The sequence below is a fragment of the Ictidomys tridecemlineatus genome, chromosome 2 (genome assembly GCF_052094955.1).
Source record: "Ictidomys tridecemlineatus isolate mIctTri1 chromosome 2, mIctTri1.hap1, whole genome shotgun sequence".
NCBI lineage: Eukaryota > Metazoa > Chordata > Mammalia > Rodentia > Sciuridae > Ictidomys > Ictidomys tridecemlineatus.
In genome coordinates, this window is record NC_135478.1 from 192,066,254 (window position 1) to 192,210,432 (window position 144,179).

At 33.6% G+C, this 144,179-nt stretch overlaps 2 protein-coding genes and 1 long non-coding RNA gene across 6 annotated transcripts in view; all 3 read left to right on the forward strand.

Annotated features, from left to right (window-relative positions):
• Positions 1–431: 431 nt before the first annotated feature.
• Samtor (S-adenosylmethionine sensor upstream of mTORC1) lies at positions 432–78,999 on the forward strand. Of its 2 annotated transcripts, XM_005332306.4 has the most exons (5): positions 438–929; positions 16,529–16,670; positions 30,416–30,586; positions 60,267–60,381; positions 75,752–78,999. In XM_005332306.4, exons 1-5 carry the CDS (start codon positions 770–772, stop codon positions 76,379–76,381), a joined length of 1,218 nt encoding a protein of 405 aa, XP_005332363.1. In that variant the 5' UTR covers positions 438–769; the 3' UTR covers positions 76,382–78,999. The 2 variants fall into 2 exon arrangements, with proteins under 2 accessions (XP_040147500.1, XP_005332363.1); XM_040291566.2 differs by lacking the exon at positions 30,416–30,586 and having other exon boundaries at positions 432–929.
• A 14,151-nt stretch (positions 79,000–93,150) lies between these two features.
• Tmem168 (transmembrane protein 168) lies at positions 93,151–123,078 on the forward strand. Of its 2 annotated transcripts, none has more exons than XM_078040337.1 (5): positions 93,151–93,293; positions 97,712–98,968; positions 110,287–110,429; positions 111,375–111,649; positions 118,091–123,078. In XM_078040337.1, exons 2-5 carry the CDS (start codon positions 97,841–97,843, stop codon positions 118,636–118,638), a joined length of 2,094 nt encoding a protein of 697 aa, XP_077896463.1. In that variant the 5' UTR covers positions 93,151–93,293; positions 97,712–97,840; the 3' UTR covers positions 118,639–123,078. The 2 variants fall into 2 exon arrangements, with proteins under 2 accessions (XP_077896463.1, XP_077896464.1); XM_078040338.1 differs by lacking the exon at positions 93,151–93,293 and adding an exon at positions 93,327–93,443.
• Positions 123,079–134,468: 11,390 nt separating this feature from the next.
• LOC144370307 (uncharacterized) overlaps positions 134,469–144,179 on the forward strand; it is a 20,020-nt gene continuing 10,309 nt past the window's right edge. For both annotated transcript variants that reach the window (XR_013430273.1, XR_013430272.1), the window contains exon 1: positions 134,469–134,804. This is a non-coding gene — a long non-coding RNA (uncharacterized LOC144370307). The remainder of the gene's footprint in view (positions 134,805–144,179) is intronic.

The window sequence follows — 144,179 nt, forward strand, 5'->3', positions numbered from 1 at the left end:
CTTTTCTTGGCCTTGCCTTTCCCCACTTTCTGTGTCCTTTAACCATCAAGAGTAGCATTAATCACTTTTGGTGGGTGAGTTATACCAGCCTTTGGTACCCAGGCCTCTTCTTATGCCAAAGAAAGCATGTAAGCCTTAGTCAGCTGAAATGTAAAATTCCTGTGATGTCAAGTCATGGTAAAGAGTATCTAGAAAGCTAAAGGAAACCTGCATGGATGTGACAGGGTGCAAGGAAGGCTCAGGTAGAGGACTCTGGCCGCATGACACTAAATTATAAAACAGCGGGTGGAAAAGCCACAAAACTGCAAAACCTGGATGGTAGAACGAAGCCCAAACTAAGCAAATTAAGATGCGCAAGCGCATTGCTCACTGCGCGAATCCCCAGGCCGCACCATTGCGCCTGCGCACAAAATCCGGGGAGGGGCGGCGTAGATGGGCGCCCGGGGCCCAGCTCTCCCACCGCCTCAGCACCCCTCCGCCTGTGAGCCCCGCCTCCTCCAGCTGCTCGCCTTCCCAAACAACCGGGTGCGCCGCCGCCGCTCTCTGTCCATTGGTTCCAAGGCTATTCCGTTTCCGCCCAGCCCTCCATAGTCCACCAATCGGCTTGGGCGTTTGGTTAAGGGGCCACCTTCGAGGCTGTCGCTCCGGCTCCTCTGCCTCCTCCGGCTGCTGCCTCCGCTGCTGCCTCCTCCTTCCCCACCTCCTCCGTCCGGGGAGCGTCTGCGGGGGCCTGAGGGGCGGCGGCGGCGGCGGCGGCGGCGGCTGCGATATGGAGCCAGGGGCCGACGGCCGACGTGTGGCTCGCGGGCAGGGGGCCGGGCCCCCGAGCACTCCGCAGCCCCGGGATCAGGAGCGGAAGCTAGAGCAGGAGAAGCTCTCGGGGGTGGTGAAGAGCGTCCACCGGCGGCTCCGCAAGAAGTATCGAGAAGGTAAACAGCCAGCAGAGCGAGGGGGAAGGGAGGCCACATCACCCCCAGCCCCTTGTCACCTCTCTCCTCCTCCCCGAAAGGCCACCATTGAAACCTAAAGGAGCTGCACGTCAGCCCCTGCGAGGGTTGGTCTCCCAGGACGGGTTTGAGCCCTCGGTCGGCGTCAGGCGGGCTCCTCCCGCCCCCTTTTCTTCAAGGGCCGTTCGGGGGAGTTCCAGGCCTGTGGAGGAACTGCGTCCCCACCCCCTCCAAACCCCTGTCCCCAGCCAGGGTGCTGAGGTTGTTGTCACCACACACACACACACACACACACACACACACACACACTCCAGGAGGAAGGGGTCGCTCATTGCGAGAGATGAGAAGAGAAGGTAGAACAGGGAGACAGGTAAGTCCATTTGTGAAAGACTGATGGAGAGAAGCTGAAATGCTGCTCTCTCCCTTGCGCCTGACCACCCTGTTGTTCGTTCTCTCTCGGCCCGACCCCCTTGCTGGTACCTCTTTCCTATTGCCATGCCCAAGCTTCCTCTCCTAGACTTCCAGGGCTGCGAAGTCAGCAGGCCTTTTAGCTGACTGCACTTCACCTTGTTGAAAGGGGAACGGGTCACAGTCATGCCCCCACCCCATTCTTTAATACTTAGTGTTATGTAGTTAGGCTAGGATGAGATCTGGGGCAGGTCCTCAAAATGTTCAGTTTTAAGTAGTCTAAAAACCAGCAAGCCACCTAAAAACAGATGCCGATGAAGCCTGAGCCCCCTTAATGGAAGATCATAAGCAAGGGGAGAAGCCTTAGTACTTTTCCTTATTCCTGAGGAATGCATGTAGTTGGAGTCTACAGTTATCCTTGCTAGTTTAAAATATAGGCTTTGTACCTGTTTTATAAGATTTTGAATGTGAAAATCATCAGTATTTTCACATGCCTAGGAGAAATTTCTCTTTGTCAAAACTGCTTTAACTTTGAACTAGCTATCACTTTAGTTTAATTGGAAACTGAAAAGTCAGCAGCCTTCTAGTCTTATACTTAGTTAATAATTTAGGTTAGAAGCAAAATTATGACAGTGAAGGAACAAAGACATGTGAGATCATGTTACTTTTCAATAGTACATTTCAATTACTCTAAAAAGTTAAAGCTTAGTGTCTTTGTTTCTTTGAATATACTTGAGTGTTTCATTTAAAAAACTATTGGAAGTTTTCTTTCCTTGGCAACTCAAGGCTGGCTTTTAATAGAGGTTACTTAATTAGTCATCACCAAAGATGGCTTATAGTATTATTTAATAGGTATCAAAAGAAAGAGATTTATCAAGCATAGTTAATATACTGAAATTTGATTTTTGAAATAATGCTTTAAACCCATCCACAATTTATTCAATAAAATGAGTAGTCACCATAGCAACAATTGCATCATTCTTGATATTCAAAGAATTCACTTACATAATGGCATTCACTATAGATTTTTATGTTGAAAAAAAGAGAAAATATATGGACACACTTTCCTGCAATTTATAGTGCAGTTTTGTACAAATTTAATTAAGTGTATCTTTTTAAAGAAAAAAAATGATTTAAATATAATTCAGTTACCATTTCTACTTTTTATAATTTTATTATTATTCATTTATTCATAAATAAATAGGTTCACTTAAATTAACATAGTGCCAATGTGTCATCATCTCTTTAAGTGCTGTTTATACTTGCTTAGTCCCCACATGTTGAAACATGTCTTTAATCCAGAATATTAACCATGGGAACACTTGTTTATAATGAGAATTAGTTGTTGGAAGTTACCAGAACTAGAATATATAAGTGTAGTTCAGAAGTGAATGATCTAGTGTGCTTCTGGGCAGGTAAAATCCCGGCAATCTAAACATTTGAATGAGACTGTTCTTTAGACATTTTAATGGCCTGAATTCTCTCAATGATCTAGACTTCTCTAGGCTTTGCTCCAGTGATATACAAAGCCCTACCAGTGAACTAGCAAAATAAATGATCCTAATGAGTATGCCTTTTCTACCTTTGTTTTTAACATGGGCCAAATCTTAGTTGTGAAAAATCCTGTGAAAAAGTGATTTGGCATATAATTCTAAAGAAATAATTTTTATTGTTTTACTTCAAGGACTCAGTATTTTAATATTTATGGTCGCTAATTGGTAAACATATTTTACAAGTTGCAAGTCAGCTGTTATCAGAAGAAAATATAAACTGTGCTGCAGATCAGCCTACAAAGGCCATTTAATTCATTTGTACTCCTTTTTAAACAATTTTTATCAGAAAATGGCAGCATAGAATTTTGGAATATAAGACTAAAAGGATCCTTATCATTTATTAATAATTCCTAAATTTTTTGATCAGAAGACTCATCTGGGTACCTTTAAAAAAATTCCTGCATTCTACCTCAGATCTCTAGTTTTAGAATCCTTATAGTTGAGTCTAGAAATTTGTTAGATACATTTTGGAGTGCTTAACTAAACTAATTTCTTCATTTTACAGATGAATTGAACCGAGTCCCAAAAGGTTAAAATAACTTGCTTGAAATTTGGATAGTTCATCATTAACATTATTCAAATTTTATAGAAATAATAAATATTTTCCTCCTATTTTCTAACCTAATATTGTTAACTAAAAGTGGAAAGTAGAAAACAGCCCTCAGGTTAGGGAAAAGGGTATAAATTGATGGAAAGGGATGATTCATTGGATAGGTATGATTAGCTGAGTTGGCTATATGAAGCATGGATGGGTTTTTCAAGGGGATATGATAGGAGAAAAAAGAAGTTGGGATGGAAAAGGAGGCAAAGTAGTCATTGAATAGTAAGAATATCAATGAAGGCTGGATAATGAGTGGGGTTGGAGAAAAGAGAATTTTTCCTTGTTTCTGGAAGTGGAAATGAAAATGAAGCAGAAAGAAGGATAAAAATGAGATTTTTCTGTTGTGATAGGAAAAGATTTCTCTCTGCTATCCTAGTCTGCTCATATGGTTCACGTTGATAGTGATGTGTAGGCTTGGGATGGGGGTCAGTGAATAGGATTATGAAGACTAACTAAACTAAGTTTAATGCACTCTTTTACCACTTTTTCTCTCTGAACTCCATTTTACTGTCTGTCCTTTATTATTACTTAGAGATCCTGTGCCAATGTGTGAAGAAGAAATTGGAGATGAAGGTCGGTGTTTGAGGTAGTACTGTATTTTGAAGTGGTTACTAAAAGAAAATGTTAGAGAAATGCCTAGCAGTGGTGGTGTAAAGGAGTGCTTCTGATATCAGCAGATAAGACACAGTAGTTTAAATTGAGTTTATATAAATGGAAATATTTTTGCACATTATAAGTGTTTTATGTCTTCACAGATTTTTTTTATAACTTTATTTATTTATTTAGTTAGTTATTTTTATGTAGTGCTGAGGATCAAACCCAGGGCCTTGCATGTGCAAGGTGAGCACTCTACCGCTGAGCCATCACCCCAGCCCACAGATTTTTTAAAACTTAGAAACACTGTCTCTATTATTTTTCATATTTTGATTGGTATGTTATAATTATATATAAAATGGGATTTATTGTTACATATTTGTACATGTGCATGATATAACAACATAGTTTGATCAATATCATTCTCTAGTATTTTCTCTTTCCCTCCCTGCTGTACAAAATCTAAAAAAACAATTTTAAGGGGGTACCAGGGATTGAAGTCAGGGACACTCCAACAGTGAGTCACAACCCCAGCCCTATTTTAGATTTTATTTAGAGACCAGGGTCTCACTGAGTTGCTTAAAGCCATGCCATTGCTGAGACTGGCTTTGAACTCCCAGTCCTCCTGCCTCAGCCTACTGAGCCACTGTGCCTGCCAGAATTTTTAAATTTGACCTCCACACAAACCACAAAAATGTTAAATGTATCATAAAAATTATATAGCTTATTAATAAAAAAGAGCTAGTTTTGTTTTCCAAACAAGGACATCATTGTTAATCAGTTGTGCCTTATGAGTATATCTCAAATTGAGAACTGAACTAAAGATGTGTATTTTCAGTTGTCTTTATGTGATTTTTTTCCCCCTATAATTCTATTCCTATGAACCCATTTCTGCAATGATTATTATGCCTGGCATTTCTTTTTTCCAAACTTAAAGTCTTCTTGTAAAAATCCTAAGAAAATGAAGAAAATGTAAAAAGCTGCAGCTGTCAGGAATAAAAGTACGATTCCATTCTATTTAAATTTTTAAAGCTATCTTCTGACTCTCCTTAGGAAATTTTATCAATTTATTCATTCTCTGAATTATTCTACATATCAAAAAATATTAAAACAGTTTATCACATAAACCTATGAAACATAAATAAAAAAATACACACACACACACACACACACACACACACACACACACACCTCAAACTGTTAAGAGTAGTATTTTAATCTGGATACGTTGGCACATGCCTGTACTCCCAGAGGCTCAGAAGGCTGAGACAGGAGAATCAGGAGTTCAAATCCAGCCTCAGCAATGGGCAAGGCACTAAGCCACTCAGGGAGACCCTGTCTCTAAATAAAATACAAAATTGGGCTGGGGATGTGGCTTAGTGGTTCAGTGCCCCTGAGTTCAATCCCCGGTACCAAAAATAAATAAGTAAGTAAATAAAAAAATAAGACAGGTTACTGATACAGAAGCAGAAAAGGAGAACACAGGAGAGGTTGGTTCTGTGGACTGAGTCCAGAAACAAAATAATGTTACAAAGGTTAACAGTTGTCAGCAGAATTTTGGTGTCAAGGACTAAGTAACCTCATTTAGATGATTAATGCTTATTATTTAAATTCTTCATAGTTTGAAACAAAAAGTGAGCTTAAGTTGGTAATTTAAGCTGAAAAATACATTTGGGATTGCTTATTCGATAGCAAACATGTAAAACAAGGGAACTGTGGTGGCAGAGAGGAGAGCTTTGAATTAGAAATAAATTTGAACTAAAACTAGATGTCTAAAAATGATAGAATGATAAGGTTGTAAGGTTGGTGTTTTTGCTGTAAAATAGTTTTGAAATTGTTTTAAAAATTAGGATTACAGACTGTTTTTAATTAAACTTTTTTCCCATCTTCAGTGGCCCTTCATCATAGCTGCTTACTGACAACTCTGTGGCCCCAAGGTTTTACTAGATACTCTTTTGTTTTATAGGTGTTTCAAGTGAAATTTTGCATTTTCTTTTTATGCTTTTTCTATAGCATAAAATATCTCCAATTATAGAATGAGAAATTTTTTTGTGTGATAAAATCTTTGCTTGATCATCAAATAAGTAAAGTTAAAAAAAACTCTACAGAAAATCTAGTTAACTTTGCCCTAGGGAATTTGAACTGCCATAGGATAGGGGGGCACATGGACTTAATAATCAGTAACACTAAGAGATAAAGAACAGCGATTCAGTCATTTCAGTGAAGAACATTTGGAGGCAGGCACTGTATGTTAGCTCTTTGATTTTGTTATCACTAGACATCTGTATGGTATCTTTATAGGGACTTTTGCATTTCAAAATATGCACTAGAATTATTGTTGCAGATCTTTTGACTGATTTATGGAAAAAATAAAATAATAAATGTAGTGCTTCTTACCCTTGGTTCAATATAAGTGTTATTTTTAGAACCTTGTAGAACACAGGCATCTGTATTTTTTAAAAGCTCCTTAGGGTATACAGTGTACAAATAGATTGAGAACATGAATCAAAGTACTGTAGATTGCAGTAGGAAGGAATCTAAAAGAAAGGAGACTGATTAAGAGCCTTTTATATTTAACTGATTTAGAACTGATAACAACCTGAATAGTAGTAGTGATCGTGAAAATAAAAACACAAATATTGTGAAGGTCAGAGAAAGGAGTTTTAGTGAGAGCAAAGGGAAAGAGACAAAGATAATGCCAGGATTTTTTGACTGAGAAAATGTTAATAGTAGCCATTAACATCCAGGAAATGTGGAATGTGTACGTTTGAATAGGGTTGGGGATAAAGAGAATAAGGTAGACAGGCAGGTTGGCTTACTATACGGATGAGACAATGATTTAGTTTGGAATAGATTTTTTGGGGAATTTAGGATTGGAAGCCCTCTACTTGGAGCTTAAGATTTGAGGGCAGATGATAATGTGTAACTGAGGACAGATCCTTGGAAGATATCAGTAGTTAGGATTTAAAAGAAGAAAGCAGAACTTTTGCTGAACAAGAGATTATTCCCAAAGATTTAGTTTCTACACTGCCAAGTGCTAACACAATAATAGAACTATACCCTTGGCTATTTATGCTTTATTTATAGCAAAGGTGCTAAAAGTGACAACCAGTAGTTCTCAACAGTGAAATATAACATTGTTTAAGAAAATGGAGATTTGCTTTGATTTTGAAAGATTTTCAGTCATTGCTTACTTAAGGGTAGTGATTTTGCATATGCCATATTTATATCATGCTTGCAGCTTTAAGTATCCAAGATACTGGTTCTTAGGTTTTAGTGAGCTCTAGAATCCTCTGGTGAAATTTTAAATGCTAATTTCTTTTTTTCTTTTTAATTAATTTTTTAATATATGACAGTAGAATGTATTAAAATTCTTATTACACATATAGAGCACAATTTTTCATATCTCTGGTTGTATACATAGTATATTCACACCAATTCATGTCTTCGTATGTGTTTTTTGGATAATAATGTCCATCACATTCCACCATCATTTCTAACCCCATGCTCCCTTCTTTCCCCTCCCACCCCTCTGCCTTATCTTGAGTTCCTGTATTCCTCCTATGCTCCCTCTCCCTACCCCACTATGAATCAGCCTTCTTATATCAGAAAATGCTTGGCATTTGGTTTTTGGGGATTGGTTAACTTCACTTAGCATTAAATGCTGATTTCTAGGCCACCAGAAAGCATTCCATGGATTTGAGCTTGGAGCCTAGGAATTTGTGTATTTAATCATCTCTTGTATGATTCTAATGAAAATGCCCGCTTTTTGGAAAAAACACTAATCCCAAGATTTTTCTTAGAAAAACAAGGCACTTTGATGCAAAAGAATATGTTTTATCTTGTAAGCTGTAATTGAATTTTATATTCACTCCTTATTTGTGTTATCTAGAACCCAGGGGTGCTTTACCATTGAGTTACTTCCCCAACTTTCTTTATCTTTTGAGACAGGGTCTCTCTAAGTTGACCAAGCTGGCCTCAAACTTGAGAATGTCATGCCTCAGCCTCTAAAGTAGCTGGGATTATAGGCATGCCCCACCATGCTGGGCCTACTTGTTTTTAAGGCACAATGTCCTTAGAAGTAGTTTTCTTTAAAATTCTCCATTGACACTTTTTACAAATTTATTGATTTCTTATTATTAGTTTTCAATTTTGTTGTTATTTCAATAGTGGAAATAGTACACATGCATTGTTATTTAAATAATTCAGGCAAATTTATCACATAGTCCCTGTTATTCCACCTGTCTTTGCAATAATTTGTTAACTCAGAAAAATCCATCTAGGAATGGTGTCATATGCCTGTAACCCAGCTTCTTAGGAAAATTGAGGCAGGAGGATCACACCTGGAACCCACTCTGGGCAACTTCATAATACCCTTTCTCAAAAAAAAAAAAATTGAAAGGGCTGTGGATATAAGTCAGTACATACCTAGTATGCATGAGACCCTGGGTTTAGTCGCTAGGACAAAGAAGGAAGGAAGAAAGGAAGGATGAAATCCAGTCACCTTTTCTCTCTTAAATCTAAAGATTGTTTATCATATATAACCAAGATAAAAAATTAACCTAGGATATAAAGCTCTATGTACATAGTATTTGTGAGAGCAATCTTATACATTATTCCAATTTTAATAATTGACGATTGTGTTGACCTTCCTATGTCATCAACTATTAATCCCTTGTGAAGATTAACTGTATAGATGTATGACTACACAGATATTTTGGATAGTTCTTTTGGAGTTAACATTTTTTTTTGTTGTTTTTTAAATATTGTTTAGTTGTCAATGGATCTTTATTTATTTATATGTGGTGCTGAGAATTGAACCCAGTGCCTCACACATGCTAGGCAAGTGCTCTACACTGAGCCACAACCACAGCCCCTGGAATTACCATTTTTATAAGTTATTGGCAATTACCAAAAGCAGCGGAATCCCAGCCTTCTTCAAGTTTCCATTTATATAGATATTCTTCTACTCACAAATGTTGTTTCAGGGAGGTGTTCACAAGTCCTTTTGCTGAAGGTTAAGTGTTACACTAATTAAGTGATCTGTGGAGTCAAACAATATCTATACAGTTAATCTTCACAAGGGACCTGATATTTCTGGATTATCTCCATCTTTCTTACAGAGTATTAGTCAAAGACTTTTGCATGTTAAATTAGGTATTTTATCTAAATATGTTTATAATAAAAGGCTCTAATCCAAACAGAAAAGATATACTGGGAGCCAAATTGTGTTTGTAGATATTAAGTTTAATCCCTGAATTATTTTGTTTTTTAATCAAAGTTGACTCTAGTTCATCCCAGCCCTCATGGCTCTTTGTATTATTTCACCAGGCATTTGAGTTTATAACCTTGTCACAGACAATTGGTTTTGAGTCATAATATACAATGGGTTCATCTGAAGAGCCTTAGAATAAATAATCATTTCCTGCTCTAGATCCCTCCATGAAATTTCTGGGTGATTCCAGTGTTCATCTAGCATTGATCTTGAGACCCACTGCCAGAAATCTAACAAATAATGCACTTACAGAGATTAAATAATTGCATTTAACTGACAAATGTTCATTTGTTTGTGGTTAGTAGAATCATTATACTTTGCTCTATTGCATACCTTCATTCATAGCCTTAAAAATTCATAAATTCAAAACTCGGAAAGAGAGGCAAGGTGCTATAGTGTTTAGGAGCATAACGTTGAAAACTCTTTGAACTTGTTCCCACTCAGTCATGAGTTTCTCTACTTTCCTCATGTTAGAGAAAATGACCCTTGAAGGTTCTTTAAACTTGACTTTGGTAATCTGGTTATCTACAGGTACAGCATCTTAAGGTCTATATTTGGAAATATGCCTAAGTCAATCAAATAAATTGTTTTGAATTTCCAAAGGTTCAAGATTTGTTTATGATACTCATCTTTGGGGGTTTCGTTGTTGTTATCAATCGTTGGCTTGTTTAGAGAACTTGATGGATCTCAAATTTAATGTGCTCATCACACATAATTTTAAAAAATCTTTTAAAATTTGTTTTAATTAGTTATACATGACAGTAGAATGCATTTATGCACTTTGATATATCATACATAGATGGGATATAATTTCTCATTTTTCTGGGTGTACATGTTGTAGAATCATATTGCTTATGCAGTCACATGTATACATAAAGTAATAATGTCTCTTCTGTTCTACTATCTTTCCTATCCCCACATTCCCTCCCCTTCCTTTACTTCTCTCTCTACCTAATCTAAGGTAACGCTATTATTCTCTAGTTCCCCCCCACACACACACCTTATTGTGAATTGGCATTTGCATATTAGAGAAAACGTTTGGTCTTTGTTTTTTTGGGGATTCGCACATCATTTTCAAAACCTAAATTTATTGAGTTATATTTTATATACTTAAGATTGCATCCATTTAAAGTATATAATTTCATGAGTGAAGAGAAATTATGCACCTATGAAACCATTGTCACAATCAATATAGAAGAGTATCATCACCTCAGTATTCCCTCATGTTCTTTTGTAGTCTCTCTCTATATTCCCTGTCCTACTTATCTCTTGTTGCTATAGTTTCATCTCCACCCTTAGAGTTTATGTACATAAAACTGCAGAACATTTTCTTTTACATTGAACCATTAGTGCATTGTTAATCTTTGGTGTTGAGGCTAAACTGCCAAGAATAATTACGTGTTTTTTTTTTTTTAGGCAAATAAAAGATTGTATTTGTAAGAACACTTAAGATATCTGCTCCCTTAGCAAATTTCAATTATATGTATCATAACCAGGGTATACATTAGATCTTCTGAGCTTATTCATTTTATAAAGTTTGTACCCTTTGATAAACATCTGCCCCCTTGTTTCTTTTGCCCTTCCAACCCCTAACATTCACCACCTTACTCTCTGTTTCTCCAAGTTCTACTGTTTTATAAATTACATGTAACATTTTTCTGTCTGATGTTATTTCATTTAACATAATGACCTTCAAGTTCATTAATATTGTCAAAGTGGCAGGATTTTGTTCTTTTTAAAGACTAATGATCATTGTATATTTATGCACCATTATCTAAGTTATAGTATATCTTCTAAGAATAAGAATTAAGATAGAGATATTGAGAATAATAATAATATTTCTAGTGAATTTCTAAACATCAGATGATCCTCATGTATAAAAATGCACTAATCTTTGTACAACCTATTCTTCCTCCCACCCCCCTCCATCTACAGGTAACTTCCTGTCTGTTTTGTGTGGATACTAATCATTTCTCCTTAGGTTTATAGGTTTTTCAAAAAGATCTGTGTACTATTATCAAAAAACTTAATAGATGTGACTGTACTTCTGGCTCCACGTTTTTTTATTGACAATAAGGCAAGAAAAAAATTGAAAAATTTTGATCAGCTTTAAACAATGGAATTTACAGAAAAATCATCTCTAACTTATTGTTTTTTTCTAAAACTTTCTGGTCTTTAAGAATAGTCATTATTTTGAAATGTTCAAATTTTACTGCTTTGGAGCTACTACTGTTGGTTGACAGCTATCTGCTGCCTTTTAAATTAACAACTAAATTTGATTTGTCTTTAATTTTGGTGTTTAATACATATTTCAAGTTTGGTAAAAATTTAAATATTTTCTGCATCAGCTTGATACCATGATTAAGTTCTGTAGTTTATAAAATATATAAGTCAAAAGTAGTCTTTGCTTTTTAATTTATGTATTCTAATGGGAAAATCACTCCTGATTTTAATAGAATATATATTGTAATAATGGTAGTTGCATATATGGGGGAATTGTAAGATGATCAACTGGCAGATAAAACCTCTCCAAAAAAAAAAAAAAAAAGGATGAATTCAGTTACGTTTCAAAGGAAAAAAGAATTTGCTATACCAGATGGCAGGAGAGGAGTTAATTCATATGGGAAGATTAGTTTATCAAGGAGTTTCTAAGGTTAATGTAATTTAAGAACTTTTATAGAAATGTTCTTGAATGTATTAAGGACAATTTTTGTTTCATGTTTCATTATATTTGATATTTTACAAAGACAGTTACAAAGTCATAATAAATAATCATAAAATTATTAAAAATTTAACTTAAGATTAGTGAGTGTACTATTTCTTTTTTCCTAGTTGTCACTGTCTTTTTATAGGCAGTAACTCTTTATTCTGTTGTGAACATATAATGTGATAAAAGTGAGTTTAGTCAGTAATTATGGTATTATTTTGATGTAGGACCAGGATTCAGAATAATTCGGTTCATTGGTTTCCAGATTGAACTTAAAGTTGACAAGTTGGCATCACTCCTTTTTAAAAGTATGAGTTAGATTTTTTTTTTAAATAAGTGTTGCAAAATGTAAATATAGCGAAAATACAATAAATATAAGTCATGTTAATGTGGCTTTTGTTCAAGAATTTTGAAGGCAATTAGACAACTTTATCTTTTAGACTGGGCAGAGTTTTAAGTTAGTTTTAAAACTGTGTGTTTGAACAAGTGATTGCTGATTCCTTCTCTAAATTTATTCTTCTAGTTTGGCTGTAGAGTGTTTATTAACTTAACTTTTAAGTTGCAGAACATATTTTTTTAATTGTGCTTTCTAAGTAATTTTTTAATTCTCTGTAGTTAGGTAAAGTAAAATGTATATACTTGTTGGAGATCATTCTTATTCTCTCTCTTGTGAAATTGGATTATATTAAAATTAAGTATTTCTGTTGATTAAAACCTGATATTAAAAATAAATATTGAAGCCATATATTGAGAGAATACATATCTTTATATGTGAAAAAGGTAGAAATATGTAATATAAAGATATAAATACCCTTCTACAAATCATTTCATTTCAAAAATAAGAAATAACTTATCAGCCTGAAGGTACCTGATCTCAGCTGTTCTAAGACACATTTTTTTCAATGATGCCTGTAAAAGAAAAATGGGTAAAAAATAGGGGGGTCATGATTTTGAGTTATTCACAAGTGTCATCATGTTAAAGAATGACTACTTATTAATTTGTTGAGAACTAGGATTATAACTTGAATACTTTAAACATTACTTGTAGTGCATTCACTAGACCTTTGAGCAGACCTCAGGAAGCTCTAGTTCCTCATTTTCTTTCTGATAATGAAAAGTATTTTCATTTTATGTGAGACAATCTTACATATGCACACACACACACTTACACACATACACATATTTGGCTAAGTTAGCAGAGGGATTTCCTATATATACTGGGCTCTCTTTAACCATTAACTTTTTTTGGTGTTTAGAACCCAAATCATAGACTATTTTGAAATTACTTTGCTTAAAGGTTGAATACATTATTTTGAATATTGTAAAACTCTAATAGCCTTTTTGAAAAACTTAATTTTTCCCATGTTGTTTTGTTTTAAAATTTTCATTTATTCACAATTATACCTCACTAAGCTTCCTAGGTATTCCAGAAATAGATTTTTCTTATAACTAAGGGGCATACTTATAACTATTTTTGGTCAATTCTATAACTGCCAGACATGTAACATAATGCATATCTAGTAGCTGAGATTTGATACATTTTTGTTGAATAAATACTTGAATACAAAGTTCTGTGTCCTGGATGTCATATGGGACACAAGAAACATTAAGTTTGTGTCTCTTTTATTATATTATTTACTATATTTTATTTACTTGTTTTTCCCGTTCCTTTGATTGCTAGTGCCTGCTCATTAGATTTATTATTCTCTATAGTGCTTAATAGAGTATTTTTTGAGCAAGCCTATTGAAAAGAACAAAAATGTATTAAATTGCTTTGTTCTCAATTGTATATTTAAGTGTACATTTACAATTAACAATTTTCAGGGTCAGCACACATTGTGCAGAGTCTCTACTGTTAATGAAAACATTAAAAATTGAAGTTGTATATAATTAGTTTCAACTGAATAAGCCTACAAATTTTGAATTCTTCCTTAAAACATTAAAGGAGCCAACAGTAAGTCTTAAAACTCCAGTTTTGTGGAATGGAAAAGTTTTGTGGAGTGGGAAAAAAACAGAGGTTGTTTAAAAAGCTATAAAGCAGTAGTTTCTGTATATTTACAGTTGTTTTTGTATCTTTTAGCCAGTTGGTAATTATAGAATAAATTGAGTTTCAATATACCATATGCAGTAGAATGTCAAGAACTCTAGAAATTTGTAGTGCCTTTTGATACCCCATGGATCCCTGATCCTCAGCTGTGGTAGACAGACACTGAACTGGGTCACTAGCCCTAATAGTGTTCCAGATTTGTTTTTTCTGTTCTTCCTTTCTCTAACACTGCTGAAGCCAATGAGTCCCCTTATTCAGTATCTATGTGCAGACTTGAATGTTGTTAACAATCCTTGGTTCACGTGTATAGGAACTGGTAATTAAATACTTCAGCTTCCCATCTTTTAGGTGCACAGTCCCAGAAGCATTATGTATGCTTCTTAGTCATTCACAGCAGCAACTTCAGTAATGTACCCTTGTGCTGTTAATTTTATCTCTCTTCTGGTCTTTCTATGTACTTTCTCACTCCTGTTGCTTAGAGTTATCTCCCAGATATAACTACTTTTAATCAAGTCTTTGTCTTCAGTTGTATTTTTTATATAATCTAAAGTAAATCTATCAGAAAGAAAATCCATTTGTGTTAAACATATCTTTTCTGAAATGTATTTTATCATATAACTTTTGTTTAACTTATATAATATGTACTTTATATAGGGCTGTAAAAAAAAGTTCAAACAAAGGGCCTTTTAGAGTTGATATTGATCTTAACAAAACATAACATGCCTTTCAAATTATACTGTACCTCACTAAACCATATCAAATCTGATGGATAAAGTTAAGAATAGTGTTATGAATTATCATAGGTTTATGAAAGAACCATTAATCAAAACATTGTTTGAGGACATCCTGTACCTCTCCAGAGATTTGACAGCTACATCTCAAAGATGTTGCTAAAATTGAGGTATTTTTGAGAATTTAGAAAAAAAAATTTTGCTTGTTTTTAGTTGACAGATAATGCTAGTATATGGTATAAAAAAATTGAGAGCCCTATCATTATACAAATATTAATTATTAATGGAAATGTTATTATATAAATGCATAATATACACTATTTGAGGTTTAAACTTATAATTTAGACTGAGACTAGTACCACAATCATTTTAATTGAGTAATGTGTATATGAGGGAGTGTTTGTACCCATACTTCTCTTTCTTGACTTGGTTAAACTAGAAGGCTAATAGTTGATTTTCAACTCAGGACTTATTAGGCTGAGAGCCTAAAATAGCCAGGTAATGGGATTAATTGGAAGTTTTTCAAATTAGTTTAGATGTGTCAATTGTTACTGTAATTCATTTTCTATTAAAAAAAAACTCTTTAAGCTGAAATTCGATAATTTTGCTTGGAGAAAGAGCTGTGGCATAATGACCATCTCTCCATTTAGTTCTGTTCTTTTTTGTTTTGGTACTGAACCTGGAGGTTCTTTTCCACTGAACCACATCCCCAGCTCTTTTTATCTATCTATCCATCTATCTGTCTATCTATCTATTTATGTTGAGAGGGTCTTAGTAAGCTGCTTAGGGTCTCACTGATTTGCTGAGGCTGGTCTCAAACCTGTAGTCCTCCTCTCTCAGCCTCCTGAGTCACTGAGATTACAGGTGTGCTCCACCTCTCACCCAGCATCTCTTTACATTTTTCAGTTGGTTCTGGCAAGACATGTCTGTATCTGAAGACATTGAGTGAATCTACACTGTTAATTTTTGTTTATTCTTTACCTTTAAAGCTGTGTTAATATTCTTTGGACAAACCATTCCCCAGCCATTCTTTATCAGTCTTCATTGTGATGTTTCAAATCTTATATTAAATGTAATGACTGATTTAATTTTCTAAAACAGTGGTAGCTCAATAGGTAATGTAATCAGCTTATAGTTTTTATTTAGAACACTTGTAATAGCTAAAAACTTTGGAGAAACTTCTAAAATACTTTGTTCTAAGCAGCATTTTTGCCTTAGGATTATAATTCTTTACAGTAAGTCTAAGAGCAAGTCCAGCTTTGTGAATAAAAATATTTACTTGTTTGTTAATTTCTATTGTTATCTAACCTTTATACAAGGAACTGATAAGCATATAGAGAAACAGTTTCAAGTGTTTCTGCCCTGTTCCTGCAAGGTTATAGAAAAAATAATGTTTGACTGCCCATTCACCTATTGTCAACTATCAGTGTATCTTTAGTTTATGAACCAATAACTCATATATTGATATAAATTTTATTATGTTTGATTTACAAATCCATCCATTCAAAATGGTAAAATTATCAAATCATCATAATACAAATGATGATTCTATTTACACAAAGGAACTTTTAAAATATGTTTAAAACTATTTTAAATTTTAGTGAAATTAGATTATACGTGTTTAAGCAAGATTAATTCATTTAGTATTTTTTCCTTTGTTTTTAGTGGGAGATTTTGATAAGATCTGGCGAGAACACTGTGAAGATGAAGAAACACTTTGTGAATATGCTGTTGCAATGAAAAATTTGGCAGATAATCATTGGGCAAAAACCTGTGAAGGTGAAGGTCGCATTGAATGGTGTTGTAGGTGAGTGTTCTTATGAACTAATATTTTTGATTTCTGATGTATTCTTTTAATTTTTTACTCTAAGTGATGCTATGTATAATTTATTGTACCAAAATGGAAAACTAGAAATACTATAAAACAGGCATACAACTATAATGCACCAATAAAAAATGTGGAATGAATAACAAAAAAAGATGTTGTCATTTAAACGACCTTTTTTCTTACTTGCTTTACTTTTCCTTGGTTTATTTCTTTTTTTCAGTGAAAATGTTTTTTGTTGACATAAAATTTATTTTTCTGTTGAAATTTTTGAAATGTGATTTTTAAATATGGTAACATTTGAACATTAAGATGGAAAATTTAATAAGACATTTAATAATTTTAATAAGATTTAAACATTTTAAAATAGAAAAGAAAGGACTTAATACTTCACTCATGCATAATAAGTTATAGAATAGAAATTGCTTTAGATAACTATATTTGGATTCAGTAAAAGTGAATATTTTGATATTTAAAAACATACCAAAAATTTTAGAATTCTGAATTTTTGTTGTATAATTCCGTGTATTTTAGCATTTATATAGACTTTGGATGTTTGTTTTCTTAAAATGTAAATTCTACTGTTAAAAAAAATCAGAAAATGAACTGCTCACATTCTTTTAATGTAGCACAATTATAAGAAAAGATTATATACTGACTGAATTTAAAAATGAATTCCCAGGAAATAAAACATCATCCTTTTTCATGAATAATAAATTTATGATGGCTTCCAGTTTAAATTTCCTTTCAATTATTTTTTATTTAAAAAGTTTTAATCTTATTTTAAAACTATGAAATAATATTTCATTTATTCAAAATATAGAAATTCTTTCATTTGTTTATTTAATAAATATTTAGCAACTGTCTACCAGTCACATTATAGGTACTGAGAGTACAAAATCAACTGAATACACAAAATCCTTGCCCTCATGGCACTTACATGCTAATAGGGGTGAGAGTCAAGAAAAAAACCCATTAATTAAATATACAATAGGTCAGAAAATAGTAAGTTCTGTGAGAAAAATAAAACAAGGGGGGAAAAAAAACACAGTTTTAAGTAGGATCTAGAGAAAAGATCTCATTGACATGATACATGCAAAAGCCCTGGAAGAGATCAGAGAGAAAATCAGCCCTAACACTTCCAAAGGCCTTGAGGCAGAAGGATGCTGGCATATTTCACAAACAGCACAGACACTAATGTGGCTAGAGGAGAATGCGGGGGGCACTGGGTGGTGGTAGTGGTAGTAGAAAATAAGATAATAAACAGCTTGATTTTGTAGACTATTGTGAAAATACTGGCTTTTATTCTGAGTGAAACGAAGTCATTGGATGTTTTGACAAGAGAAAAGACATTTTATTAACTTTTTACAGTGTGTCAAAAATTTGTAAGAATTAATTTCTGTGTTAAGATTATTGGATAGGAATGGTAAAGGTGTAAGGCAACCAGTTAGAAGATTGCTGCACTAATCAAGGCAATAATCAAATTAGAATTGAATAGTTTTCTTGGAAAATGAGATAGTGAATTGATAGCACAGTGTACTAGAGTTAATGTTCAAATAAGTATACTGACTCAAGAGGGGCAAGGGAGATGATGATGTGTACACTGAGGTGATTCTGATGATCAGGTAAGAAAGGAGTTAAAAATATCAAGAGAGTGAGAGCAGTGACGAGGTGATAATGTGGGTTGTGGAGTCAGAAAACTGTGAATTGAACTAAGGAAGGAGCCAAAAAACAGGAGATGGGATGCTTGAAATTATATGATTTAATTTGCTTGGTTATAGAGAGAAAACAGTTATAAATCTGTTCTACACATTATACATTTTCTTCATCAAGCTAAGAAACAAGATAAAGTGTACTATAAAGCCAAGAATTTCCTTTGAAACAGAAAAAAAAATAATGTAATCCTGTCAAGAAATCAACACTGTTACTGTCTAAGTCCATCATTTTTGGCTTTTAACAATATTTCTTTTAAATTAGTATTCTGATATAGCAGGCAAGCCCTCAGACTTTATTTCTTAAATGGACTTTGATACATGGTAGTCTCATAGGAGCATTCATTGTTATCTTATACTTGTATAATGAATTATACTTCCCTCTTTTCCCCCTCCCTTGGATTTGTTTTATGAAGAATTATTGTATCTGCATGTGTTCTGAAACAAGTCACTTTTAGGGCAAACTGGTAAAAAAAAATAATTCAGATAAAACTGCTGAAAAAGGAATAAGATATGTTAATAAATATGCATATTACATATTTAGAATATGGTATCTTCTGCAGAACTTACATTTGTCCAAAGAGTGTTATGAACCAGGTTCAGTGGAACATGCATGTAATCCCAGTGACTTGGGAGGCTGAGACAGGAGAATTGCAAGCCTCAGCAATTTAGCAAGACCCTAAGTAACTTGGCGAGATCCTTTCTCAAAATAAAAAAAAAATTTAAAAGGATTTGGGTTGTAGATCAGTAGTAAAGTGCTCCCTTGGTTAAATCCCTATTGCCAAACAAAACAAAACAAAACAAAAATAAAAACAAGAGTTTTGGACAACAGAAACAAAAACTTAAAGAGATGTAACTCTCAAGTGCAATGTATTAGGCCCAACTGGATTTAGAAAAAAATTACAAATTATAGAATACATATGTGTATGCATACACACATAAGCACACACACACAGTGGGAAAATATCTTAAGACAAATTATAATAAGTTCAATTTAAATCCAAAGCTACTTTGAGCAAAAAGACTTTGAAGCAATATTGAATTTTGAAATTTGAATTGTATAATTTTAACTTGAATTATATGCAATTCCTTTCTTCGATAATTTTAAGAGAACAGTTTCACTTCAGAAGCTAAAGTAGGTTTTTAAAAAAGCATTGGACAAAAGTCTGCTTAAAACTTAGTATACACAGCATATTTGTGTATTTGTAGTTATACTTAAAATTTTATTGATATTTGGTATGTGAGCTAAGCCTCATTGACATTTCCCTGCTAAGATTTTGTTGACTATTTAGCTGGAAGAATTCAATATAGGATTTCCTTTGTAAGAATAATAAAATTTAAGATGTACTGTGAAGTAATTAAAAACCAGAAAAAATATCAGGCACAGGGATATATACCTATATATATAGGAAGACTGAGGCAGGATGCCAGCCTGGGCAATTTAGCAAGACCCTGTCTTAAAGTTTAAAAAGGGCTGGGGATGTAGGTCAGTGGAGAATGCTTTCCTGTCATGCATAAGACCCTAGATTCAACCCCAGTATAGAGAAAGAAAAAAAAAAAAGTACAGATACACCTATATCTTCTATAAATCAGTTTGTTATCTCTACACACAGAAAAACATAAACACACTCTTTCCTGAACAGTTTGAGTTGATAACATTTCATTTCTCATCACATCTTCTAAGAAAGAAATTTTTCTAAATAATCACAGTAGCATCATTACATTATATAATAATTTACTAATTTCCTAAAACAGCTAGTTTATAAAATCCAATTAGGGCTCATTCATCATACTCGATAGTTACATCTCTTTAAATTCTTTTTTTTGGTTTACATGACACTTTTTGGGCAAATGTTGTTAGTTCTGTAGAAGATCCTACCTTGTGTATTTTGAGATTGTTGATTTAAACTAGTTAAGAGCACTGTTCAAATAATCTGTGTTTTCACTTCTTTTGGGCTTATTGTATCACCAACAGAGATGTTTATAATATAGCTTTCTTTTCTCAATTTTTTTATGATAATTATTTGACTCTTTTGATTTTTTTAAATTAAGTTTTCTGTATTTTTATTGATGTAGTTTATTTCCTGTTTTGTTTAAACAGATTTATAGTAGTTACTTTTAAGGCCATCTCTGCTTATTTTAACAGTCTTCTGTGTTACTTCCCTTCACATACTTGTAAATAGACTTCTGGAGGGAATTAGGAAGAGAATGGAGAGAATTCTGGCTATATTTGGGTTTCTTAAATATTCCAGTCTGTCACTTCAGCTAAACATCCTTTCAAAAGCTCTGTTGGTTTCCTTTTAATCCAACAGACTCCAATAACCCTGGAAGGCTCTATCCTTTACTTTATTGCTCCTGTATTATTTCAACAAATGCCCCTAGTGGCTGTTGTCTCTTTAGGAAAGGCTAACAATTGGATTCCTTTAGATCTTTTGTATCCTTATCTCTCTTGATTTCTTTTTAAGAGATTATTTTTTTTCCAGTTACAGAAGACCTAGGGGATTGTTGTGATTATCAATATCTCATCTAAAATTATTATTATGTCTTACATTCAGGATTTATTTAATGGTTTGTTCATGGTACCACTTAAATACTTCCTCAATATAACTTGATTCTTGCAAAGTAAATATTGAGCCTAGAAGGTTGATGCAGATCAAAATTTTTGCAAAAAATATATTAGTTGACATTTTGTCCTTACATATTATGACAGGTTCTTATTGTTAGATTGTCTGCCATTAGAAATGGTAAATGTTATCATTTGGTTAAGGCAGTATCTACTAGGTCCTTTCATTAAACTTAAGTTTTCTCTTTGTAGTTACCTAGTAGTGTGTGGAGTGGCATTTTGGCTTGTGGATTGACTCTGTCTCCCAACAGTCTTTTAACTATGCTTGCTTCTATTTATTAACTATTTCATTTGCTATAGCAAAATGATGATTTTTTTAAGTTCTTTCATTTCTTGGCATTTATTAGTTGGCACTATTTGTAACTAAGGGATTTCCTCTATGAACAGAGGATGAGTACATGTTCTTCAAAAAGACTGGGTAAGGAAATGCATACATATATGTATGTGTGTATATACATACGTGTGTGTGTGTGTGTATGTGTGTGTATGTATGCAGTTCTTTCTGTTTAACAGTTGTGGCAATAAGTAATTAGTGTGTAATAATTATAATTAGGCAAGTGAGTATTTTAATTTTTGGAGTATCACTATAGTTTTTTGGGGTTTTATTCCATTTGTCTTTCAGTCATTGTTTTTTCTTTATTGTTGTTTTATATATATATATATATAATTTCATATTTAGCCAGTGATAATCAGTCAGAACTGTCTTTTGTGTTCTGATATCACCTTTGAACACTTTCTCTCCAGTACAAAATGAATCTTTGTATCTTAGTATCTTGAATCTTAACATCTCAGGGCCCATTCCCAAGATATCTCGTTATTTATATGTAAATATTTCAGCAGGGCTTTGACTTGACTTTTGTTCTGTATTTGTGTCTTTTCTGGTGCACTGAAAGACTTAGTTCTAAATAACATTAACACATTCATTTTATCCTGCAATTTACATGAAATTGTTTCAAAATTGCATTACCAGTTTTCTAAAAATAAAATGAATAAATGAAGTTTAAGATATCATTGGAACACATCCCACCAAGGTTTAAAATAAATACTATGTTTAAAAGTTACTTGAGACAGTTCTTTACTGTACCTAAGTTATTAATTTACTATACAATTTGTTTCACTTCAGTTTCAGTTTTATAGGTTTTTCTTTGTTTTTAATTTTAGAGGATATGAAATCTATATGTGATTCAAAAGTCTTAACTTTGTAAAAAGGTATACTCAGAAAAGGCTCCTTTCCATTTTCTTTATTTATCCCTGCTTTCTGTTTCTTATTTATTCTACCAGTGTTTCGTTTTTGCAAAAAATTAAGCAAACTCACATTAACACAAGTTCTCTCTCTCTCTCTCTCTCTCTCTCTCTCTCTCTCTCTCTCTCTCTCTCTCTCTCTCTCTCTGTCACACACACACACACACACACATCCTCTATTTCTCATCTCTATAAGTAGTAGCATGTTATGTGCTATTCTCTAGTTTTTTACTCAATAACATATCGTGGAGATCACTCCATTTTGTATTGTGTTAGTAAGGGGTTTCCAGAGAAAAGAAGCCATACAGAGAGAGGGAGGGAGGGTCAGAGAGAGAGAGAGAGAGAGAGGGAGGGAGGGTCAGAGAGAGAGAGAGAGAGAGAGAGAGAGAGAGAGAGAGAGAGTATGTGTGCACGGGTGTGCATGCACATTAAGAAATTCATTATAAAGAATTGGCTCATATAATTGTGGAATTTCTCAAGTCCCAAGATATGCAGGGTTTGGATGTGAGGTGTTCCCCCAAAAGCTCCTTTGTTAATGCAGGAACATTCATAGATAATATGATTGAATTGTGACAGCTATGACCTAATCAGTCTATCCTAGTTTGAATGGATGAACCAGGTGGTAACGGTTGTAAGGTGAGGTGCAGCTGGAGGAGATGGGTCACTAAGGGCTTTCCCTATGCTCTTCCTTCCTGACCTCACCATGAGCTGAGCAGCTTTCCTCCACTGGTCCTTCCCCCCTGTGATGTGCTATCTCTTCTTCAGCCTAGAGCAAATGGGCTGAGACCTCTGAAATCATGATTCCCAAATAAAATTTTACTCCCTATGTTGTTCTTATTTGGTGTTTTGGTCACAATGACACAAATACTGATTAAAACACAGGGTAAGACAGCAAGGTATTGGTCCATAAGAACTAATAGTGGAATACCTGTCTGTCCAAAGACCCTCAGGACCCAGGAAGAGCCAATGTTTCTGCATAAGCTTGAAGTCAGGAAAAAACTGATGTATGTTTGAAGGCAGTCAGGCAAGAGAAATTCTCTGTTTATTCAAGGAAGGGTTACCCTTTTTATTTTCTTCAGACCATTGACGTATTTTATGAGGCCCACTCACATTTAGGAAGGGTAATCTACTTTGTTCTTTCTGCTAGTTTAAACTACTGTCCAAAAAAGTCCTTAAAGAAACCCACAGAATAATGTTTGATCGATTATCTGGACATGCAGAGTCTAGATCCAGTTGACACCCAGAATTAACCATCACAGGAATATGGATTTCTTCCTGTTTTCATGAGTTTTTAACAAGCTTTTTCTGTTACAATTAATGCTGCAATGAATAACTTTATATTTGTCCATTTCAGATTTTTGGCATTGTATTGTTTTAGATTCCTGGGGTTGAAAAATATGGGCATATGTGATTTTGTTGTATATTGACAGATTTTCCTCCATAGACGTTATTATTTTGCAATCCCACTAACAGAAGAATGTGAATGTCTATATGTTATTCAATGTTTGAATTTTTGTCAGTGTGATAGTAGATGGGAGTTGGTATCTCTATGAGGGTCTATTTTACTTTTCTCTCATAAATGAGATTGAGTACCTTTTCATATATTTAGAAATCATTTATTCACATTTTTCCCTGTGATTTAGGTGATCATATATTTTACAACAGAAAAACTGTTGTTGGGGATTCTTTTTATTTTGATTTTTATAGCTTTTTATATAACTTATAGAATGTGCCCTGTATCTTTGATTTTGTTTGTCTTTTCCATGCAGGTTTTTCTTTTACCATGCAGAAGGTTTCTGCTTTTAGATAGTCAGTGTTTTTAGATTTTTATCATCTTGGAAAGGATTTATACATTACACATATAACCATATGATCGTTACACATCATGTACATATATTAAAATGTCATATTGTATCCCATAAATATGTATAGTTAGTGTCAAATAAAAATATACTTATAAAAAGAAAACCTTTCTTGGTTTCCAGAATATAGTAATTCCTTTTTGTTACTCATTTTCTTCTAGTACTTTCGATCTTCCCTCCCGTTATATATTCTGGTGAGCTATTGTTTGTGTATATGTGTGTATGGATGGTTTTGGTTATTTTTGTATTTTTTACATTGTACTATTTAAGTGAATTCTGTTGCTGTTTGTGTTACTTTATGATTGGTTTTCTTGAGTTACCTCTAATTATTCATTTTATCTGTAAATACATAGATTTTTATTTCTTGCTTTCCAATTAATTTGACTAAATCTTCTTATCTTGTCTGTCTTATAAATTACTTTATGCATTTCACAAAAGTATGTAAGTTACTAACTTTTGGCTAATATTTAAGGGACCTTTCTTGTCCAGAACATGGCACCCCAGGATTTTTGTTTTGTTTTGTTTTGTTTTCTCTTTTAAATAGACTTTATTTTTGAGAGCAGTGGGTTCACAATAAAACTGAACACCAAGTACAGAGTTCCCATATATAACTAACCCCAAGTACACCCTCTCCTACTTTCATCACTCTCACCAGAGTGGTGTGTTTGTTATAATTCCTCAACCAACATTGACACATTATTTTCATCGAATACGCATGATTTACATTAGGTTCACTCTAGGTATTGTATGTTCTGTGAATTTTGAATAATGTTTAATAACATGTATCTACAATTATAGTTTCATACAGAGTATTTTTTTTGCCTTAAAAAATTCTCTATGCATTCTCCTTTCCCCAGAAACCCCTGACTTTTCACTATCTTTATAGATTTCCTTTTCCAAAATTTTACATAGCTGAAATCCTACAATAAGTAGCCTTTTGAGATTGATTTCTTTCATCTAATAATATGCATTTGAAGTTCCTTCATGTCTTTTCATGGTGCATTTGGTTTTAGCCCTGTATTCCATTGCCTGTATGTACCACTATTTATTTATGCTACCACTCATAGAAGGATGTCTATTATGTCTATTATTATGAATGAAGATATGAAAGACATCTGTATGTGATTTTGTATAGATGTAAGTTTGCAACTCCTTTAGATAGACACCAAGAACCATAATTGCTGGATAGTATGGTAAGATTGTTTAGCTTTTTTTTTTCTTTTTTTTTTCTTTTTTTTATTGGTTGTTCACAACATTACAAAGCTCTTGACATATCATATTTCATACATTAGTGAAGTGGAGTATGAACTCCCAATTTTACCCCAAATGCAGATTGCAGAATCACGTCAGTTACACATCCACAACATATGTTTAGCTTTTAAAGAAACTGTTAAGCCAGGCTCAGCGGCACAGGCCTATAATCTTAGTGATTTGAGAGGCTGAGGCTGGAGGATCACAAGTTCAGTCAGCTTCAGCAACTTAGGCCCTAAGCAACTCAGTGAGACCCTGTTTCCAAATAAAATATAAGGGCTGGAAATGTTGATCATTGGTTGAACACCCCTACGTTCAACCCCCAGTACCAAAAAAAAAAAGGAAAAAGAAAAAACTGAAGCTGCACAACTGTCTTTCAAAGTGACTGCACAGTTTTACATTCCCACTAGTAATGAATGAGCATTTCTGTTGTTATGATTTCTAACACATTTGATGCTTTCAGTGTTCTGTACTTTAACCCTTCTAATAGATATATAATGACATCTCACTGTCATTTTGATTTGCCTTTTCTAGTGGCATATGGTGTTGAATACTTTTTATATGCTCATTTTAATCTGCATATCTTCTTTGGTGAGGTGTCTTTTTATGTCTTTTGTCTACTTAGGGGAATGTTTATTTTCTTGTTTAGTTTTATGAGTCCTTGGTATATTTTTGGGAAAGAGTCCTAATCATATCATTTGTAGAGTGAAAATATTTAATTCTAATGAATTCTATCTTATCAGTTTTTTTCTTCATCAAATTATATCTTTGGTCTTAAATCTAAAAAGTTATCATTATGCCCAAGGCCATCTAGATTTTTTCCTGTGCTATTTTCCAGAAGTTTATAGTTTTGCATTTTTATTTTTAGGTCTATAATCCATTTTGAGTTAATTTTGTGAAAGATACAAGGTCTGTGTCTAGATTTCTTTTTTTTTTTAATGTGGATGTCCAGTTGTTCCAGCCAAACTTGTTCAAAAGATTGTCTTTTTCCCTCCATTGTATTGCATTTGTTGAAATTCAGTTGACTGTAGTTTTAGTGAATCTTTTTTCAAGCTCTCTATTTCTGTTCCATTACTCTGTTTACCTCTTCTTTCATTGCTACTATATTGTCTGATTGCTGTAGCTTTATTGTAAGTCTTGAAGTTGATGTTGTTAATCTTCCAATTTGGTCATCTTCTTCAATATTGTGTTGGCTATTCTAGGTCTTTTTCCTCTTCATATTTGGTGGCTAATTCTATGTTTTATGGAATATTATTCACAACTTGACCAGCTCATGAGGTCCCCAGATATCTGGCTAGATGCTATTGCAGAGTGTGTCTACAAACATGTTTATGGCAAGATTAACATTTGAATTGATAAACCAAGTAAGATAGACTATGCTTCCCCATATGAATAGCTAATATCCCTTCTATTGAACCAACACATGGAAGGGAAATTTTCGTGCACCTTCCTTTCTCCTCCTGTCTGCCTGATTACTGGAGCTGAGACATGAGTGTTCTGCCCTCACACTGGAACCTGGCACCATTGGCATACCTTTAAACTTGGAGTGGACTTGTACATTTAGATTTCCACAGGGATTACAGTACCTGCTGGGTTCTCCACCTTACAGACACAGGTCATGGGACATAATAAATCAAGCAATTAATTATAATACTTTTTCTAGATATCTGTATATATCTGGGTCTCTGAATAGATAGATATTGAGAGACAGTGTGTATGAGAGATCTGTCAGTATCTTCTGTGAGTTTTTTTTTCTCTAGAGAACTCTGATGAATATGAATACATTATATAAACTATAGAAACAGTTTGTATTCACAAAATAAATTGCTGGAATTCTGGTTGGGATTGTTTTAAATCTATAGAATACCAAATTAATAACTTTAGATACTTTCACTATTGTATTGTTTACAGTACTGGAGTTTCTGTAGATATACAGGTATATCTACAGGTTTGGGTATCTTACTTTGTTTTGATTTAATATTTTTATAGTTGTAGGTGGACCTTGATTTTATTTATTTATTATATGTGGTGCCGAGAATTGAACCTAGTGTCTCACAAATGCTAGCCACTAAGTTACAACCCCAGCCCCCCTTACTTTATTTTTAATTCTCAAAATTTATTTGCTATGGAAATTCAGAGCCATAGTGTCTTCTTTTGATCTTACATATTCTGTACACCCACATATATTTCAGGAGCATCCTGTAGTTGCTTCATTCTTTCCCTTTATCATCATGCCTCCAGAGATAAGTGCCCTTTTTCCAAGGTGACCCCCTACCTAACACTGTTCTGTCAAGACTCTCACCTTTGCTAACAGTCCTTCCTGTCTACTTTCCAGGTTCTTTTCTTTCAACTTCCAGTAGCAGATGTTCTGATTCAGGAGGGCCCAAATCTTGCCTTATGTTTTTCCTATTTAGATTTGGATTTTCTCTTGGTGGTGAGGCTTAGTTTGTGTTATGTGATTTTGCCACTTTTATCATACTTTACTGTCTTATACAGTCTTTACCTGACTCACTATAATTTTTGTGGCTCAATAACTTGAATATCTGCAATTTTATGTAGTTCTACCTGATGGAAAGGTAAGCACACTTTTTAATCTCGTGTTTCATGTCTTAATGAAATGCATCATTTTAATATCAATTCCAAGTTGATGAAAAGTTTTTGCTTTTCTCCATCAGTTTTATTTTCTTCATTGTTATGTGATTATTTGTCTTCTTCACAAGTTGAGCTTTTTTTTTTTTTTTTTTTTTTTTTTTGGTGCTAGGATTTAATCCAGTGCCTTGCACATCCTAGGCAAGTGCTTTATTAATGAGCTACATCTCCAGACCTTTATTTATTTATTTGTTTGTTTATTTATTTGAGACAGTGTCCCCCCTAAGTTGCCTAGGATGACCACTAACTTGAGATCCTCCTGTCTCAGCCTTCTGAGTAGCTGGGATTATAAGTGTACACCATCCTGCCTACTTGAATCTAAGCTTCTTGAGGGTAGTCATCTTCAATTTTTGTCATCACAATTTGTTTTATTATCAGCTATATCCTCCACATTATAGGAAGTTAATAAATACTAGGATAATGATGGATTTCAACTCCTGTATATAATATAGTGAACACTAAATCTACATAGGATAAATTAAAGAAGTCTTACACCTTACATAATAAGAACTAAGTAAAACTGAAGTTGAACTAATGGCATCCTGTATGAGAGAAATGAATATTTTCCTCTTAAATCATAGTTCTGCTTGTTATATACAATTGTAAATGACTTTTTTCTTTAATTCTTTTCTTACAGTGTGTTTCTGTAGTTTTACCAAGCAGTGTTTGTGGAGAAAATTAGTCTAGCTTTTTTTTAAGTATGAAATAATAATAATAGTATTAATAATGATAATAAATGATAATGCGGTTAATTTTAAGAATCTAAAAAGAAAGAGAATTAGTTCAGATTCCATCCTCCTTTAAGTAGTTTTAGTTAGTGTATCAGTTAATTTTTTCCAGTGTGTATCTCTTGTCGGTAAAGCTAGTTCTCATTAGTCATTTTCCCTTTGTTTCTTGGCTTTAATGGCTAATAAATGTTTGAGTTGATTCTGTGGTATTTTTCTTGTCCCATTACATGTCTATGTATGGTGTCTTACTGTACTTACCCTATAATGAGATTTAAGTACATAATAAATATTAAGAAAGTTATTTATAAGTCTGTGCTAATCCTAAGTTTCTGATTCAGGATAGCAATCTGACATAGACTTATCTGGGCTGAAATGATACATCCTGAAAAATCTATTTTAACTGTGTAAGAATTGGAACAAACAGGAATGGTTTTCTGAAGGAGAGGAATAATTTCAAAGTGTTACTTAAAAACACTGTTATGTTCATACTTCTATTCTGTTTGAACTTATACCTTTGTTGCATGTGTACTGTTATGACATGTATTGGGTTTTTATCAAGAGTTCCTTATTCATAACTCCCCCCCCCAGAGTAGGTCATAAAAAATAGAATTTCTTTTCCCTGAGGAAAGTCATGGAAACTGATCTTCCCCTGCTTTTCTTTATTGAAGTTGGGCATAAAGAAATTTTCTACCCTACTTGTCTGATAGGAGGTTATAAGACCATCCTCATTTCAGAAGGGTCCTGCCCTGTGCTCTGGAGGGAAAAATGATGCAGAGAGAAGCCAAGAATAATTCAGGCCTTGCTGGATTTCCATACCTAGACCAGTAGCATTAGATCATACCCTTTTTGTCCAGTCACATTTCAGTGTTGTTGTGCATGCTTCAGTCATACCTATGCAAGGAACTCTCCATAAAAACCCGAAAAGACAGGGTTTGAGGGCTTTCAGATAGCTGAACACATGGAGGTTCATGGAAGATGGCATGTCTGGAGAAGTTATGGAATCTCCTTGCCCTTTCTTATATACATTACCCTATGCAGAATTGCTTGCTTGCCAGTTGTCTGGTAAAGAGAAATCCCCACACTTGTTGAGGTTACAGAAATCTTTTGTGGTGTTATGGTATGAGAATGCAGTAATACCGGTTTGTTTTTTCTAACATAGTATGATACCATTTCTACCTGATCTAGTTGTTATGCCCTTTCTTAAAGCAAATAGAAAGAAAAATGATCTCTTAATATGTTAACCTGACTTTGTTATGCTAAACCAAAAGAAAGTTTTTAAAAAAATATCTATTACCAATAAAGCAAGCTCCAAATTAACTCTCTGCCTATTATTTCTGGGTGTTGTCACTGAATAGTTATCTAAACTTTGCTGGAGGGACTTGTGTTTTAGTTAAAATTAATTAAACCATACACAGGTATATCTATACCCCTGAAGAACATTTTTTGTTTTTGTTTATTAAAGATAATCTATGATCATTCCATGTTACATAACTATTTTAACAATTTAAAAGTGCTACAAATTGCTCAAACTTGCTTTTGTCAAACATTTAAAAATAGAACTCTTTAATTTGGGAGTTTTCTCTAGGGATTGATGGACTTTTGTCCATTTTATTTTAATCATATCCATAATTTTAAAATACAACTTTATTTTGACTTATAGTGTATGCAGAGAATATTTCCAAAATGGTGGGAAAAAAAAAGCACTGGAGAAAGATGAAAAAAGAGCTGTACTCGCCACTAAGACCACTCCAGCCTTAAACACACATGAATCTTCTAAACTTGAAGGTCATTTAACCAACCTCAGCTTTACAAACCCTGAATTTATAACTGAGTAAGTATACTTTTTCTACTTCAATTAACATTATCCTAGGTAGCTGTTAGTGAAAAATAGTATAGTTTATACCAAATAGAGGGCACTTCACTTGCTCCTGTGGTAATATGTTAGTCTGAGAAATAAAAATTTATAATATTATTAGGTATTAGGTAACTAGCGTATACTTTAAGAAATATCTGGAAAATTAGTGGTTCAGTAATGTATGTTGTCCTTGATAAAAATGAGAAAAAATAGTCTATTAAATGTTATAATAAATGATTCTTAAAATACAAAGAATCAAAATAGGAAAATTTGGTGAAAACCATTGAATTTAATATAACTGTCCACTAAGAAATTATAAATAAGTGAAAAGAATGAAATATTTTTAATAGTACCATTCTTTGATTATGATTTGAAAATCTGCCAACCAATAATATATCACAATATATATAAGTACAAACTTTATAAGTACACGAGTATTATAATTCAATTGATAATTAATAGTATAAAAATTATTTATGTATCTTAGTGAAAGAATGGATTTATGATATCAAGTAATATTTTATTAATTGTCTGCGAATGCTAAAACTTAAATAATTCTGTAAATATTCTTGATAGATGCTGAAAACTAACAATGAAAGTAAAATTACAGTCCTAAATAATTCCCAAACTGCAAATACCACATAGCATTACCTTTGGTTACTTTGATTTTATACCATGTTCAAAATCTCTACTTAAAAGTAATTCTATTTAAAAATGAATTAACATTTTTGAGTAGTTCAGTAGGAATAATTTTCCCTATTTTATTTTAATCATATTCATAATTTTAAAATATAACTTTATTTGACTTATGTGTACGTAGAGACTATTTCCAAATGGTGGAAAGAAAAAATCATTTGAATGATTCAGTAGAAAAAGACAAAGCAACTTTACCTTTATACAAAATTACTGTAAAGCTTATAAAATGTAACAATTTAACATCTCATATCTTAAGTGTTATGGACATTCTTAACATATGTTTAAAATGTTGACTAATATAAGAAAGTAGATAGTTATACTTCGTCAAAACAGATTAATATGGAAAGTATGAGTTCTAGAATATCTGTGGTTCTTTTCTATAGTCTATTTCATTATTGAGAATCTCTTATTTATACAGTCACTGTCATCATATTTTCCTTTCAATCTTAAACATGGTTTTATCCCTTTTATTTATTTGGGTTTATTTGTTTTGTTTTGTTATTGTTTTGAGGTAGGGTGTTTCTGTGTTCCCATGCTGGCATCAGACTCCTGGGCACAAGCAATCCTCCTGCCTCAGCCTCTAGAGTAGCTGGAACTAGACATGGGCCCAGCTGAACATTGTTATTATCACTGCCTTAAAATTCTTGTCTGCTAAATCCAACATTTGGGCTAACTCAGAGTAAACTTATATTTACCTCTCTTTCCTGAGTTTAGACCGCACTTTTATGATTTTTGTTATATATCTCATAATTTTTTGTTGAAAACTGGACATTGTTGATAATATAGCATAAAAACTCTCATTTTGGATTTTCCCCCAAGGTGGGATAGAGGTTTTTTAGTAAATTGCCTGGACTTAATCTATGGAATTGGATCCTTTTATAGTTAGTATATGCTGATTTATATCAGTCCTTTTTAAAAAATAAAAATAAATTAGTTTCTTTAATCCAATTTCCTTTGGTTTGCATCTGGATCTGCATAGGTTATGGTCAAACAATGAGGAGTGGTTGTGCTCAAACACCTCTGGCAAGGTTTCTGTTCTCTGCCAGAACATGAACATTTATTAGGGAGTACATTTAAAATTCAAGCAGTTTTTAACTCTGCCTTACCTTTTACTTCTGCCAGACCTGTTTGGGTCTCTCCTACATATATACATAGCCCTTTTTTTGTCAGTCATGACATAAGGCTATGTGGAGACCTTATCTAGTCTGACTATGTCTATTTCATTTCTAGTATCCTTCTGTTTAGTTTCTGATTGTTTCTTCACTCTCCATCTCAACACCAATCAAGACTAACATGGCAACCTGAAACTAGCATAGTTGATTTTCTTTATTTATTTCCACCAAATTTGTTTTACTGATATTGCTTCATGTAGGTTTTTTCTTTTTTGTTTTTTCTTTTTAGTTATACATAACAGTAGAATCTATCTTGATTATATTTATACAAGTATGGAGAATATCTTATTCTAATTAGGATCCCAGTGTTGTGAACGTACATGTTGGTGTGATTCATTGTGGTGTATTCTTATATGTACATAGGAAAGTTATGTCACATTCACTCCACTGTCTTTCCTATTCCTGTCCCCCCTCCATTTCCTTCATTCCCCTTTGTCTAATCCATTGAACTTCTGTTCTCCCCCTCCCACCACCACTTTATTGTCAGTTAGCATCCATATATCAGAGAGAACATCTGACCTTTGATTTTTGGAATTGGCTTATTTCACTTAGCATGATAGTCTCCAGATGCATCCATTTACAGGTGAATGTTATAAAGTCATTTTTCTTTATGGCTGAGTAATATTCCATTGTGTATATAGATTATAATTTCTTTATCCATTCATCTGTTGATGGGCATCCAGGTTGGTTCCATAGTTAGCTATTGTGTATTGTGCTGCTATAAACATTAATGTGGGGCTGGGTATATAGCTCAGTTGGTAGAGTGCTTGCCTCGAATGTACAAGGCCCTGAGTTCAATCTCCAGCGCCCCTAAAAACAAAATAAAACAAAACAAAACATTAATGTGGCTGCATCACTATAATATGATGATTTTAAGTCCTTTAAATATATGCCGAAGAATGTGATAACTGGGTCAAATGGTGTTTCCATTCCTAGTTTTTTGAGGAGTCTCCATACTGGTTTTCAGAGTGGTTGCACTAATTTGAAGTCCCAAAAACAACAGCAACAACAACAACAACAAAAAAAACACAAAAAACAACAACAAAAAAAACCCCAAAAAACAGAAAAACAAAAAACAAACAAAGGAGTACAAAGTGTACTCTTTTCCCCACGTCCTCATCAGCATTTATTGTTACCTATATTCTTGATAACTGCCATTCTGGTCAGAGTGAGGTGAAATCTCAGTGTAGTTTTGATTTGCATTTCTCTAATTGCTAGAGATATTAAACATTTTTTTATATATTTGTTCACCGTTTGTATTTCTTCTTTTGAGAAGTGTTTCTTTACTTCCTTTACCTATTTGATGGGATTATTTGTATGTTTGTTTTGATGTTAAGCTTTTTAAGTTCTTTTTATATCCTGGAAATTATCACCTTATCTGAGGTGAAGGTAGCAAAATTTTTTCTCCCATTCTGTAGGTTCTCTCTTCTTGCTCTTGATGTTTCCTTTACTGTGAAGAAGGTTTTTAGTTTGATACTATCCCATGTATTGATTTTTTATTTTACTTCTGTACTTCAGGAGTCTTAAGAAATTTAGTTCCTAAGTTGACATGTTGGAGTGTTGGGCCTACATTCTGTTCTAGTAGGTGCAGGGTTGAGTTTTGTGTAGAGTGAGAGAGAGGTATTAAATTTCATTCTAGTACATATGGATTTCCAGTTATCCCAGTATCATTTGTTGAAGAGGCTATGTTTTCTCTGACATATTTTTTTGGTGCCTTTGTCTAGTATGAGATATCTGTATTTGTGTGGGTTTGTCTCTCCTCTGTTCCATTGGTCTTCATGCCTCTTTTGGTGCCAATACCATGCTGTTTTTTGCAATAGATGCAAAGAGTATATTTGACAAAATATAGCATGCATTCATGTTTAAAACACTAGAAAACTGCTGCAGTCTGGCTGGGCACAAATCACGAGCCACTCAAGCAGGAACAAACTTTATTTCTGAACTCCTGCAAATGCCACCCACCTTCTCCCAGGACACACCACACACCAACCAAAAGGAACTCTCCAGGATTCCCCAACTCCAAAGTTGCACAAGAACTCCAAAGTAGTCGGACAGCAGGGGTCTAATATACAATTGAATACACAGCTTAACATAACCATCATCATCTCAATGGCTCCCTGGTGTCTCATTCTGACTTGGCTGTGGCTCTCAGCAAAAAACCTAGGGATAGAAGGAACATATCTCAACATTGTAGAGCTATATATGACAAACCCAAGGCTAAGTGGAGAAAAACTGAAAGCATTACATCTAAAAACCAGAACAAAAAAGAAAGAGATGCCCTTTCACCACTTCTATTCAACATAGTCCTTGAAACTCTAGCCAGGGCAATTAGGCAAAAGAAAGAAATTAAAGTGATAGGAGTAGGAAAAGAAGAGCTCAAACTATCCCTATTTGCTGATGATTCTATATTTAGAAAACCTAAAAAACTTCAACAAGAAAACTTTTAGAATTCATAAGTGAATTCAGCAAAGTAGCAGGCTATAAAATTAATACCCATAAATCAATTTCGTTCCTATATATCAAAGATGAATCAGCTGAAAGAGAAATTAGGAAAACTCTCCCATTCACAATACCCTCACCAAAATAAAATAAAATGCTTGGGAATCAATGTAACAATAGAGATGGTAAACCTTAGAAGATGGAATGATCTCCCATGTTCTTCGATAAACAGAATTAATATTATCAAAATGACCATATTATCAGAAGCACTATACAGATTTAATGCAATTCCTATTAAAAGTCCAGTGTAATTTTTCATAGAAATAGAAATAAATTTCATAGTCATGGAATTTATTTGGAAAAATAAGAGGCCCAAAATAGCTAAAGCAATAATCCTTAGTGAGAAAAGCAAAGCAGTAGGCATCACAATATCAGACCTTAAATTATACTATAGAGCTATAGTAACAAAAACGGCATGGTATTGGCTCCATGTCGGTTTTTATACCCTTTGCTCCATCAATTTAGTCCCATCCAGCAGGAAAGCTGCTGTTTAACCCAGCCAGCTCTGACTAGGAAGAATTTTCATACCAACTGAGCTAGAGATGGGGATGATAAGAGCAGCTCCAGGCAAGGATACCACAGATCCCCTACTCTTCTTAACCTACATTCAGCTGGTTTTCATAAACATTCTTTTTTCAACTTACTTAGCCTTTGTTTGAGCTTCAGAATTGTTTTGATCAATTTTTCTAGTTTCCTGTTTTTTTTAAAATATATTTTAGTTGTAGTTGGACACAATATCTTTATTTATTTTTATGTGGTGCTGGGGATCGAACCCAGAGCCCCACATGTGCTAGGCAAGCACTCCACCGCTGAGCCACAACCCCAGCCCCTCATGGTTGCTTTTTAAAGAGTGAATTTGCCAACTTTTTCGTCAATCTTTTTCTCTGCTTCCATTTAAAAGGAGTAAACTTACATTGGTTTTAGGTATTTAAAGAAAAATACCCAAGTATCACTGTCATAGGTCAGAATTTACTTCATATTAAAACTAAGCATTAAAATAACTTAACCTACAATGACTAGATTTACATTTTTTCATTCTAAAAACTATACTTACTATATCATGTGGCACCAACATGTAGATGTAGACTCCTTCTTCCTGTTTTTTCTACCGTTCTTGAGGTCTGTATTCTACTTATATGGAACTATTTTCTCTTTTTCTTGAGTGGAACATGCTTGTCACTTTCTGGCAATTGCAAATGCCATATATCCTCTCCAGATAAACTACTGCTGTGTGTGTGTGTGTGTGTGTGTGTGCGTGTGTGTGTGTGTGTGTGTGTGTGTATGTTTTGTGTTACTGAGGATTGAACCCAGCAATGCTTACTATTGAGCTACATCCTCAGACCTTTTTATTTTTTTATTTTCAGACAGGGTCTTTCTAAGTTGTTTAGGGTCTCACTAAGTTGCTGAACCTAGCTTTGAACTTTCTGTCCCTCTGCAAGCCTCCAAAATTGCTGGGATTACAGGCTTGCATTACCATGCCTGGCTATTAGACTATAATTGAAACATCTTCTCCTTACCAGCTTTCCCTGAACTTTCCCTTTACAACCAACATTGAGCTTTTCTTATACCTCTATTGCTATACTCATTTGCTATTGTATGTATGTTTTTCTCACAAATAAAACAGATGTTTGAAAATTTTGTATATAGAAATTATAGATATAGAAAAAAGACCACATAATCATTTAGTCTAAGCCAGGTGTGATGGCCTCGTGCCTGTTATCCCACTGAGAAGCTGAGGCAGGAGGTGCAAATTCAAGACCAACCTGGATGACTTACTGAGACCATCTCCAAATAAAAAATAAAAACAGACTGAGGTTGAGTGCCCCTGTGTTCAATCCCCAGTAACACCAAAAACAAACTCATTCTGCACAATTTTCTTCTTAAAAATCTAACACTATATTTAAATAAAAAGTGATTTTGAATCAAACAGAATACTAAATTTTCAGAAAAAAACCCTACCCACTTATGTACTCTGTTTAGCATAGATATTATCATAAAAGATGTGTGTCTGTGTGTGTGTGTGTCCCCGAAATCTGTTTAACTGCTGACTTTAGTAAGCAAATTTTATCCATTTTTCTAGTCTTATCTCAAAATATCTATTCAAGTTATTTTGATTTCTTGCTTCAGGTAGTGACTATTCACATAATAAAGTTACCTTTTATTATTGCACTTACATTTCATGAATATTAAATTAAGAACCCAGTATTGACACAGAGTCATTTGTAAGTCATCTGTATCTCAAAATTGACATATGGCATTTTTAAAATGTGTGTGTGGTGACTGGAAATTTTAATCTCAAATCCAGTTAGCCATTCCTCTAAAATTAAGATAGCTAGGGTCCACCTCCACTTCAGCTAGTACATAGATTTTGTAATTGTTGTAAAATAAGTACTTACCTTGATGTTCCTAAAGTATTTGTATTTTTTCCAAAACATTTATCAAATAGACTACATTCTAGGCCATAAAACATACTTTAACAAGTTTAAAAAGATAGATAACCATACAAAGTAGGTTCTCAGATGACAATAAAACTGAACTAGAAATCAAAAAAAGAGAGCTAGAAAATATCAAAATATTTTTAGATTAAATAAAGCAACCTCTAAATAACACAGACACGAAGTCTCAGGAATTTAAAAATATTCTGAGCAAAATGAAAATATACCTTAACCAAATTTGTGTTATGTAGTGAAAGCAGTACTGACAGATATATGTGTATGTGTGTGTATGTGTATATATATAATACATATAGTGTGTATATATACACATATGTATATAAATACACACCACATATACATATGTTTTCACATATTCTCATGCAAACATATATATGAAAGAAAAGATGTAAAAATTAGGAAATTTCCTACCTTAGGAAACTGAAAAAGAAAGATTGACTAAATCTAAAAAAGCAGAAGAAAAGAAATAATAATAATAAAAAAAACCTAGAACAGAAATCAATGAAATTGAAAACAGAAGAACAATAGAAAAAAATCAGTGGGATCAAAATTTGGTTCCTTGAAGGCATAGATAAAACTAATAAACCTCTTGTCAAACTAAACAAGGGAGGGGTAGAGGTACATATGTACATATTACTAATATTTGAAATGAAATGAAATGAAAGGTCTGTTACTACTGATCCCGTGGTTGATAAAAGAATACTAAATGATTATTACGAACAATTATGAGGCCACAAATTTTATAACTTGGATGAAATGGCCAATTCCTTAAGAGACACAATCTACTAAAATTCACACAAGGAGTAATAAATAGATAAAGGTTTATATCTGCTAAATAAATTGAATCAATAATTAATAGCTTTCTAAAACAGAAAGCACCAGGCCATTATAATGTTAAAATCTACTAAACATTTAAGGAAGCAATGATACCAATTTTTCTAAAAGAAAAATCAGGAGAAAACTTACATATTTATTTTCTGTGTGGCCAGCAAAATCTAATTCTAAGGCATTAAACCAGTCTTATCTTTTTCTCATCTGAATTAACATTGATTTGTCCTTACTGATTATATAAACATGATTAGATAATGACTGAATTTATATTTGGGAATTAAGTTATGCTTTAATTGTTAATGATAAACAAGCCTAAAGCTAGTAGAAAACTGTGAGAATTCACCTACTTACCTGACAGTATTGCTTTTTAATATGATTATTTTAAGAAAACATTCAGTAATTACAATTGAAAAGCTATATCTCTGTGTCAGGCCCAGTGGTGCACATCTTTAATCCAGTAAAGATTGACTAGAAAGGCTGAGGCAGGAGAATCACAAGTTCCTGGCCAGCCTGGACAACTTACGGAAGTTCTTTCTCAAAATAAAAAGGGCTGAGGATGAAGCTCAGGGATAAAGTGCCCCTGTGTTCAACACCCTGTGCAACAAGGGAAAAAAGAAAACCTGTATTTCAAAGTGTAATCACTAAGTTTCTTTCTGAACTTCTCTGCCTTCTTTTTGGCCAAGTTCATCAGGAGAGTTCTCATTAAGTAAGCAACCAAGATATATTGTTTAAAGTCCTTTCAGACTAGTGTTAGTTTTACCCCAAATAGAACTCTGTTGTTCAAAGTAAAGAAATTGAGAGGACTCATAGCATAGAGACTTTGTAGGACTCTAACAGGTTATGCCCTCTTTCTGAAGGACAATATCATGGAAAAAATGTTGCTGTATATACATTATTCTTTCTTTAGATATTTAGGTTATTTCATTTCAATATTAAGCCTCTTTCTACCTGAACTTCATGTCCTTGAGAGGATTTCCCAGAAGTAGATTCCTGTGTTGAAGAGTATAAGTGGCCCTTGGCCTTGTACATATTTTTTCAGAAAGATAATACTAATTTCATTGCTTCTGGCAGGATAAATTTTGCCAAAACTCGCCAACATTGATACTTTGATTTTTTCACTCTTTATTGTCATTATATAATAAAATGGCATTCTGTTGTGCTAATATGCATTTCCAACAGATATATAATATATAATAAGAAAAAGTTAATTCATAAAGTAGAAAGAACTAATACGAAGTCAGGAAAGTAAAACATTGTTTCTGAATGTCTAGTACTTGCTGTGCAGAAGCATGGCATGCGTGCTGTCATACTTTCCAAAATCCATAATAAAAATGGTAACTGATTACAGGATTATTCTCACAGATCCTGGGCTTGGCCCCAGAATCCATTCCATATAGCACTATAAAAAGCCATTAACAATTAACCAAAGGGGCATGATAGCACATGCTTGTAATCCCAGTTTGGGAAGCTGAGGCAAGAGGATCTCAAATTTAAGGCCAGTCTTGGAAATTTAGTGAGAACCTGTTTCAAAATAAAAATAAATAAATAAATAAATCAAAGGGCTGGAATGTAAAGCATACCTGGGTTCAATCCCCAGTAAATAATTAACCAGTCATTATAAGAGAAGAAACTCATCTATCATTTGTGTCCATTTTACATGTTATTAATAGAAATACAATTTTGACTCTAAGCTTATTATCAACTAAGAGTGCATGAATAGGATCCTTTCTTTGTTTTGTTTTTTAAATATTTTCTTCAAGGATTCTCTGTTTATATCATTTACCTACCTAAATATTGGGATCTTGTTTACCAATTTGTACAAGCAGGTTGCATATAGCTATTGTATACTTGATTCATATAGTTATTGGAATAGCGACTTAACAAATGTTTCTCTGGTGGAAGGAAGGACACACAGAGGAGAAAAACAGAAAGCAAGGTAAGGAAAGTAAAGAAGGAAGACATTTAAGATAGCAGAATCATGTTTTTATAATTATCTTGAGGCTCAGTTGTTATGGTTTGGATGTAAGGTGTTCCCCAAAAGCTCACATGTGAGACAATGCAAGAAGGTTCCAAGGAGAAATGATTGGGCTGTGAGAGTCTTAACCCAATCAGTGAATTAATGCCCTGTAACTGAGTGGTAACTAAAGGTTGCTAGGGTGTGGCTATAGGAGGTGGGCATTAGGGGCATGGCTTTGGGGTGTATATTTTGTATCTGGAAAGTGGAGTCTCTCTCTTTCTGCTTCCTGTTCATCATGAGAGCTGCTTCCTTCTGCTATTCTCTTCCACCATGACGTCCCACCTTACCTTGAGCCCCAAGCAATGAAGCTGGCCTTTTATGGACTAAGACCTCTGAAACTGCCAGCCCTCAGATAAACTTTTCCTCTTCTGTAATTGTTCCGGTCGGGTCTTTTAGTCACAGCTGTGAAAAAGCTGACTAAAATATCAGTTAATTGGTGGAGAAAAAGAGAAAAGGAGTGGTGGCAACACACCAAAGGAAAACCATAAAGAATATCAGGTGATACTTGTCAATTCAAGAGTCTTACTATGACTTTTATTTCCATTCTGCTATAGAACATAAGATTTTGGATATATTTTTCAAGGGTTTGTGACAGAGGGAATATAATACATAGTAATAGATAATATCTAATAGAACCTAATTAGACATATTAATGCTTATTTTGCCAATTAAGTTTATGATAGTTGAAAAATGATTTTTGTGGAGGTTGCCTTTGAACTTACTATCCTCCTGCCTCAGTCTCCCAAGTCTTATTTATGAATATGTATGTACTGACATAGTTGAATCTGCAGGAAAGTTCTTAGTTTATTGAAATGTTAATAGGAATAAATTTGTAACTACAAATACCAAATCTGGAGGCTTAGTAATAATATTAAGTCCCATTTAAAGGAGTGTATGACATAAATTATTAGAGCTGTTTTTTTTTGAGAAGCAGAGTTTATTACCAATTTCAAAATTTTCCTTCCTAGGTTTTTCTTTATTTTATTTGTTTACTTTTATGTGGTGCTGAGGATTGAACCCAGTGCCTCACATGTGCAAGGCAAGTGCTCTGCCACTGAGCTACAGCCTCAGCCCTAGGTTTATCTTGATTTAAAAAATGCATAGTAGGGCTGGGGTTGTAGTTCAGTAGTAGAACTCTTGCCTGGCATATGTGAGGCACTGGGTTCAATCCTCAGTACCACATATAAATAAATAAAAATAAAGGTCCATTGGCAACTAAAAAATAAAAAATAAAAATTAAAAAAAGACATGCTAAAGCTGGGTGGGTTGGCTCACACCTATAATCCCAGGGGCTCCAGAAGCTGAGACAGGAGGATTGCAGGTTCAAAGACAGCCTCTGCAATAGCGAAGTGCTAAGCAACTCAGTGAGACCCTGTCTCTAAATAAAATACAAAATGGGGCTGGGGGTGTGGCTCAGTGATCAGTGCCCTTGAGGTCAATCCCAGTACCATAAATAAATAAATAAATGTGTGTGTGTGTATATATATATACACACACACACATACATATATAGTAAGTATTTTAAATAAGCAGAAGCACATAGTCTACACTCAGCAGTTACTCCTTTTTTTTTTTTTTTTTCTTTTTAAGGTTAGGAAGGTAGTTTCTTTCTCAGTTTTAGTACTTGCTCAGGAAATAGATGTGGGAGACTTCTTTTCTTCTGTAAACAATTTGTAGTCAAATGAGAGGAATCATACAAAAACCACAAAGCCCTGAGTTTTCTTATAAAGACCCAGAGTGCTAGATGTGGAGAATGAAAGTAATGATGATTGTATAGGTTAAAATATTTGAGTACTAGCTCTACTGGAAAATCTTCATGTTACTAATACCATATTCCAGAGTATATAAAAAGAAAAATGATGACCACAAGATATTTTCTACTGAAAGAAATTCTGTCTGAAGAATTCATAAAATAAATGTGTTTCCTTAGGAAGAGTTTAAAGCATTTAAAAAAATTTTTGTTAATCACAGTTCTTAGAATTCTTAATGTGTTTCTATGAACTATGTCCCCAACTATTAAAGATTTACTCTATGAAACAAGTTTGACTATTACTTTTGTAATTGTAATTAAATCTAATTTGATCTAACAAAGAAAATAAAGCTAATGAGACTTAAGCAAGATTATATAAAGATAATTTAGGAATTGGAGTCTTCTGTGTTTTCTTTTAAACTAACAAATTACTGTTTTCATCAATAGGATACATATTAAGAGGATTTTCTTGGATTTAATGATTAAGAAGTCATTGACCTTGAGGGATTAGTGCAATGTTGAGGGTGGCAAGTAAATTTCAGTGCTTTGAAGTTCAAGTGGGAGATTTACAGAGTATTGATACTCTTAAGAGAATTGTTATAGTAAGTGGAAAGGTTAAGAGGATATTGTTTGGAAAGAAATTCCGATAAGGTGTTCTCCCCAAATAACTACAGCACACATTTACTTTTTGTACATATTCCTATAGAGTAAATTAGTTCTGTTTTTAGCCACTTAAATAAAATGAATTCAGGCTGAGGATATTGCTCAGTTGGTAAAGTGCTTGCCTTGCATGCACAGGCCCTGGGTTCAATCCCCAGCACCCCACCTCCACACACACACACACAGATAATAATAATAATAATAATAATAATAATAATAATAATAATAATAATAATAATAAAATGAATTAGTTTTTATGCTAATACAATAGCATTAACAAAGTTAGGGGACACAGAAAGAGTAGCAGTTAGCTAAAGCCCAAATATGTGTATATAGAGAATTAGGTTGATTGATTGAAGAGAAGGTTGTATTAGTGCTGCAACTTTAATCATCACTTTATATCCCCATGAGGATTCCTTTCTTCAATCTACTCTTCAGGACTACTTCAAAAGAAGTATTTTTAAGGACTGCTCTTTTTAACTTCCTTTGTAGATAAGTATTTCTATCTATAATTTGGGGAAAAAAATTTAATCACTGATTATACCCAGAACTCTCTCATTTGAATTTTCTACTAGTGAATGCATCTTTCCCAATTAAGTAAAGTAAATTGGCATAAACTCAGAAAATATTTAGTAATTATGTCTGGGCTGTTGGAGGGTGATGGTATTTATTTTTTTGTTGTTGTTATTTTTTTCTTAAATTGCTTGAATTCTGATAAATACAAGTTATTCATCATAGCATTTTCAGATGAGAGTCAGAATTATTGCTGTGAAACTGTTATTTTTAAGGATAGCACTGTATAGATTATTGCTATGAATGCCATACACATGATATTAATTTTCAAAGAATTCAGATGAAGTATATTTCATGCTAGAGTATATTGACCACAGTTGGATGTTTCTAACTAAAGGGCAATGAAAAATCATACTCAGATATTAGGAGGGAATGTCAGTAAGATGTACTTTAACTGGTAGAATGCTTAACCATCAGTTTGTGCTATGATTTTTATTTTGTTACACTGCCTAAAAATAGGATGACCGAATGCCCTGTTTTATACAGTCCCGGTTTATGTTTACTAATGCTCTTTTATATTAAAAAAAACCCAGTTTTTACTATAAACTTTATGATGATCTTAACTGTAAAACACAAACCCATAATATAACTCACTTATAAATGACAAATGAGATAGATTTAGATAATAGACAAACACAGGTAAATGGACATCATGACCCAACAATTTACCTTTTTGCCAAGCAAGACTGGATACAGAAAAGGCATAGAATGTAATAACTAAAAACAGGTATTTTGTCTAAAAAAATATGTAATTTAAAATGAGAAAAACCCATGGCCAATGGATGAAATATGAAGTGACCTCAGCAAACAGAACATTTAAAGAAAGAATTTAGTTATTCAAAAAGTAACATTTACTAATATATTCTAGTTCTCTATGCTAGGTAATGATGAAAATAGATAAAGAAGAGTAAGATTTTTTTTCCCAAAAAAGCATGATATAAAGGGTAATAAGTGTATGTAAAGTTACAGATGGCTTAGTTTATATTTAAACCTTAAACTTCATCTTTCCGTATTACTACTGTTGGTTGCTTATTAGTATGCATAGTTGTATGAAAGTTTAAAGTATTCTTAGAGCAATGCTATAATTTTCCGTTTTATTTTTTAAATAGTAACTATTTGGTAAATAAACTAATTGGCTTGCATTTTATTTACAATCAATTCTTTTTGACTACCTGTAGAAAAAGCATATCTTAAATTTAAAAACATCCCATGTTTTACAAATTATCCATTCAGAAACATCGTTTTTAAAATTTTTGATACAAAAATCGTAGGTTGAATGTTCTTTATCTAAATGCTTGGGACCATAACTGTTTCAGAGTTTGGGATATTTGCAGCATCATGACATATTGTACGGATGGAACCCAAATCTAAACATGAAATTCATGTTTCATATGTACTTTACACACATGGTCCAGAAAAAATCTGTACATTTTTAATAATTTGTACATTTTTAATAATTTGTGCATTTGACTGCAACTCATCTCATGAGGTCAGGTGTGGAATTTTCTACTTGTGGCATCATCTTAGAGCTCAAAAGTTTTCAGATTTCAGATTTAAGAATTTTGTGGAACAGATTAGTTAAGCTCTCAGTGAACTAAGAAACTATAACTTCTCTGTATGCAGATAGCTCCTTTTCATACATAAAGAATTCCTGAGAAATGTTTTTATAAGAGTCATGGAATAACTATTAAGCATAAAAGAAAATTCTTAATTATACCTCATTCTTTAAATAGAATTAGTAACAGTATATTTCAATTATGTTATACATGTTTTATAATATTCATAAAAATTGAGTACACAGTTGAATTTTTTTCTTCTCTGTTACATGTCCAGTGAGTTATGATTTTGAAAGGTGGAATATTCACGGCTTTAAGCAGCCTTCATGAATTTTATCTTTGTCTCAATTTTATTAAGACTGACAAAACTTTAGTATAATTTTAATTTTCCAGTTATGTTTCAGTGATGGACATTGCAAAAACAAGTGTAATTTACAGTGACATACTGTAAAAAACATGAACCACACTTTTTAAACACCTTCATCTGGTATTCAATGACTTCTCACTTTGCTTATAATCTCATTCTTTTGACAATGTATGGTGATGCTATTGAAAGCATTTTGTGAGAGGAGGGAGAAAACAGGTAAGAAAGCATGGATAAATATAAAGACTATTGCTGATTGTAAAATAAATAAAAGATATATAAAACTCCTGTGAGATATAATACTCAGGTTTGGGCAGCATCTATAGACCTATAGTGGAGAATGAGATTTAAATCTTTTGACTCAAATTGGTTTTGAGTCTGAACTTTTCACAATGTCTGGGCATGGTAGCACACTTCTGTAATCCCAGCAACTCAGGGAGCTGAGGCAGGAGGATTGCAAGTTCAAGGACAGCCTCAGAAACTTAGCAAGACCCTTTCTGAAAATTAAAAAAAAAAATGAAAAGGACTGGATATGTAGCTAGGATAAAGTGCCCTTGGATTCAGTCCCCAGTACCAAAAAATAAAAATAAAAATAAACCTTTCAGCATGAAGTTTATGGGAGCAGCTGCTCTTGAAAGAGATGCAGTAGGAGCTGAAGCCCTCTTCCTTCTTGACCACTTTGTTTTTCACCAGGCCTCTGTAATTTATTCCCTTCCTTCCCTGGCTTTCTTCCTCTATTTTTCACTTGGTCAAAGGAGACTACCTAGTCATAGATTATCAAATTCAAAGCAGGCTTCTTTATAGATTAATTGTAGTGTTACATAGAATTCTGTGAACTCTAAGATGTTTTCCTGCTATGTTGTCCCATCCTTCTTCAGTTCAACTCTGTTTATGGAAAGGCACATAACAATAATTCATAAATTATATAACAATTACCTAAATAATATTCCTGCTGTGTAAATTTAAGAACAGTAACTTTATATTGCTTATTATTATAGTATTTATTTAAAGCTGTAGAATGCCTGGCATATAGTACCCAGTATGTTTTTGAATAAATGAAAGAAAAATACAGACTTAATCTAATACAGAAAGTTTGACAGTTGTTTTGCTTCTGGAGGATGCCATGTTTTAAAATTAGAAGTGTGGTTTTAGAACTTGATCAAAAAAGAAATGTGAACCTATGGTGGGAGTCACCTTTAAAACATACAAGTTATTAAAGAACCAAAGCTATCTGAGTTTTTTAGTACCTTCTTTCTCCGAAGTAGTTTTTGGATTTCAAAGAAATATTGTTACCTGTGTGAATATTTATCTAAGCCAGAAGTGATAGTGTCACAATACAGAACTTTAGACTGTAAATGTGACTATGAAGTAGTCAAGTATTTCAGAGATAGTAGTATCACTCCATCACAAAACCTTTAAGCAATTTTCATTGCTTTAAGAACCATTCAAGAGGAAAAACCTATTCCTCATCCAGAGTTCTTTGTACTATTATGGATTAACTCTAAATTGAATACATACTTATAATTAGATAAGAGCAGCTTTGAAAACTTGGGAAAGGCTTTTATTTAGTAGAATCTACAGTATTCTAAGTAAGTTAACCCATTCTCATAAAATCACAAGAGAACCTGTATCTAAATTCCATGTTTTCCTTAGGCCTTAATAGTGGATGAGAAATTATGACAGGATTAGAGAATTCTGAAACTCTTAGTAAATAGCTCAATGGGCATTATAATTTTCCTAACCATTGCAGCTTTCCACACCACTGTATTAGATTGTAAATCTCTATGGAACAGATGTTAGAACTGTGTTGTTTTCTGATATATCCCCCAAACTTAGCACAGATATAAAGGAAAGCAGTAATTTAGTGAATGAATTCTCTGTTAGGAGAGTCTTTGGGGTTAATTTTAACACAGATTCCTAATAGTGACAATCTCATCAATAATTCTGACTTTATAACATGAAGATGACTTAATTGAGGTTAGAAACAACAGGAAATTAATAGTATTTTGTGTTTTTTGTTTTCTTTTTATCCCAGATATCTTCAGTTTTATATACTATTGAGTAAGGTGATATGGTCCAAATTATTGAGAGTAGGATGGGTCATAAACCTATCAGATGAAAACATTATGCTTGATCCCAAAGAGATAAAGAATTAAAATGTTGAAGAATAAATTATTCAAGAAATTTTTTTTTCTTTCTAAAAGAGAACTTTTTATTTTTAGAAACCATAAATAGTCTAATATCTCTATCTACTGTAGGTGTTCTTGCTCTTATTTAAGACAGTAAATTCAGTTGCAGCCTCCTTATATTGAAACACTCTGAGCAAAAAGGAGATCAGTTCAAGTGACTCCCATGAAATTGGGGTTTTTAAATACAGAAATAAAGAGCATCAATAAAAGGAAAGAATTTTTTAAGTATATCAGATGCAGATTAAAAACCTTAAGAAGACAGAGGGGTGAGAATATATTAATAACATTGAGAGTGAGAGAAGAGACCAGCTATTTTAAAGATAAGCAATAAATCCAAAAAGACAGGTATATTTATAATAGGGGAAGAGTCTTATTTATCTATAATAATTACTAATGATCATGATGAATAACCCTGTCAAGAAATTGTGTTCATTAAGTCACTTTAAGACAGATAAGTCTGTATTAAGTCTTATAAGATTTTCATTAAATATAAAATATACTTTCAGTCACTAGACCCCTGCCCTTTGTTAAAGAATCATAGCCTACCACAGAATTTTGGGTTATTAAAAATACTGCAATGTAGGTTGCCAATAAGTTGCTTGTCATAAATGATAATAGATGAGAAAGTTGAACAAGCACTATTTAAAAATAGTAAGCAGGATAGCTTTCCTGTGTTACCAATTTCTTAGGACATAATCACTTAGGACAAGGTCATGGGAGAGTATAAATCCACATGTTAGCATTCTTTATAATTTTGATTTTTTTTCTTCCTTTTCAGATCTGCTTTAGTCATTTTTTACCTCAATTTAGCAAAAAATGTTCTCCCAAAGAAGAGAAACAGGAAGTGTCTGATCTCTTATAGATGTTTTTTAAAATTCCCTTTCATTTGTGTTAGTTTCTTTGTCAAATCTTATAAACATTTTCACAAGGCTTTTTTAATTAAAATCAGTAATTTCTTCTGTTAACTTGCCTGTGGGCAAGGAAACTCAGTTTATTGTAGTATGTTGCAAGAGAACAAATAGTAGGAATGCCACTGTGGTTGTTATTCAAGTTTTAGAACTCCTCCTTGTCTCTTGGGTGACCCTACTTAACAAATGAGGTTCTTAACTATTATAGGAACTATGTGGGGATATTATTCAGGGTTCTCCAGAGGGACAGAAGCAATAGAATATGTATACACATACACAGTGAGAGAGGTTTTAAGGAATTGGCTCCATGATTCAGGGGTTGCCGAGTTTGAAATCTGCAAGGCATACTGAAGAGACAGGGAAGAGTTGATGTTGCAGCTTGAGTCTGAAGGTAGTATGGAGGCAGAATTTCTTCTTCCTTGGGCAACTTCAGTTTTTTCTCTTAAGGCCAGCCAGTGATTGGATGAGACTCACCCACATTCTAGAGGGCAGTACGTTTTATTCAAAGACTGCTGATTTAAATGTTAATTTTATTCTTAAAAACAAAAATAGAATACTTCACTGGGACATCTGGATTGGTGTTTGATGAAACATCTGGGTACCATAGCCTAGTCAAATTGATATATATAATTAATCATTTTCTTTTTCATGTAGTACATACTGGTAAAGCTTATACTGGCAAGATATCTTTGTGAATGCCCTTTACAAATAGTCTTGTTAAGATTCAAGAAAAGATTTATGAATGTTTTTATAAAGTATATAAGCTTGCAGAAGCAAATTACTAGCATGTAGTAAAACCTTATTAATTTGAAATTCATGATTATTAACAACTCATCAAAACTGGTGAAGGACGGGCTGGGGATGTGGCTCAAGCGGTAGCGCGCTCGGCTGGCATGCATGCGGCTCGGGTTCGATCCTCAGCACCACATACAAAGAAAGATGTTGTGTCCGCCGAAAACTAAGTAAAATAAATATTTAAAAAAAAACTGGTAAAGAATTTTTAAACAAATAACTGAAGACATATTAATCTGGAATATTTAAACATTTAAGAATGGTGACTTTTCTTGAGATCATCATTTTCAAAATCACTTTGAATATTTTTAAAAACATTCTGTAATGGTTTTGCCATCTCAGTATTACTGTTACCTTTTACATTGTTGCTTTCAAAGCATATATATTATATTCTGTTTTCACTGGGAAACATTCTGTATCTACTATGGTCTTCATATTTATTTTTAACAGTTGTATAATCTTAAGTTCACTTTTTATACCTTTCTTTTTACTATTGTCCTTAATAAAATTTACAGTAACATTTCTTATCAAAGAGTACAAATATTTCAGTGCTTTTCCTAAATATTTCCATTCTGCTTTAAAAGAAGTTATATTATCATTAAATAATATTTAGATTATGTACCATACAAGCTAGCCACCTCTAAGCAAAAAGCTATTCACCTGGTAAACATGTTCTAATTGAAATAAGAGTAGATGGTGGTCTTGTCTCTTGACCTAGTTCTGGAAGAGCAAGAAAGAACACCATCATTCATATCCCAGTCCCCACATACATGCAGCATTGATTGCCTCCTCTTTCCCAGCCATACTGTACATCCCAGGGGTCATCTTACTTGTCCATTTACTGCTCTTTGAAGTCACATGTTTGCTCACTTCCCACTTTTATCCTAACAGGCTCATCTCATTGTCATTGTTATATAAAAGTGTTCACTTTTCACTCTTAAATTTCATTCTGATTTTAGTATTCTAATCTTATAAAACATTATGTCATTTTCTTCAGGCTATAATTGTCCTTAATTCTCATTGTGTTTGTTTACATTTTTACTTACATTATTGTTTGTGGTTTTATTCTAGTACTTAAAAACTTTTAAAAAAATTACTGCAGACTTTATATTTTATTTCAGTTATTTTTTTCTTTAGTATAAACTGTGGATCTCACATTTGGGGTTCAGACTGTATGACTCAATACCAATTTATTTGAGTTTTTTTAATCGATGACTCAGAATACATCTAACTTTATATATGTGGCTCACATTCTGTTCCTTTGTTCTTAGTTTAGTTTTGATTTACTATATGGTTCTGTATATTGTTTAATTTCTGATTTTATTTATTTTTCATTGTATTAGTTCAAACAGAAGCTTCTGCAACAAACAGAAGCTTCTGGCAGATGTTGATTACAATTGAATTTGGACAACAAACATGTTTTCATTGCTTTGTTTTTCTGAAAAAAAAATTGGGATCTTCAAAACACATTTTATTTTTCAGAACTTTTTTGTATGGTTTTGTGTCCTTAGATAATAAAGGGATATTTCCTTATAATATGTTCTATCTATTATAAGCAAAAACTGTTAACAGTGAAACCATCATTTAACAACAACAAAAATATGTTGTTAGGTATACAGAAAAATAATAAATCATATTTTCTTATTTAAAGTCTAATTCAAATATTGTTAATTTCTACTACCATTGTGATTTTTCTTCATTTTTAGAAGTCTAGTCAAAATTTATTTTAACTGAACTTTCAATTTAGTCATTGGTTTACTCATCTTTATTAATGACTTCAAATAAGCAAAACAGATTTCAGAATGATCTTAGTAGCAAGTATGTATACATGTACATCCACACACATACACACACAAATGCACAAATATCAGTCCTTCTTGTGTCTTTCTCTAACCATGGAAGTAAATATTTTGAATAATCTTCTAAAATTATTAATGACTGATATAATGTAAAAGTTGTATTTGAGTGTGGTGAAATAGGCAGAGATGCCCTATTTGCTTCCTAGACTTTATTCAGTCAAATAACCTAGGTACTGTTGCAAGGGGATATTACAAATAATTAAGGTTACTAAACAGTTGACACCTTCTTATATCCTAAACAGAGTACCAGCAAAGCCTGCCTAAACTTTTGACCTACGGAATTAGGTTTCAAAACTGTTTGTAATTTGTTACACAAAAGTAGAAAATGAATACATATTGTCAATTTGTTTTCTATGTGAAGAACTACATTCATAGTATATTCATTTTACTGTGGTCAATTACATTGTATCCAAATTGCCACTTCTATATTAGATACAGTAAGCATTATTATTAAACACTCAGGCTGCAGAGTCAAACTTTATTTCAGTATCATCTGGTATCACTTACTGACTTTGGTGTATTTTTTAACTTCCCTAAACTTTAGTCTCTCAGTCTACAAAATGAGAGTAACAGTATGTATCTACTCCTAAGAACTTTACATTCCTGCTTCAGAAGCCATTGCCATAGTAAGATAATGGTGATGATAATGATGAGAACACAAAGAATTTTGCCAGTAAGATCAGGAATCTGGATTTTCATCTGAAGCCATGGCTAAGTTCTTTCCACTTATTTTTTTTAGACCTCTTTCTGAACTCTGTATATGGAATTCCTGAGTTATCCTTTTGGTTTTCTTCAGATGTTTTTCTTAGAAATTGGATGTCCTTGTCTTTCTCATGAAAGCCCTATTCCCCTCTCTGATCTCAAAGTCATATGTGCTCTCTTAAAAAGAGAGTTTGCCAACAGAATAAATGTGTAAAAACATTGAGCTAAAAAATCTTAATTATACAGTTATTATATGGTCATATTCTGTGTGCTTCTTCAAAAAGGGAATACATTTCCCAAAAGTATTGGCTTAATTGACTAAAGAGTATCTTTTAAGAATATTTCATGAAATGTACTTTGAGAAAAACTGTTCTTTCAGAGACAAGTAATTATCTTCATAGCTAATACCTGTTTTTCCTTGAAAGCTTTTCAAGTCTGATGTGGTAGGCAGAATTTTATTTTTGTCATCTACTTGTGCATATTACTTATCACTTAGCCTGTAAGTAACCTTCAATCAGATCCACAATTGATCTCCCTCAATTTTGTTTTTTGTTCTTTGCTACCAAAATATAAAGAGGAAGCTGTCTGTTACATATTGTAATCAAAACTGGTCATCTTTAGCCAGTCAGAATTTCAGGGATTTTTTGATACATAGAGAAATTCAGTGGGTTATATTTAAAAGACTACAGGTAAATTACTAAATAAATGAGGAGAAAGTAAAGTCTTATCTAGAGTCTTATTTAGCTATTTTTCCTACAGTTCTTTTAAAACATGATTGAGACAAAAGGAATGGTTGAACTAATGATTTCTATGTTATTCTAAGTATTTGGTAGTAAATTTTTACCTACTTGTCATCTATCATCCCTAAAAGTGGGCATTAGAAAATTTTCTCACATGTTTGACTACAGTGAATCCAAGGAGTGACAGTGCTGTTTACATACTGATTCTCAAAAGTACATTTTCTTTTTCTTCTTTTTTAATCAGAAAGAGAGTAGAAATATTTTTTCCTTCCCCTTCTTCAAAGCATTAGGGGTAACAAATAAGGCCCAAATGATTTTTTCAAAGTATTTTACCCATAGTACATTTTGTTCAGGGACAACATTTTATGAAAACCAGACATATGAAGCAAATACATTGCTGTTTTGGTCAAAGGGTATAGATATTGTAGCCTCTAACTAGCTCCCATATTTGCTTTTGCTGACCCTTGCACAGACTCTTGAGAATTCTTCTGATTCTGTAGAGAACACTTTGTGTGGGAAGGGGACACTATTATAAATTACATACTTGGATAAACATTACCAGGTTCTCTTATGTAATAAGCAAAAAATTTTACTTAAGAGTTTATGACTCCCTCTTAACATGTCTTGAGTAGTTTGAAATGCTGCTGTTGATACTGTCAGCATTCCAGATAGAAAATTATGTGGGAAATAAAATCCTGTATTTCTTTCTTAAACTCCTTAACTAGCAGAGTGGGAATTGAGGCAGGGGGAGTAAAAAAAAAATGATCATATACAGTAACTGATTAGAAAAGAGAACAAAAGACAATACTGAGTTAAAAACAGCATACGGAATTTAAATAGAAAGCTTTACATATACTGGGATTTTTACCTTAAAATTTTTCCATAGTGTAGGGACTGGAGATATAGCTTAGTTGGTAAAGTGCTTGCCTTGCATGCACAAAGCCCTGGGTTCAATCCCTAGCACAGGGGAAAAAAACAAACAAACAAAAAACTTTTTCCACAGTGTAAATGGAAATTGTAAAATGAAGTTATAGACTATGAATTCTTAAGTTGTGAGTGTGTGTGTGTGAATTCTAAAGTAATGCAGTTAAGATTCTCTGCATAAATTTGTCTAAAGAAAAAAGTGAAAATTGATTGAGGAATATAATTTTGTTAAGTTGTATTTAAGGATGACTAGTTTTCTTTGTAATTCAGTTTATTCATTTAAAAGCATTTTGAAAAGGGATTCATATACTTAGAACTACTAAAAATATTCATAGTCCAAAAATATTTAAGAACTGTTGACTTAAAGTACACATGGTTATATGACAGAAAGTCTTCTTTCAGAAGTCATATTCATTGTTATTTGAATATTATTTGCTGGAAATCAGCCTAATTAATTTTGTTAAATAAATTTATAACTCTTGTAAAAAGTTTGTTTTAAAAACATTATTTAAGTAACAGTGAATATGCATTTCAAGGTAGTTCCTCTTTTGTTATTACAACTAGCACTTCTCTGTAGTTTTAAAGTTTAAGAGGAATTGATCTCAAGTTAGGTTCTGCATGTACACACAGATTAAATGGAAGTAGAGTTTATCCATTTAGATTGACTCTCTAGTTTTTTATAGATATCTTTGCCTTTAGCATACCTAATATTCACATAATAGTGTACCTTCATGTCAATGAACAATAACATTGCTTGTATTTATTTAAATATTCATTTGTAACTATTGTGTATATTGTTTCAAACTGATTTTATGCTATTTAGACTAAATTGAACTAAAGAAGCATATTTAAAAGTTAAACTACAGTGTGTGCTAGCTTAGTATTCTAAACAATCTCTTAGATTGAAAATAACTTTAAAAATGCTGGATAAATTTCTTAAAAACATTAAATAAAGGATAAAACCAAATTTCAAATGATGGCAGGAAACAAGAATGGTAAGCAAAACATAAAGCTGCTTTTACTCTGAGAGCATTTACACAAACTGGCAAACTTGATCTTTGTTTTATATAATCCCTTGATAAGAGTTAAATCTCCAAAGTAGTTCTTATTAAAAACCTCTTTCTCAGTTTGGTGATCCAGAAATAAATATATCCTGTTCACTCAGGGTAAACAACCTGAGAAATTGAAACCACAGAACATCCCAAGCACAAATTCATAGTTAAAATTCATATCCCCTGAGTGGTCCCCAAGACAAATAATAACTATGAAACCTACATGGAAACAAGGTACCATGACCTAAAATCTGCAGAAGCAACGAACAGCAAGAATAGACCTATAAGGGATATCAGGATTATGAGTTTCATTTTAAACAAACAACAACAAAACTTTTTAAAAGAATTTCTTGAAAGTTTCTACAAGGGATAGAAACTGTACAAACTAGCCATATGGAAAGCCAAAATTAAAACAATTCAGTGTACGGAATGTACTGAGAAAAAAGTTCCTGAACTTCAAAACACTTATTCAGAATTCTACACAAACAAGAAAATGTAGTGTACAAAAAAAATGTAAGTGGTTAAGAACAAAAGGTAGAATGATTTACACCTTTTTGGAGTTGCAGAAAGAAAGAAAATGAGAAAACAAAGCCTTAGAGAAAGAAATTCTAAGCAGATGCAATGATGCCCCAAGGTAATCTCAGCAAGTTGGAGTATAAAATAGGAGGACTACAGATTTGAGGAGAGCCTCAACTAGTTCAGTGTAAGAGTGCTCCTAGATTCGATTCCCCCATACCATCACCACCACCACAACAACAACAATTTCTAAAGATATAAATAATGCAGAAGTAAAGTCTGAGGTGAAAAAAGGAATGAAAAAGCCCAAATAAATAAATAAATGTGTTAATAAACATAAACAAGCATAATATACAACAGTAAGTGGTAACATCTTGAGAGACGTAATACAATAAAATATACAAAAAGACTAGAGTGTCTTAAAGGTTTTATATAGCTTGGGAAAAGACCACGATTATTCAGTACAGGTATACATTTTTGTGTGATTAGCAGTAAAAGAATAGAATCAATGTGAAATTTTCAAATGAAAAAAAACAAATTATTAAAAGTTAAAAACTAAAATGTATGTTAACTATGGCTATTCAGTGCATTCACCTCAGAATTTTTTTTTTTAATTTCAGTGCCCAAAATGAACTAAATGGACATTTCTCAAAAGAAGAAATAAAAATGGCCAACAAATATATGAAAAAATGTTGAACCTCTACCAGTTTAGGAAAATATACAGATCTTACACTGAGATCTAGGGATGGGGCTCAGTCTGAGTAGAGTCCTTCCCTAGCATGCATGAGGCTCTGGGCTCAATCCCCAGCCCTGCTTTAACAACAACAACAACAAAACGAAAACAAAAAAACACTACATTTCATTTCACATTTCACTCCAATTAGAATGGCACTTATGAAGAGTACAAATAAAAATAAATTCTGTCAAGCATGCTGGGAAAGGGGAGCACTTATACACTTTTTGTGGGATTGTAAATTAGTGCAACCAAAAAATGGAGATCAATATGGAGATTCCTCAAAACACTAGGAATGGAAGCAGTATATGACCTGGCTATAACACTGCTTAGTGATTATCCAAAAGAACTTGTTAGCATACTGTAGTGATACATGCATACCCAAGTATAAACCAGTATAATTCACAATAGCCACATTATGGAACCAACCTAGGTGCCCCTCAACATATAACCAGATAAAGAAAATGTGACATATATACACAATGGAATTTTATTCAGCCTTAAAGAAGACCAAAATTATATCATTTTCAGGAAAAAGGATAGAACTGGAGAATATTGAGATTAACCAGACTCAGAAAACCAAGGTTTTATGTTTTCTATCAAATGTGGAAGCTAGGAAGAAAAAAGGAAAGAAAAGGAACCTCATGAAAATATAAGAGACCAGTAGATTAGAGGAAGGGTAATCAGTGGAGAAAGTAAGGAAAAATAAGGGGTGCCTAGAAGAATGAAACACATCAAATTATACTTTGTATTTATATGAATAAATTATAATGAATCCCATTTTTATGTATCATTATAATGCACCAACAGAATGTATTTTAAAAAGAATCCTAATGCCTGATTCTAACCAAATTAAGTCAAAATCTGGGTGATTTGAAAGCTCCCAGCGTGGTGAGAATTTTTTAAAATGTTAAAGTATGGACTCATACCCCCTCACCCTCCAGCACTGGGGCATGAACCCAGAGTTTGGGTTATTTTGTTCATGTTAGGCAAGTGCTTTAGCCCTGAGGTATGTCCCCAGGTGTTTTTATCTTATTTGTAATTTTTAAAAATTTTTGAAACAGGAGCTTACTAAGTTGCATACACGTTTAGAAAACAAATAAAATTATAAAAAAGATACTATATCAAAACCAAAGCACACATTTCCCAAGAATGTAATTTTAATTTAATGTAAAATTAATGTACACTAGGACTGGAGTTGTGGCTCCATGGCAGAGTGCTTACCTAGCATGTGTGAGGCACTGACTTTGATTCTGGCACCACATAAAAAAATAAATTAAGACATTGAGTCCATATCCAACTAAAAAAATAATGTACACTATAACATAGGTTAAAATTATATCTCAGTAAAGGCATAGAATGGATTTGATAAGATGTGATATTTATTTGTGTTAAAGCAAGCCAAAAGGAAAAAAACCCTCACTAAGCATAAAAGGAATTGCTAAAACCTTATTGAGTATGTTCTCCCTCCAGTAGTCATTATGCTTAATCTTAAAACTCTGGAATATTCCCTCTGAGAGTGGCATAATAGTAACCACTTGCTTGCTTCTTCTTATTAGAAGTTCTGGGCAAAGAAGTGAGATAATTATATGGGTAGATGGATAGATAGGAAAGGAAGAAAAAAACAGATGTCTTAGTGTTGTAAAGACATAAATTCTCCCCAAGTTATCTTTAGACTTAGTGCCACACTAATCAGAGCCCCAATGGATTGTGTCAAAGAAAGGTATACAGCAACAAAGGTAAGTTACAGAAGCACAGACAGATCTCACAAATATAATATTAAATTTAAAAAGTCACCAAAGCAAATGTGTAGTGTGAAACTATATTATTTAGGCTTTCTGTCATAGGTAGTTAAGACTATAAAAGGAAGTCAAGGAAATGTTTATCACTAAAATCAAAATAGTGACACCATTATGGGTCAGGGTAGGAGATATCATCAGGGAGAATCCTGCTTCTAGGGTGTAGGCAGTGACGTGGGTGGTAATTACATGGATGTTCACTATGTAACTGTTCTTTAAACTGTGTATTTGTGTTTTGTGCATAGATAAAATCAAAGAACTGAACTAAAGAATTTGAAATGGAATAAGTAAATTACTGAGAATTGATAAATTAAGCTAATCCATGATGTTAGGTACTTGGTGACTGTACTGTAATGTTGAATTAACTAGTATAATTTAAACTATGCCGTTCAGATAGAAAGTTAAGAAGCTTTAAAAAAAAAAAACATCAAATTTGTTGCTACTCGGTTTACTAGAATCCATGGTGTAGAATTAGTGTGAAGCAAATTCTGCTTTTACTAATTCTCAGGACTATCGTTACTAAGGGGACTATAGAGATTGTATCTATAATGTGATAGTAATTATAACAATATCTATCACTTTTTGAGTACTTAAACGTATCAGGCATTGGGTCAAGCACTGAGTTTATTATCTCAATTAATCCTGCAAAAATTTCTCATGTGTGAGTCCCATTATTATCTGTGTTCCACATTGCATAATAAGAGACAGAATTGGGTTTTATTCTGTTTCTGATTGTAGAACTCCTGTTTTTAACCATACCTTCAAGCAAGAATAAGAATGAGATCTAGCAGTATATAGTATCACATACATTATAGATTTTTCATTGATTCTAACTGGCTATAATCTGGATATTCAAATTTATGAAAATGCTGCAGCAAGTATTTCTCTGGTATCTATTTATTGGACCTTTTGCTCGAGTGTAGCAATTTGTAATCTATGCCACAAAAGATCACTGGCCTCTTTCTTCCTTGGAACTAGTGTAGTGTGGTATTTCAAAAACCATTTTTTTTTGTGGGAGGGAGTACAAGGGACTGAATTCAGGTGCACTAGTAGGGGGTACCAGGGTTTGAACTAAGGGGAAGTCAACCACTGAACCATATCCTCAGCCCTATTTTGTATTTTATTTAGAGACAGGGTCTCACTGAATTGCTTAGTGCCTCACTTTTGCTGAAGCTGGCTTTGAACTCCTCCAGACTCAGCTTTCCCAGCCTCTGGGATTACAGGTGTGTGCCAACATGCACAGCTACAAAATTCAATTTGATATCACAAGTTATTTTTTTTTATAGCCTTCATCCAAATTACATATAATGACCTTCCTTCAGATTGGTGCAGTACAGAAAATTACCTCTTAAGTTTTATGGGCAACTCTTATCATTGGGAGAGTTTCTGGCTATTCCTTACAGAAACTCACCCTCCTCTGGGTCAAATTAATGACTTATGTTAAGAGCCTTAAAAGTAAGGCCCACTTTGGTGGAATTGCTGTTTTTCTTACACCCTCATAACCCCTTTTCAGATAAGTTCTTAAATAAAATTACATTCTATTGGCAAAAATATTTTTAATTGCCTCATATTTTTATGGTACTATGCAGTGTTACATACGATATTAGAGATTTTTTTTAAATAATTTATTTATAATCAATAGGTAACTAGGATCATTTTTCTAAAATGTTGAAACATCAAGCTGTTGGTTAAAAATGAAATCCCTACTTATTGCATTTCTTCTCTGAAAAAAATTATGGTTAGCCTATAGTGTTTTGACTTACAATGAGTTTTCCAGGAAGCTACCATTTGTATTTTAACATCTCTTAAGGTAATATGCTAGCCAGGGTACCAGGAGAGAAGCTGGGTAGGTTCTGTCTGCTCTTTAGCCTCCAAAGAGCTGAGATTCTGCTTTTACCTAATTATTTATATTTCTTTGTTTTCCAATGTGTATTCATGAATTTTTTTAAAAAAATGGTTAAGCATCAATTAAATTGGCATATGTTCAAAATTGGCATATTCATAATATTGTTGCTTTATTGTCTGAGCATTAGGACTGCAGGCTTGGGAACAACAAAATCCACTATTTTCCTTCATCCTTATTTGAAACTAGATAGAGCCATATGAAATTTCATTTTGACTAAATTTGCTACCTCTTTTTTTTTACACTATTTTTGGAAATGAGAAAAACAAAAACTCTTGCATATAATAAAACTTTTCCTAACGTACAAAGTAATACTTTATTTATGTTCCTTTCATTGGGCCTTTTAAATCATTGAGATAAATAAATGTGAAATCCAAAAACCTTGTTATGTTTATTACTGAGAATTGATTTGTAAATAGATACATTCCTCTACAAAGATAATTGTAAAAATTGATATGGCATATGATATTATATTTAAATGCAAAAGCAGACATTGGAATCCATTGTTAGGATCCAGTGCTAGGTATTGAAGCCAGACCCTCATACCTGGTAGGCAAGCACTATACTACTGAGCCATAACTGCTAAACTGTTCCCCAAGCCGTATAGTGGTGGTCTTCTGTTATCCCAGACATTAAAGAGACTTCAAAAATCAAGGCCCCATCTCACTTTTTGCAACCCTTTTTCAAATCTAATATTTTTCATTTGAAATGTTATTTATGGTAGCATATAATAGACATTGTTTTATAAATGAATTAAAAAATATTTAGGCCTATTTTAACTTAAAATATGGTAACTGTTGATAGCTAAAGCCCACACAAAGAAAAGCTATTTGGGACCCTCATCTTGAGACCAAAATATTAAAGAATCAATAATCTACATGTTCTTTTTTTTTTTAACTCAAGTGTTTGTATTTTTTTATATTTTATTTTCAAGTTTGCCTTTTATAATGTGAAGTATCTTTTTGTAGGTTGCTACAAGCCTCGGGAAAGATCAGATTACTTGATGTTGGCAGCTGCTTTAACCCATTTTTGAAGTTTGAAGAATTTCTAACTGTTGGTATTGACATCGTACCTGCTGTAGAGGTATGTGTAGTTTTGTTTTGAGACTTCAGTATTTTGCGTTTATATTTACAAACTAAAGCACTGTCTTTACATTCCTAAAAATAGAAAATATCTATTTCCTGTTTACCAGTTGATAAGAGATATTTTCCATTCAAAATTAAATATATATTATATGAAAATGTTTGAGCATTTAATTAACCAATACTATAACCAGTACTATATTTGTCTTTCCTTGCGTATCTAAATAGCCATAATCTGAAATGACACTGTTTTTAGTTAGCTTTGTGTCACTGTGACCCAAGGACCCCACAAAAATAATTTAGAGGAAGTAAAGTTTATTTTGGCTCATTTTTTCAGAGGTTTGTTTAGTTCATAGTCAACTGACTATAATCCTGGGCCCAAGATGATACAGAACCTCTTGGTGGAAGTGTATGATGGAGGAAAGCAACTCAGGACATGACAACTAGGAAGTGGAGAGTTTCGCTTACCAAGAACAAAACGTAAACCCCAGAGGCACCCCTGGTGACCTACTTCCTCCAGCCACATCCTACCTGCCTACAGATACTGACCAGTTAATCCTTGTCAGTGAATTGATTTACTGATTAGATTACACCTATCATAGTCTACTAATCATTTCACCTCTGAGCATTCTTGCATTGTCTTACACGTGAGCTTTTGGGGGACACCTCATCTGAACCATAACATATGCTTTTGTAATATCTGCCTTTAAGAAAGTTCAGTAGCTAATAAGGATTCAGATACACATAATGTTTTGGGCTTTGCATTTTATTTTATTTGATATTTTTAAGTACATATCTTTCTGAAATGTACTGTATTGAAGTGTCATTATGGAATGGTAGAAACAGGCAAGATCACTGGAGTCAGCCAAAAATTTAATTAAGTTTTTACGTAAGTATATGAAAACTACTGCATATAGACTGTTTTCTCTACTTTTAAAGAGCTGTGAGAATAAATATCTAACTAAAACTTGGCTTGATGCTATGTTTATCCTCAATAAGTGATAACTATTATTCTCCCCTTTGAGAACATTCCTTCACTTTGTGACACTGTTGCTTCAGTTTGGTGAAGCAGGATCACCTGCCTATTAGGTTAAACTTTTTTTTTATTTTATTCATATGATGCCAGAAACTTCTGTTAAGGGTAATTTTTAAAGGTAAGAGAATCCAGAGCAGGTACTTCCCTTATTAGAAAAGAATTTGTTATTTTTCCTCAGCTACAAATTCATAATATTTGCCATTTTACATTTAATACAGCTCTAGGCATAATAAAATAGTACAAATTGCCTTTTAGTTTTGATGGTGGTCTGGAGAGAGAACCCTGGGCCCTGCACATGCTAGGCAAGTACTCTAACATTGAACTGCATACCCAGCCCACAAATTACATTATTGATGTTATAAAGAGAATATAGATTATTATATTTATATTATGTTATATCATATTATATTTATGGATTTTTCCCCCAACTGCTGTATTTCTAGCACCTAGAAGAGAGCATGCTACATTAAGTACACTCTAAATAAAAGAATGGAATCTTACTTGCAACCTACATTTAAATCTCACTACCACCATTTTCTAGTCTCTATATTCTTATCTGTATAATGGGGTTAATAATGTACCACATTTCATAAGATATTGTTTTGTTTTGTTTTTGAGAAAAGTGTTTAAAGTGCCTAGCAAAGAATTTGTTATAAAGTGAGTGCTAAATAAGTGCTTACTTTATTGAAAAGTTTCTGCATGAAGATTCAACTTTCATCTGAATCTTTAACGGTATGTCATTTTGATAAACATTACTGTCTAAATATAATCTGAGTAACATTAAGGAATAAGGAAATGCTAAAATCATTAGTGTTTTCTTTACTTCTCAAAGACAAATATTTGTTCAACAGTGAAGTAGCTGTTCTTATCCTTGCAGAGTATTCTTGTGATATCAGAAGCTACTATAACATACTCATGACTTTGTGAATGGATTCTCTCTCTCCCTTCTTTTAAGACACACATTGGAGACGTTCTTCACAACTTCTAAGACATAATGACCATTTGATCTGAACCTCAGGCTTATATTTTTTTAAGTATTATTACATTTAATAAATAGTCCTATAAACTTTCAATTGTATGTTCATTAAGGAATGCAAAACAATGGCTACATTTAGTTCAGTAGTAGAATCAATCAGACTTTAATAATTCAAGAACCCCATAACTAATTTGAAAACAAAGAGAAAATATTCTAGCCAAAATGGAATAACAGGCTGCATTTGTTTACTTTCTCCTATATAAACCAACCAAAAATAGGGCAACACATATGAAACAATTTACATCACACTAGACGCAAAGGATGGTGATCCCTAAAAGATTGAAAACAAATGAAATAAGCTCTACCGTTGCACCTGCATGTTGCCTTACATTTCTGTATGTAGTACAAAGAGAGGGAACCCAAATAGAACCCAACTGAGTCACCTGAGTTGTAAAGTTAAAGTTGTAAAGTTAAAGAGAGTACTAGGGGACTATGGTAGCTAGAGTTTGTAGGACAGAGTATGACAAATGAGAAACCTACACAGAGAGAAAATCTAGAAGCCTGAAAAGGATCCCCTATGATCACACAGCTGAGTACTTATCAGCACATATACTTGAGAAAAATTCATGAGCCCAGAGACAGTACTATCTGAAAGAATTAAAGGTTACAGTGCCCAGCATTGTCACAGGCTGGAAATAGTACTTGTCACTACCAGTCACACTGAAAAGGTCAAGATTCACAAAGCATTGAATAGAGTATGTAATTCTTGCCCCAGTAGTTGAGAATATTAAGCCTTAGACTGGATATTGCTTCAGGCCCACCTACCAAATTTTAGAAACAAGATCCAAAAAGATCAAACTGTCTCCAGGTATCTTAATTACATTTCAGACTGAAGTTCAAGAATACTTATAGCAATCCCCAGCTATCTTATATCCATCAAGGTAAAATTCACAATGACTAGATTAAAAAAACAAACAATAACAACAACAACAACAACAAAAACTAGCCATGCAAAGAAGTAAGAAAATAGGACCCAGAATGAAGAGATAAATGATCTAAAAAGGACAAACATAACAGAGAGAAAGACAGATATGGAGAGAGATTAAAATTAGGAAATAAGGATATTTAAACTAATTTTATCTAGTTCAGGGAAATTCCTTAAGCTATACAGTTACGATTTGCATATTTTTTTGTTTTATACTTCTATAATTCATCATTTAAAATAAATAGAATAGGGATATTATTATTATGTTCCCTATGTGGTAAAAAGTTAGTAGTGAAATGGAATAGATGTTAAAATACCCAAATCTAACTTACAGAATGTGTAATATGAAACACAGATGGGATTAATGCATTTTAGATGTTGAAAAAGTTATCTTGAAGACATGGCAATAGAAACTGACCAAAACAAAAAAAAAAAAACCAGAAAACAATTTTTTTTAAAAATTGAAGACTATCAGTGAGACAGTTTTAACCATCCAAACATAAACATTATTGAAATCTTCCCTCAGTAATCCCAAACTCAAGAAAAAATGAAGAAAATACATGCAAAAAACATCATAATCAAACTTCTAAACCTAGTGATGTAGCCATAAAAGCAACCAGATATTTTTAAACAGACTTGTTAAAGCACCCAGGGCAAGGGGGATTGTCACCTAAAATTACATACCCTAGAACTTTGTCTTTAAATAATGAAGATGAGGGGCTGGGGATGTGGCTCAAGCAGTAACACGCTCGCCTAGTGCTGAGTTCGATCCTCAGCACCACATAAAATAAAATAAAGATGTTGTATCCGCCAAAAAAACTGAAAAATAAATATTTAAAAAAATCTCTTTTTCTCTCTCTATATATATATATATATATATATATATATATATCAATAATGAAGATGAAATGAAGATTTTTCTCAAGCATACAAAAGCTGAAAAAATTCAATATCAGCAAACTTGTATTAAAAGAAATATTAGGGAAAAACATCTTTACTAGGTGGAAATATAGATCTATGAAAAAGGAATGAAGAGTATTAAAAGTGATGACTACAAAGGCAAATATATATTTTATATACGTATATATTATTTTCTTATTACTTAAACTGACTGTTATAGTTTCAAGTGTGTGTGTGTGTGTGTGTGTGTGTGTGTGTGTGTGTGTGTGTGTGTGTGTGTTGGAGCCCTAACCCCAAGTATGTGACTTCATTTGAAGATGGAGTTTTACAGAGGTAATCTTGTTAAACTGAAGTCAGTAGGATGAACACTAATCCAGCATGACTGTGGAGAAATTTAGAACCAAAAACAAGTACCCATTGACAGCTTTCAACATGAGTTTTGAACATTGAAATCATAGCAAATTGGGATAAAAAAAGATATATCACCAGGTGCTGTAGTGCATGTCAGTAATCCCAGTGATTTGGAGGCTGAGGCAGAAGAATCACAAGTTCAAAAGGCAGGCTCAGCAATTTAGTGAAACCTTGTCTCAAAATAAAAGATTAAAAGGACTGAGAACACTCTTGGGTTTAGTCCCCAGTATAAGTGGTTAAAAAAGGGAGAGATTAAAATGCATAGGATTGCACTAACTTTGTTTAAATAGTAATAAAAGGAAAATTTATAATACAAAACATTTTATTTATATATATATATATATATAAATTTAGTTGTAGATAGATACAATACCTTTATTTCATTTATTTATTTTTATGTGGTGCTAAGGATGAATCCAGTGCTTCACACACGCCAGGCAAGTACTCTACCACTCAGCTGCAACCGCAGCTCCACCAAACACTTTTATTAGAAAATGAGGAAGGCTTTAGACCATATATCTGCTTTCTTTCTTGAGGTGTGTCATTGCCAAGAGAAAAACATGCACTGGCCAACTTTTCTTGGTCCCAGGAGAAGAATGAGATGCAGATGAATGTGTGATAATAACTAAATATTGTTTAAAAAAACGTAAAAGGTCTCAAAGCAATAATACCAACTTTTGTACTTGAGAAAAAATTTAAAATGCAAACAAGAAAATAGCAAAAATCAATAAAATGGAAAATGTTCAGAGAAACAATGAGGAAAACTGATGAAAGCAAAAACTAGCTCTTTGAAAAGTTCCATAATACTGAAAACCTCTAATCCTATTGACCCAGAAATAAAGAGAAAGAGGTGACATCATGACAGATTTTGCCAATGTTTAATGGATAATACTGTATACAACTTTCTACCCATAAATTTCACTACTTAAAATAAAATGGATAAATTTCAAGAGTTATCTTGAATGATACATACCACTCATACTACCTCTCAAGATGCTATCCTTATTCAGGAAGAAATAAGTACATAAATGATCATAAATTTATTAAAGAAATTTTAATTTGTAGTTTAAGAAAAAAAACTTACCCACAAAGACAATTTCAGGTACATATGACTTCACTGATATATTTACCAGTTAAGAAACAAATAATAACAGTTATATATACACTCTTCACTGAAACTGAAAAGGATGTAATATTTCCCTCCTGCTTCTATAAAGATACTACCCTAGTATTAAAACCAGATAGACATTAGAACAAGAAAACTACAGACCATTGTCTCTTATGATTAGATGCAAATGTTCTGTACAAAATTTAAGTTGAATCATTGTTTTTAAAGATTAATATGTCATGATCAAATCTGGCTTAACCTAGTAGTGCAAGATTGGTTTAATGTGACAAAACAATCTTTTCACTCTATTAATTCATCAAAAAAGAAAGGCTATGTTTTATCTCAATAGGTATAGAAAAAGCATTTGACATACTTTCCTGATATAATTTCTCAGGAGAAATTGAAAGGAGTTTCCTCAATATGATAAAGGGGATTTGAAAAGCCTACAGATAATAACATTTTTTTAATATTGTTTAGTTATACATGGAGACAATATCTTTATTTTGTTTATTTTTATGTGGTGCTCAGGATCAAACCCAGTGCCTCACATGTGCAAGGCAAGGGCTCTGCCAATAAGCTGCAACCCTAGCCTATAACATTCTTAATAGTGAAAGAAAAATATCTTTTTCACCAGAATAAGAACAAGATAAGGAGATTGACTCTCACCACTTCTATTCAACATATTACCAGCAGTTTTAAGCAATGCAATAAATAAAAAATTAAAAACATCCAAATTGGAAAGGAAGAAGTAAAATTTGTGTATTTACAGATGACACTATATTCCATAGAATATACAAATGAGCTACTTTTGAACTCGTAAGTTAAACAAGATTATAAGATCTATAGAAATCAATTATATATATTCTAGCAGGAATTATATGTATATGTACTTTAGCAATAGCAACAATCAAAAGTGGACGTTAAAAATAGTACCTTTTTTTTTTCTTAGAAAGAGAGAATATTTTAATATTTATTTTTCAGTTTTCAGTGGACACAACATCTTTATTTTACTTTTATGTGGTGCTGAGGATTGAACCTAGCGCCCCATGCATGGCAGGTGAGCGAATTACCACTTGAGCCATATCCCCAGCCCAGGTACCATTTATTAATATGAAACTGCCACTTATAATAAAATATAAAATATGAACTATTTCATGTGTGAACATTATTTGAATCTGACAAAAAATGTGGGGAAATCTTTATGATGAAAACTATGAATTTAAAGAAATATGATGGAAGGGACACACACTGTATTTATTTGATGGAGAAGCAATATTTTCACAAGTTAATTTTCCCCAAATTACCCTGTAGATTTAATACAATCCTGATAAATCCTAGCAAGTTTTTTTGGTTGAAATTTGAAAACTTATTCCAAAGTTTTTGTGTAAATTTAGAGAACCTGAAATATTTCAGATAATTTTGAAAAGGGACAGTATTGGAGACTAACACTAATGGATTTCAAAGTTTAATTGTACAGCTACAGTAACCAAGACAATGTGATATGGATGTCAGGATTATCAAATTTTAATGGAGGGTACACATATAGGCCCAAACTTATAGGTTACTTACTGGTCTTCTATCACATTGAAATAGATAGTCTTTTCCACAAATAGTGCTAAAACATTTAGATGACTATATATAAAAAGAACTTTAGACTATAGCTCATTCTATAAACAAAAATGAACTCAAAGTGGATCATAGACCTAAAATAATAAAACCTATAGAAGTCAGTGAAGAAAATCTTTGTGACACTGAGCTGGGAAGAGATTTCTTAAACATTACAACTTGAGGAATTGGCATTCATCAAAATTTATAACTTTGTCACTTTAGTAGATACCGTTAATGGAATGAAAGTCAAACCACATCATACTGAAAGAAATATTTACAAGTCATCCATCTAAGAAAAGATTTCTATCCAGAATATAAAAAGGATTTTCAGAATTCCATAGTAAGAAAACTAAAATTAGAAATTTAAATCAACCTAATTATTTTTAAATGGATGAAATACTTGAACAAACATCTTGCCAAAGAAGATATTTTGATGACAATTAAGTCCATGAATAGAAGATAAGCATTACTTCTTATTAGTAATATACAAATTAAAACTGCAGTAGATCAATACCCACCTATTATAATCAATAAAAGATTGGCCACTTCAAGAGTTGATAATGATTTGGAAGAACGGAAACTTTCATATTCTCCTGGTAGAAATGTAAGCACTGTATAACTGCTCATTGAAAGTTTAGGAGTTTCTATTAAAATTCAATATACTTTATTTTTTCAAAGAACCAACTTTTAGTTTTGTTAATTTTTTCAGTTGTTTCTTTTGTTTCAATTTCATTGATTTCCACTCTAATTTTAATTATTTTTTGCCTTCTACTGCTTTAGCTGCTGATTTGTTCTTTTTCTAGGGCTTTGAGATGTAGTCTGAGGTCATTTATTTGTGATTTTTTTTCTTCTTTTAAGGAATGAACTCCATGCATTGAATTTTCCTCTTAGTACTGCTTTCATAGTGTCCCAGAGATTTTGATACATTTTGTCTGTGTTCTCATTTGCCTCTAAGAATTTTTTTATCTCCTCCTTGACGTATTCTGTAACCCATTGTTTATTCAGTAGCATATTGTTCAGTCTCCATGTGATGCATACATGTTTATTTATTTTGTCGTTGATTTCCAATTTCATTCCATTATGATCTGATAAAATACAAGGTAGTATCTCTCCTTTTTTATATTTGCCAAAAGTTGCTTTGTAGCATAGTATATGGACTATTTTAGAGAAGGATCCATGTGCTTCTGAGAAGAAAGTGTATTCACTTGATGACAGTTGAAATATTCTGTATATGTCAGTTAAGTCTAAGTTATTAATTGTGTTATTGAACTCTATAGTTTCTTTATTCAACTTTTGTTTGGAAGATCTATCCAGTGGTGAGAGAGGTGTGTTAAAGTCACCCATGATTATTGTGTTGTGGTCAATTTGATTCTTGAACTTGAGAAGAGTTTGTTTGATGAACATAGCTGCACCATTGTTTGGGGCATATACATTTATGATTGTTATGTCTTGTTGGTATATGGTTCCCTTGAGCAATATGTAACGTCCATCTTTATCCCTTTTGATTAACTCTGGCTTGAAGTCTACTTTATTTGATATGAGTATGCTTGCTTCCATAGTCCTATGAGTGGTATGATTTTTCCCAACCTTTCACCTTCAGTCTGTGTATGTCTGAGTATGCTTGCTTTCGTAGTCCATTTGAGTGGTATAATTTTTCCCAACCTTTCACCTTCAGTCTGTTTATGTCTTTTCCTAACAGATGAGTCTCCTGTAGATAGCATATTATTGGATCTTTTTTTTAATTCAATCTGCTAGTCTATGTCTTTTGATTGGTGAGTTTAAGCCATTAACATTTAGGGTTACTATTGAGACATGGTTTGTACTTCCAGCCATATTTGTTTATTTTTGTTTTTTTAACTAGTCTTGATTTTCTTCTTTGATTAGTTTTTCTTTTAGTGTACTACCTCCCTCAGCTGGTTTTCATTGTTGTTTTTCATTTCCTCTTCATGAAATATTTTGCCAAGGATGTTTTGTAGTGCCAGTTTTCTAGCTATAAATTCTTTTAATTTTTGTTTATCATGGAAGGTTTTTATTTCATCTTCAAATATAAAGCTTAATTTTGTTGGATAGAAAATTCTTGGTTGGCTCCCTTTATCTTTCAGAGTTTGAAATATGTTGTTCCAGGATCTTCTAGCTTTCAGGGTCTATGTTGAAAAATCTGCCATTATCCTAATTGGTTTACCCCTATAGGTAATCTGATTCCTTTCTCTTGTGGCTTTTAAAATTCTTTCCTTATTCTGTATGTTGGGCATTTTCATTATAATGTATATTGGTGTGGATCTGTTGTGATTTTGCACATTCGGCATCCTGTAGGCTTCTTGGATTTGGATTTCCATTTCATTCTTCATGTCTGGAAAGTTTTCTGATATTATTTGATTGAACAGATTGCACATTCCTTTGGTTTATTTCTCTATACCTTCCTCTATCCCAATAACTCTTAAATTTGGTCTTGTTATGCTATCCCATATTTCTTGGATGTTCTGCTCATGGTTTCTTATTATTTTCGCTGTGCTATCTATGTTCTTTTCAAGATGATATACTTTATCTTAATTGTCTAATGTCCTATCTTCTAAGTGGTCTACTCTGTTGGTAATGCTCTCGTTTGAATTTTTAATTTGGTTTATTATTTCTTTCATTTCAAGGATTTCTGGGGTTTTTGTTGGTTTTTTGTTGTTGTTGTTGTTGGTTTTTTTTTTTTTTTGTATAACCTCTGTATCCCTATTGAGTTAATCTTTTGCTTCTTGGATTTGTTTATGTGTAGCTCATTGTTAAAGTGATCTTTCATTGCCTGTATTTGTTCTCTAATGTCTTGTTTGAAATCCCAAAACATTTTAATAATGTATATCCTGAAATCTTTCTGTGTCATTTTTTCTGCTGTAGCTGTCAATTCTTCTAATGATATGTTGTCTTAATTGTTTGTGGTACTTTCTTCCCTTGTCTTTTCATGTTGTTCACATTTCTTTCTTTCCAGCTCTGTGGGACTGGTGTCTTATTGTTTTTACCGTAAAGATTTTTAGTGCTCTTGTATGGTTCCAAGATCCCTACTTTGTGGGGAAGGACAATGTTAACAGATCCTAATATCAACAGTACATCACCTATGAACCAATCATTTTTATTAAGACATTTATAGTTAGTCTCAATGTTCAGAAATGTTGGATTCAATTATTATTTAAAATATAATCAGTAGTTTCATAAAAGTTGGTTCTTTGAAAAAATAAATAAAATTGACAGACTCTTAGCCACGATAATGAAGAGAAGGAGAGGGAGAACTCAAATTACCAGCATACATGATCAAAAAGGCAATATCACAACAGACACTACAGAAATACAGGATATAATTAGAAATTATTTTGAAACCTTATACTCCAATAAAATAGAAGATGTTGAAGGCATCAATAAATCTCTTAAGTCATGTGATCTGCCCAGATTGAGTCAGGAAGATATATACAACTTAAACAGACCAATATCAAGTGAGGAAATAGAAGAAGCCATCAAAAGATTACCAACCAAGAAAAGCCCAAGACCAGATGAATACACAGTGAGATCTACAAGACTTTAAAGAAGAACTAATACCAATACTCTTCACTTTATTTCAAGAAATAGAAAAAGAGGGAACAGTTCCAAACTCATTCTATGAGGCCAATATCACCCTGATTCCAAAACCAGACAAAGACACTTCAAAGAAAGAAAACTTAAGACCAATATCTCTAATGAGCATAGATGCAAAAATTCTCAATAAAATTCTAGCAAATTGAATACAAAAACATGTCAAAAAGATTGTGCACCATGCTCAATTGGGATTTATTCTGGGATGCAAGGTTGGTTTAACATATGGAAATCGATAAATATAATTCATCATATCAATAGACTTAAAGATAAGAATCATATAATCATATTGATAGATGCAGAAAACACATTTGACAAAATACAACATCCCTTTATGTTCAAAACACTAGAAAAACTAGGGATAATAGGCACATATCTCAAAATCGTAAAGGCTATCTATGCTAAGCCTCAGGCCAACATCATTCTAAACAGAGAAAAATTGAAGGCATTCTATCTAAAATTTAGAACAAGACAGGGATGCCCTCTTTCGCCACTTCTATTCAACATAGTTCTTGAAAGACTGGCCAGAGCAATTAGACAAAAGAAATTAAAGGGATATGTATAGGAAAAGAAGAACTTAAATTAGCTGTATTTGCTGATGATATGATTCTATACCTAGAAAACCCAAAAATCTCCACAAGAAAACTTCTAGAACTAGTAAATGAATTCATCAAAGTAGCAGGATATAAAATCAACACCCATAAATCAAAGACATTTCTGTATATCAGTGACAAATCCTCTGAGAAGGAAATGAAGAAAAACTACCCCATTCACAATATCCTCAAAAAAAAAAAAAATAAGATACTTGAGAATCAACTTAACAAAACAGGTGAAAGATCTATACAATGAATACTACAGAACCCTAAAGAAAGAAATCAAAGAAGACCTTAGAAGATGGAAGGATCTACCTTGCTCTTGGATAGGCAGAATTAATATTATCAAAATGACCATAATTCCAAAAGCACTATACAGATTTAATGCAATTCCAATCAAAATCCCAATGGCATTCCTAATAGAAATAGAAAAAGCAATCATGAAACTCATCTGGAAAAATAAGAGTACCAGAATAGCTAAAGCAATCCTAAGCAGAAAGAGTGAAGCAGGTAGTATCACTATAACAGACCTTAAACTATACTACAGAGCAATAGTAACAAAAACAGCATAGCATTGGCACCAAAATAGTCCAGTAGACCAATGGTCCAGAATAGAGGACACAGAGACTAACTCACAGAATTACAATCATCTTATATTAGACAAAGGTGCCAAAAACATGCACTGGAGTAAAGACAGCATCTTCAACAAATGGTGCTTGGAAAACTGGAAATCCATATGCAACAAAATGAAATTAATCCCCTATCTCTCACCATGCACAAAACTAAACTCAACATGGATCAAGGACCTAGGATTTAAACCAGAGACTCTGCATCTAATAGAAGAAAAATTAAGCCCTATTCTTCATCATGAGGGATTAGGCTCCAGCTTCCTTAATAAGACTCCTATAGCACAAGAATTAAAATCAAGAATCAATAAATGGGATGGAATCAAACTAAAAAGCTTCTTTTTTAGCAAAAGAAACAATCTGTAAGTTGAACAGAGAGCCTACATCCTGGGAGCAAATTTTTACCCATTGCACATCACATATGTCTATGGTATAAAAAAAAATTCAAAAAGCTAAAAACCGAGAAAACAACCAAATCAACAAATGGGCTAAGTACCTGAACAGACACTTTTCAGAAAAGGATATACAATCAATCAACAAATATATGAAAAAATACTCATCATTTCTAGCAATCAGAGAAATGCAAATGAAAACCACTCTAAGATATCATCTCACTCCAGTCAGAATGGCAGCTGTTATAAAGACAAACAACAATAAATGTTGGCAAGGATGTGGGGAAAAAGGTACACTCATACATTGCTGGTGGGACTACAAATTAGTGCAGCCAATTTGAAAAGCAATATGGAGATTCTGTGGAAAACTGGGTATGGAACCACCATTTGACCCAGCTATTCCTCTCCTCAGACTATACCCAAAGGCCTTAAAAACAGCCACATCAATATTTTTAGCAGCACAATTCACAATAGCTAAACTATGGAGCCAACCTAGATGTCCTTCAGTGGATGAATGGATAAAAAAATATATATATGGCATATAACACAATGGAATTTAACTCAGCATTAAAAAATAATAAAATCTTGGCATTTGTAAATTGATGAAGTTGGAGAATATAATGCTAAGTAAAGTTAGCCAATCCCAAAAAAACAAACGCCAAATATTTTCTCTGATATAAGGAGGTTGACTCATAGTGGGTAGGGAGGGAGAGCATGGGAGGAATAGATGAATTCTAGTTAGAGAAGAGGGGTGGGGTGGGAGGGAAAAGAAGGGGGCAGGGGATTAGCAAGGATGGTGGAATGTGATGGACGTCATTATACAAAGTACATGTATGAAGACTTGAATTGGGTGTCAACATACTTTATATACAGAAATACAAAAATTGTGGTATATATGTGTATTAAGAATTGTAATGCAAAACAAAGAAACAAACAAAGTACATGTATAAAAGGCAAAAAAAAAAAAGGATAGTGTTACCTTAGATTAGGTGAATGGAAGTGAAAGGAGGGGAAGGCAGGGGATGTGGGGATAAGAAAGATAGTAGAATGAAACAGACATTATTACTTTATGAATATATGTGACTGTGTGACAAATATGATTCTACAATATGTACTCAGAAAAATGAGAAATTATATTCCATCTATGTATCATATCTCAAACTATATAAGTGCATTTTATTGTCATGCATAACAAAAGATTTAAAAAAGAAACTATATGGATAAAATAAAATATAACAAATAAATAAATCTGGTAACAACAACAACAAATTAAATACACATTTGCTATATGGCCCAACCACCTCTTTCTTGGATATTTTCCTGAGACAAATGAAAGCATAAAAAGTAGCAAAGATTTGGAACAAGAATATTCATAACAGCTTCAGTTGTAATAGGTCAAAAACTAGAAATAGTCCATATATCCAGAAACAGATGTGTGGGAAACCAACTAGTGATGTATCCTTGATACAGTGGGACATGATTCAGCAATTTAAATGAAAAGCAATAAAATATTAATGCCTGCAAAAAGAAATGGATAAATCTCAAAATGACTATACTAAGTGAGAAAAGACAAGCAGAATAAAAAGTACATTTTGTATTATTTCATTTATATAAAATCCTTGGAAATCCAGACTAACCTATAGTGATAGAAATCACATCAGTCATTGCCTGGTAACAGTGGAAGAGGAAGAAACATATGAGGAAAAGATTATTAAGGAGCATAGAAAATTTGTGGGTATTTGATCTGTTAATCTGCAATTATTTCATGGATGTTAAATGTTAGGTCTTATCAAAGTATATACTTTAAATATGCTTTTGTGTTAGTTTTATTGCAGTAGAGCTGTCTGAAAGAAACCAAAGGGAAGAGGAAAATAATCTTTTTCCAGATAATAGAACATTGTGTATTACTTTCCCTAGTACACAGTCCATATGATTATGGGACCAGCTTGTCTGCACAGTAACAAAAGGGAAGGACCAAGGTTTTAGTGCATATGTTTGCTAATGACTATTGCTATATGGTAAGCTAATTTTAGTCTAAATTTTAAAATGCTTTCTGTACAACTTTCCTGTCACTGGAAAAAATAAATGAGATAACTAACTTATAATAAGAAAAGCTTGATTTTTAGTGGATCTAATCCCCAATTGACCCTGTTGCTTTTGGGCCTATGGCAATGCAGCATACCAATGGTGGAAGTGTGTGGCAGAGCAAAACCACTGGCTTCACAGCCAGGAAATGAAAGAATGGAATGGATCCCGTCCTATAATCCCTTTCTAGGCACTCCTAATAACCTCAAGACTAGGCTCCACCTCCCAATAACACCACCCTGGGAAGCAAGCCTTAACAACTTGGACCCTTGAAGGGCACTTAAACTTTAGCACTTTCTTATTCAATATTCTTTAAAAGAGTTTTAATAGTCAGCAAATTATTAAGTGTTTATTCCTTTAGTTCTAGTACTTCCTGTGGTCATTTGACTGTTAATTGAATTTAATATGTAGTTTGCTTCAAACCAGAGATTAATATTTTAATAGAATAAAAGTAGTTCTAACGTTAAAATGGTTAAAGAGAATAGCTTAAAAGACCATTTTCATGACCGTAGAAAGTTTTGGCATCATTCTGCTTATACAAATTATAATGCCTCATTCATTACATTTTTTTTACTTCTTTAATTCATACTTATATTATGGTATTTTTTTCTATAAAAGTTGTTTTTAAGCTAGCTTGTTTTTATTAACTGTGTATGTCAAAGAGAATGTAAGAGTGACTAAGTTTGGAAATAAAATCATTCCAGTAAACTCTTACCCAAATTAAATTTCAAATAAACTTAAGATTTTTTTGTACATATGCATAAAATTTTTAATTTCAAGTTGATAAGAAGGAAAAGTCATTTTACATATAACTTTAAATTTTATATATAAATTTATACACACATAATGATAACTAAAATTCTTTGGGCTTAATTTCTGAGATTTTTATAAGTTTTGGTAAATAAATCTGTCAAACTTAATAATTTTTCAGTGCTGAAATCTAACCCAGGGCCCTTGCACATGCTAGGCAAGTGCTCTACCACTGAGCTATATACATCCCCAGCCCTTGATATTAATATGCCTTTTCTCTCTCTCTCTTCTGCAGAGTGTATACAAGTGTGACTTCCTGAACTTACAACTTCAACAGCCTCTCCAGCTTGCACAGGATGCTATAGATGCTTTTTTGAAGCAGTTGAAAAATCCTATTGATTCTCTTCCTGGAGAGCTTTTCCATGTGGTTGTTTTCTCTCTCCTTCTTTCCTATTTTCCGTCACCCTACCAGCGATGGATTTGCTGCAAGAAAGCTCATGAACTGTTGGTGTTAAATGGTTTATTACTTATCATCACACCTGATTCCTCCCATCAGAACCGTCATGCTATGATGATGAAAAGCTGGAAGATTGCTATAGAGTCCTTGGGCTTTAAACGCTTCAAGTATTCAAAATTTTCACATATGCATCTGATGGCATTTAGAAAAATCTCCCTAAAAACCACAAGTGACTTGGTTAGTAGGAACTACCCAGGGATGTTATATATTCCTCAAGATTTCAACAGTATAGAAGATGAGGAATATTCTAATCCTTCCTGCTATGTACGATCAGATATAGAAGATGAACAATTAGCATACGGTTTCACAGAACTCCCTGATGCTCCATATGACTCAGATTCTGGAGAAAGTCAAGCCAGCTCTATTCCTTTCTATGAGCTAGAGGATCCCATATTACTTTTAAGTTAATATAAAAGCAAAAGGCCCTTTCAGTCCAGACTTGTAAACTGATTTGCTTACACTAATCAGAAATACTAACATGAACTCAATACACAAAACCTGGTTTGCATAGAAGAAATGCAGAGATTTACAGAGTTTGCTATTTTTTTCTACTTCTGGATTTTAAAATTTATTCTTATATAGAATGCTTAAAGTTTCATGCAGAGTGACTCCTGTCATAGCAGAAATCACTGTTACTTTAGCATTTCACACTAAGATATAGAAAGGTACCTTTTTCTTTAGTGCTATTGTGAAAATGAAGCATAATTTGCTCTATATTTTCATTTTTTTCAATTGTTCAATCTTGACTTTATACCATTGCAATGGGAAACTTAAAGATATGTAGAAAGCTGTAGATTGCACTTTGATGACTCACAAGTTAAATATGATACAGAGATAGATTGGTTTAGTTGTTTTCTGATGCACTTATCATTTTTTTCCTAGCTAAATTGTTATCTGTTACAGAAAGCCGTTTTCTATTCAGTTTCATATGATGATCCAATATTTCCTGAACTTTTTGGAATTGGTGATAGCTGTTTTTGCTTTTTTCTTCTCTTACGCTCATTTGGCAGCATCAGACATTGGGGGAGAGATTTCCTCCAAAGTATGTATTCTGATTTCATTAGCACAATACAAGAAGCACCATTGCCAAAGTAGTATTTTGATAACTTTTCTTGTTGATTTTGGGCCTTGGTGTTAAGTATATTAATCTGTGAGAATTCATTTTTACTATTTTGAAATTTAGATTTCATTTACAAAGTTTTCTTTTTAAGCAAGGAACAATATATAATACTAATTACTGACTGAGAACACCTTTGTGAAAGGGTTTGCACTTGTAAGAGAGTTTATGATCTGTTGAGACCAACTTTGATAGGGTCTCCACCTTTCCATTAAGGAGGTGCTGCTCTACATGTTTGGAATTACACAGAAAATTTTAAAATTAATCCTTTGCTGATAATCTCAAAATGGTTTTCAACTTTTGGTATCCTAGTTTCTTTCTAAAGCCTAGCAGAAATTTTTCTTTGAATATATAAAACATTAGTTGGCTGTGGGAATTTTCCCTTTCCACATTGATAAATGCCTTTCTGTGTTTCTGAATCAGAAGCAAATGATTAAGGAAAAATATGTCCAAACAAGACAAGTTTAAACAGCTGAGAACATTTAGTCCACATTGTCTTGTCAGCCAGCAATTGTCATGTAAACTATCATTTTTAAGAGTGCCACTGTGTGGATTTTTTTTCAAGTGGTTATTACATTAAAATTACCTCATACTGAGGTTTTTGCACTGAAATATCACAGTTTCAGATTTCATGGTTAATGTTTGTGTGTATGTGTGTGTGTGTGTGTGTGTGTGTGTATGTGTGTTTTGAAAGGAAACTTGCATTTTCAATAGTTGATCCTAAATTTCATAAACTGCACTTCTTTACTCTGGTAAAACTGATGTTTTTGTGCTTGTTGTAAGTTGCTGTAGTTACCTTTGAATGTCAAATTTTATTTACAAATACAAAATTTATCCTTTAAGATATACATGATTGTGTGTACCCAATATTTCAAATTAAATTTCACATATTACATTAATAAAGTAACCAGATTGTAATTAGCCAAAAAAAAAAAAAGTCAGTTAACTAAACAATGTATGGTGGTTCAAATATGCCATAATTAACCTGAAATTTTTCGTTTACTTTCAATAGCCTATGATTTCTTAATTATTAGGCTTTACCTTTCTTTCCAATTAAACACTACAGGATTATGTCTTGTAACTTCCTCAAAAGAAAAAAAAAAAGAAAAAAGCACTGTGTTCTGGATAGTAGAGAGTTGCATTTTAGTGTTACCCTTTTATTATACTGATTATTTTCTTTGGTTTGCCTGAATCCAATCCTAATAACAAAGACAACAATATACCAAATGAAAGTGCTTTGAAAGTAAATTAAAATAGTGCTTTGAAAAGCTGGTCTAAGTATGACCTTTGAGACAGCGTTTGTGTTACAGCTAAAATGTGGGTGCTATAAATTCTTCTGAGTGTTTACAGATGTTGATTCTGGTTTTGCTCCAAAATGTGCATGATATATTTTAAGTAGTACTTTGAAGAAAAAAAAAAACTCTATAAAACCTACTACCACTTAGTATAAATTTGTTTGAATTTACATCATTTGTTACTGTAAGTTCAGTTTATTCAAATTAGGTTGACACAGGATTTAAACCAACACATGTTCCACCAAGGCCAATTCATTGTTATAAGTATTGAAATATAAGAAGTCATTGTGTGTTGATGCCAGATCACACACATAATAATAAGTGAAGGGCCTTCTAATACTATATGACTACTCTAACAATTATTTCATATGACTATAAGAAATTAAGAGGCCTCCTGTCTCATTCACAGCAGTTTCTCCAAAATAATTTGGTGTTTCAAAAAACAAATGATAATCATGTGGTTGGATTCTTCAGGATCATGAATAGATCATTTGGTTTTACTATAGCTGCCAAGTGGTGGGAGGTACCATACCAGAAATGTATGTTTGTGTTTGTTGTATTTTTTTCACATTTTGTGAACAAAGCACATTTATTAAAAATTTTAAATTTTCTAATATTCTTTGTCTGTTACTTCTAAAGTGAAAGTTTTGTGGTCTTTTACATATTGAATGATTTATGATTTAGGATGCAATTTAGAAATTGAATGACTTTTAGCATTTTTCCACTGGTTCCATTTACTTAAATTCCTTAATTCCATAAATTCACTTACTGGTATTACCAGAGAACTCTGACTTCTCACATTGTCATGCTGTTTATGGCAGAACCAGAACAACAGCATAAATTCTAGTTCACTGTATGTCATCTATATAATTAACTTTCAGGGAAATGAAGTATGATAACAGATGCTATCATTAAGCAGATCTGTTTTGATTTTTAGGCAACTTTCTCATGCTGCAAAAGAGGTGGTTTTTTTGTTTTTTTTAAATTCCTGAGCAAATGAATTCTTCCATGTGCAATATGCTGGGAAACAGAGATTACAGTGATCACAACCCTTGCATTTTCATGGAGTATAGGATGTATTAGAGAAGACAAGAATTCTGTATGTACTTGGTATCTAGGAATCTAGATATCTAAAAATGATTGCCTACTGATCCTATAGTTTTGTCTTTGCTTAAAATCACTTTGTTTCCCAAAACTGGAATAACAGGTTTAAAAAAAAAAAAAAAGTTTTAAGCACAAAAAACTTTTCAGCAAATTAAAAAGCATTGTGGATAAGAGAGATATGCCCTTCAGAAAAGTGTAAGCTAAATGTGAATTCTGATTATAAAAGGGGAAACAAATTAAGCTTTTATTCCATTTCCACACCCTTTTCTGAGCACACTATAACAGTAGTACTCCTCTGCTGAAAGAGGTCAGAATGGAATGCAAGTGCAGCTCAGTGGTAAGAGCATGTGCTTAATACGTACAAGGCCCTGGGCTCAATCCCCAGTTCCACAAAAGAAAAAGAAATATTGGTTTCTTTTTGGTATTGCAAATTGGTAACTGATAACAAAGGTTGAAAATACATTATATTACTATTCAAATAATAACAAAGGTTTATTACAGAAATTTTATATTACGATAATTTTACTCTTCTCAATAAAATGAATTATAATAACCTCCAAAAGAGTTTATGATAAGCCAAGTGAGGTGTTGCACACCTGTCATCCTAACAATTCAGAAAGCTCAGACAGGAGGATCGCAAGTTTGAGGCCAGTGTCAGCAAATTAGCAAAGCCCTAAGCAACTTAGTGAGACCCTCTCTCAAAATAAAAAAAATAAGAAGGGCTAGGGATATAGTGCAAGGGTAATGTGTCCTGGGTTCAATTTTCAATACCCCTCCAAAAAAATTATGAAAAAAATTTATAACCACTATCCACTATGAACACAAAGCTCCCTAAGAATATTTGTGGTGGTCAATATGACACAATACCAAAGAACAAGCATGCTAGATACCTAATAATTTCATTACTTTAAGGACCCCTAAATCTTATAAAAGGAGTGAAGTGCTAACTTTTTTTTTTTTTTTTTGGATGAGAGTCTTGGCACTTGTAGTCAATATAAGGAGTGTTCAACTTACTTTGAATTTTATATTTAGTCATAGCACCTTTGCTAAGTTATTAGAAAGCTAGTCTACTTTTGTGATAATATAAAACACTTCTAAATATTAACTCAGTAGTCAAAAATGTAGATGAAACTATTTTGCATCATACATTTTAACAATTTCTAATACTGGGCTCATCAGTAGTATAAAATACAGAACCTATTTCTATGACATTAAGTTAAATGAAAATAAAAATTGTCATAGGCATTGATTGTAGAATTATTTCTTAAGTTTGTCATTAAAAAGCTGTAAAACAAATTTGTTGATATTGTTGGATTGGTATACCCAAACCATAAAAATGATAGGGAACAATGCTCAAAAGATAAACCAATGTGTGATAGTTATTCAAGGTCTGTTTGTAACTCTATGGAGAAAAGTCTGGAAAATGAACTTTTATTGCATATATATGTCATATCTGTTGAAGTCAATTACAACCAATTAAATTATCCTGTGGAACGTACTAATGACAGTATTTTTTTCTGTAGCATTTTGAGCTGATGTGGGAAATCAGCTATCAAGAATATAATCTGTAGGCACAAAGATGTTCTATACAGGATCCACATTTAAGTCAAGTTACTTTTGCAGTCAATTCTAGACCTATGAGTTTATGCTTAACTAATGTCACTAGCTATGCCCATTGTTTTTCTTTTTCAAGGAAAAAGAACACAAATGTGGTATGGCCAATATTAATTGACTTCTTCCTCACACTCCTAAAACACGTGTCTGTTTGGATGTCAAAAACTGGCTAAAATGAGAAGGAATAATAAACTTAGCAAAAAATACTCATCTGTTTCAAATTGCCTCAGGCGTTTCACTAGAATTCAAGAGAGAATATGAAACCCAAACCTCGATATGGATTAAACAATTCCTGAAAATAAAGTTGGTGATTGGAGGAAAGAAGAGGGGAAGTTTGGCAGTTAAAGTCCTGGGGTCCATCTCTGAGAAAAAATACACTCAGGAAATAGACTAGTGGCAGAATGAGGACCTAATGGCTTACCTATAAACAGAGCTTTACAACCACAAGCCCAGAGTATCAGAGCAGGTTGCTGAGGAAACAGAAGGAACCTGAGTATTGGAAAGGCTACATTTTGATGGAGAGAAAGGGTGCTAGTCTGGAGCTTAGGTAACCTGAAGTATACAAGTAGGGCCTAAAGAATGGTGCCAGAGGAATGAGGAGATGAAGAATGAGAATTAGAGTGTCACAAGCCATCTCTTCAGTCTTGCTTATGGCTGGCGGCTACACACTGAACTGCTGACATCAATTTAGTACTTCAGAAAAGTTCAAATGAGTTCTTTATAATATAATGAATATATATATATATATATATATATATAATCAGCATTAATACATGGCAATGAACAAAAACTAACATTACTGAAAACATTCTTGCATTGCAGTACACCTGGTTTACATATCAATGAAAACTGATTACTTGGCTTTCCTCACACACTTCAAAAGTCATCTAAACATGACCTTAAGTACCAGTGTCCCTCATCATAAAAAAGCTAATGTAAATGATGTGACCCCCTCTCTGCCTCCCCAAATCTCCTATTCCTCTCTCCTTCAATCTCTATGTTAAAATCCTTAGGGGCAGGGACACAGACAAATAGGCACATACATACCCATGCCTACCTTTATACTAGATATTCCCTCTGCCTAACATTTCTTATTCCTTTATTTGATTTGCATACCTTCTTCACTTTTGTTGTTCAGTTCTCAGCATAAATGTCACTTCTTTAGGAAGAACATACAGTCTAGTCTGCATACTCTAAAATGGTCTCTTAAAAAATCATAAAGTCTCCACATAGCTACAAATATCTGAAATTTATCTTTCTGTGTCTAGATATTTGGGAAAGGCCTTCTATTACATTTTGTATCTTCAGCCTAGAAAAATAACTTGCACAAAGCCAGTAATCAATAAATATTCATAAATGAATTTTTCTTCCCAAATGCAATTGAAATGACACAAGACCACTGCTAATAGTTTATGAATCTTTTGAGGTAGTCCAGGTTTGTTCAATATTAATGAGTTTATTCCTTAATACATTCTCAGAATTAGAATAAGTTCAATTTGTACACATATGGGCACAGTGCATACTGTGGAAGAGTCAGAGAGATCTGCCATTTCTATGGTGACACTAGTTCAGGCAGGTGTTATGTAGACTGCAATGAGTGGGGTGCTTACTGTATGGAGTGGTGCTCCCATCAGATGATGTGTTTTTCTTAGGTACTATTGGTGCTACCTCTACTTCCTGCTTTGCACTGATGGCCCCAGCATAGGTAAGGAACCTGAACATTTATCTTCAACCAGTCAGTGGTTTGGGCCCAAATGCTGCAAGGGAGAGGCAGTGGTAAGAAACTGCAACACCACCTCTCTTGTGCTCATATCCAGCCCTGAAGCAGTGCCAGGACTGGAAGATGGGATAGGAAAAGACAAAGTCCAAAAAGGAATTGAATATCTTTTTTTTAAAAAATAAAGTCACAAGAACCAGTTTTACAGGTATTTGATAAAACATTTATGAACAATTTTTTTCATAAAAGTTATTCTAAAACATTGAAAAAGAAGGTTTATTTATTATTATTATTATTTTTTTGGCTATATCTGTTTTCCAAACTGGTAGAGCACACAGAAAAAATTATAGACTACAGACTATACTAATTTTCTATTGTTGCTGTAATGCTTGGATCATGGTCCTCTTCCTGCATTTTCAAAACCAACTATCTGCTCAACTCCTCACTTACATTCCTCTAATCCTTCTTCTATCATTGCAGCTCCTGCTCACTCTCTCTGCAACTGAAAGGTTTCCATGTATAAGGACTCCTGATTACTTTGGCTCCTAATCTCAAGTTCTTTAAGGTAAATCACCTGCTAGGTAAAAGCTGATTCAGCTTCTATGAATTAAGGTATCTTTGGTAGACCATCATTCTGCCTACTCATAATTCAATTTCACTTTTAATTATTAATATAAGGCTACTCAATGAAATCCTAGGGGAAAAAAATCTAGCCAAAATAATATGACAATTCATTACTACCAAAGAGGATTATTTTTCTTCCAAGAATGCATTCAGTTAAGTAATAATGCAAGTCACCATATCCATCAATTAAAGAGAAAATCTATATAATCATCTGGATGCTGCAAAAAGAAACATTAAATTCAAAATTCATTCTATAAATGCTGTCAGTCAGATTAATAGAAGACATCCTCCTTAACGTGGAAAGAAAAATTTACCAAAATGTTCAGCAAACCTCATATTTAATGAACAAATATTAGAAGCCTTTCATTAAAGGCTGAAAGAAACACCATGGTGCCCAATATCATGAAGACTTTTCAATGCTGAAACAACAGACTTAGCCTGTTAAGTAAAATGAGATTAAAAAAAAAAAGAAGCATAATGATTGGAAAGTAAGAAAAAAGCTTATTACATGTAGATGTTATTATTGACTAAAAAGTATAAATGACTAAAAATCTTAGAACTAATTAAAAAAAAGCTTAGTGGTTTTGTTTTCCTAAAAAAAATGGCAAACACCAATTAGAAAATCTAATGAAGTCTCATTCATGTTTGCAAAAACAAAAACAAAAAACTAAAAATACTTAACAATAAGCAATATAAAAAATTGGGGAACTAGTGGTGTAAATGGTAGAGTAAGTACTTGGCTAGCATGCACAAGGCCCTGGGTTCAATTCCAGTATGGGGGATGGGGGGAAGGAAAATAAAGTTTTGAGACTTAAGTAAAGAAAATCTAAAAAACCTTATAAGGAACATCAAACTATAGATATTACCAAGTGCCTGAGATGACTAAATATCAGTTAAGTCTGTGATTTGGTAAGATAGCAAAATTTGGAAAATGTCAAATCTCTCCAAAATTAATCTCTAATTTATTGCATTTTTAACCAAAATATAAATAAGATTTTTGTGTGGATTTTATGAACTGATTAAAAATTTGAAAGAAAAAAGTAGGCATATATAACTAATAAGCTTTTGAAGAATGAAGAAAATATTGATATAAAAGCCAACTAAAGACTATAATAATATGGTAGGGCATAAGTGCAAATAGACAAATAGAGAAGAATAAAAAGTCCAGAAACTTTCCAATGTACATTTAGGAATTTAGTATATGATAAACATAACATTTCAGATCAAAGACAATGGTCATTTCAAGAGTATCAGTGGTAGACAATTCAACACATAATGGTAAATATGAACAACAGACAGGAACCGACAGTTCATATGAGAAGAAATAAAAATGGCAGAAAATAAAATAGGGAGCTCAATCTCACCAGGCATGAGAAAAAGAACAAGTTAAAGCAACAGATAGTATTTTTCATCCATCAGCTTGAAATAACTGAAAATGATAATACACACTACTGATAGATATATGGGGTACAAATATTCTCTTTAACTATTGGAAGAAATTCTGTGTAAATTCAAAACTCCTTTTTGGGGAATGATTTAGTAGCATCACATTTTGAATATGCACTTAAGTCATCAACTTCTTGCATCATGAATACAAATTTTACATATTCATTGAAGCACAGTTATTTATAACTAGAAACTGGAAGTCTAAATGTCCATTATCAGAAAGAGTTACATATAAGATATCCATTAGTTTAAAAATTGAACACACACACACACACACACACACACACACACACACATATACACACAGTGGATCTGTTTGTCTAAAGACTCCATGATAAATTCATAAAACTAAAAACAAGTCAAATAACATTATTAGTGAAAGAACATAATAACCAAACAAAAACAAGTAAGCATTGTGTAATCACTTCTATTTAATGTATGGATGAAAGCATTGAGTCTCAAATTTTAGTATGATTAAGAATGATCAGAGCAAAACTTCCAAGAAATTCTAATTCAGTAGGTCTAGGTCAATGCACAGGCGCCTCCATTTCTAACAAGCTCCCTAAGTGATTTGTGGTAGGAATGGAGTCTCTGACCAATTTTTTGAGAAATACTGATTTGGAAGGATAAATTATATCTAACTGTAATACTCTTTCCTGTAGGTAGGAAAGTAGCTTTGACAAAATGTTGATGAGGACTTGCACTTTGCATAGTTTAAGTTGTTTGAACTGTGTGAGTTAGTGTAATGTTGTGCAGGGTGTCTGACCCAGGAAACAGATTCGGGGTTCTGCAGGAGGAAAAAAGATATAAGACACAGGATAGTAGATGTGCTTTCTTCCACGGTGGCCACAACCTCCAGCTTCATCTTCACCTCCTAACCAGTTCCAATTTAGTCTTCATTTTGCTTACATTTTGTCCCCATTAACCCATTTCACCCCTAGTCTTGTCCACAGGCACACTGCCAACAGGTTACATAAGGTGGGTGTGCACATGCTCAGGAGTTAATGTTTCCAACCTTGAGTGTATACGGGCTGAGTCAGAGTGTTTCTGGCCTTGACTAACTATAACATAGCCAGTTCCCAGCCCTGGCTATATACTAAAAACATAACATAACCTGCTGGAAGTTTCAGCAAAGAAGCCTAAGTGCAGCCATTTGGGGCCTGCCCCAACAGGTAGTCTGCACATTTTTAAAGTATAAAAAAAAGAACAAAAAAGAAAAACTGAAGTGACTTCAGTGAAGTAACAGATAAAATCTATGCAAATTGAAAGGAAGAAGATATTTTCATCTGGGACACTCAGTGAAAATCTGGAGGAAGCAGTATTTTAAATGAAGTTTGAAAGAAAAACTAGTGATGGGACAAGTAAAACACACAAGAAAAGTATTCTAGACAGGAATGAAGTGAGAACACAAGTGTGGAAAATGAGGGCCCTCAATTCAGGAGCATTTTCATTTGATAGAGCTCAGGACACTGAAAAGAAATATTAGGAATTAGAACCATAGTAAATAGCTAAAACAATATTTTTGGAGGGTATTGGCTATCAAACTAAAGAATTTGAATTCTGTAAAAAGTTGCCAATCACTGTAAGTAGAAAGTATGTATAGAAGGAAGTGAAAGGGGAAGGATTCAGTTTGGGAGATAGAGCATTTATCCAAGTTTAAAATGTCTCCTTGATCTCGAGATGCTTCAGGCATATAGGCTTGAGAATCAGTTACAGAGAAGTGAGAGTTAATCTTTGTTAAGATCTAGTAAAGGAGCATTTAAAAAAAGAAAAAGAGGACATATATGGACATCAGAGGAAAATTCTATTTAGGAAGTAGTAAGAGAGACAATATCAGAACTAGAATGGTAATGGAGAAATAGTCCACCCCATCACCACACTCCCCAGCAAGCTTACTAGTCTTGAGTTTTCAGTTAGTTTCATTTCTGTATTGGCTAGATCAGTGGTCCCCAAACCTGGCATTTCATCGGAATCGCCTGTGTATAAGCACTTCATAAAGAATTCAGGTCTGGAGGGAGCAATGTGAGAATTTATCATTTGGTAGGATTTTGTGTAGATTCTTAAAATCCATGTATTTAAGTAGCTCCCTTACAGTTTGGGGTCACTAAGATATAATTTGGGTTATAATATGAAAAGAAAGTTAGTGAATGCTTAGAACAAATAAACACGTAAGTGTTGTTGCACAACTGAAGGAAACCCATTAAGCTCTTAGGATGTATGTAGAAATAGTCACTGGATGAGTAGGGGGAGAAAAGGTGAAGAAGTGTATTAAATTCCTTTAAATGTAAAAGTCAAGTCATTGTTTTGTCTTTGTTTCCATCTTTCATGTAACAAAGATAAAATGAATGATATGCTATTAGTAAGTATTTGACATAAATTTCCCCCTCTTTGCTGAGCTCTAGATGTTAATATACCAATCTGAAAATTAGACTGAACGAAGGCTGAAGAGCTCCCCTGAGCTATATAAAAATGAAAATGGCTAATGCTTGAGAACTTTCAGACTTTCTTCTGAACACTTTACTCATTTCATTCTCATAACCACATCTATCAGTAAATACTACTTCCATCTTATAGATAGGGAAATGCACAGAACTAATAAGTGGTGTGGACAGATTAAACTAAGGCAGTTGAATTCCAGAACTCTCTATCTTAATGGCTTCCCTACAGGGAATAGTGAATGGCTAAGTCCAGGAGCAGGCAGAGAGAATAAGCCAATAGAACTCAAGAGAAGACATTATTTAGAGTACTTGGAGAACAGGTAGATAAAATATACAAGCAGAATATCAAAAGTTAAATGTGTAAATTAAAAGTATGAGAGATAGGTGGCACACATATCTGAACTTAATCCTTAAATCTGGGTTCCACACTTAGAGTTTCAGTAGCTCTGGGAGTAGGGGCCAGTGATTTGCTCTTCTAACTAGTTCCCAGGTGATGTGGATGCAGCTGGTCTGGGGGCCAGACTTGGGGAACCATAGCACTCTAAGAACTCAGCAGTTCCCAACCTTTTCTTTACATTAGAATCACTGAGATAGAAAGGCACACACACCCCTTCCTAGGACTCATTTGAGAGATTCTGCTTACTTGGTCTGGGCTGAGTTTGAGATGGATGTAAGTTAAAAATCTTCCAGATGATTCCAAGATATAGCCAAGCATCAACATTGTAACCCTTTCCCTACATGCCATGAGATGGAAATACTTTTGCTCCCTCACATTGAATGGTTGGTATTTGGAAAGCTGCACTTGATGGCTGAGAAGTTGAAGCTGAAAGACTGAGGTTTAAGTCTCTTCTCCTAAATAGTTATGAAGACCTAGAACACTATAGTTTCTCTGGACCTTGGTTACTCCATTTACATAATGGTGATGAAACTATTTTCATTGTTTGTGTGTGTATTACTGAATGAGGATTGTATAACATAGGTGAAAGCACTTTGTAAACACAAAGTACTACATAATGTTCCAAGGGAGGTTGCCTACCAGAACCTAAAGTTAGTTTAGCCCTAGGCATAGAGTGAAGGACCCTATGAGGATAGTGAAAACAAGAGAACACAGGAAGAATTGACAATGACTCATCTGTGGCTGGCTGCCACAAGGACCCAGATGTATGATAGAATCAGCTCCTCCTCTGGTGACAAATGCTGGCCTTCCCCGCCTTAATTTGCTATTTTCATGGTTACATTCCTACAGGTGTTCCTAGTCTCAGCTAATTCTGCTGGTTGAAACTCTTAGCCTGGAGCACAAAGGTCCTTCTTGCATCAAGCAGGTGTTGAAGAGTGGAAGTTCCTGTTTTACACTGCTGTCAGTAACCACAGCATGAAATCTCCATCATGGGATCATTATTAGGTGGCTGTTTCATATGTAGGTGTTTGGCTGTGGATATGCCAGATGTCAGGAACTGACCTTACACTTTTGATTTCAGGGTAAATAGCACTGGACAAAGGCCCTATGCGGCCTTAGGTGCCAGGCTAAAGAATTTGGGCTTTATTCTGTAGCCTGTGGAGGTAACTGGTTTTAATCCCAGAAGTGACACAGAGTAGTGCTCTGAGATATCAGCCAGAGGCCAGTGCAATAGATTAGACTAGCATGAGGCTGAAGATTACAAGTTTGCAGGAGGTTACTAAAGTAATTTGGATCTCAGGACCTCATCTAGGTTAGGAGCAATGGAAGTTAAAAAGAAATGATAAATGAAAGAGAGTGGGTAAAACTGAACAACACTTGGTCTTTCACAAATATCAGGTTCTTTTGGTAAATACTTGTAGTCTTCAGTAACCAAGGATTGATGAGGGCCTTCTCCTTTCTTACTAGGCAGTGGTATCCTATACTAAAAGCAAGTCTCACACTGAATGTTACTATTCCAATATTTATCAGCAAGTAGACACAAAAAAAAAATAGTACACAAACAGGTCCCTGTGGCCAAGTATTAAAGAACAATCTAGGTGCAGGGAGCTGTTTTGAAGGTGTCAGTCTGCAAGACTGGGCAGATTTTTTACCACACTCATGAAAATGCAGAAATGCCTGTACAATATTCTAGCCAAGCATATATCTTGAACACCTCTCATTTCCACAATGAAAAATTCTTTCTAATCCTTTATGTTAATTAATGTACCTCCAGTTCACATTTACATAGTGATATTGAAAACATTTGTGCATCCAGTTCTGCAGTGAAGACTCCTAATTAGTATCTTTCAAATGCTAATCACCTTCCCTGGAGTGTGTAGATTAAAGTTAACTTTCAAACATATACACATCTTACTGAAATATTCTAAAGTATATGGACATAATAATAAGCATCAATAATGGCTTCAGGGTCACAATACAGAGGATCATGTTTGAGCAAGATGATAAAGCTCTGTTTTAATGAGGGGTTTTAAATGCTAAGCAACAGAAAATAGCTGTAGCTGATTTAAACAGAAACAAAATTTGTTAAGAGTATATGGCTAGCTCAAAGAATCGCTGGAGATTGAGGATTGTGTCTACATGGCCACAGACCATAACTGGCCAAACAGAAAGTTACACAGACTATAATACGCTACAGAATCAATTGGGAGAAGGCTCCTGTAGGTTCCTTACCAAGTATAGGCATCTTGTATCTCTGTACAGCTCACACTGAATGTCAGATGCTACCACCTCAACCATGCTCACTACTGTCCCAGGTGCTTACTTGCTACACTTCTGCAGGTGCTCAGGACATGTAACTTTCTGTACCTGCTTTTTGAATCATTAGCTTTCAGCTGGTACACGTGATTTATGCAAGTATTTGTCATTTCATCTGCTAGACTCCTAAGATGGAGGATTTCCCAAACAAGGAAGGAGATTTTTGAAAGTGGTATATAGATATATATATAAACTTTTATATATAAAAGCATATGGAATTGCAAGTGATGACAACATATTCTAGTAGAAACATCTATTAAGTAGTGGATACAGGACACACTGGTCCCCAGAAAGCCACAGTAACAGATTTGGGAATTGGATAGTGATTGAATTTATAATTAGACAAAAGTCCATACAGAATCTAACTCAAACATTCCATCTACCTATGTGGAATCTGAATATGAGAGTGGTTCAACACTATAGATGTACCACCCATAGCAACCTGCAAGATTTATTAAACAGAAATGATGAAATTCAAACTCAGGAAAGAGAGAAAAAATATATAGATAAAACTAACACAAAGTAAGTGGCAAGAACCAGTGATTGTTGAATCCCTATTATTTATTGTCATTTTTATTTTACAAATGCTCAAGTGAAACTATGCATCAGGCACTGTGCTCCAGTGATTTAACAGTGTCCCAAACTGGACATGTTCCTACATTTGAGGAAATGAAAGCAGGATGGGGTGCACAGTTGGGGAGTGTGTGGGAGTTCAAGTCAAAGGTGAAAAGGGTCAGATTACAGGTCTTTATTTAAGGATTTTTTTTTATAGTGCTAGGAATCAAAAACCTAGGGCCTCACACGTATCAGGCAAGCACTCTACTACTGAGTTGCACCCGCCCCCCCAGGCCATTTAAGAATTTTGATCTTTATTCTAATGGAATAAACCTTATGAAGGTTTATAACTTTTTTCATTAACATACATGATCTCACTAAATCCATACAATAACCTAGCAACTTTGTAAATGGTGTTATCAGCATCCATTTATGTAGGAGGAAACTGAGTCTCAGAGATAATTTGACCTAAGAGCTACAAGCAGTAGAAAATGATAGTGGGAATAGAAGGCAGGTAGGAAGAAACCATTTTTGGGAAGAGAATGGGAATTCATACTTTCTGATAAACCAAACTTTAGTCAGCCTTCCCAACTTTTTCCTATGCAAACTGTACATTCCTTTCAAAATATAGTTTTAGTGAGAGAACTCAGTTTAGCTAAAACCCTTCCTCTCCATCTAATCACACTCATGCTCCATTATCCTTTGGTTGACATCTGGTCTTTTTTCAGCAAAACCTCTGTGAGGTCCCTTTAGCCAGACTTCTGCATACCCTTAATGTTTTCTCTTAATAATTTTCCATCCACTGCCCCTGGTCTTGCTTCTGCCCCCACCCAACATTGCTTCTTGGCTTTAAATTTCCACCTGCTGGCTTTTTGGTGCTCTATTTTGAGTTGAGTGGCCCACCCCATCACCAAATGGTGTTGCCTGTGATTCCACCTCCAGTCAGAATGGCAATTATCAAGAAGACAAATAATGAGAAATATTGACAAGGTGGGGGGAAAAGGTTCACTCACATTGCTGGTGGGACTATAAATCAGTGCAACCACTCTGGAAAGCAGCATGCAGATTCCTCAGAAAACCTGGAATGGAACCACCATTTGGCCCAGTTATCCTACTTCTCAGAATACCCTAAGGACTTAAATCAGCAGATTATAATAACATGGCCACATCGATGTGTATAGCAGCTCAATTCATAATAGCTAAGCTATGGAACCAACCTAGGTGCCCTTCACCAGATGAATGGATAAAGAAAATGTAGTATACATACACAATGGAATAATAACTCAGATATAAAGAAGGATAAAATTATGGCATTTGCCTATAAATGGATCGAACTGGAGACTATCATGCTAAGTGAAATAAGCCAATCCTCCCAAAACAGTGAATGTTCTCTCTGATATGTGGATACTAACACACAATTAGTGCGTTTGGGAGTGAGAGGGGGGAGAATAGAAATTCATTGGATTAGACAAGGTTAGACAAAGGGTAATGAAGGGAATGGAGGGGAGGAAAAGAATAGGAAAGACAGTGGAATAAATCTGACATAACTTTCCTATGTACCTATATGAATACAGGATCAGTGAAATGTCATATATGTCAAAATATGCTCTACTGTAATGTATTTCTAAAAAAAAAAATAGAAAAAGATGGTGAAAAATGGTATTGCATTGGTACCTACACTTACGATATGGTCTTCAATAGTCATCTTTGCCATGTTTTAATAAATATTATTGACTATTTTCTTTAACTCTACTTCATGCCAGGAAAAAAGTTTCAGTGAATATTCAACCTCGTAAAGAAGGATTTATTTCCATTTTATGGATGGAGAGAGATTGAAATCGCAACTAGGATTTAAACTCCTAGACTATTTGGCTTCACAGCTGTTGTGGAATGTTGCCTAGAAATAATACCTCCATACGTTTATTAAGTACGTTCAGAGTACAAATGGGAAGCAACCCTGGAGTTTAAAGAACTCTAAGGTCAGGGAGAGCTAAGAGCCTAAGAAGAGGAAAGATGCCAAGGTGGTGGATTAATGGTAGACTTTACTAGAAATGCAGGCTGGGGCCAGGAGAAAAGGACTTGAAAGCGGGTCTGACCCTGGGTTTCAGTGTCAGTAGACACAAAGCCATATTATGCCATATATATTAAAGAACAGCAACGCCTCCTGCAGTATTTACAGTCCACACGCGGCGATCCCGCCCGAGCTGCTCCAGTTTCGGACCAGCCTGGGGCGGTGGCCTAGATGCTTGATGTGTGTGATACTTGGTGGTCTCACTCCTGCGCTCTTCCGCTGTTTCCAGGTCCCCGGAGCCAGGCCGACGCCCTGGCTAGGACAGTTGGCACTGGTGAAGCAGTGCTGGGCAATCTTAGGTCCGCCACCGCGCCCGGGTTGGGGCGGGGAGGGACCCGAGAGGGGGACGGGCTTTGGAAAGGAAGCGCGACGCGCGGTTTGACCCCAGCGGGGATCCGTACGGTGGCGGACTCGGCGGCGGAAATATGGCGGCCGCTCCCGGGCCGGTAACGGAGAAAGTTTCTACTGAGACTGGCTTGTACTAGTGTGTGAGACCTCTGGCCCTTGTTCCCTTTGGCGTGGCACTTCCCCGTTCCTTGTCCTAGGTTCTGCCCCAAAGGCTTCCTCCCTCCTTTTACTTTGTAGGCCTGCGCAGGTCGAGAGAGCATTGGCGGTCGTCGAGCCAGGTAGGGGGGCCACGGGGTGCGCGGCGGGGCGGCGGGGCCGGGGCACAGACACCGCCCAGGGCTCCATGTGGTCCAGACCTTAAGCTCCGCCCAGGAGGCCTCCTGGGGCGGGGGAAGGGATACCAGACCCTGGAGTCGTTGACAGTGGCGGTGAGGGTGTGGGGCCCTTTCTCTTTATTCCCCCAGCGGTCCCCCCTCAATTGGGCGCCACGTTGTGGTCGCCTTCTCCGGAAGTAAAGGGGTAGATGAACAGCCAGGGTCCTGGTGTGACCGCCCCGCTTCTCCTTAGAAGGAGGCCTAATGGTTGAGAAATCGCTGCTGCTGCCCATTGAGGGGGGATTTAATCTTCGAGGTTTCCTATGGTACATTCCTTGAACCGAAGGACCGAAATTCCCGACGGTGGCCTCTTTGTGGTTCTTTCAGCTTTTGACACTTAGATGGATCAAAAATAGATTCCTAGCGAGAGAGGATGCAGATGATAGTGTCTTGAAGCCATTCCCTGCATGTAGGTCATGGAGACAGAACCGGTTTGGAGGAAATTGGGTGAATTAAACGAAGCCTGGAATAAGACCAAAAGAAAAACAAACCAAAAATTCGTGGGATCTTTTTTAGCTCTACTACTTAGTAGCTGTGGAATATTATACAAGTAGTTTTCTTTGTGCATTATTAAGTGTTCAATAACTCATTACCATTATTTTTAAAAGTAGTTGTTTCTGAATTAGTTTTTTAATATTTTCAACAAGTATTTGGGTACTTACTGGATACCAGGTTTTATGCTATACACTGGGCATGCATTATTGAAGAAGAATCCTCAGAAACCATGTGATATAGTTGGGAATTCAGATATTAAGGAAGTGAAGATGAATTTTCTACTATAAAGGAAGTACACGGATCATATAATGGGAACAAGGGTGCTCTTCCTAAGAAAATTATTAAAACTGAGACTCAAGGAGTAGTACTAAACCAGGTGGGGCTAGAAGGAAAGAAAGGAATGTGTCAGAAGAGGGAATGGTATTCAGAAATGCAATGTCACTATGCCTGGAATACAGAGTGTGAGAGGAGAAGTGGTAACAGATGAGACATGAGAGTGAATATATTCAGGTCCAATATGGAGTACATTATAAGACATTGTAAGGAGTTTCAGTTTTGTTTTTTTTTTTTTTTCTTTTAAGGTCATAGGAAATAATTGGAGAGTTTTACATAGCAGAGTGAGTTGATAAATTTTGGTTTTGAAAACACTTCTTACAGAAGGGCAAGAGTGGATAAAAGGAGACATTCAAGCATGAGATTATGATGGCCAAAATTGGGGTGTTGAACTGGAGAATGAGAAGAAATATTTAAGAGATGTTTAAAAAGAAGAATAGACATGTGAGGATTAAATGATGGGAATGGAGAGGAGCATTAGTGTATGTCTGTGTGTGTGTGTGAGAGAGAGAGAGAGAGTGTGTGTGTGTGTATATATATATACACACACTCTCATATATATATACACACACACACATACACACACACACACACACACACACACACACACACACACACACACACATATATATTTCCCTTTGTTGTGCTTGGGATGTTATCCTGGGCCTTGTGCATACAAAGCATGTGCCTCACCACTAAGTTATATCCCCAGCCCAGAATTTTATAAATATTTAGACTCTAGAAGTGGTTAGTTAACTTTTGCCGTATACTTATTGACTTTCTTGTGGTACATTCTTACCTGCCCCACAGTAATTTTTCTATTGAATCATTATTGATGGCAGACTAACTGAAAAGGATTATCATGCTTTTTTGTTTTACTAATTCTCACTATTTGTATTTTGAAGAAGGTGAGAATGGGGGGAAGACATTTTAAATTAGCCATTTAAAAATAAATACCTACCATATTGTTTTGTTCCATAAGAATTTGATTGCATATATTCCATGATATATATAATTGAAGGCATGGAAATAATTGAAAAGAAGGTATGTAGTGAGAGAAAAGCCTAGGCTTGGGATTGAGTATCCAGGGGATGGGCTGAGAATAAAGAACTTTCAAGGAAGACTCTATAGGTTATGAAGAAAACCTATAGAGACTTGGTCTTTGTAAGCAGAGGAGGTAGGGGAAGGTTTTAGAATATGACAGAGTGCAACAATGTTAACATTTTTGTAAAGAATGTTCAGGATGCTGAGTGAAAAGTATTCATTTAGGAATTTACAAGTTTCAGAACTTGGCAGAGTGGTTTCCTAGTGTGAACCACTGTTTAGTGTATTGAAAAGTGAGTGGGTGTGAAATGAAGCAATCAAATATTGGTTGTCAAGAGGAGGAAAGATTGAACTTGGTAGGAAAGAACAAGGTGAACAAGGATTGATTTTATTTTGTTGTTTGTTATTCTTTTTTCCTTAGTTTGTTAAAAAAATATACTGATGTTTAAGTGCTAATGGATAAGAGCCAAGTGAGAATTTGGAGAAAGGAGAAAGTGACATTCTACAAGAGGTAAAAGGGAGGAGAAATAGTATGGATGAAAGTTTAGCCTTAAATAGGGATGGTACACTCTTCTTTCCTTGTATCCAGAAATGGGTTTGTGGTATTGGAAACTCAAGCAAATTCCCTTTTGATGACTGTAGGAGGCAGTCAGTTGGTGAAAATGTGGTAGAAAGTGGATATCAGATGTAAGGGAAAGAAAGGTGCCTTTAAGCATAATATGATTTTTATTTCCCTCCAGCAGTGTTCAGTAGTCTGACCCCAGACTGTACCATCAGCCTTTTGTTGAATGATTTAGCTAACAGTAATATTTTCTTTAAAAAAAAAAAAACTCAGTGAAACCCAGATTTTATCAGTTTTTCCTACTTAAGATAAAGTGAGATATACAAAGGAAGACATTTTTAAAGTTTTATCTTAAGTAACAAGTGAATGAAAATATTATAGAAGAGAAGCAGTTGAAATACTTAATATATCAAGTATATTTCATTTTTAAAAATATGCTTTTTGGGGCTGAGGATGTGGCTCAGTGGTAGCGCACTTGCATCACATATAAATAAATAAAGGTCAGTAAACAACTAAATATATATATACATATATATATATATATATATATATATATTAATATGCTTGTTGAACATATAGAAGTAGAATTGATAATAATACTTAGAACCTCCCAGAGACCCTAAGGTTATTTCACTAACCTTCTTCTCTAGCCAAATGGTTATTTAAGGGTTAATTCCATGTTATTTTATGTTTCCGCTGGGTCCTTTAATGTATTGCTATTAAGAAAGTATAAATAAGCTGATCACAAGCTGGTTGCCCACCCCTCTTTTTGCAGCATTGGAGATGAAACCCAGGGTCTCGTTGTACATGCTAAGCAAATAATCTACCACTGAGCAACATACTCAGTTATTTTTAAATATCTGAAATCTTGAATATTGTGTGACTATAATACATTAAAGTAGATTAGTTCTTCTGAAGCAGAATACTGGAAATTTTGATGGAATTATCTAGTAGATGTTTACATTATCATTATTTTTTACTCCTATAATATTTTAGGTGCAACTTGTGGGGTCACTTAAGGTTGAAGTAACTTTCTGGATCCTCCAGCAAATAATAGATGTAGTAACCTTTTTTTTTTTTTTTGGTGGTGGTGCTAGAGATTGAACCTATGGCCTTGTTCGTGCCATACAAGCACTGTACCAACTGAGCAATATCCCCAACCCTATAACTTATTTTTTTGGAAGTAAAATTGAAATAGTTCTTTATTTTTTAATGGCTATTGGTCGTCATTTCAGTTTTTTAGTTTTGACCGGGGAATTCAGGAATTGATTTGCTACAGAGATAGTATTTAGATTTGGAATAACAAGGTAGTTTAGTAGAGGTAAAACTACAGGGATAATTATGGCTCACCTTTAGGGACCGAGTAACTTAATACAGTTAAAATTTACTTCTACTAAGTTTATTAAACAATATAAGAAGTAAGATTTTATAGTATTTTAGAGCTGCCTTGCAGAAAGGCAGGGGATTTTAGGTAGGTAGTAATGGTTGCTATTACTATATGCTGGTGCTTTTCAATTAGAGGTAATGATGAAGTCCTTCATTCCATTTAAGAGTTGACTAGCTAGTTATTGTGCAAAGCCGTGTGCCACAATCTAAGCTAAAAGAATGGATTAGGTGAATTCTTCACCATTTCTGGAAGGAGACTTCATTGATGGTTATTTAATCATGCATTTTTAGCAAAATGAGTATGAAGCAAGCCCTTTCTTTTGGATAAATTGCAGAGTGTTTAAGCCAGAAACTGTTATCAATTAAGATTTATGCAAATCAGGTTTTAAACTGGATTTCAGAAATCCTTTATTTTATACTTGTAAGTGCTTATTTATTGTATAAGGAAGACGGCATAAAAATATTATATAAAATTAACTTTGAATTTTGTTTTTCTTTTTAGATCACCACAAACAAAACCTCTACCTGAGAAAATGTTGAAATAGGAGTTGCGGATACCTTGGATTTGTTGGATGAAATACAAGAAACTAATTTTTGTAACGTGGGGAAAAAGCCTAAATTGTCAGATTACATGTGTAAATCACTGCGTTACTGCTTTAGTCATTGTCTTTATTTAGCAATGACAAGACTGGAAGAAGTAAATAGAGAAGTGAACATGCATTCCTCAGTGAGATATCTTGGCTATTTAGCCAGAATCAACTTACTAGTGGCTATATGTTTAGGTCTTTATGTAAGATGGGAAAAAACAGCAAATTCCTTAATTTTGGTAATTTTTATTCTTGGTCTTTTTGTTCTTGGAATTGCCAGCATACTCTACTATTATTTTTCAATGGAAGCAGCAAGTTTAAGTCTCTCCAATCTTTGGTTTGGGTTCTTGCTTGGTCTTCTATGTTTTCTTGATAATTCATCCTTTAAAAATGATGTGAAAGAAGAATCAACCAAATATTTGCTTCTAACTTCCATAGTATTAAGGATATTATGTGCTTTGGTGGAGAGAATTTCTGGTTATGTCCGTCATCGACCCACCTTGCTAACCACAGTAGAATTTCTGGAACTTGTTGGATTTGCCATTGCCAGCACAACTATGTTGGTAGAGAAGTCTCTGAGTGTCATTTTACTTGTTGTAGCTTTGGCCATGCTGATTACAGACCTGAGAATGAAGTCTTTCCTAGCTATTCCAAACTTAGTTATTTTTGCAGTATTGTTATTTTTTTCCTCATTGGAAACTCCCCAAAATCCAATTGCTTTTGCATGTTTTTTTATTTGCCTGATAACTGATCCTTTCCTCGACATTTATTTTAGTGGACTTTCAGTAACTGAAAGGTGGAAACCCTTTTTGTACCGGGGAAGAATTTGCAGAAGACTTTCAGTTGTTTTCACTGGAATGATTGAGCTGACATTTTTTATTCTTTCAGCATTTAAACTTAGAGACACCCATCTCTGGTATTTTGTAATACCAGGCTTTTCCATTTTTGGAATTTTCTGGATGATTTGCCATATTATTTTTCTCTTAACTCTTTGGGGATTCCATACCAAATTAAATGACTGCCATAAAGTATATTTTACCCACAGGACAGATAACAATAGTCTTGATAGAATCATGGCATCCAAAGGGATGCGTCATTTTTGCTTAATTTCAGAGCAGTTAGTTTTTTTCAGTCTTCTTGCAACAGCGATTTTGGGAGCAGTTTCCTGGCAGGTAAGTTTATGTGTTTTAATTATGTCCAATGTCTATGATATGTGATAAAATGCTAGGTTCAGTAGTTGAAATCAGTCAGGTCAAGTTTCTGATTACAAAAGGAGATTCTTTATTTTGTGCTTATTTAATTTTGTTTATGGAATTGAATCACTGAATGCATTTTGACAGGATAATTTAGTTTGATCTCTAGTGATGAGGTAATAAAATGTTAGGAATATTCAGTATGTGATATGCTGCCTACATTATGATTTATCATTGTGGAAACACTCATAATTAAAGAACTCTAGAAAACTAGCATTTGAGGAGTTTTTATAGATCATACTTTAATCCTTTCGTTTTACCTATAGAAACTGAAAGCCAGACAGAGCATATCTAGAGTTACTACAGAATCAGTTACCTACCTTCTGTCTAGCCCTTGGTCTCAAGACAGCATATTTCTTTTTATATATAGCCATTTCTATGAAGATTTTATATAAAAGGGGATTAGATATATAACACCATATGAGCTTCTTAATTATAGATTAGAGACTTCCCTTAAGGAAGAAAAATGTGTTTAACAATATATTTGCCGCCTCCAAAATGTTTTACAAAGGTCCTTGTAGACATTTAAATTGTACAGTTGGACATTATATCTACAGTATTAACCAACCCAGTCTTTTCTTCGAGTTTATTAACTCTGCACTATATGTCAGGTATTATGATAGGTGTTGAAGATCTCAAGATGTCTGTGTCCTCAAAGAAGGAACAGTCTGTAATGGGAAAGGGAAGGGACTGGCAGGTAAACAAATATTTATCATTATGTGTGACAAATGCTATAATTTGACTACTTCAGGCTGGGGTGTGGAGCATAAAGAAAGGTCACTTCTGCTAGGTGCGGTTCTTTGCTTTGGACCAGTTTCTTCCTGCAGCTTGATTTCTAGATATGAGTGTTAAAGGGAGATATGAACACTTGCTTGGGCATAGTGTTTTCTAGTCAGTATGGGTTACAGCAGGGAACCTACATGGGAGCATCCAAATGATGAAAACATTATGGATGTTGCCTGAGGATATCTTCCTCACTTTGCTCTATTTGCCAGGGCTAAAGACTGTCAGAATTATGATGATATCAGAAAAACCAAAGGAAGAATTTGCCTTCTCCTTCTTAGCCTTAACTACTTTTTCTTTTCAGGTCAGCTTCATTCATGGAGAATGCTTTTCCAGGTCATTAAATCCTATTAGCCAAATACTTTCTTGGTCACCAGATTCTTCTTCTCCCTCCTCATTCCCCTTCCCTCCTTCTCCTCTTCCTTCTTCTTCATACCAGTGGTCTTCAAACATGTGTACCATTGGAAGTACATAAAAGCTTTCTAAGAAGTATGGCAGCAAATATAATTTTAAGAGAATCAATTTTAAGATTCTTACCTTCCATTTTTACTCTTAAAATTGATTTTAGAAAGTCCCTCAAATTAGGTGTGGAGGGTTACCTCATTGTGGTTTTTATTTATATGTGTCTTAATAAATGATGAACATCTTTTAATTGTGTATTAGCCATTTACTTAACTTGATTATTGAAGTGCTTTCAAATTTTTTGATCATTTTTAAATTGGGTAATTTGGAGTTACAAGAATTTTTTTTATATATTATTGTACAATCCTTTTATCAGATAAATGATTTGGAAATATTTTCTTCCTGCGGCTTATTTATTTGTCTTAATGATGCTTTTTGAAGAGTAAATATTTTTAACCTTTTAAAGTCAAATTTATCAACTCTTTTATAGATTATGCTTTTAATATCTAAGGTCACAAAGATTTTTCTTCTGTATTTTCTTCCAGAACTATTTTCTTCTATTGTTTTAGCTTTTATATTTAGGTATATGATCCATTTTTTAAAGATGAACTTTTCCCCTTTTGAATTGCCTTAGCATCTTTGTCCAAAATCAATTAGATAAAAATGTAAGATTTAACTTTTGAGCTATTTTGTTACATTTACTAATACTATGCTGTCTCATAAGATATTTTCTAATTTCCTTTGGATTTTCTTTTTTGACTCATGGGTTATTTATAATTTTATTGTGAGATAGCCACGTATTTGTGGATTTCCTGCATTTCTTCATGTTGCTGATTTCTAATTTCCATATGGTTGGAGAACTTAGTTTACATATGTTTTATTCCATCTTCACTTGAGAAGAATAGGTGCTATGTTGTTGGGCAGAGTATGTTATAAATATCAGCTTGATCATGTATCTATATGTTTGGTAGGGTTGATTGGTAGTGATGTTCATAAATCTATATCCTTGCTAATTTTCTGTCTATCAGTACAAAGAGGAAGTTATTTTAAAAAAAATCTCTTTTAATGTCCTCTTTCATTTCTCTTTTTTTTTCTTCATGTATATTTGAAACCCTATCTTAGATGTAGGCACAGATTCTCTCTCTAATAAGTGATTCTTATCATTTGGATAAGTGACATAGTTGTGTAGTTTCAAAAAAGACCCTATTACCTATGAAGTTTAAAATATTAACTGGCCTTTTCCAGAAAAAGTATGACAACTTTTGTTGTTGATTAGTACTTCTTTTATGCATATGAATTATGTGGGGGAACTTGTTATAGTTTCCACAATTGGAATTTAGTAATTTGGGGAAGGAGGCTGAGATTCTGCATTTTTAAAGATCTTCAAGGTTATGCAAAAACCTGTCAGCAGCACACCTGTTGAGTGACTATTAATTTAGCTCTTCAACACACTTAGGTGAGCATACCAGCATTATGTCTACATTTCCTAATTAGTTGTTTCCTGCTAACTGCTGCCTTGTTGGCATTGTGCCTTGCAGGCAGTTAGATTTTTTTTAACTTAATTTAATAATCTATTGTGGAAAGATTTTTCAAACTCTACTCATATTTGGTGACATGTTAATGAGTGTACTCAGAGAAAAAAATGTTCAGAGAAATACAGAAAAAGAATTATTTCCAAATTTACTTGACCATGAAATCCTTCCCTCCACCCCTCATTAATCTTATTATATCCACCTTCTCACACATACACCAACTTTTTAACCTCTCTGTGTGAATTCTTTTTGGACTTTTGGCTAGGATCAAGTGTAATCTCTGTGTGAAACATAATTTGGGAAGCATCCACTGGATTTACGCAAGTTCCAGTCCTGATTTTAAATTGGATAATTTGGAGTTATAAGAGTTTTTTTTTTTAATATATTCTGGGTACAATCCTTTTATCAAATAAATGATTTGGAAATGTTTTCAATATCTGTTAAGGACCTTCTAAATTGTCCAGTCCTGTTGAATAATGAAAGAATCAGAAACTTTTATTATGAAGTAATACATTTGTTAGGAGAAGACTATTTTGGGGATAACATTAATGTTGATTCAAGTGAATTATAAAGAGGTATCTTGAATGGATTTAAATGGATTTTTAAATTGAACTATTTTTGCTTAACTTTCTAAATGATATTGATTAATAATATAATTCACCTAAACCCATTTGTCACATTTCTGAAAGATGAATACCAGTGTAATAAACTGTTTTTTCTCACTGTTCTGTTAACATATTCTTTAATAGATTTTCACTGGAAAAACTGTTCCACTGATTGGGGAGGGAAGACCTAATGTGGCAGGAAAAGATGAGAAATTAAAGAAGCCTTTTCAGTAGGTCAGTTTGTTAGCCATGGCCAGAATTGATAAAAGTAGAGGTCAGATAGTCCAGATTATCAGTTATTTCTTTTATAAATCTTTTGATGTCTAGCTAAGAAGTCTATATAGCTAGCTTTGTTTTTTTTTGTTATTTTACCAAGTTTAATATTGTCAGAATGAGTCACTAGCATCATTCCAAGTCATTTACATTAAAAAGCTGGAATTTTACCATTAACTTCTGTTGTGTTTTGTTCATAATCTCATTCCAACTTTAAAATGCAACATTACAGCTGTTGTTTCCTACAATTTGTATTATGTTCATTGAATGTGTTATTTGCTTTTCCTCTTTTAAGCTCTTTTTTTTCCTTAAATAAGTCAATTAGAAATACACCATACCCCGTAGCATTTGATGCCAGTTTTGCTACTCAGCTTTAGGCTTTTATGATAATTGATAATTCACAGAAGGGTAAGAGGAAGAAGTATCCAGATATTTAAGAAAATATGCCCTATGGCACTTTCTTACATTTAGAAACTTTCTCTGAAACCTCTCACATGAGATTTTTATATGCCTTTCCTCGCCAGCCATTGTCATCTGCAGATTCCATGGGGGTTTGATGCATTTTTTTTTTTGTACAAGTCCTTTTGACCCAAATGAGAAAAACAATAATCACAGTTGGTTTCTCTATGGGGAAGGAGTGACAATTGCTGGGTATGACAACTATCTTTATGTCAGCCTCACATCCAAGAAAGGGATGAAATCCACATATGCACCAGTTTCATTTCCAGCAAGATGGAGGGATCAATCATATTTCTTCTCTTGGAGGTAGGAACAGGGAGTTTTCAAATCTGTGAAATTAAAAGTGTTCATTTTTCATAGTTTTTCTTTTGTTTCCTTTTTCTTCCTAAAATCTTGAGCCATTTTGGTTTAGATTAGAAGAGGAACACTTAACTTTTACCTTGAAACTAAAATTTTGTTTTATCATTTTTGCCAGAACAGTGTGGAGCAGCATGTCTTAGTCTATTCTGTGTTGCTGTAACAAAACCCCAGAATGGATAATTTAAAAAGAATTGAAATTTTTCACAGTTCTGGAGGCTGGGAGGTTCAAAATCAAGGTGACAATCAATATTTGTTAAGGACCTTCTAAATTGTACATCATCCCATTGAAGGGGGAAAAAAAAGGAAGACATGTAGTATAAGAAGTCCATCTCACAGCCTTAAGCCATTTAAACCATTGAATATGAATCCATTCATAATGGCAGAGCCCTCATGACCCATACATCTACCATTAGGCCTCATCTCCTGTTAATTTGGGGATTAATCTTTTGGCAGGAATATATTCAAACCATTGGACAGGAGTATTATTTTGTCCTGTGTGTTGAATATCACCATCAGTTTTGTATAACCAACATGTACATATTACATAAGATCAGGATCCATTAGTTTTGAAATTTTAATTTAAAAATTCCACTTGTTATCCACAAATGATTTGCACTTGAACTTTATTTTTTACTTAGTGCACTGCTAGATCATACTATTTAATACCTTTTTTTCTAATGGTAAAAGCAATATATCTTTAATTCCACAATAAACTATTAGTATTAATAGCTTTATGCAGAAGTCAGTATAATCATTGGTATTCTGTATGCATGAATAGTTAAGAGAGGCCATTCTCAACATTTGACATATTTGGATAAATAAAAGTCCAAGTTTCAAATAACTATTTTGAGGCCTTTTTCAAGAATGGAAACTTCCATTTTCTGAAGAAAATAAGGAAAAATTGATGGATAGCAAATTGATAGTCCTAACTAAGAAAATGGTTTGACTTGAAAAAGTGAATAGTTTTTGGTAGTACTATAGGGGAGGAAAAATAATTTTATCTCTTCATAGTTTTTAGCTGGAATGGTACCCTTTTAGAAAAGACAGACTAACAATGGAAAAACAGAAGTATATTAACACGTATATCTCATGTATACATGGAAGATACCTAGGGCATAAATAATTCTTAAAGAGATTACTTTGAAATAATTCTTAAAGACATTACTTTGAAGTCAGGTTTACCTATCAGTCTTCAATAAAGACTGATAATAAACAGTAGAGAATTGTCAAGACAAAGGAAAAGGACTTTGAGGCTCTAGAGGTAATAAGTTTTTGTGAAGAGGCAAGTAAGTGTTATCTATGTTCCTTTGGTGCCATCTCTTCTGAGTCTGAAGTTGTTTTCATTATCAACCTTGTCCTTCCTGATAGATGGGGAGGAGGGACATCTTCTCTTTTATAAAGTTATTCCTGCTTTTAGGGAAATAAGACAAGGCTAGAGATATTTTCTTTTATCTCTTTTAAGTTGTATTCAGTTCAAAATAATCACTATGCCAAAAAGACATTTTAAGATGGCATATTATGATCCCCTGCAGTACAATGTTCTTTATTCCTCACGTACGTATCAAAATTTAGTTCACCATTGTAAGAGAATAATAAGTTCCGTAATATTTATTTGTGAATTTTCTTTAATATATGTTTTTTTAATTTATTTCATAAAATTTCCTAATAATTCTTACTATATACAGAAAAGTTATTTTACACACTCTTAAATCTTGATTGACTAACTCTTAAATCTTAATAATCATCCTAATTTTAGAGATAATGTGTGGTGATTTTAAAAAAGAAGATGCTATTTTCTTTTAATTGTATTTTTAAATGTCCTATAATTACGTCTGTAGAGCAAAATAAATGAGTAAATAAACATAGCCATAAAATTTTTGAGTAGAATAATTTTGTTTGGCATATTGCATTTTTATAAGTGTGTGCCTTTAGATGGCCATGTACCTTCCTTTAGATTACTTGCAACTTCTTGGCTACTCTCAGTTGTAGCACACGTTTGTTTGGCCTCTGAAGGCATTTATTTGAATTTGTGACCCTTGCTATAAAATTACAAGAGTCATTTATTTAATTTCTTATACTATCTTGATTAGAAAAGTTCTAGGTGTGTGAAGATAAAAGAATAAATAATAAAGTTGTTATAATATTGTTCATGTTATTGTAATTCTTTTATGTAAATGTCTATTTGAAAAGTAACCCTTTTAGGTGAATGTGCTAATTGATAAGCCTTTTCTATTATAGTGGAACAACATATAAAATGGAAATTAAAGAAACTGCAGTAAAAATATTGAAATTATAAATATTTGCAGGTGATTACCTATGAAACCTAAAAGTTAACTGATAAAGCAACTTACAATACTCTACTAATGTTTGTCAGAATTCTGTTGCTTTTTTAAAGTTGTAAATTATGTCATTTTGCTGATATTGGATCATTAATCCAACCAGTATAGAAAATATGTAAATATCTTTTGAACTTATACCATGAGTTATATAAGAAAAAAATACATAAAGCATAAATGATATATAAAAAGACACAAGTAGCATATTTATACCGGAAGTACATTTTTAATACCATTAAACAGGCAAATGAAAACTTATAAATAAATACAAATTAATAGCCTGGAGGTCACTTATTAATTAGAAAATATAATGGAAATGATTCCATTAATAAGAAAAGCAGAAATATAGAATGCCTAGGAATGAGTTTTAAAAGAAACATGAAACTTTTATAAAGAAATGTCATAAAATTCCACAATACCATACCTTCTGGGATAGTAGACTCAAGCTGTGTCCTATGGACATTTGTTAGTATAGAATAAAGAGTTTTCAAAGGTGAGCTGCCTGAAGCAAAATGCAAAGTCCAGGGTCCCCCAAAATGGGATCTCTAGTAAACTACTTTCCATTTTAAACAGACAAGAAAAGGGTATAGTCATATGTATTAGAGTCCTCCCATGAATTTTCATCTGAACTTTACTTTTTTGTTTATTTGTTTTCTGCCAAGGGCGTGTGCATGCAAGGTAACACTCTGCCACTGAGCCACATCCTCAGCACCTAGCCTTTCTTGTGTCTTGTTGGTAGTCCAGCTAGGATTAAGTGTCAAACTTGTATTAAGATATATAGATTGATAATGTCCTCAGCTCTCTAGACAAAATAAACAACATACTCTCTAAGAGAAGGTATCCTTATCTTAGGCCTAAAATGAATTATATACTTTTTTTTAACTTTTTATAAGTATTCATCTTATAAAAAGATATATACACATACACATGACAGTAAGAACAACAGAATCCACAAACAGCAAAAAAAGGTCTTAAGATACTGGAATTATCAAACAGAAAGAAACATATACTTATTACTATGTTGAAAAAATAAAAGCAAAGATAGTAAGTAATGGTTGGAAATAATAAAAAGTAACAAGACAGATTTGGAAAAGAACTAAATAGGAATTTTAGAATCAGAAAATAAAATTACCTAAAATGAATGTGCAAGTAATATATTAGACAAAGCTGAAGTGAACATTAGTGAACTGGAATATATAGTTCAGAAGAAGCTATGCAAGGAGGAGCATGGAAGAGGAAAAATTTTTGGAAAATACTAAAGAGGAGAAAAGGGTGAGACTCAAAAAGGATACAGTAATAAGATTTCATCTGTGTTTGGAGTCCCAGGAATAAAGGGGTGAAATAAAGGCCAAAGTCAATATTTGAAAGGTAGATAAATAGACCAATAGAACAGAAGAGTCCAAAGACAGATCTGGGAATACTTGGTTTATAACAAAGATGGCATTATAGAGTAATTTGAAGTGTCTGATATTTTCAGTAATTGGTGCTTAAGCAATGGGGTGTCCATAGAGAAAAAAAAATTGAAATTGGATCATTATCATAAAATTCAATTCCATTTGGACTATAGGCTTTTTTTTAAAAAAAGAAATAGAATGGTACATTACAATTAAGGACTTATGCTAAGCCTAAAACTATGTTAAAGAATCACACAGGGGGAAAATATTTGCAATGCAACCCACAAAGACTTTTATCTAAAAAATATTGAGAACAAAACAGAGCTTACTAAATCAATGAGAAAAGGATCAGTCCTATAGAAAGAGTGGGCAAAAGTTTTAACACTTCACCAAAACCTGAATGATCAAAGGGATTTAGCCTCATTAACAATAAGAGAACTTGATATTTGTAATTTTGTTTATAAAAATGGCAAATTATACACAAAATTCCAAGAATAAGGGAATACCAGTTAGTTTTTATGGATGATTTAGAATTAATAGACTTACCATATATGAAAAGTTCACACAATATTGTATATCATCTTGTTTTGGTAAAAGCTATATATACCTATATATACACATGAATGTATATAAACTCTAGAAATATTTTAAAAGTAACTATATGGATAGTGATACTTGGAATGATTTTTTACTTTTTTTTACTCACATTTTTACTTTTTTATAATTTCTAGTATTTTTAAATTTAGCATGTATATTATATAATTACATATAATTATGCTATATACCAAGTAATTATGTATGATTATATATAATGTGTTATATAATTGATAAAATAGAATGTACCCAAATCAAGTAGTATATTCATTTTTTTCATATAAATCATTTTCTTTTTTTTAAAAAAAATTTTATTTGTTTTAATTAGTTACACATGACAGTACAATGACCTTGACATATTATACATTTGAATCAGATGGGATATAATTTCTCATTATTCTGAGTGCACAGGTTGTAGAATCACATTGGTCATGCAGCCATGTATATACACACAGCAATAATAATGTCTATTTCATTCTACTGTCCTTCCTTTCCCCCTCTTCCCTGCCCCATTTTGAGTCACCCCCCTTATATCAGAGAAGACATTCAGCATTTGTTTTTTTGGGATTGGCTGACTTCACTTAGCATAATCTGCTCTAATGCCATCCATTTCCCTGCAAATGCCTTGATCTTGTTATTTTTTAGTACTGAGTAATATTCCATTGTGTATAAATGCCACATTTTTTTTTTAATTCATTCATCCATTGAAGGGCATCTAGGTTGGCTCCACAGTCTAGCTGTTGTGAATTGTGCTGCTATAAACATTGATGTGGCTGTGTCCCTGTAGTATGTTGTTTTGAAGTCCTTTGGGTATAGACCTAGAAGAGGAATAGCTGGGTCAAATGGTGGTTTCATTCCCAGCTTTCCAAAGACTGTCCATACTGCTTTCCAAATTGGCTGCACCAATTTGCAGTCCTACCAGCAATGTATGAGTGTACCTTTTTTCCGAATCCTCAGCAGCATTTGTTGTCGTTTGACTTCATAATGGCTGCCATTCTTACTGGAGTGAGATGGTATCTTAGAGTAGTTTTAATTTGCATTTCTCTGATTACTAGAGATGGTGAGCATTTTTTCGTGTATTTGTTGATTGATTGTATATTCTCTTCTGAGAAGTGTCTGTTCTATTATTAATTTTTTTAAATTGGGGATTGAAGTAGGGTTGCTTTACCACTGAGCTACATCCCCCCAGCCCTTTTCATTTTTATTTTGAGGCAGAGTCTCACTTAGTTATTGAGACTGACCTTGAATTTGTGATCCTCCTGCCTTAGCCTCCTGAGTCACTGGGATTATAGGTGTAAGCCACCACACCTGGCTTATTTTTTATTAAATTTTTGATCAGGTGAATTATTCTTTATTGCTAAAAAATGTGCTTATGCATGTAGCATGTGCAGTAGCAGTACCTAAAGAATGTAGAACAGTGTTTGTATTTTAAACATATAGTTTAGGACTGAGTGACTGTTGTCTTCCCATTTTCTTTTTACTTAAAAGGGTCCTTTTTTTTTTCTTTTTTCCTGTTTTATTTTGTATCTTTATTTCTTTATGGCTGGATCTTACTATGGTGCTTAGTCTGGGCTCAAACTCAGGATCCTTATGTCTCAGCTTCCTGAGTAGCTGGGATCATAGATAAGCATCACCATGTCTAACTCTATTTTTTTTTTTTTTGAGAGAGAGAGAGAGAGAGAGAGAGAGAGAGAGAGAGAGAGAGAGAGTTTTTAATACTTATTTTTTGTTTGTATGTGGTACTGAGGATCGAACCCCGGCCACACGCATGCCAGGCAAGCGCGCTACCGCTTGAGCCACATCCCCAGCCCTCTGACTCTATTTTTGTTTTATAATTGCAATTGATACTTAATCTTGCCAACTCTTTTTAATATATTTTCTGCCTCCCTTTTTTCCATTGTACTTTTTGGATACTTAAATACCCTTAATATTTTATTTTTTTTGTTACAATGTAGAGTTTAGACATAATTCAAAGTTTAGGACTTTTCAAAGGCAAACTGTTAAAAGAATGGAATTCATTTTTATAATTCTTATGGTCTTAAATTTCTTTAAAATTTTTCTGGACTTTTTTCACAGCAGAATGATGAGTCCTTCATAAAGTATCCTTTCTGATAAATTAATGAATACCTTATTTGAAAAATTGCATAAGGCATGTGGGTTTAACAAGGAAATATGTTTTGGACTTTTTTTCTGTCATATCAAAGAGGAGTTAGATTTTTGTTCTGTTTTGGGTTGGATTGAAGATGTTATTTTACAGATTTAAAAAAAAAAAAAAAACGGGCTGTGTTTTGCCACAACTTCCAGGAAGTTTAGAGATAAATTTTAGCTTCATTGTACTAATTAGATTATCCGTGTATATTTTTCTCACTTATAATTGTTTTAGAAAATTTATTGTTCTTTTTATCCTTCTTGGAAATACAGGTAAAATGTGAATTAATATGCACAGATATAAATATACACATAAATATACTATACATGTATGTTTTTAATTTCTTTTAGCCAACAAATGGAATCTTCTTGAGCATGCTACTAGTCGTCTTGCCATTGGAGTCTATGGCTCATGGACTCTTCCATGAATTGGGTAACTGTTTAGGAGGAACATCAGTTGGATATGCTATTGTGATTCCTACCAACTTTTGCAGGTACTGTGATTGGAACTACTTGAGCCATAACAATTTCTTAATGTTTAATATAAATATGAATAGAAAATATAGCTCATTTTATAAAGCTATAATATTTTCAAAATATAACTGTTGCATTTTTTTATTCCTTACTTTTAGAAAATTATATTCCAAGTGATAATATAATCTTCATTGGTTCAACTTAAATATTGATAAATATGATTAACTTATATTTTAGCTAGAAATCAGAAAATATTAGTAAGTACATTTTCTAAGGAAAGATTCTTCCCTAAGGAGAATATCTTGTTTAAGAAAATGTGTGTGAAACAATATAGTAAAATATACTTAATTTGTCATTTGTCCCAGGATTAGATCTGTCTTCAATTAGTGCTCAGGAGTATAAGGCAATGGACCTAAGTTTTAATAACTATTTTAAGTGGTATTTATTAATAGATCATTTCTTTTATTATTTTTTGTACCTTAAATTTGTAAAATTTGAAAACAACTTTTTAAAGATCTTGTATTTTCCAATACAGAAATTAAATATATAATTAAAATATTGCTTGCACATTTGATATGTTAAAATTTTTTCTCAAAAATAAAGTTTTTTTCCTTTATAGTTCCCACACATGTGTTCTTGAAACATTTAATATAATCTTGCTTTTAAAAAATCTTATACATTATTTGTTATTTGGTAAGAAAATAAGAAATAGGAATATGTACGTTTGGAGATATACTTCCAGTTTTTTGTTTGGTTATTTTATTGATAAAAAGTATAATTATTCAAAACCACATTTTGATTCTAGGCCTAGTAGCACTATAGAGCTTTTAGAAAACTTTAATTTTAAAATCCTGCCATTTAGCAGGAACTATTATGATTGTTAGATAATCAATGATAAATGACAGGTGAGAATGTGATATAGAATAATACTTGTTAAACACCAAAATTATTTTTTTCTCCTTTAGTCCTGATGGTCAGCCCACATTGCTTCCACCAGAACATGTACAAGAATTAAATTTGAGGTCTACTGGTATGCTCAACGCTATCCAAAGATTTTTTGCATATCATATGATTGAAACTTATGGATGTGACTATTCCACAAGTGGACTGTCTTTTGATACTCTACATTCCAAACTGAAAGCTTTCCTTGAACTTCGGACTGTGGATGGACCTAGACATGATACTTATGTTTTGTATTATAGTGGGCACACCCATGGGTCCGGAGAATGGGCTCTAGCAGGTAAATTCTCCTTTGGCAATTTTGCTATTGTGAAAAACACATATATTTATGGAAATCTGTTCTTTACACAGAGACATTAAATTTTCTCTTTTCCGTATCACAGCTTACTAAGAATACATATGATTATCTTTTCTCTAGCATATGGGTTTAATAAAATTTTAAGTAATCATAACAGTAAGGGTTTGAGAATTATGTATTCTAGTAATTAGAAGAAAAAAATCTGCTTGATTTGAGATATATGATCAGTCTCCCCTAATAGTATTTCAGAATTATAAAATATAGTAACATTTTTCAGCAGCTAATAAGGTTCTCTAATAGTTCTAAGTCTTAAAATGTTCTGCATCTAGAATTAAGTAGGTCTTCAAATGTATAGTTTTACTTATATTAGGAAGTTTTCTAAAATTTTAAACAGGCATTATAAAATGGTAAGAGTAGTGCCAGTTCAGGAGACCTGTCCTAATTGTCCCAACTGTATAATTTTATTTTATTCTTAAACTTTATTAGTTCTTCTTAGTTATACATGACAGAATGCATTTTGATAAAATTATACAAGCATGGGGATATATCTTATTCTAATTAGGACCCCATTTTTGTGGGTGAGCATGATGGTGGGATTCACTTATGCATACATAGAAAAATTATGTTATATTTATTCTACTGTCTTTTCCATTATTTTAGCAGGGTGCTCCTGTTAGTTTCAATTATTTCATCTGTAAAATGAGAGGGTAGTATTGAATGATCATTGAGTTCCATTATAAGGATAAAATTTTGTTATTTTGAATTTTGTTAGTCTTCTCAACTATGATAGAGACCCTATAAGTCAAGAGCTTTGTTCTATGAAATATTAAATGCTTAGAACCTAGAATGGCACCTGGAACATAGTAGGGGACCCTTAAATAATTGATAGGTAGATGAAATAATTGAATGAATCAAGAAACATGAAAAGGGAAGGGATTTTTCCTATTTTAGATTATAAACAGTTCATAATTGTATCTTGCCCTTTTTTTCCATAAAAGATTTTGGATGTTTTAAAACCAGAATACATAATAAAAATAAAATAGTCATAAAATATAAGAGGGAACATTTTTATGTCAAAGAAAAATAAGTAGTATAGAAAAGACAGAGGAAGACCTACCAATATAAAAACTCCAGAAGGAAAAGAAAAGAACCTCAGCATTATGGTAGAAATGATTTTAAGTTAGCATTATCCCACTGATTTCATGCCAGGTTGGTAACTGGGGTTTTTATCATAAAGAAACTTTTTCAAATTTTTTCTTTTTTGCAATTAAATATTGAACAACTCAATAGCTATATAGGATTAATGGCAAACTGACAGTGGAGATATTTTTGAGCATAAGCCACTGTGTTTAGTACTTTGCAAACAGATTTAATCTCTATGAAATCCCTTGAGGTAGATGCCATATCACCTCTATATTTTCATTTTTCAAATGATAAAACAGAAGCTGAAAGTCACTGTGTAATTTATAGTCATACAACCAAATGATAGAATCATGATTCAAGCACAGGTCTGCCTGACCCCTGACATGTGTTTTCCCCCACTGTTCTGTGTTGCTGCCAAAGACAAACACTGTGATGATAAAGAAATGCCATGTTGATGTTAAGTACATACCTTTGTTAGCATGGATCACTCATTTTCAGAAATGTAGAATATGCAAGAAGGTATTTAACACTAAAACTACTGAACATGGCTTATAAACTCATTTATTTAACCTGTAACTTTTTAATTACAATGTAGAAAATAACTTTTTTAACCTTTATGGCTACTTCAGTTTCAGATAAAGTATATCAAAGAAAGAAAGTTTAATCTATTAAAAAATCTTTACAGAAGTAAAATTTTAGACCTAAAAGTTGGGACTGATTATTGACAATTTACTACAAAGCCTTATAATAAACTCTTCCCAGATCAAAAGAAAAAACAAAAAGGCATGATTTTGGTGTATACATATATTCCTAATTATTTTAAAATATCAGAAAAAAAGTACTCTAAAAATAACTTTGTGTGTGTTTATATGAGGATTTCTTACCTAATTTAAGCATTTTTTAAAAGTTTTCATTTTTCTTTTTAAAATTTTAAAATTTATTTCAAGCATTTGTTTGTACTAGGTATTAAACACAGGGCCACTTTACTGCTGAGCTATATCCCCAGTCCTTTTTTTCTTTATTGTAAGACAGATCTTGCTAAGTTGTTGAGACTGGCTTTGGACTTGTGATCATGCCTTAGCTTCCCAGGTAGCTGGGATTACAGGCTTGAAGCACCATGCTGGGTCAAGTATTTTTTAAAGGTGATTTAGGAATAAATTCTAGGCATTCAGTTTACTAATATTTACTCAGCTTTCTCTTTTACTACAAAAAGTAAGAGACACCCAGATAAGCAGTATATAAATTAGTATTCTTAAATTTTCATTCATGATGAGTTTCCAGGAATAATTTATTAAGACTTAACTCTTTAAATAGTTATAATTTTAGGTAAATATCTTGCAGTCACATTGTGGAATAGTATCTTCATATTTTTTGATGCATTCTATCAAAAAATTGACCATTACCGAATTATTCTACTAGTCAAGATTGTTCCTGTGTAATGTTGAGTGCTTATCATAATAAATAAAAAGAAAAGAAAATAGACAAAGCATAGCTTGACATGGCCCTCACTTATCCCACATCTGTCACACCTAGCCTGAGGCACCCAGCTCACTTTCAGGTATCCTGATTGAGCCAGGACAGGACTAAAAGCCCTCTTTTCAGTCAGTATGTGCCTTAGACATTAGACTTCCAAGGTTGATTCTGTCTGAAAATAGAATTATACATTTGCTCTGGGGCAAATGCTTTAATCTATTCTAAACCAAGTGACAAAGAACTTAAGCTTGGATGATTTATTAATTGTTATCTTTCTAGCAACCTTTGAAATAGGAAAATCATGAGAGTAAGTCCAGAATTAACTATTACTGTGGGAAAGGCAGTCTGTTTTTACCTTTCATCCTATACTTTTACTTATAGTACTTCTGAGAATGTGTAACCTTCTTGCATTTATGGAGTTTCATAATATAATTTTTTTTCTTCTTCTTCTTTGCCGTAGGGCAAAAAATAATTATAGTAATTTTAAGAGAGAAATAAAAAGAAAAAATGTAGATAATCTATAATGTAGTATATCACAGATAAAGCCTTTAAAAAACAGTCTCAATTACTTGAAATGCATCAGATGGTTGTTATCTGAGATAAATGTTAAATACTTTGCATCTGGGCCATAAGCCAAATGCAGCATAGAACCTATTCATACAAGAAAGCAGAGCAAAACTAAACAAGAGAAATAATTTAATTCATGCTGCTTTAAGTTTTCTTGTTGATGTATAAAGAGCTTTTATATAAGAGAATTAGAGTAGAATGTGCTAAAGAATGTTGATAGAGTTGTGAATGCCATATAAGCAATGATGTTTTATGATAGGTAGAATTTGTATAATAACTCTTGTAATCTATGTCATCCTCTGATCTCTAGAGACATTTTACAGAACCATAGATAATGAAAAGTCAACATTTGGCCATTTAAAAAAAATAGTATCTTTTGGAGGTATTGGTGAAGTGCAGCACATTAGTCATATGTAGAGATTATGTGTTGAAATAGTTCCTGTATGCATGATTGTTAGAGCAATTTATTAAACATATTTTTCATTTTCAGAGTCTGTGACATAGCAGGCTGATGAATAAAAGAATATTAATTGCACATAAAGAATGTGATATAACCTAGCTTCAGAGATTATATTAATAGAACTGAAAATATAAAAGATTCTTTTTTTCTCTAGTGGTGTCATTTTTGATAGTTATGCAAAGAGAATGATTGCTCATGGTAGAAATATATATTAGGTTATTGGATGTTTTGCTAATAAATTGTTGCTTATTAAAATTCTTTCTAATTATAAGAGTAACATATGCTCACTCTAAAAATATTGGAAAATGTATAAAAGTATTCTAAAAACCAGCATAAATCCAAATACCCAGTAATATGTGCTACATTTTTTGCAGATACCCTTCTTTGCTTGCTCTAATATAAACATTTTCCCATCATACAGTTTTTATGAATATTTAATTTAAAAATTCTCTTAAAATTATACCATTATTTATTTCTATTCTTCATTTCAAATTTTATTCTACTTTAGTGAAAAGTTAGTGAGAAGATCTTTATATGTAATTTTTTTGTCCCCACTTCTGTTCTTTCCTGGGGATAGATTCCCAGAATTGGAAGGACTGTGTCAAAGTCATTGAGACAGGGCCAGGACCGGGTGAGGTGAGGGTAGCCTTGGGGAATGACAAAAATTTGCCTGAAGAGAGTGGTAAAAGATTAAGTCATCAAAATAAATACTCTGTTAATGCAGCATTCTTAAATATAAAAATCAATGCAAAAATCTATAATGATCCAGATATAAAACCTGGAATCTGTAAGACAGGTTTATAGGTTAGAATTGCATTTTTAAAAGATCTTTCTGGGTATATAATTTTTAATCTTTTGTTGGTGTTGGAACTGAAATAAATGCAAATGCATTCTTAAACCCTTAGTACAGGAAAGCTGTTTTTATATTTGTTTTCATTTAATGGTACATATTTATGAAGATAAGGAAGCATTTTATTTATTAGTGGCATAGAACAGGGGTTAGGACACTTTCTCTTTAGGGCCAGATATTTTGGCCCCATACTTTCTGTAGTACTGCCAATTCTCAGCTCTGTCATTATAGAATGAAAGCAGCCATAACCAGACTGTAAATGAAAAGTGTTGTATTCCAATAAAATGTTATTTATGGAAATAATTACATGAAATTTAAATTTCCTCTATAATTTCATGTCAAAAAATATTCTTTCACCAAAGCAAAAATATAAAATCATACAAAAACAATTGACAAGCTACAGTTTGCTACCCCAGTGTAGAATATTAAGTTTTTTATATAATTTTAATTTTTACTGAATTTAACTATAGTTTCTCAATTAATAGTGTGACTTAACAATTTTTCAATTTTATAATGGTGCAAAAGCCATATGTATTCAGTAAAATACATACTTCCAATTTGAATTTTGATCTTTTCCCAGGGTTGCAATATGTGGTACCATAACCTTTAGGTACTTTCCAGCTGCAGTTCTTAGATAGCCACATAATCACAACAGTAAACAACTAACACTTTACAGTGTCCTTTGTTGCTAAGTTTTGATATTTGGTAGGTGAGTTGAATTAAATGAATTTTTGATTGTTAATATTTTCACTTTGGCCGAGTTTGTCAGGATAAACCCATTGCAAATTGAGGAGCATACATATATATAAAACAAGTTTCTTAAATTATCATAGCACACTTATTTTTTATGGAAGTAATAAGGATGATTTTTTAACCTAAAGTTGAAAAATCTGCTTTAAAAATGTCTTCTGACAACACATCAATGTTTATAACAACACACTTCACAATAGCTAAGCTATGGAACCAATCTGGATGCCCAAAAACAGGTGAGTGGATAAAGAAATTATAGTATATACACAATAGAATATTACTCATCCATAAAGAAGAATAATTTCATGACATTTACCCATAAATGGATGGATTTGGAGACTATCATGCTAAGTGAAATAAGCCAGTCCCAAAAAACCCAAGGTCAGATATTCTCTGATATGTGGATGCTAACCCACAGAAAGGTGAGTGAGGAGGGGAAGAATAGAAGTTCAGTGGATTAAATAAAGGGAAATGAAAGGAGGGGAGCAAGGATAGGAATAGGAAAGACAGTGGAATGAAGCTGACATTACTTTCCTAGGTACATATAGGAATACACCATAGTGAATCTCAACATTGTGTACATCCACAAAACTGGGATCCTAATTAGAATAAGATACACTCCATATTTGTATACATATATCAAAATAGATTCTACTGCCATCTATAACTAAAAAGAACAGATAATAATTAAAAAAAAAAACACTGGCTAGTAGGTATTATGCACTATTTCAGGAAGTTGAAATAGCTCTAAGATACAGATACCAATTTCACCATGGTGTAGCCTGGCTTTGCTTGACACTATCAAACAAACTGGTTGAGAATCTGGCAATAATACTGTAAAACAAAATAGATAATAAGCTGTTGTCCTGGGTCAGATGATCTTTCAAACCCTCTCAGGTCTAGAACTAACATATGCAGAACCACCCCCCAAATTATCTCCAACCTGTGACTACTCGAATGTTTGGTCTGAGGGGAGTTGTTTGCAAAATTGAACAATAAACAAAACCCACTGGCAAAAATAAATACATTTTCCAAAAATACTTTGGAATAATTATCTTTAAAATATTTTCATATTTTTTTCTTACATGTTTAATTCTAAGAACTTAAATATACTTAGGAGAATATTCTTAATGAGAGGCTTCAGAAAATATTGATCTGTTGAATTTTTTCTTGTCCACAGGTGGAGATATACTACGCCTTGACACACTTTTAGAATGGTGGAGAGAAAAGAATGGTTCCTTCTGTTCCCGGCTTATTATCATATTAGACTGTGAGAATTCAACCCCTTGGGTGAAAGAAGTGAGAAAGATTAATGACCAGTATATTGCTGTTCAAGGAGCAGAGATGGCAAAGACAGTAGATATTGAAGAAGCTGACCCACCACAGCTTGGTGATTTTACAAAGGACTGGGTAGAATATAACTGCAACTCCAACAATAACATCTGCTGGACTGAAAAGGGACGCACAGTGAAAGCAGTGTATGGTGTGTCGAAGCGGTGGAGTGACTACACTTTGCACTTGCCAACGGGAAGCGATGTGGCCAAGCACTGGATGCTACACTTTCCTCGTATTACATATCCATTAGTGCATTTGGCAAATTGGTTATGTGGTCTGAACCTTTTTTGGATCTGCAAAACTTGTTTCAGATGCTTGAAAAGATTAAAAATGAGTTGGTTTCTTCCTACTGTGCTGGACACAGGACAAGGCTTTAAACTTGTCAAATCTTAATTTGGACTCAAGAATGGGATTATTGAGAGTTCATATTACCAACTATCACTAACTTGCCATTTTTGTATACTGTATTTTTATTTGTGGAAAATATTTTGCTACTTCTGTAGCTGCTCTCACTTTGTCTTTTCTCGAGTAATTATGGGATATGTAAGGTGTCAGGAATAAGCATTATTTTATACTAAAAGTATGTAGGGAGTCATAAATGCTGACTCTGGAAAAGATGTTAAAAATAACATTGCACTTTCAGGAATGTTTGCATTTGCCTCTGACTAGAAAGAAAACAGTTGTCTATGCTCTGCAATGGCCATTGAAGAATTACTAATGCCTTATTTTCTAGGCAAACACTAGCGAATGTACACCAAACAAATTTGTTTACTATTTTAAGAAAACTATCAATTGACTAACAGATTGTTTTTTGAAAACAGTATATTTGAATCTGTGAACATTTGAAGAAATATAACTTCTTATAAAAAGAGGCCTGCCCAAAATAAATGTAAAATTTGCTTATATTTGATCACATTCAGATGTCTTGGTTGTGACCTATTACCAGTAAAGTGGAGAGACTCGAATTGCTTTTTAGATCAAAATAGTCTTTAGGTAGGTAACCATAAGAGATGAGAGCCTTCATGCATTGGTGAGGGTATCTGAAAACGTTGGTATTTAAAAAGTCTTTCTCAGGGTAACTTAATGTTTTCTAAATGAACAGTGTTTCGAGCTACAAATTCCTTCTAAATAAAGTATCTTTCTTTTCAAAAAGTACTCATATGAAAGAAATTTTAGCAATTTATCATTAACTGATTAAGTCAATTTTAAGTACTCAGAAAAGATTTTGATCTCTATGGAGTTAATGCTGTGCCATGATAATTTTTTAAGTCCTCATTTGTGATAACATTTCCCACATCCCTCTACTGAAGGTCAAAGATAGGAAAAAGGTCATTTTTTCTTGTATCCATGTATTGTATAATGTAAAAAAGTATTCATCTTGGCAATTTTAGTTACATATAATGGTGTCGTCATAATTTTTAAAACATAATTCACTGTTTTGTCTGAATAAAGCAGACGCTGATCACAGTGTCTACTAGTAATTCACTTCTTATTCCCTTCCAATTATCCTTACATTCTAAATTTTTACATTTGAGAAGTAACAGGAGGGGAATAAAATTAAATTGGGAGATAATCTAATCTTTGTTCTTTAAATGGTGTGATTCAAACCTTTGAAGGCATTTTTCTAGCCTTAAAGAAGAAATAATGCCTCTACCATTTTCTTTTGGTGACTTGAAAATTGAAGTTTTAGTTAGGAAGAAGTCAATTAGCATCAGGGAATTTGTATACCACTATCTATGCAGCATTGTTATAGTCTGATAATTTCTATGTTTTGAATTTGATTTTCCTAATGCTTTAAACAAAATTTTGTTAAAAATAATTTTTCATTTAATGTGCAATTAACAGTTAATGAATATTTCATTATATTAAAAGTGGAAGTTATAAAAGATACCCATGTTTTAGAGTTCATGTTTGTGGCAGGTTGATTGGAAGATTTCCACAATTTGGTTAATTATTTATATTAACATCATTGAAATGAAATAGTAGAGTGTTTCATTATTGTTCTATTCAGAAATAATGTAGAAAAATCCATTTTAAAATTATTAGCTTACAGTATCAAAAAGCAGTTAAGTAAAATCTCCTTTTAAATTTCTTAGCCAACTGAGCAAATTACTTTAAACCATATCTCTTTGCCCTGAGAAAGCCAAATACAAAAGTATATTCTGCATTCTTTATAAAGTATTAATAAGACAAGACTTAAAAATATATTCAAAAGATTTTACAGCCATCAAGCTGACTTTATATATTTTCTATGAACAACTGAAAAACGTCTTCAGGCTAAAAAATGTGACAAAGTCCAAGTTATTTACTTTTTAGTTCCTTAAAAGTAAAGGAACTTACTTTAATGAATTTTCCTGCCTAAACAAACAAAAACTATAAATGACTCTTTGGAATGGTATCTTAAATTGAAGCTGCCAACTTTAAAACATTATTTAGTTTAACAGTGTAAAAAATAAATAGCATAAAAAGAATAAATTGGTTAACTTGATCTGAAAATTAAAAATAGTTCAACAATTAATAAGACTAATTTGCCAATTTTATATGTCATAAAGAAGTTATTTGGAGTAAAAGGAATTATTTTAGGGCAAACCTTTACCTTTCTGTAAAAAGAGACATAATTTGTTTCCTTATATAATTCCTTGCTAAAATCATAGAAGTACTATTTTCTGAAGAGATCTTTTTAAAGTATACACCATTATATGATACATTAAGAGCCGCATTCTTTTTCTCCCTATGACTTTTCATTGCTGTAATTAATTCATTGAAATGTTTTAGTTTGCTTTGGTCTAAACCTTTCCTTCTTAGGAAAATTAGATTTATCTTTCCATATAATTCTACCTTGCTGTACTTAATAAATTCCAAATTCTGTGGAAAAGAACTGTTTTAGAAGACTTAAATAATCAGCATTTTCATAAATTCTATGCTTTAAAAACTTACATTCTAATTCAAATACTTTTATATTTAATGCATTAGTAGACAAATTTATCAGTCAAATCTTCATTAGAATATAACTATATTGTATTTATAATTTTGGTTTACATATATTTGTTATTTTGGGTACTGCTTTTTTAATATGTATTCTATTAAAGTTAGAGGTTAGTCTTGAAGAAAATATTACCTTTCCAGATATTATGTGGTAGTTAATATTGTGTGTACCAGAAGAAAATGGTTTAAAGAATGTGATTATAGATATACTTGAGAGAAAATGTTCAAAGGAGTTAGATGTGTCAGTACTTTTGATGTCTCTATTGGACTATTAGACTGTCATCTTTTTTAATTAGGGGCCTACATATCTTGGTATTTTTTGTACACAATTATCCAGAAAAGTGCCTTGCCCATAGTAGGCATTTAATAAAAACTTTTTTAGTAAATGAATTTAAAATTCTAAGGAGAAATTGGAATAACTTGAATTAAATGGATATTATTTGAAGATCCTCATTGAGCAAGGGAAAGAAACTTCTCATTTGACGTTTAAAGGGTAGCAAATGTCAACATTAGGGAAGAGAAACCTATCTCACACCTATTTGATGAAAACATAGTTGATATCACCATAAAATTGCTTTTTCTGGCTTGAATCCATTTTTATCATGATTCAATAAGATTGAGTTTTTCATTCATTTCCCCATTATTACACTTAGAGTGGAGATTTATTACAAATAGAACTCGTTAAAATTCTGACAGATGAACACAGAAATTGGCTGTGCCTATGACAACTAAGTTATCAAGTCAGAAAACTCTTTGTGTTAATTAACCAATAGATTAAGAAAAAGCTAGAGAAACTACAAGTATCTCATTATAAAAATACTTTCCACCTTCACTAATTGTAATATACAGAAATAAAATGTGAAATAATGAAATCTAAGTAAAACTACTTTGAGCTACATTTTGTTGATAATCTACATTTATGTTTATTAGGAACAATTATTTGACCAAAGTGGATTCAAAATTGAAAATTATGGGTTAAATAGAAAGGATTTTTGTTTTTCAAATACTTATATAAAAGTCATTTGATTGAAAAAATCTAATTGACCATTTTGTGTGGTGACCTCACAATATTTTTTAGTCTAAATTTAGAATAACTAGAAAAGGTAGATAATTTTAGTAAACTTTTGTTACTGTTGTTTGGTGCAGATCTAAGAAACTGATTATCCAAATTAAAGATTTTTTGCAGCATGCCAGGAATAAGTGAGGAACATGGTAAACCTTCTTAGACCAGCAATGTTTACTCCATATAGGTAAAGTAAAAGTATTTTTATATTAAAACATATACCAATGTACTGATGAGCAAAATTTGCATTAACTTTTAATATCAAACATAATACTTAAAAGCAATTTTAATCTTGCAGTGGGCCTTTTTTTTTTACCCTCCTTATCCCAGAACACCGAAGAATCTACATACAATGTTAGATGTTAGTGACACTCCACAAGGACATAAAAAAATTCTTTTATGACTTGAAATGAAAAGAGCACAATGAATTTTCACTGAAACATTTTGTTGCATTTGTTTATATATGTATATAGACACACGTGTACATATGTACATATATGTCTATATATAAATATGAAATTTCAGATGGATACCTTTTTAGTTCCATTTTATAATATTTCTAGGTTCTTCAGAGTCCTTACAATGATGTCTTGAGCTGCGCACCTAAGTATTGATAAGGATTTTTAAAGCATGTATTTTAATTTATAATCACATCCATGTGCATTGACACATATTCTCTCTAATTTGAAGAGATATTCCTCTTTCTTGCCAACCTGTACCTTTGGATTCTTTTCTTTCCATATAAAATAGCTAACCATAATAATAAAAATGACCATACTATTGTCTACTGAGTATATACTATGTTCTAGGCCCTGTGCTAAGCACTTTTTATATAATTTCATTAAATCTTCCCAGCCATCTTTTATGGTAGATATAGTTTTGTTTTACAAATGAGGAAAATGAGGTAATAAACTTAGATATTTTTCCAAAATGACACAGCTTTAAGAAATTGGGTCTCAAACCAATTTGAGACCAAAATAGGTCTGAGACTCAGGCTTATCTCCAAATGTTTTAAATACTATTGTTTAATACTATCAAATTATGTGTTTTTTAATTTTTTTATTAGTTGTTCAAAACATTACAATGATCTTGACATATCATACATTTGATTCAAATGGGGTACATAATCTTATTTTTCCACGTGTACAAATTACAGGATCACATTGGTTATACAGCCATGTTTATACATAGGGCCATACTAGTGTCTATTGTATTGTGCTGCCCTTCCTTATCCCCTGTCCCCTCCACTCCCCTCCCCTCCTTCTACCCAATCTACTGTGACACGTTTCTCTCTCTTTTATCTTCCCCCTCACACCATCTTATATGTAATTTTGCATAACCATGAGGGTCTCCTACTATCTTCCATGCAATTCCCCTTCTCTCTCCCATTCCCACGCACCTCTCATCCCTATTTAATGGTAATCTTCTTCTCATGCTCTTCCTCCTTGCTCTGTTTTGAGTCGCCCCCCCTCTTATATCAAAGAAGACATTCTGCATTTGTATTTTAGGGATTGGCTAGCTTCACTTAGCATAATCTGCTCTAATGCCATCCATTTCCCTGCAAATGCCATGATTTTGTTGTTTTTTAGTGATGAGTAATATTCCATTGTGTATAAATGCCACATTTTTTAATCCATCTATTGAAGGGCATCTGGGTTGGTTCCACAGTCTAGCTATTGTGAATTGTGCTGCTATGAATATTTATGTGTAGCTGTGTCCCTGTTGTATGCTCTTTTTAGGTCTTTTGGGTATAGTCAGAGAAGGGAAATAGCTGGGTCAAATGGTGGTTCCATTCCTAGCTTTCCAAGGAATCTCCATACTGCTTTCCAAATTGGCTGAACCAATTTGCAGTCCCACCAGCAATGTACGAGTGTACCCTTTTCCCAATATCCTCGCCAGCACTTGTTATTGTTTGACTTCATAATGACTGCCATTCTTACTGGAGTGAGATGGTATCTTAGAGTGATTTTAACTATTTTTAATGTCTCCACTGGTACTCTCCCCTCAGAATATGTTATGCACATCCTCAAGTGTAGTGAAATCCTTTCTCAAAGTTACACAGATCTTTGTATAGTTTTTGCTCATACCAATTACTTGAGTATCCTACACTTAGTTTTCAATTTTCCAACTTCCACTATATCTTATATACATGACAATAGGAGTTCCATCTACAACACTCCACTGATAGTGTACTTATTGACTTTACAATAATTTTCATGTTGTTAGATAGTTTTATCTTAATTGATCTCTAGAGCATTTAACTTCTTCCTTTCTCTATTTTCTCTCATTAGATTCTGTATTATGCTGTGTGTGTGGTGCTGAGTATCCAACCCAGGCCCTTGCAAAAGCCAGGCTGGTATGCTATCACTGAGCTACATCCCAGCCCTCTGATATTATTCTTGATTTCCTGCTTTTTCTCTGCACGTGCTTTGATATGTTAGTATGTCTTGCCAGACCTTCTGTCCCTGCTTACTGTATTAACTGCACTCCCAACTCCTCCTCTGCCCATCCATCACCCACTTCCAGTATCTTTACCACAATTGGCAATTCAGCTACATTACACCGGTTACCCTCAGATGTTTATCTCAGCCTGGATATTTCTATGGCACTCTGGGCACATGTACTCAGTTAGGTACTGAACATTTCATTTTATAGATGCCTCAATCTCCCCGAGTCCAAATCAGAGCCCTAATTTACTCTCTGAATTGCTTTATTCCCATTCATGTACCTTGTTGGAATAACTTTCAGTTTGCAGCTAGCAGCTATGAGCAGAACAGAGTGCTAGGAAAACCTACGCTCATACAGGCCTGACAGGAACACCTGCAGGATGGGGCACTCTGCTCTAGGGAGCTGTCAGTGAAACCACATCCTCAGTGCTTGAGGTCAGCATTGCCAAGCTACAAGGCCAGGAACCGAGAGTTAAGTGCTTCAGGGCATGAAACCCCCGACTTATAAGGTTCCCTCCCCTAGGGCCAAAGATCTTTCCATACTGCTTTCCACTGCGTAGCAATATTTAGAGCTTCCTCATAACCTGGCTACATTAATCATAAAATGATTGGTTTCTAGATGTTGTATAACCTGCTTGCTTATGTATGATTGGAAGATGCATTCTATTTCAATTGTAATCACTTCCACATTAAATGAGCTACTGGACGACGGCTGAGGTTGTCACCCGCCAGCTCTCACCAGCTCCCGGGGTCTGTGTGTTGACTCTGTGTCTCTATCAACCCCCCACACTGAGGTAGCCAAGTGACCAACTGACCACACCAGTGATCAGAACACTCACATACCCTCCCAATTTATTACTCAAACCTAAAGGTGGGCTTTATCCTTTACTTTCCCTCTTCTTCACATCCACATCCCATTAGTTTCCAAGACCTATCAATTCTTTTTTCTAATATTTTATGTAGCCATCCCCTTGTTTCCATTCCTACATTATAAGGCCTTTCCCTTATAATGGCCTTCATCATTTTCCCCACTAGATACTGTTATAACCATTCTTTTTTTCTCTGTTCTCAAGATTTGTTTTGCTCCAATATAACCTCCATATTTTCTCCAAAATGATCTCTACACTTCCTACAGCTTTCACCATCAAGAATAGTACATCATACATGCTTTTGTGATTTGGCAGTTTCCAGACTCTAGCCATTACTCATCCTCTCTCTTCAGCTATTTGTGATTTTAAAAAACATTTTCACTTGGGTTAAAAACATGCTAGTTTCAAAATACATTAGTTACCTTCAAAAGGTAGACAGACAGTGGTGGTGGTATAAATCTGGCATGAGAAGGATTTTCTCATGTTAAGTATGAATCACAGACTTGTGTCAGAAGGCAGGCTAAGTGGAGGAGAAGCATGGAAAAAACTGTCTGTTCAATTAAGATGGAAAGATTATGGCAGGCAGAGGGGAGGACCTTAGATCTGGTGGGGAACTAGATCTAGAGGGCTAGACTTAGTAACAAAGCTATACAAAATCACTAAGTCACTAGAGGCAAGAACTTGCCACCTAAGCTTTACTGGAACATAGGATAATATATATATATATATATATATATATATATATTCAAATAGAGGAGAAAAATAGGATAAGAAGTCTTAAGAACAAAAGTGAAATAAGCAGCACTCTTGCAAACTATGCACCATCTTACTTGGTGATTTCTCAGTGTGTGTGTGTGTGTGTGTGTGTGTGTGTGTGTGTGTTACTGGAGACTGAGCCCAGGGCCTTGAACATGCTAGGCAAAAACTGAGCTATATCCTCTCCCCTTTCTATTTTAAGACAGCATCTTACTAAGTTTCCTAGGCTGGCCTCAATCTTTGGATCATCCTGCCTCAGCCTCAAGAGTAGCTGGGATTATAGACGCCATGCCACTGCACCCAGATGATTTTTCTTTCTTTCTTTTAATTAATTATTTTTTTAAATTGTATATAGGTAGTGACATTTCAGCAAAATTGGAAGGGGAGCAGCATGTCCAATATCTGCGAGGAACAGAGCAGTTCCCATGTGGCTTTCTGTCCTCAAAGTGAGGCTTACCAAATGAGAAGGACTAGGGATTTAGGAGCTGTGTTAGTTATGTGGGATTCTTCTCTTTTCATGGTATTTAGTAACTGGATCCTAAAGAATAGTTAAATCTCTATTAAAAATGACCCAGAATTCCACACTGGAGACATCATCCCCTCCTCCCACCCCTGAACCTTTTATGAGATATATCACAGGTTTGGGTTACCCAACATTAAGAAATGACTCAATTCCAAAGGAGGGAACCATATCCTATCATATACTTCCAGTGGGGCCACTAAATCTAAGTCCTACCATGAGGCTCAGGAATTCTTTGAGACAGGGACTTCTCTCTACATCTCTTTATATAAAACTTCAACTGGAAAAAGCTTTGTGTTCTGCTGCTCCATGAATTTGGTACCCAATAGTGAATGGGAATGCTCTGCAGGGTGCCAAACCTCCTTGGTATTGAGAAGCAGGCTCAGTAGTTCTGAAAGGGATGCTTTATTTACCTTAGACCAGACTTCACATCTCAGTTCTGGAAGACCTAGGCTGAAACAAAAAATTTGGAAGCCTCTTTTCAGTCCTGAGAAGACAAGAGATGGGGTTCAGATACTGCTGTGCTCCAGGGTCCATTTTTATTTTTAAAAGTGACTACTGCAGCTGGAAGTGCAGCCAAGCTTAGAATGGGGTGTGGAGTGAGGGTCCTGCATAACCTGAAACTGGTCACAAATGGAGGCGAAAGCTCAGCTGTGGAACCCTGAAATAATCAGGATGCCTTGTTAGGTCATAGTTTCAGGGTGAGAGAAAAAACAAGGATTTCAGGAATTAGAGGGGAAGGTATTACATATTTCTCTTAGTCTGGACAGTGAGAGAGGTATAATATTAAATGTTTTGCCACAGGAACTTAGCTGAATTGGATGAGGGGACAAATAACCATGAGCCAAGACATGACTCCTCAGAAAGAAACAGAAATGAAAACCAAGTCCACAGACAAAGTGAATATCACTTGGGAGTTGGGCAAAGTGGGAGAATTCAGTTTGGGGACAGTGGTACAAAAGCCAGCTGACGGCAATAGGCATTTGGAGATAATGATGCAGAGAAGTTTTAAGAGTAGGGGAGAAAAACTGTAGACATTTTTATGGAATTCCTGCACTAGGGTAGCACAACTGGTATGTGACCTATGAAGTGTAATTATGAAGAAGGTTTGATGTCCCACTGAGCAGTTCCCATGTGGGCTTTCTGTCCTCAAAGTGAGGCTTACCAAATGAGAAGGACTAGAGATTTAAGGGCTGTGTTAGTTATCAAAATCTCTCTTTAAATTTGAGAGATTTAGTTCTTTTGTGCAAGCTCAGTGAATATTCAAGTTCAGTTTAGTAAGGAGAACATCCATTCCCATGCAATGGCCCAAGATTCCAGTTTTATCCAAATCACAGCTATTTCTACCTCCTCTAACTAGGAAAAGGAATAGGAGTAGCTTCTTTCTTTTCTCAGCTTCACTATTTGACTCTTCCAGGGATACAAGAGGAGTAGAGAGGAGGTAGGAGAGGTAAGGAGGTCAGGAAATTTTCAACATGACTAGCACTATGGTGAGCTGGCTCTGGTTATAATTTGCAGCACATCCTGCACTGATACTCCTGTTGGGGATTTACCACATATATGCACTTATTTACTGTATTCTTTCCATATTTTAGGACTCATCTGATGCCCCAGCTTCTCTCTACTGAGGTCTCTTTGGTGTTCTGGGTTGAGGGGGTCTTCATGGGCCTACCTGGCCATATCCCAGTACTCTGTTCATGTCCTGCCTTTAGTTTATGGAAAACTGGGTGAAACCCTGCCCTGGTAAGTCTGGGCATGTGTATAGATCTGCAGCCATAAATATCTTCAGCTCATTTCTCAGCAGCGGGCTAGTCCTACTCTGGTCCTTCAGATTTCTCAGGCAAGACTCAACACCAGTCCATTGTGTCTGTCAACTGCAGAACCATGTACCAGTTTCTCTGAGGAATTTAACTGAAGTCCTTTTACCAGGATTTGAGCTGAGGGGTGGACACCCTCATTGTTCCCTCAGTAAGGGCACCACATTAAAACAACCCTCTCCAAGGATCCTTTTCACAAATCTATCCTTAGTCCACAATTCAAGAATGCTTTATATCCTAGGTGGCGGGGTGAGGGATTAAGAGTCATATGACTTGTTCTTGACCCTCCTCTTTGGCATTTTCCTTCTTTATCTGCCTTTGAAGTCTGTATTTATTATCTGAAAAAAAATTTTTTTTGGGGGGGGGTTAGGGTCTTTCTGTTTAAACATCTATTTTATCAGCAAAAACTAGCTTCCAATAGATTAAAAAATAGTTTTCTATCAACTACAAACAGAAGTAGAGAATATAACAATAACCAGAAATGTTTAGGGCATGTAAAAAAGAAACTCTATTGAAATCAACATAAGACTAAATACAGAGAAACAATAGGTTTTTGTGAATAAATAGTGTATGAATAAATAGTATAAATACTTGGATTCTCTACAGAGTAGTAAAACAAATTTAAAACCATCCTAAGTGAAATGTTAATGGTAGTTATCTATGGACCATGTGTTTGAGATTTTCCTATTTTCTGAAGTTTTGGCATAAATGTGTTTTAAAATCTTTCCTACTTTACAATACATGAAAGGAATCAAATCATACTGAAACAGTCCTATTTCAGTATTTCTCACCAAAGAGAAAACTATTTAATTTTTTAATTCTTCTAGTAATTGACTCCATGTTTGTAAATTATTTTATTTTACAATTTATAATGCTGGCATGTTTTACTTACCAATTTCAGATATTATCTATTAATGACTTACTATTATACATGATGTCTTATTTTCCTTATGTGATTTTTCTTTTCTCATCCTTCCAAATGGTTCCAAAAAATTTTGGTGCCTCTCTTGTTTTCCTCATCACTTTAATGGAATTAAGCTCCATTTCTTGTCTCATCAGTATGGACGCCCTATCTTACCTCCTACCTTCTGTGATAAATTGTTAGCACTTCTACTATTTCTTCACCTTTTACTCCTCATCCTGCCTCCTTCTCCTATGAGTTTCTTTGGTAATTAACTCTAGTCACATCTCTGCTTAACTTAATGATTGGTTCTAAAATCTAACACAATTGCAGTATTATAACTTTATGAACATTATTAACCACATACCCAAATATGCTGAGAGTACATTTCCTCTTTAGTGACTTTCGTCCCTCTGTAGTTTGTGATCATCTCCCCCTCCCCCAATACCTAAAATTCTCCCAAATTTCCTTACATTCTTTCTGAGGGTAAATAATCTCCTGTGTAGGCTCAATTTCCACCAAGTTCTAGTTCCGGTTCCCACTCCCTCCATCTAGTCAGCGGAAGCTCTTCTCTACAGCTTCTGTAGTGTTAGTCCCTTAGGGTTTCCTTTGACTCTTCAGCAATAGAAATCAGGAATCCACATCTTCCTTTTTACATTTGTTCACTTTACTGGAAGCACTTTATGAAGTATGTTCTCAAGACACATGGAAGATAAACATTCTTAGGTCATGTTTGTCATGTTATTGTTCTGTTCTCCTTCTTGGTGGAGTGATTGGGTAGAGATTCTAGTCCACAGAAACTCCAAGGCATTGCTTCTCTGGCTACATTCTGCAATTAGAGTCTGATTCAATTGTCAATAACCTAGTCTTTTTTCTTCTGTAGAAGGTTTTCTAATCTCCTGTCAAAATATTTTCTCTTTACCCTTGGGTGTTCTGAAATTTCATTTCAATAGTTCTGAGTGTGCATGTTTTAGTCATTGTTACTAGTATTCCACAGCACACCATTTGCATTTAAAGATTTGTGTCCTCCTAGAGCTTTGAAATTCTACCCCCACTCCTATGGTCCTAGAGGTTTTGTTGCCGTTGTTTTGTACCAGAAATTGAACCCAGGAATGCTTAAATACTGTGCCACATCTTCAGCCCTTTAAAATGTTTTTCTAAATTTTGAGAGAGAGTTTCGTGTTAAGTTGCTTAGGGTCTCACTAATTTGCTGAGGCTGGCTTTGAACTTGCAATCCTCCTCTCTCAGCCTTCAGAGTTGCTGGAATTTTAGGTGTGTGCCACCATGACTGTGGTCACAGAGTTTGAAAGACAAAGCCTCCAACACTAGAAGAACTCAGACTCCTCACATGGAACCATTCTCTTTACTTATTGTCAGAGGACAATGTTGAGTGCTCATCTGACTCCAGGAAGTGACTCTCCCCGCTGATACAGGCTGAAATCCCTTGCTTGAACAGGACCATTTAGCATAGAGATACAGCTTTGCTTATTATACATTCCTGCTTTGGGTAGGAATAACAGCTTTGCAGCAGCTAGGACAAAAGACTTCTAGTTACAACTTTACCAGGACTGCCCATGTGTGTGCCTGAAGTGTCTGTAGGCCCCTACTCAATTCTTTTGATCTGATCTGTGCATTTGAATCCTTAAACAGTAATCCCTCTGAATAAATGGACAATATTCAGCTGTTTAACCTGGCATTATACTAGCCTACTCTATGGTTGGTTATACTTGTTATAATAGATTGAAATATCCTTTCTTAGATTCAAGAGACTTTGGAAAGTCAAAGAAAAAGTTCATTAAAACAATTTAATTGATTTCCTTGCCTTGCTGGACACTTACCCTTAGTTATTTATTAATTTTTTACCTTTCACCTGTAGGAATGGAAAACTATAGAAGGAAATGAATTTCATATTTGCATTTAGTTATTTAGAAGAGATGTTGAAAATAAAGAATTTATTATCTTCTTGTATGTCCAGAAAGTTGTTCTGTTGGAGGATAGTCAGTACAAGGATTGTAGTATGGTAATAATTGCTATCTTCAAAGAGGCAAAATGTATACTGGCAGCTCTGTCTTATCAACAACAATAAGAAAAAAATCAAGAGACAATAGAATCGAATAATTAATATATTGGAAAAAATAATGACCAACATTGAATCCTATACCTAGCAAAATTATCCTTCAGAGATGAAAATGAAATAAAGACCCTGCCTAAAAAAAAAAAAAAAAAAAAAAAAAAAAAAAAAAAAAAGAATTTGCTATCAGCAAAACTTCAGGAAGGAAACAAACACGTTCTTTTGGCAGAAAGGAAAATGATATCAGTTTGAAGATGGACTATGCAGGTAGGAAAGTATACCAAAAAAGCCATAAATAAGTGGCTAAATCTAAAAAAAAAAAAAAACATTGACTATGTAAAATAATAGTAATAAATTTTTGTGGAGTTCAAACTATACAGAGAATTAAAATAAAGACTCTTAAATAGTAGTATTTTAGTTGTTATTTTCCTGTGGTTAAAGTATTAATTTGCCATTTTTAGAATAAAAAGTCGCATAGCTTTCAGACTAGTGGAAGAACAAGAATGGAATAAAAAAGATCAATTTCCCGATAAACAAGCAAGAAAGCATAGAAAAGCAGAATATAAAACAGGCAGAATAAAGAGGAAGCACAGTAAAAAGGGAGATTTAAGCCTATGTTTACCATTTCAAAACTTCTGCAGATCAGACAGGGAACATGATAGAAAAAAGTGCAATTGATTTAGTCAATTCATTTTGTCATGTCCTAAGAAGTCCTCCTTAAAAGTTTCCATGAACACAAGTATAAAAATTTTTATTTCTCAGGTACTTTAGTCACCAAGATAGCACAGGAAGTCACTCTGTATCCCTCATGTCTCAGTCCTCAGGATGAACCTTCAAGATAGGTTTTCATTCCTAATTCTGAGGCGAGGATGGCCTAAGATTGCTCAGACACCAAATGACAAAAACAAGATTCAAACCAGGTCTAAATCATCACAAACCACAACACATCCCACTATGACAATTATGCATTTAATAACATTCCATTTAGTCATGTTGTTCAAATATATCCTAAGTCCTTACTTATCCAGAAGAAACAGATGGACAAACGTTTTGCAACAAACCCACCTATTTAAAAAAGGACAACTCTTGAGATTTCTCATGTCACAAAAATAGATCTTCAAAGCAAACATACTAAACTTAACCTATATTCTGTATACAGCTACTCATATTCAAATTGAGTATTTGTAGAAGTGTTATGCAGTCTTTTTTTCATATTGCAGTCCACCCTGCATAGGTATTTTAGGTTCTGCTTGGGCCTCCATTTAATTTAGGCTAAAAACATGCATTTGTTTTATGTTCAAGGCAGAAATTTCATTTCTGAAATGATTTATAATGGAAGACAATGTAATTGCATTAGAAGATATTTTAATTTGCAAATTCATATCCAGCTAAGATTTGGGCAAAATAAAATCTAATTTATGCTAAAAATATCAATTCTGCTAATCAATTCTCTTTTAATGAATCCCCAAGAAGAAACTGTGTTGGCTATGATTCTTCACACAGCAATCTTCCAACCATATTGCTTTTTAAAAAAGTATTCAATATATTTTTACGGTCCTTTAGAAATGAGGATTGCATTATCTGTTTACCACAAAATGAAAACTTTGCTGCCCAAACAATAAAAGAGAAGGTTGTTTTCTTTGAGGTCATTCATTTCCAGGTACATTCACTTTTATTTCCTTTGCTTTGTTACTACTTGACTCCAAATGCCTTCTATACTTTTTTAACTGTATTTTCATATTGTACAATAAAATGCTGATGGAACTGTAGCTTGTCCCAAGACCATTACAGGAAAAAGTTGGAGAAAGAAAAATCATCACTAGAAAAGATAGATGGATGACATATTGGTCCTTAAACCCTGTTTCTAATGGAAAATCCCATGCAAGAGATGAAAATTTACCAGAAAACATGAACCACTTCATTAACTTTATGCTCAAGTTCCGTCAGCAATTGATTTTTAATGCCCATGTTCATCATTTATGAGCTCCTAGCATTCTTTATATACATTTTAAATTAAGCTTAATAAAATGGACTAGTTACATCATGATGCTCACTGCATCATCTATTTAAGGCATCCTAAAAAGTAATTCACAGAAGAGAACCAGAAAGCTGATGGGCTAGTGCAATCTTGTGATGCAAATTACTAATTATTAAATGGGGTCAAATGTGGCAGCTATAATCGCCCACTTTATTTGAAGTGATCTGAAAGTGCCAACATATCATGGAGTATACTTTTGGAAAACCAAGATAACATTGCTTTCATTTATTGTATTTCCATGGTACCTTTCAACTCTGGTTCCTAGTAATCCATGGACAGGTTGTTTGCATCACAACATATTTATTATTGATAGAAAGATAGAGAATTGTAAGTAGCTGTAGGTCACAACAAAGCAGATTAAAGTGAGCCAAGCACATAAGTTTTCAACATGGGTTCTAGCAATGACAATTCCACAGCCCACTAAACAACCTGTTTTGAAGAGTTACCTGGAATCATTCTTTTTTTTTTAATAAGAAGAAGTAATGTTTTTAATAAAGCAAGTATAAAAAAGTGTTTTAAGCAGGTTTTATAAGCCTGCTTATAATCAGCAGGACACTGTTAATGCTAGCTTTGTTGTTACTAAACTAAGTTAAAAATAAATTGCCAGAGGCTGGGTTGATTTGGAAGATATTCTTGAATTAATGATTAGAGAATAGCTAACAGTAATTAACACAGCCAGCCTCTGTGTAAACATCTGACATATTCAAACTCATTTCATCCTTTTAACAACTCTGTGAAAGAGGTACAACTATTATCCCTATCCCAGGGATAGGAAAATGAGGCAGAGAGGTCTAAGGAGGTAAAAATGGCTCACCCAAGATCATTCAGTAGGAAAGGGAGGGATACAACTTAGATGGTCTGGCTACAAAGCCTGATTGTCACCATTACATATAAACTTAGAATCTTAAAAACTGAGCCAATCATTCATTGGATTATTAGACTTTAACTGGCTTCTTTCTTTTCTAACAAAGAGACTTGCCCTGCACCTGCAGACTTTTAGGTCCCCAGAAAGAGGTCTTTTGGTCATTGGGAGTATATCCTTGAAAGGATTGTGAGACCCCCTTTCTGTTTCTTTCTCTTCTCAGCCACAAGGTAAGTGGATTTGCTCTATATCATGCTCCCACCATGATACACTGCTCTCCCACCCCTCACTCAGGCCTAAGATGAGGTCTGCCTCATCTTGGAGTGGAACCTGCAGAACTGTAAGCCAAAATAAACCTCTTCTCTCTATGCTGAGGATTTCTGGTATTTGCTATGCTGATGGAAAGCTAACTAACATACATGGACTTCTGCAAAATGAAGATGGGGGCATCGTAAATATTAATTCCAAAAATTCTAAGTGTTTAATATAATTCTATATCATATTTACATATCTGTTTATGCAAAAGTTTTTTGATTCAGCCTTGGTTAAAAATTATAGGAAACCATAAGTTACAATGATATTTGATTATTTATGTCAGAACATTCTAGAAACCTTAGGCACATGGAAAACAGAGACTGGAAGAGTTTTATTTAGAATTAAATTAATGTGTCATATACTACATTTTTGTATCTCGGCACCAAAGCTATCCTTCTTATTGCATTTGCTGCTGGGGCTGGGACTTTGCAAACCACATTTCTGCTTTGCCAGCAGGCTCCCTATCAAGTTGCATCATATGGTGGTGGTGGTAGTAGTGTGTGTTTGTGTGTTAGGGGAGATTGTTTAGAGTGTAAGTACAAGGTAGGAGGAGGAAGATACTACATGCTCCTTGCTGTCTGTTTCCTGTTCCTGGGAGCGTCAGTCCTGTAATGCTGCTTCTCCCCAAAATTCCGTCACATCATGATAATGGTAGAATCAGCCTGTTTGCACCTCTTCAGAGACACCAGGACTAGCTGCCTAGAGACCTCTCTTCAGAGATTGTGGTTCCTTCCCCAAGCTTTTAAATTTTGTTGTGTCCAACCTCTTCCTTTTGTTCCCCTAGCCCTTGGGGTGGGAGCTAGTTTCTGAAGTTGTTTCTTTATGTTCTCTTTTGTCTTTTCAGTTATGTAATTAACAACTTTATGAGTTATTAATAATTCTTCATGTTATGTTTTCTCTGTTAAATAACTAGCATGACTGTGGTATTCTGACAGGATCTTAATGCAGACAATGGATATGGGCCATGTCTCTTATTATTATGTCTCCTAAAACAGTCACATACTCTTCCTGAGTATCAAAGATCTCCCCATGGTACTCAGTTTTTTGTTAAATATAAATTTTGTTTTAACAAGGAAGCATGTTAAAGTATTGTTTTATTCCTTTTAAATTTTGGGTCAAACATTCTCTCTTTTAAAGTATAATGTTAGTCAGAATCATATCTACATGAATCATTTATCAGTTAGAAGAGCTCCAGAACCCAGGTATAATTACTCTATTTTTTAGCTTGGAAATAAAAATAAAGATGGTAATGCTAGCAGCTTAAAAAATAAACTCAATAGGAAGTCTGGATGATGATGATGATTCTTCTTCTCTCTTTGTCTTTCTTCTTCTTCTCTTCCTCCTCCTCCTCTTTCTTCTTTTTCTTCTTCGTCTTTGTCTTCATCTTCTTCATGATTTGCTATTGTAAGAGTTCAAAAACTTAAAAGGATAGTAGGAAGATTGCTAGCTCTATAAAGGGAGAGGTGATTATTTTGGGAGTCAATGATTATTTTTCCAAATTAAATTTAACTTTTGGCTTCCTGAAAGTCAAGACAATAATCATTGCTTTTAGAAACAAGTAAAATAGAGTTCCCTTTTCTTTCAGATATTAGACCTCTAATAATGGGAAGGGACAATCACCATGGTTCAGTGTTTTTCAGGACTAATAGGAAACATAAGGCTAAGAGAATCAACCATTAAATCAATGAAAGGGCTAATATTATAGGGCAAGAAAGACCTGGATTTTGAGTTTAAAAGATAGGAGCCAAATAATTTAGAAATTACCTTACAGAAGAGGGCTAAATAACAAATTTAAAGTGCTAGAAAAATATGTCAACCAAGAATTCTATACCCAGCAAAATTTGAGTGAACTTAGATCTGCCTAACAAGAAATAGCAGAAAAATCATCTTTAGATTGATAGAAAATAACATAGGATGGTAACTTGAATCCTCACAATGAAATAAAATGGCAGATAAGGGTAACTTTTAAAAAATCTATAAATTATCTTTTTAATGTTTTATTTAATTGTACCAAGAGACATAGGATTATATAAAGTAATTATAACACTGTTGTTATAATTACACTGTTATTGGGTTTATAATATAAGTTGAAATAATGTAGCAATAATAGCACAATGAAGGAGAAAGGAAAAACAATTATATTGGAGCAACTTTCCATATTTTTTTGGGGGGGGGTACCAGGGATTGAACCCAGGGGCACTTAACCACTGAACCACCTCCATAGTCCTTTATGTATTTTATTTTGAGACAGGACCACACTAAGTTGCAGAGGCTGGCTTTGAACTTGTGATTCTCTTGCCTCCTCCTCCCAAGCCACTGGGATTACTGGTGTATGCCACTGCACCTAGCAAGGTTGCATAATTTTACTGGAATTAAGTCTACATTAACCTGACATAACTGTAAGACACTGTGATGCACATAGTACTACCCAGTATAACTACTAAGAAAGTAACTCAAAAAATATTCTCAAAAGTTTGATGGAGGAGTTAAAATGATACACTTCTTTTGGCTCAAAAGAAGGCCCAAAAGAGGACTGATAAATTAAATAAAGATAAACATTACATGTGATATCTAGAAGACAAACAGAAAAATACAGACATATTTCTAATAAAATCAATAATTACATTAAAATTGATAGAACTAAAATAAAAAGCAGGGATTGTTGGACAGGATAAAAAAGAAAATGCAGAGTCTATGACACATTGATTGATAATAAAGGGATATTAACATAGTTAGAATGGTTACATGAATATATGACAAAATGGACTTTAAGGAAATAGTACTAGAGACAATGAGAGACACTTTATACTGATAAAATAGTCAGCATATCATGAAAATGAAACAATTTTAGGAGTGGGCCTTGTGGCACAGACCTATAATCCTAGTGACTTGGGATGCTAATGCAATTTTGAGCCCAGGCTCAGCAATTTATCAAGACCCTGTCTCAAGGAAAAAAAAAAAAGGAGAGGGCTGGGGGTATAGTTCAGTGTGGAGTGCTGCTGGGTTCAATTCCCAGTAGAAAAAAAGAAAAGAAAACAAAAACAAAAAAACAAAAAAAAAGAGAAAAGGAAAGTAAAACAATTTAAAATTTAGAACAAAATAGCCCGAAATCAAAATAAGAACTGAAAAAAAAAATCAAAAGAGCAATAGATAGCTTAAAAATTGTAGATTTTTAAAAAAAATTTTTATTGTTGGTTGTTCAAAACATTACATAGTTCTTGATATATCATACTTCACATTTTGATTCAAGTGGGTTATGAACTCCCATTTTATCCTGTATACAGATTGCAGAATCACATCGGCTACACATCCATTGGTTTACATATTGCCATACTAGTGTCTGTTGTATTCTGCTGCCTTTCCTATCCTCTACTATCCCCCTCCCCTCCCCTCCCCTCCCCTCTTCTCTCTCTACTCCATCTACTATAATTCATTTCTCCCCCTTGTATTATTTTCCCTTTCTCCTCACTTCCTCTTGTATGTAATTTTGTATAACCCTGAGGGTCTCCTTCCATTTCCATGCAATTTCCCTTCTCTCTCCCTTACCCTCCCACTCTCATCCCTGTTTAATGTTAATCTTCTTCTCATGCTCTTCCTCCCTACTCTGTTCTTAGTTACTCTCCTTATATCAAAGAAGACATTTGGCATTTGTTTTTTAGGGATTGGCTAGCTTCACTTAGCATAATCTGCTCTAATGCCATCCATTTCCCTGCAAATTCTATGATTTTGTCATTTTTTAATGCAGAGTAATACTCCATTGTGTATAAATGCCACATTTTTTTTATCCATTCGTCTATTGAAGGGCATCTGGGTTGGTTCCACAGTCTTGCTATTGTGAATTGTGCTGCTATTAACATCGATGTAGCAGTGTCTCTGTATTATGCTCTTTTTAGATAGTTGTAGTTTTGTGGATTGATTTCTGTGTCTTCTATTCTGTACCATTGGTCCACCCGCCTGTTTTGGTACCAGTACCATGCTGTTTTTGTTACTATTGCTCTATAGTATAGTTTGAAGTCTGGTATTGCTATACCGCCTGATTCACACTTCCTGCTTAGTATTGTTTTTGCTATTCTGGGTCTTTTATTTTTCCATATGAATTTCATGATTGCTTTCTTTATTTCTACAAGAAATGCCATTGGGATTTTGATTGGCATTGCATTAAACCTATAGAGAACTTTTGGTAATATCACCATTTTGGGAATGAAACTGAAAATCAACAATAAAAGAAGGAAGGAAAAATCATGCATCACTTGGAGAATGAACAATAGGTTACTGAATGATCAATGGGTTATAGAAGACATCAAGGAGGAAATTAAAAAATTCTTAGAGATAAATGGAAACACAGACACAACATATTGGAATCTATAGGACACACTGAAAGCAGTTATAAGAGGAAAATTCATTGCTTGGAGTTCATTCCTTAAAAAAAGAAAAAACCAACAAATAAATGATCTCATACTTCATCTCAAAATCCTAGAAAAAGAAGAGTAAAACAACAGCAAAAGAAGTAGAAGGCAAGAAATAATTAAAATCAGAGCTGAAATTAATGAAATCGAAACAAAAGAAACAATTGAAAAAATTGACAAAACTAAAAGTTGGTTCTTTGAAAATATAAATAAAATCGACAGACCCTTAGCCATGTTAACGAAGAGAAGAAGAGAGAGAACTCCAATTACTAGCATAAGGGATGAAAAAGGCAATATCACAACAGACACTTCAGAAATACAGAAGATAATCAGAAATTAATTTGAATCCTTATACTCCAATAAAATAGAAGATAGTGAAGGCATCGATAAATTTCTTAAGTCATATGATCTGCCCAGATTGAGTCAGGAGGATATAGACAACCTAAACAGACCAATATCAATTGAGGAAATAGAAGAAACCATCAAAAGACTACCAACTAAGAAAAACCCAGGACCAGATGAGTATACAGCAGAGTTCTACAAAACCTTTAAAGAGGAACTAATACCAATACTTTTCAAGCTATTTCAGGAAATAGAAAAAATGAAATTTCCAAATTTATTCTACGAGGCCAACATCACCCTGATTCCTAAACCTGACAAAGACACTTCAAAGAAAGAAAACTATAGACCAGTATCTCTAATGAACCTAGATGCAAAAATCCTCAATAAAATTCTGGCAAATCGGATACAAAAACATATCAAAAAAAATTGTGCACCATGATCAAGTAGGATTCATCCCTGGGATGAAAGGCTGGTTCAATATACGGAAATCAATAAATGTTATTCACCACAATAGACTTAAAAATAAGAACCATATGATCATCTTGATAGATGCAGCAAAAGCATTCGACAAAGTACAGCATCCCTTTATGTTCAAAACTCTAGAAAAACTAGAGATAACAGGAACATACCTCAATATTGTAAAAGCAATCTATGCTAAGCCTCAGGCTAGCATCATTCTGAATGGAGAAAAATTGAAGGCATTCCCTCTAAAATCTAGAACAAGACAGGGATGTCCTCTCTCACCACTTCTGTTCAACATAGTTCTCGAAACACTGGCCAGAGCAATTAGATAGATGAAAGAAATTAAAGGCATAAAAATAGTAAAAGAAGAACTTAAATTATCACTATTTGCTGATGACATGATTCTATACCTTTCAGACTCAAAAGGGTCTACAAAGAAACTATTAGAGTTAATAAATGAATTCAGCAAAGTGGCAGGATATAAAATCAACACGCATAAATCAAAGGCATTCCTGTATATCATTGACAAATCCTCTGAAATGGAATTCACAATATCCTCAAAAAAAAAAAAATAAAATACTTGGGAATCAACCTAACAAAAGAAGTGAAAGACTTATACAATGAAAACTACAGAACCCTAAAGAGAGAAATAGAAGAAGATCTTAGAAAATGGAAAAATATACCCTGTTCATGGATAGGCAGAACCAACATCATCAAAAACTGTAGATTTCAGGGCTGGGGTTGTGGCTTAGTGGTAGAGAGCTTGTCTTGTATGTGTGAGGCACTGGGTTCTATCCTCAGCACCACATTAATAAAAAAACCCTATAGATTTCAATGCCCCACTTTCAATACTGAATAAATCAGGAGACATAAAATCAAACAGATTATAGAAGAATTAAACATCATTGTCAGTCCATTTAACTTATATGGTATAGATTGTGATGAGTTAAGATGCATACATTTACAGCCAAGGCAACCAATTCATATGAGAAAGGAGAATGTTTTCCACAAAGAATGCTAAGACATTTGGCTATTCATGTGCCAAAACAAAAGATGAGAAACGAATAAACTTAGAGCCTTCCCACTATATAAAAAATCAACTAAAAATGGATTCTAGAGACTTAGATGAAAGAAATGAAATTACAGGGAGTAACAAGAATGGTGGAATGTGTTGGTCATCATTATACAAAGTACGTGTATAAAGACTTGAATTGAATGTCAACACACTTCATATACAAACAGAAATACAAAAAACATGGTATTTATGTGTATTAAGAATTGTAATGCAAAAAAATAAAAAATAAAAAGAATAGCGTTACCTTAGATTAGGTAGAGGGAAGTGAAAGGAGGGGAAGGCACAGGATGTGGGGACAAGAAAAATATTAAAATGAAATGGACATCATTACTGTATGTATGTGACTGTATGACCAGTGTGATTCTACAATATGTATATTCAGAAAAATGAGAAATTATATCCCATCTACGTATGATACAAAGTATATAAGTATATTCTACTGTCATGTATGAAATTATAAAACTTCTAAAAGAAAATCTCTGTGACATTGGGTTAAAAAAGATTTCTTAGAGATGACACAATTAAATCATGACCCATTAAAAAAAAGTTGACAAACTGGATTTCTAAATTAAAAACTGTTGGTCTTTAAAAAACATCATTAAGATCTGCATTTGGGGTAAAATTGGGAGTTCATAACCCACTTCAATCTAATGTATGAAATATGATATGTCAAGAGCTTTGTAATGTTGTGAACAACCAATAAAAAAAAATAAAAAAATAAAAAAAGAGAGAAAAAGAGATTCAAAAAAAATAAAAAAAATAAAAAAAAATAAATCTCAGCTGCAAGTAGATGTTTTTTTTGAGCCCCTAACCCAGAAAGTCAACAGAGGGGAATTATCTAGGAAAAGCTGTCAAAATCCCCCCCCCAAAAAAAAAACATCATTAAGGAAACAAAAAGAGGAGGAGGAAACATTCGCAAACCATTTATACAGTAACTAGTCTAACATCCAGAATATCTAAAGAACTCTAAAAATCACAAAATTACAAGTAACCCAATTTAAAAGTGAACAAAAATATTGACCTGGTGTTTCACTAAGAAAATGATCATAGGGCTGGGGTTGTGGCTCAGTGGTAGAGTGCTTGCCTAGCATGCGTGAGACAGTGGGTTTGATCCCCAGCACCACATAAAAATAAACAAATAAAGCTATTGTCTCCATTTACAACTAAAAAAATTTTGAAAATAAAATGATTTGACAAAGGATAGATATCGAGAATACCTAAGAAACACCAAAAACTTAAGAATAATAATATTAATAATAATCTGATTAAGAATGGGAAAAAGTCTAATAGATATTTTTTTTAAAGGGAGTCACACAAATGGCCAAAAAGCATATGAAAAAAATGTAAACACCATGAATCATCAGGGAAATTCAAATCAAAATTGCCATGAGATATAAAGTTACTTCAGTTAGAATGAATATTATGATAACAAAAAAATATAACAAATGCCAATAAGGATGCAGATACAAGGGGAACTTTCACACACTGTTGGTGGAAATATAAATTAATATAGCCATTATGGAAAATAGTATGGTTATTCCTAATAAAATTTAACAATAGAACTTCTATGTGATCTGGTAGTTCTTCTACTGTGTATATACCCAAAAGAAATGAAATCAGTGTGTCGGAGAGACATCTGCACTCCCATGTTTATTGCAGCACTATTCACAATAGTCAGGAAATGAAAACAACAGGAATAGTGACCAACTGAAGAGTGGAAAGAGAAAATGTGGTACATAAACACCATAGAATACTATTCACCCAGAAAAAAAATGAAATCTTTCATTTGCAGCAACATGGATGAAACTGGAGATCATTATGTTAAGTGAAATAAGGCAGGCACAGAAAGACAAGTTCTGTATGATCTCACTCATGTGTGGAATCTAAAAACATTGATAGGTAAAATTTGAGAGCAGGAATGGTGGGTACCAGGGGCTGGGGAGCTAACAAGGGAGGAGAGAGAGTAGGGAAATGTTGATTGATGAGTGTTGAGTTACAATTAGGAGGAGGAGGAGGTTCTGGTGTGCTATTGTACAATAGGGTGACTATAGAGAACAACAATTTTCTGTACATTTCAAAAAGTTAGGAGAAAAGAGTTTGAGAGTTTTTAACAGACAAATGATAAATCTTTGAAGACATAGACACGTCTAATCTGACTTACCCGTTATACCATGTATACATGCATAGAAATATCACATGGCATTCCATTAATATGCTCGAGTTTTATGTTTATGTATTAGTTAAAAACTTAATTTAAAAAGAAGAAAAAAGAAAAAATATGTGAATGGCTAATTAGCCAATGAAAAGATGCTTATCATTAGAGAAGTCCTAATGAAAACCACAAAGAGGGCTGGGCATGAAGCTCAGTGGTAGAGGGCTTGCCTTGAGTGTGTGAGGCCCTAGCTTTAATCTCCAGTGCTACAAATATAGAATAAATAAATAAGATCACAGTTAGATATCAATCCACATCTATCAGCAAGGTTATTTTTAAAAAACAGATAATAAAAAACAAAAACAAAAACAAAAAAACAAAACCAGATAATCTCAAGTGTGAGTAAGTGTGTGAAAAATCTGGAATCCTCCTATACTGCTGATGAGAATGTAAAACAGCACAGCCACTTCAGAAAACTCTCTGGCAATTGCTCCCAAGTAAAACAACTTGGTACTAATAAATTATTATATTAACATAGTCAACTCAGCATTAACTAGAAATTTTGTTCCTAGTGATCTACCAATAAAAGGAAAACAAATGTCCATACAAAGACTAGTACATCAATACTTACAGTATTGTAAGTAGCAGTATTCATATTAGCAAAAAAAAAAAAAAAAAAAAAAAAACAACCCTGAAAGTTACCCAAATCTCCATTATCTAATAAAGGAAAAACAATGATACAGAATGTTTTTATCATAAGCATCTCCGTGCTGCCCTTTTATAACCACACTCCAACTCCTTTCCCTTCTTCCCTACCCTCCCACTGGAAACTGTTCTCCATTATTATAATTTT

Bases quoted from the DNA above. Each gene is read 5' to 3' on its own strand.
- Samtor (XM_005332306.4), top strand. From the start codon at position 770: ATGGAGCCAGGGGCCGACGGCCGACGTGTGGCTCGCGGGCAGGGGGCC. The intron at 30,587-60,266 runs GTAAGTATACTT...ATCTTTTTGTAG, and splicing joins AACCCTGAATTTATAACTGA to GTTGCTACAAGCCTCGGGAA. The intron at 60,382-75,751 runs GTATGTGTAGTT...TCTCTTCTGCAG, and splicing joins ACATCGTACCTGCTGTAGAG to AGTGTATACAAGTGTGACTT.
- Tmem168 (XM_078040337.1), top strand. From the start codon at position 97,841: ATGTGTAAATCACTGCGTTACTGCTTTAGTCATTGTCTTTATTTAGCA. The intron at 98,969-110,286 runs GTAAGTTTATGT...AATTTCTTTTAG, and splicing joins TGGGAGCAGTTTCCTGGCAG to CCAACAAATGGAATCTTCTT. The intron at 111,650-118,090 runs GTAAATTCTCCT...TCTTGTCCACAG, and splicing joins CGGAGAATGGGCTCTAGCAG to GTGGAGATATACTACGCCTT.